This window comes from Ostrea edulis, chromosome 2 (genome assembly GCF_947568905.1).
Source record: "Ostrea edulis chromosome 2, xbOstEdul1.1, whole genome shotgun sequence".
NCBI lineage: Eukaryota > Metazoa > Mollusca > Bivalvia > Ostreida > Ostreidae > Ostrea > Ostrea edulis.
Genome location: NC_079165.1, coordinates 3,129,443 through 3,264,019, shown reverse-complemented (window position 1 = coordinate 3,264,019; position 134,577 = coordinate 3,129,443). Strand labels below are relative to the sequence as shown.

Genomic DNA, 134,577 nt, shown 5'->3' with positions numbered 1-134,577 from the left:
ATGTATAATTAAATTTAAGCTTTTAATTATTCTAAAACACATGTTTAGGTTTTAATTATTCTACAATATAATACATGTATAATTAGGCTTTTAATTATTTTATGATACACGTTTAGGCTTTTAATTATTCTACAATACATGTATAATCAAGCTTTTAATTATTCTATAATACACATTTAGGCTTTTAATTATTCTACAATACTTGTATAATTAGGCTTTTAATTATTCTACATGTATAATTAGGGGTTAGATCAAAAGTTCAATGTCTGACAAAAAAAAAATAAACTCACATAGTTTTCACCAAGACACCCCCCCCCCCCCCCCCCCCCCCCCCCTTAGGCTTTTATTGTAAGACTAAAAGGTTAGTGCTTTCATTATTTTCTTTTATCGTCACATCAACATCACAGCTTGGTTTGACTTCATAGTCCATACATGTTTATAATGCTATCTTACATGTGTAGTTCCCTTTGTATATAATCCTCACTCTGTTATCTGAGAGTTATCATAGTCTTAATGAATCTGTATAGGATTTCCTATCCCTGGATTGCTGATGATTAAAAATATGAAGGTCCCCCGATATTAGAATTAGATCATAAACACAGCAAGTGGATTTAATGTCTGATTTTATTTGATTAAATTGCAAAGTTGTTGAGCCTCCTGTCTTTTCCTCTCCATTAATAGTACAGTGTACTTTGAAGTACTCAAGGTCATGGGATGTGTCACATAATATATACATCAACATTCTGTACATACAGTAACCCACCCCCACGCCAAAGTTATTTTAAAAAAACTACAATGTAAGAGAGAAAAGATACATTAATTGTTAATTAAGAATTCAAAAAAAAAAAAATAGTAAGAATTACAAGGTTCCACAAAATAAAATAAAATTTTTAATATACCAAACATAAAAAAAGTGTTACACAATAGCAATTTCAAAGGGGAAAATGACATTAAAAAAAAAAAAAGCGCTATTCTTATTTGAACCGGTAGTACACTGTTTAAGTATGATTTATGCATCATCAAAGGAACTTCAATCACCAACGGATATACATGTATGCATAATGATTTGACAAACACTATCATATACTATATAATGTATACCACTATGTATAATGTACATAGGCATTTGTACTGTAACAACGAAAATCTCTTTCAAATCCTTTCAAAAAAGCAAATATTTAGCATCACATTTAGTAAAATAAGCAATAGCCCATATCTTTTACCGTCTATCTCTTGGACAATGAAACGGAGCTCTCATCTAAATCCATGCACACAAGTAGGGCAGTGGAAAAAAACACAGCTGATCATCACATGATCCAGATGTTTATAAAGTGGGCAAATGTTAAGTGTTCAGCATTACCAAGATGTAGTGTCAAATGTGCAGTTTCAGTGAACAATACTGACTAATAAAAGACATGCCAGAGAGCACTGACTAAACCTATAATGTTGATATAAATAAACACAGGGACACAGATGACATAACTTGGTTAATTTCTAAAATGTCGATCCCGATCAATTTTGGGCAAAACGAACATACAGAGAAAAATAACAGGACTGAATCATTGAAGACATGTAAAGAGAAAATTATAAATAGAAATATGTGTATGCATTACTACAGTATAGCCATGAAAAGTATGAGTTTATGCGCGATGAAGCAACCACCTCCGTGCAACGACCAAGGGCAGATATAATTTCAGCTTTTATTATCCTTTAAAAAAAATTTATGCACATGTAGAAGAGCACGTCCGTTTGTATGTTCGATAGGCCTAGCAGACAATTTTTAACGTTAATATATTATTTATTATTATTTTGTATACAGATGTGACGTCATTATCATCGAATGTGCGCAAATTTGACGTCACAGTGGAGTTAAAGTAGTCCCCCGGGTTATATTTAGTCATCGTCGCAAACCACGGGTTAAATTGTTTCATTCTATTTCACAAACGTGAAAAAAGTGAAATAGAATGAAACAATAACCCGTGGTTTGCGACGATGATTTACAGTGCGCACACGGAGTTTAATTACCAATATTAACAAGACCTCAATTAATTAAGTATGGTTCCATTTAAAAATCAGGCAGAGGATAAGTCGACCGTCAGGGATCGAGCCGATACTTATATATATAGTAACATTGTTTATAGGAAATCATTCGGAGATAATATTTTTTTCATATGACGCACCTTCACAGAGCTGTGTTACTAAAAATAGAATGCCCATGTTTTGACCAAAATTGACTCATAAAAATGCTATATCTTCTTCAAGGTTTTGTTAAATGAAAAGATCATAATTTTTCAAATGGCTTATATAAAATGAAGAAGGCTACTGTTTACGAATTTCTGTTGTCATAGTGAGTATTTGTTATGTGTTACCATGGTAACCGTTGCTGTAGTTAACGAAAGGATTTTCTAACGGAAAAACATTCCAACTTAAGACCATTTTTCTCGAAACAGCAAACACTTTCAAAAAAGTTTTATAATTAGACGGATAAAGTACATGCTATTGAATAATTTTTACTCAATATTTTTTTGGAAAGTTTTTACTGTACTCGGAAAAAATTATATGAAGATTGTGAAAAATGGCGGGAAAATAATATATTTTCATGTTTTTAAGTTTTCTTCTCAGGGCCGTAACTGCCGATGAGGCAGACGAGGCAACTGCCTCGTCTGATTTTTTGGCAAAAAAGAAAATAAAATTATATAAATGTTATATTATAGGATATATGTTTAAAATGAAGACAAGCACCTTTGTCTTTGACACCATATTACGATTCTTTACATAGTACAAATGAAACACAAACATGATAAATTGGGATTTAAAAAGTGTCATTTTCAGTCGTAAAGTCAATCGGCGGCCCCCAATCCCCTGCCTCCCCTGATTTAGAACCCTACTTACGGCCCTGCTTCTACTTACAAATTGTTCAACAAGTACACTTTTCTGTCATGTTCTAGTAATTATCATATTTATAAATATCTAAAATGATCTTCTTTATGTGTTTACATACCATAATGATATGTCTATAGATGTAAATGCAAGAAACGATGCATAGCATTTTGGGTCGGGATCGAAAGTCCATTTATTATTAACCCATTTCTTTCAGATTTCCTCAGGTTTTTGTAAACAACTTATTAGACCGGTCTTTATAGGATATTTTGCACTGAATGGCGAGTTTAACTTGCAAGTATTTTTGGCTGGATAGTTGTGAGTGTGTGGGTAATTAACAGATTAAAGAAAAAATGCTTGGTTGGCAATTTTTTTTCATTTTGAAATTCACCTATCAACAACTCTTGTGAGGCTGGTCAACGACGTACGTTGTAGGTTGCTCGAATGACAAGAGATTGGCATTATAGTCCCAAGTATAAAGAGAATGAATGTCCATGCTCTTTTAAAACGTATATCTTTAGAAAAACAAAACTGAAAATACATTGAACAATGTTCAAGGGAATCCTATGATAAAACATTAAGACATAATTTATCAACTTTTGTGTTTTACCCTAAATAATTCATTGAAAATATCTTTTATTTGAAAAATCATTTTGAATTCATTTTTGCTCTGTGTAATATGAAATTTAAAACATTTATTACAAAGCATCTGGACATTTAAAACTTTGGCTAACAATTCTAGAAACATGATATGGCTCAAATTTTAAAATAAACTTTTTAGCACTTGATTTCCTTATGAATCCTTTGTAAGAATGGAACGAAAACTTTTAGTGAAATGTACGTTTTTACAGTCGTATAATATATATGTTTGTTCAGGAAAAAATAAAAATAAGAACAGAAACTGCAGACATTTGTGTCATTAATATTGTAAAATTTGGACAGTTTATATTGACTTTATATAATTTCATGAAAATACATGTAATGTAGAAATAGGATTGTTTTAAAATTCAATAATGTAGTTTAAAAAATGTAAGTTGACTCATTTATCATGTCTATGGCACTATCTTTTACCAAGTATGATTACAGGTTGCTTTCAGATGACAAAACAACTGTTTTACATAATCCATGTAGATATTAGTGTCTGTAAAGTGAATTGAAAATGAATTCTTAATTATTTCATCAATACATTCCATTATCTATAAGATTTTTTAACAGTTGCAACTTGTAAGTTTAGATCCTTTGTAAACTGTATACTGAAAAATGTACACAGAAGAGTTCTTTGAAGCTTAAAAATTTTATTTCAAAATCATACTTTTTTAAAAGTGTAACCCCAAACAAGGCATAAACATGATAAAGGAACAAATGAGCACAGAAATATATTTGTTACGAACATATTTACAAAACGGAGGCAGATCCAGAAAAAAATATAAGGGTGGGAATGGAGGGGTTGTGACTCGTGTATTTACCTTCTCCATCCAGAAAGGGGTGGGTGAAGAGCCCAAAACTTGCATAAAATAGACCATTTGACCTATTCTATGATGCATCACATTATACATGTATTTTTGCATGTCAACACAACTTCATTACACAATTCAACCCATTGGTGTTTAATTTTTTCATAAGTTGTTTCCCTTTCAAATTTAGGTACATTAGGAATTTCAGTTGAAATAATTTGAATAAACACCATATATAAGAATGCTTTCATGTTTATATGACAATTTGTCATTTATTTCTTCATAAAGTTTTGATATTTTGTTTGGATTCAATATTTTAGACTGTCTTGATGTTCAACATTGAATTTATGGACTCCTTTGCTTTCCTTTTGTAATAGTGTCTTGTACTTTCACTTGGTTTGATTGAATTTCCTCCTGTTACCACTTTAAGTATGTCCTTGGGTTTTGCACCTACAATACAATAAGATAGACACTGATTTTCAGGACACAAGAATTTACTTATTTTTCTCTCCTCAATATACATGTATAATATATATTTCTCTAGTTTTTGAGAATGTTTGAACATTTTATATCATAAAACTTTCAATTAAAAAATAAAGTACACACCTCAGAGCCTAGTAGTCATAGTACACATTGATATTTAAATTATACATGTAGTTAGAAAGAATAAAATACTAAAACAGCATATAAAACTTTTGAAAACAAGAAATGCTTAAAGAAACTTGTATATGGCATTGAGAAGGTGTTCCAAATATTCTAAATCAGTGACAAGTAGGTTCAGGTACTAGTCAGGGCAACAGCTGTATCAGGTTTTGAGTCTGGTTTCTGAGTGACCAATATTTTCCTATAATGGTGGGTTGGGGGTTGGTTGACTTTGACCTCATTATCAGAAGGGGTCATATAGTGCTTGTATATCAGGATTATTATTTAATACTGCTCTACCAAGTTTGAGGTTTATAAAACATTTACACTGTAGATTCATTGGTACATATGTGCTACATGTATTTACAGTTATGTATTTACCACAGAGGTTTCCAATGCATGTAGTGATGGTAATGACACTCCATGATGCTGGTATGAAAACTTTAAAGAAATATACATTAGCTAAATGACTTGATCTTTGTTATATTTATATATTATTATTAGAAATATAAATTCAAGAACCCATGCATTGACCAGTCCCCATGACCATATCAAATTGAGGCAGACTTTAAATAGCAATATAATAGATATCTAATAAAAATGTCAAGAAGACTCAACTTATTGATTGATATGAAGATTTATAATTAACATTATGAATTGTTTTACAATAAAATGGAATTCTTTAAAAAACTACAGACCCTAAATATTTTCTTTGATATGTCAAATAGTATGCATATGTTTTTAAAATATGAATTCCGATTTGTGAAGAGCTGAATGGTGACCACTAAAAGAAATGATTTTGTGCATATGAAATAATATTTAAAAAATTTGTGTGTGTTTATATAGAATACATTGAAGGAAAAAACAACGATGTGTATATAAAATAAATTGAAGGAAAAAAAATCCAATCCATACTGCGATTTGAACCCGGTACCTCCGGCATGCTAATCCAGATACCTTACCACTTGACTATCTGTGATTTGAAATGTGGAAGAATACATTATAAACTAAACATTGCATCTCAAAAAGTCATATCATGTCTTAAATTTTTATATGCAAATTCGACTGAAATCTACATGTAGTACATAAAACCACACTCTTTTGAAATGATACCTACTCCTACTGATCCTCAGTTAGGCATAATCTAGATTTCTATCTGAGACAAGAGGCGTTTGTGTGGAGGATACGTAGATGTCTGCTATTATTGCAGACAATTACAAATGAAACATGCCGTCGATTAGCCTAGGCCTAAAACATATCATAGCGTTACTGTTGAAAGTATGACTTTTGAAACAAGGGAGGGGGTGTCATCTGTACACAGTCGTCTCATACCATGCTACATTGTATAATACAACATTCGTTATGATTTTTATGCTAGTAATAATAAATATTGCGAATTTTGACTTATTAAATATGTAAATCACACCATTTGAAATTACCGTAATGCGCCGACTTGGTGACATGTCATATCCTGGTGTCACCGGTTTTCGATAGTGCAGTACTATTTTAACATATTTAATATATTCAGCAATTATTTCTCACCTGAATTTTATCTGTTCTAATCAATAAACTCTATCTAATGCATATATGCTGTTTTTTGTTTAAAACTATCAAAATTCAGGTAGCATTTCAACTTTCGTTAGATCCGCCATAATCAAATTTGTTTTGACTGACGTCACCTATTTTCGATAGTAAGTATGGCGCGCTGTTAGTGTTAAAACAACATTAAATAGAATGATTCTTGTATTCTTATTTTTTCGACCAAATTGATTACATTAAATAATGAACAAATAAAGCAACTTCAAACAATTTGAAATAGTGGTGGAGGTCCTGAAGACACACACCCAATGTTATTATGCCCATTTATCATATTTTAAAGTTGTCTAGGGGACTTGGAAACATTTGGCAGTAACAATTCAGCATGGACACTCATTCCATATTTTACCGACTGGAAAGCATTGCCCACGGCCTCTGGATCATCATTCTTATAATTTCCTCTCTGGGTGGAAAATATCTGCAAAGAAATAAACAAGAAATCAATAAAAACAAATTTTAAAATAGAGAATTTTTTAAAAACCGTATGGTATTATGACTACAATGCGTTTCCATACTGTTCTCTTGAACCGATAGTTCACCCAAAGAGAGGCTTATCTATTTTTAGAACACAGCATCGAGTTTATTATCAGACGACAGCATAGGTGAATAGGACGCTGTTTTCGACGGAAAATAATCAGATTTTCATTGTGGTTTTTTTGGCATTGGGAAAAATGGCGTTTTCAGAATAGATGCATACAGAATTGTAGTCTTACCTCTTTGAAAAGCGTAATTCTCGATCTTTTTGGCTATCTGACACTTCTTGTTACTGACGCTGATTTTGGGAAAAACATTCCGAAAAAATGACATTACAATTATCGAATGATCGTTAAAAATAATAACCTATCGAAATTAGGATACTATCGAAAATAGGTAACGGCACAATATAAGAAATGTTGCTCGGTCTTCGTTGTCGGCTGCTCCACACACGTTCTATCTTCAGTGACGGCATATGCATCAATGTATTTCTGACACTCTCCGAAGGTAAATATATTCGTTTCCTTTAGATGAGGCTTGAGGGTAGATCACACTCTGTCGGAATATTGTCCTACACGGCATTCAGTTTTGGATCCGCCATATTCCGCGCACTTAGTGTGTTGACAACGCAGCGCCTCTAGCGATCATCGAGGTTAAATTCAAGAACGATAACCGAAATTGCATTAAAATCGAAACATTTAGAGAGGTTTTAAAATGTTATATTGAAACTTTCAAAAAAAAATATTTATTTCAGAGCATGCCTTTTTTATTTGTTTAATGTTATATAATGATATATTTTCATACCTGCTTTGCTGTTTTTAGATTTCAAAGGGATTACAAGTAGTGTTTTGTATAGATTTGCACTAAGCGTGAATTCTCCATGTTCATAATTATCTGTCCATAATTTTGGAACAAGGCGAAATAAATCAAAACTACTTTGTATATTTGCCAAACATATTACGGTGAGTTAGTATGCTAAGTTTGGGTTCATTTCGTGAACATGGACTTATCACGAAAATGCGATTTTGCCTGATTTTTACGTGGAACCATACTTAAAGATACAATCAAAATTATTTGAATATATCATCACTTTTAATTAACATCGCGCGCATAAAAACAATTACGCGCATCAATTGATGTGAGCATAACATCAAATCAATGTAGGAGAATTATTGTTCGCAAAACATAATAAGATATCTTTAGGCAACAATTTTGTAAAAGGACTTAATTCAGACATCGATTCTTTAAAGAGCAAGTATATATTCAATAAATGAATTGTGGATATTTGTTGAATTGAAGATATCTCTAACAGACAGTAGTTCTATCTAAAAGAAATGACAAAGCCGGGAAAAGGGATGGTACCCACAGGGGCTTGCTTTAAAATATTCTTTTTTATTAAAACTTGCTATATGCAAAATATTAAAGATCGGGTCCCGGCACTTTTCACAAGCGCCTGTTTATACATTCATCCACAAAATCCACCGTTTTAAAATACATATGCATTAGTATGAGGTATCATTATGAAACGGTGGATTCTGAGGATGACTTCCTGTTCTCGCTGTAATTTCTGCTTACCTTGCTCATAATAAACATTTTGACTTTACAAAATGCTGATCTCCTCATAACACTATTGCATAAATTATTTTCCGATTTCCGTTCCGTTCCGTTTTTCGTTCCGCGTTTTAGCAACACTCAATCTGATAGGCAACATTTAAAAAATATATATATCATCTGTGTGGACACACGGAAACGCATAAGTTTTTACAAGTTTCTGCTGGGGTTCCAACCCCTGGATCTAGACGTACTGGTACTGTTACTGTTCAAAGTACGCCACGCTGTACATAGAACATTCAGTTTGAAAATTAATGCAGTCGTTTGATCAATGGACCTTGGTGAAGATTACAGCGTCCTTGATGTATAAATTTGAATGTTTTAACAAAATGAAAACAATGCACCGACAGACTGTCACGTGCAAGATTAAAAAAACACGATGATTTAAATCACAAATATTCTCAGTATACTTAGCATGTTGAATATAAATTATCAATAAATATGATTATTCATATTCCGAAAATGGGGGGGGGGGGGGGGGGGCATTGATAACATACCTAAGTGTGGCCAAATATTATTCCCATTCCGGATCCACTGTGCGGAGATTCAGATCTCCTCTAACATTAATTATAAATACAGTGAGTAATAAATTATCTTCGATTAAAATCAATTTAGCAATTATATCATTAGTTAATTAAGAGAGCACCGATTTTACCTGTGTAGGAAAATCCGAGGTCACAATTATTAACAGGAACCGTCGCTTCTTCTCTACAGGTCATATGTACACAAAGACTTCTAAAAGAGTTTAAAATGTGTGCCGTAGTGCACAGTTACATATACATAAATGTAGAGGAAATTCTCACGTGACAAGTCTGATTAATAAGTCCTTTGCTGAACTGACACATTTTTGCAAAGAGGAAAAAAAAAGAAGATATATAGGAAGAAGAAAAAAAGGGGGAAATATATGACACTTACAGAATGGATCAAACGCATTGAGTTAAAATGCATGAAATGTATGTGTAGTTACGTAAACATTGTAAGTTTTTTTAATTATTATTATTATTAATGCGGCGTGCTCTGATGTGCTAGTGTATATATAATTCATAGACTACATTGATTGAGAAGTTTGTAATTTTATCTTGAACAATCATTTCACTTCATTGCATCATTTTGTAGTAATCACTTGGAGTATGTTCGTCTGTTTTTCTGTAACACTTTGGTTTCTGAATGAAATATCAAATAATATTTCAGACTTATATGTAACTTCGCATGAAATTGCAATCAAATGATAAACTTTATTTTGACTCAAGGTCAGGAGGGCAAAGGTCACATATTGTATGAAAAGGTTTCCAAAATGATACACCAAAAAGCTGTCTTACGAAAGCCCGTTGAGCTAATTTTCGTAGCTGAAAAAAAAAAAATTCCCGTTATAACGCTTAACTTTTGCGTTGTATAACGCGTAACCTGCGTTATAACGCGTAACTTTCGCGTTTTTAACGTAAAACTTGTTGTTAATGCTAATAGACCTTCCGTTGCTTGGGTCTTTGTTTTCCTGTTCTCCTCCTCCTTGACCCCTAAATGCGTTATTACTTGAATCGTTCGCGATTAAACGAGATCTTTGTTAGCATTATAGCGCAAAATATTCTATATAAATATAGTTATGTAAAACAGGAACCCGTGATTAGCACAGTGAATGGAGATTGACGTGAATGCATTTATAAGATCGAGAGACGTCGTTGTGCGAATAATTTAAGTGTGGGGGGGGGGGGTCGTTTTGTCTATTGAAGCTTTGACTACGTTCATGGTTAAAATAAAATGTGTGTTATATTTGATAATACATGTAAAAAGCCCTGTCTAGTTCACGTATTATTTTTAGCAACTGTTTTTATTTTGATCTCGACATGTTAACTTCGTTCAGTCATGAGTGGATTATAAAATATTCATATGAAGACATAATTTTTAAAAAAAATTATATTTTAGTTAGATAAACGAAAAATATGAGTAATTAATTGAGTGACTGTAAATCATAAATGATGTTAATGCAATGTAAATGCGTGTACGTACATGTAAGTATGCAGATATGCGGTAGGCGAAATCAATAAATTCCATTCATAGTTAATTACTTGTTGAATAATATAATATCTGATAAAACAAATGCTCATTGGTGTAAAATATATATATATATATATATATATCTACCCGTACCACATTGGTATCAAACGAAGTTAATTAAATAATAACAGGTTTCTTCACAGTTGTCCCGTGGGGATCCAGGTTAGAATAGGTCCTCGGTACCCTTTGCTTGTCGTAAGAGGCGACTAAATGGGGCGTTCCTTCGGATGAGACCGCAAAAACTCAGGCCCCGTGTCACAGCAGGTGTGGCACGATAAAGATCCTTTTCTGCTCAAAGGCCATTTAAAAGTGCCGAGCATAGGCCTGAATACCGGCAAAAAAAATAACCAATGTATCACGAAAGGTAAATAAAGATAATCAAAACATGTCCCACGTTCGTAAATTATTTAGAAATTAAATTTACTAATAAATGAACCTGGGCATGCAGTAGCATTCTAAAATATGATGTACTAGTCTATTAAAATTTTACATTGCACCGCATGTATCGTCCTGTCATATTGGTTGTTCACATTATCAGAATAAGTTTTATTTGTCTATATTGCCATTTTGTCATTGATAGAATTTCGTTTATACTATTTGATTATCTTTATTTACCTTCTTGATTGATACTGAACTGAAAGGTAACGGTTCACAATGAATGGGCATCACTTTTCGAGAAAATACCATGTGAAGCTCTGAATGCATCAACGAAAGGGTGGGCAGCACTGAAATTCCTAGTCATGTTGGAAAAGAAAAGGCATAGGGCTGTATGTTTACCATCCGTATCTCAGAGCGATATTGAAAGCAAGATTTTCAAAGAGGATCAATCTTTGACCTTGTATCTTTCTGACGCTCCTCATATCAGGTCAAACTCCAGTGAAAGTGTTAGGTGGTGGAAATTGTTTTTACCGCTCAATTTCCCTTTCAATATTTGGATGTGAAAAGCACCATGTTGAAATGCGGGTTAGGACTTTATTTGAACTGGTTCATAATGAAAAATGGTATTTGAACGCTGAAATTTTAGGCAAAATGTCGGAAAATGCATTCTTGATGTAATATTTTTATGAGACTTCGCTTTCAGATGAATGCAGAGTAACTGGTAATGCAACATAATCTCTGCAGAATGAAATTCTTAAAACTGCAAAGTTAGGCGAGTATTCCTCATTGCTGCACATCTATGCTGTTTGCAATGCAATTTGTAGGCCCATCCGAAGCATTTTCCTAGAGATAATGAATGCTGCTATCAGCAGAGACTCCCATAATAAATTAAGAAGCCGTTCAAGGACTACGTTGTCTTCGAATGAAATATGTGTGATATGGACTCGTACATCCGATGTGGTACGACAGAATTGGTCTTCTAGCCACTTTGTTCTCTTGTGTTCCATCGGATGTTCTTACCGAGGGTTCAAGAAACCCTAGCAGCTCTGATTTGGTAAGTGGTTATGAAGCGGGGCTTCAGCATACGTTCGAAAATCCGTCTACAATCAGAATAGGTGATGGAGATCTAAAAAGTTTGAAGTCTGAGCTTGAAGATAGTCCAAGTAATACTTCAATGCCCAAAAAGCAAAAACTGGACTAGGAACGGAACAGAAAACTTAGAACATTCTGTCAGATATTCCTTTATCAAGTTTAGGGGGCTCAGAAAAGGTCTTTTCAGGGATCTTGGTGTGAGAAATGGAAATGAGTCCACTATAATATGTCCTTAGATGCAGCATTTTGTTTCTGCTGTATAACAGCTTACAAGAATGGTATGTTGTCCAATCATAATAAGGAGAAGGCATTTTTGTCAACGGGATTCCGTAATTGGAAGAAAGTCACAATGCGCTTCGAAAAACATGCCAACAGCAAGTGCCATAGAGAAGCAGTTGGGAGATCGTCTCTTCCAAAAGTATTGAAGGATGTTGGTGAATCTCTCGGTAAACAACACTCGGAGCAGAAAAAAGACAATAGAGATTGTTTCCTGAAAATACTTGAGAGTTTAAGATATCCAGCAAAACAAAATATTCCAATCAGGGGGAAACAGGAGAGTTCTAATTTTCACGAGCTGGTTAAACTGCAGACAGAGAGTGATCCTGTTTTGCAGACATGGATTCAGAGAAAACTAACAAATATGTTTCAGTACAAGTTCAAAACGACGCACTTAAAGCAATGGCCAATCAAGTTCTTAGAAATGTTATGAAAGATTTAGAGAATGTCAAATTTCTAACCATATACCGGGTAATGGCTGATGAGACTACTTACATTCCTTTTAATAAAGTACTGGGTCAGTGTTATGATATGGTTGTCTCAATGGCAGGATCAAAAAGTGGAGCTGCAAAGCAAATTTAGAGAAAGAGAGCAGAGCTCTTCATTCGCACTGCTATGGTCATGCTCTAAACTTGGCATGCTCTGATGCTGTGAAATCACCTACAATTATGAGAGATGCCCTTGAAGTAATGCGTGAAAATTGATCTCAGAGTCCAAGAAGAGAAGCAATTTTTAGAAATTTGAAAGAATCTGAGAATTGAAAGACTTCATCACCTGGAATAAGAGTTTTGTGTCCAACAAGGTGGACAGTTCGAGCAGATGCTCTTCAGAGTGTAATACTTAACTACAAAGTATTATTGGGCGTATGGGAGGAATCGATGGAGTATGTAAAAGTTTCAGACATGAGATGCAGAATAAGAGGGGTTATGACCTACATGAACAAAGATGACTTCCTCTTTGGCTGTCTGTTGGGTGAACAGTTGCTCCGTCATAGCGATATTCTTAGCAAAGCCCTTCAGACAAAAACTTTGTCTGCTGCAGAAGGTCAGAAGTCAGAAAATGGCTCTCAGCACGGTGAAAACTCTTAAAACAGACGAAGCTTTTCTCATATTCTGTGAAGATGCCCCCCCCCCCCCCCCAAAAAAGAGCCAGATTTTGATATTGATGGTCCTGCAATGCCTCGTCGAAGACATCCTCCGAAAATTGACGAAGGATCTCTGTATCACCACGACACTTGTGAAGATTTGTACAGAGTTAAATATTTGGAGGCAATTGATTTACCAATCGGAACACGCTCGGCCTTAAAAAAAACAACAAGAGGCCCATGGGCCACATCGCTCACCTGAGTCACCTTGGCCCATATCTGAAGACTTTCCATATATATTTGCATGTAAAACCTTGGTCCCTATTATGGCCCAAACTACCCTTTGCAAACTTGAATCTACACTATGTCAGAAAGCTTTCATGTAAATGTCAACTTCTTTGGCCCAATGGTTCTTTTAAAGCTTTTTTCTATATTTGTATGTAAAACTTTGACCCCCCCCCCCACTTGTGGCCCCATCCTACCCCCCGGGGACCATGATTTGAACAAACTTGAATCTGCACTATGTCAGAAAGTTTTCTTGTAAATATCAGCTTTTCTGACTCAGTGGTTATTGAGAAAAAGATTTTAACTATAAATTTGTATGTAAAACTTTGATCCCCATTGTGATCCCATCCTACCCCCGGAGCCCATAATTTGAAGAAACTTGAATCTGCACTATGTCAGAAAGTTTTCATGTAAAAATCAGCTTTTCTGGCTCAGTGGTTCTTGAGAAGAAGATTTTTCCTATATATTTGTATGTAAAACTTTGATCCCCTATTGTGGCCCCATCCAACCCCCGGAGCCCATGATTTGAACAAACTTGAATCTGCATTATGTCAGGAAGCTTTCATGTAAATCTCAGTTTTTCTGGTTTAGTGGTTCTTGAGAAGAAGATTTTTAAAGTTTTCCCCTATATATTTGTGTGTAAAACTTTGATCCCCCCTTGGGGCCCCATCTTATCCCCGGGGGCCATGATTTGAACAAACTTGAATCTGCGCTATGTCAGGAAGTTTTCATGTAAAAATCAGCTTTTCTGACTCAGTGGTTCTTGAGAAGAAGATTTTTAAAGATTTTTCCTATATATTTGTATGTAAAACTTTGATCCCCTATTGTGGCCCCATCCAACCCCCGGGGCCCATGATTTGAACAAACTTGAATCTGCATTATGTCAGGAAGTTTTCATGTAAATCTCAGCTTTTCTGGCTTAGTGGTTCTTGAGAAGAAGATTTTTAAAGTTTTTCCCTATATATTTGTATGTAAAACTTTGATCCCCCCTTGTGGCCCCATCCTACCACCGGGGGCCATGATTTGAACAAACTTGAATCTGCAATATGTCAGGAAGCTTTCAGATAAATTTCAGCTCTTCTGGCCCAGTGGTTCTTGAGAAGAAGATTTTTAAATGACCCCACCCTATTTTTGCATTTTTGTGATTATCTCCCCTTTGAAAGGGACATGGCCCTTCATTTGAACAAACTTGAAAACCCTTCACCCAAGGATGCTTTTGGCCAAGTTAGGTTGAAATTGGCCCGGTGGTTCTGGAGAAGAAGTCGAAAATGTGAAAAGTTTACAGACAGACAGACAGACGGACGCCGGACAAAATGTGATCAGAATAGCTCACTTGAACCTTCGGTTCAGGTGAGCTAAAAACGCGTTATTTTTCGTTCGCGGAAATGGCCGAGTAGTTACTATTGTTGATTTACTTGTGAATGACATTAGAAATCGTTTTGATCAGCCAGGATATGCCAAATATATGCAGCTGGAATTGTTATTGTTGTAAGGGGCCAGAAGAATTTTTTTTATAAGGAATTTAAGTTGGTCACAAATTTTACGGTACCGACATCAATGCCAAACATTTGAGAATTCAATTTCAAACACCCGGGTGCAATCTCCCCAAAGACATCATTCCTTCCATTTAGACGATAACTGAATTCATCAAAAAACAGAAGGCATATTACTGTATAGCGAAATTGCAGTTTTTATTGAACTTCTTGTAATGCCAGCAACAAATGCTACCAGCCACAGGGGCTAAGCCCGTTTTGGGCCCGAACTCTGTGATACCATAAATATATTTATGGTATCACAGAGTTCGGGCCCAAAACGGGCTTAGCCCCTGTGCTACCAGCGAAAGAATGTTCAGCACACTGCACCTCATCAAGTCGTATCTGCGATCAACTATGACCCAAGTTAGACTAAATAACCTGATGATCCTTCACATATATCAAGAAGAGACGGAGAATCTGGATCTACGGGGCGTGGAAAATGAATTTGTCAGTGAGAATGAACAGACTATCCGTTTTTTGGAAAGTTTTAATGAAAGGACTGAAAAGTTGTGAGATTTTGATGAGCCAATTCCTGCAGCTCACTCAAGTACTGTAGTTTCAGTTACAATTTGTATATGAATTCAATAGGAAGTAGCCTGTGTGTGTGCTCGACGTAGAAACTTTTTTGTTGGTTTAGCCCCCCCCCCCCTTTCAATTTGCTTCCGACGCCTATGTCTTTAAAGTAAAGAACTACCGGTATATACACACGGTAACACTCCTACATTTTACACACGAATATTTCAGAATGATTGGCAAATATGCTAGTAAAGTTTTATTGAATGCAAAGTAGAATTCATATTTGTAATAGATTAATACCAGTGTTGCTTAGCGAACAACTTTTAATTCGGGGGGGGGGGGGGGGGATAAAATTTCGTTCATTGAAATCAAGACTTGAAATATTACAAAATTCCAAAGAAACAACCACTAAATCTCTTGAATTTGTTATTGATGCTTAATCTACATTTGCTTTATTTGATAACCTGGAAAAACCCCACCACAGAATGTCTCTAGAAAGCACTTGGTGACCCAAGTCATTTTCTTCCGAATCCTAGATGCAACTTTTCAAAGGTAACGTCCCTATCTGTCATCTTTTGAAAAAACCCATAGAATTATCACAGCAACTTTGTGACTACTTGTTTTATAATTTTTTTTTTTATTTCAAACACGTTTGATTTGGTTGAACACATTTTATTGTCTAAAAACACCTCTTCTATGCGACACTTAATAACACAAAACATGTACAACAGAATCAAAGGTCAATAAGATAATCTTCTTAAAGCAGTCAAATTATATATCAAGGGATATACATATGTACAAAATTACAAAGTACACCTGGACAAATATATCGCTCTTTCTTCGTTGTAATGAACAAATTATTTCATACTAATTGTTTAATATTGAGCGTATTCAATCCATAAAATCATATTTATAAGCAAAACCTACGCTTTATAGTTGTAAAATTTTCCACGTTAAACGCAAAAGCTTTGCAAAATACCGCGAAAGTTATGAGTTTATTCGTAAAAGTTTCGTGTTATAACGCGAAATTGTTTTTTTTTTTTCTTCAGGTATGAGAATGAGCTCAACAGTCTTTCGGACTGTTTGAACTTCACATGAAAAATACCCCCTGTCGTTTAATTGTCTTGGGGGGGGGGGGGGTCGTTAGAAGTTCAAGATCACCGATTCACGTATTGTAACAGTCTCATAAAATTAGTATCTATAGACCGTTATTTGTTTTAGGTCAAGAGGCGAAGATCTCCATGGTTTCTCATTGATATTTCAAATATACAGCCTTAGCTGGCAACAGGGAGTTGGGGGTGGGGACACGTAGCAACGGGGGGGGGGGGGGGTCTCCCTTTTCTGTAAAACATACTTTTTCGTTAGTGTTACATACAAAGTCCGTTATTTATTGCATGCAAAGTTTGTTTCACTGGCTGGTTGCCCCCCATAAAGGCAGTAGTAAAAGGTAGTGGAAATGTCAGTTTAAACCGGTCAGTTGAATCCATGTACTGAAGAATCACCACCCACCCCCTTCGATTAAGGATTTTGATCTTTGGGCTAATTTAAATCCTTTGCCTCTTTTTATTTATTTATTTATTTTTTTTTGGTCAAGAATTTAATTTTGGATACCCCAGTAGTCGGAACTTCTTTTCCAGATGCCTCACCCCTTTTAAAAAACGATGCAACATGCCTGCAGAGCCCCCATGATTCCCTAAGCTGATTCCTATTGTTTTTAGGTTAGAAAATCAATATAAGTTATATAGAAAGTTCCCTGATAATAATCTGCTAAAAAATTAGTAAAATCAATTCATGTCCAGTGTACATCGATTTGTTTGACATCAACATTATTTCCCCGATTTTCATTTCCTTAATTTTGGGGTTGTTGGAGTCTATTACTATTATATTAAATCTTTCAAGCTTACTATCTTCTCATTCCCTACAACTGTTAAAAATAGTGGGGGAGGGGCAGTCACCCAATATATGTTTTGTTTGTATTACAAAATAACAAACAATGGTCATTGCCTCTTACACCATAAGAGGTAGAGCTTTCATTTGGTATTTGTATTTCTTGTGACAAGGCCTTTCCTGTGACACCAAAAATCCTTGACCTGGTGATCTTAACATTTGACCTACTTTAAGAAAATTCAAATAGCCATATCTTTCAAATCCTAAGAGGTACTGTATTTATATCAAGCATGTGCATTTTTGTGAGAAGACCTTTCCAACAATGCCAGATTTGTTGATCTTGTGACCTTGACCACTGACTTAGTTTTTGGAAATTTTCCAAAAAACTACAATCAGGTCTTACTAGTGATTCCTACAGCAGCTTCTAAATGGCAGGCAAATTTAGTACCTCAGACAGGGGCAGAAGGGAACCCTCGAGTGGTTCTGGGCGTACAACACCAGTGTGCGAGATTTTGTGTATGATGTATGATATTCTTGTTTTCCTTTGGCTCTTTTATATTAAAACGGAGCTGAAAATGGGGCAGTTATCATTCCACCACCTAAATAAAAGTAATTTTTCTTCATTTTAAAACACCTTTTTGGGGTTGGATGTCTTTTGAGTGGGAGGTGTATTCTCAACAGACGACGAACTGCGACATCTGAGAAATTAACACATCAGTTATCAATCATATTTGAAGTAGCTATGTGCATATCTAAGTTGTTTGTTACTCATAAATGAAAGCATTTTAACGCCTGTTTTCGTTAGCTGTTGATCGAGTATATGCAATACCTGATCACTGAAATTTTTGTACAGAATATGAACAAAAACGGCAAAAGTTTAATTAAAGCTGTGCGATGTTTCAGGAACTTCTGTTCCTTGTTTCGAAACATTGCACAAAGTTCCACTTCGTTGTATCTATGTGTTCGTGTGAGCGTTTCGGATCTGGGTTAGAATAGGTCCTCAGTATCCCTTGCTTGTCATAAGAAGTGACTAAATGGGGTGGTCCTTTGAATGAGACCGCAAAAACAGAGGTCTGTGTCACAACAGGTGTTGCACGATAAAAATCCCTCCCTGCTCAATAGCCACACGCGCCAAGTATAGGCCTAAATTTTGCAGCCCTTCACCAGCAATGGCGACGTCTCCATATGAGTGAAATATTCTCAAGAGGGATGTTAAACAATAGACAATCAATCAAGCAATATAAAAAAATATTCCAGAGAATTTTTCTTTTACATTTGTCTCCCTTGCTTTTACATTTGTCTTCCTTGATTAACAGTTGTGATACACCCTCAAGCTATTTTTAAGCCTGAATCAAGTGTGGGTATACAAGTCTTGTCTTCAAAAACTATTGTATGGAGAGTTTCCCCTCTTTAACCTCATTTAAGGTCTTGATACAGCCTCCTGTCAGAAGAAGCCTTGACATCAGATATGAATTAATACCTAATGTTTCTTAGCTACAAAGATTTCTCTCAGTGACCTTGACCCCTGCATAGTGAAAAATAGGCAGATGTTACCTCTATTAAGTGTATTATATGGTTCATAGCTTTATTGTAGAGAAGTTGTGATGCTACATCCATGTACTTATTAAATAATATTCCAACAAACTTCTACTAAAGATGTTCCCCCAAAATGAAAAAAGAAGTTTTAAATTAGCTGAGGCTAGCTCATAATGATCCTTTTTTGGAATGGTGTAGAGCATCTGCAGTTGAATCAATCATTATGTATTAATTAATTACTCGTAATTGATATAGCTAAAACATTGTTGTTAACATATTTCCATCGTTTTCTTAAAGCACGGCACATTGTCAACAGTTTACTGTCAGGTAAAACCAATCTCTTAGCAAAAACGGTCTGACACTTTATTATCTGCTTAGATTCTTCAATGTATCCTCTTTGCATTAAACTTTGAGCAAAAAATAGTTTTGCTTTGCTGGCCAAGATTGGGTCTCCCTCCTCCTCAGCGATTTTCAACTGTTTTATTGCGATCCTCCCAGCCTCCTCGGCGAATTGTAGACTATGATCACCCAGAGATGAGTATGCACCTCCAAGTGTTGAAAACCAAGCAAACGCCTCCTCTAGTAGCACCCGTCTCATCACCTGCTCCCATGTTCTATAGTTCCAAGCATAATCGACCTTCTGTTTGGGATAAATGGGAAGAACTTCAATCACAAAGTCCACTTTTACTTCTTCACCTGACTGCTTTATCACTACCGGGTGTGTTTTCACCTTGTTTTCAGTTATGTTCATGGTGGTCTGCTGAATGGCGCAATGACTTTTGACAAATTTTAATAGCCTTTTTCTAAATTTTGGAAAAAGTTTAAATTCCCACACCAGACAGGAAGCCAAATGGGCATCTAAATTCAAAATGGTCTTTAAAAAGTTGTCATCCGATTGAGGTATCTTTGTTCGGGTGTCTAAAGGTAGAACAATGTTATTTACATTCTCAGTTTCTGATGAGTTCATAAATTCTGAATGTAGTGTATTGTTTTGAGTATCGTTTGAAGAAACTTCATGGGCATGGCACACACCAGACGATCCTTTGTCAAACGTGTGATACAAAGTGTCAGTGACTTCGTCTCCTACTCTTGCATACAGTGCAAAACATTTCACGTTAAAAGACATCTTGTACTCTTAATTAATATAACTTTAAAGATCGTTACCAACTGTTTCCATGACTAGATACACACATGGACCGAATTTCCTTATAATTTTACATCGGGATCGATGTTCATAAAATATGTTCGTGAATTTCCGGAAGTCATCGAGTTGGCTCCGTTGTAAACATGGACGAATGCAGATGATGCGGATAAATTATTGGAGATATTTTTACATAGTTTCCATAGAGCCACTTCCAATATAGAAAGGTACATCTGCAAGTTAATCATTAAAACGTAGGAAATGGCGTTTTTATAAGGAATAGTTTTAAATTCTTTAGATTTATATCAAATTTTTAAGTTGCTTGATTCCGTGCTACGTCATATCATCACACTAATTGTTGAACAATATGAAAAAAACCTGTGTTTGAGCCGAAAATACATGTACATATGAATTCGGAGAATTGTTGTTTGAATACATACAAAATTAGGTATTGCAATAGCCCATGTGTTGTACTCGTCCATAATCAATAAGTAGACTAGGTATAACCATTATCCATATATAACACAGTATTTACATTGAAACATATTTAGATTTACAGACAGTGTAATGATTTGCATAGTATAGGTAGCAGTTGAAAAGGTTCCTAATTTGTGGGAACAATCAACTTTATTTACAGTCATTGATAGGTACTGCTAAATGATGAACTGTAAATAAGGCCAATTCTTAATTTGTAGATTATCATCTGAGGTCACAAAAAATACGGAGTGGGTGGGAGGATTTTATTTCTTAATTTTTAATTCCCAGAAAAAAAAATGATAAAAGGCATCACACAAAGTGTTAATCGAGTTAACAAAGAATCCTTGGTAGAAGATATAAAACCAACATTCTGTGACTTTAATCATGTACACAGAGCTCCAGATAAGGTGCGTTTCAGCGTAAATACTTGTTGAATTTTACCAAATACGCATGTAAGTTTAAAGCCATGCGTACAATTACGCATTAGCGAATTTAAATACGCTTTACACCCCCAAAGTAATGCGTACTTGTGATACATTTAGTATGATATAAATACGAATTATCTATTCATATGAATTGAGGTTAGCCCAGGGCTTGCTCATACATGAAATAGTGCGATGACAATCAGAATTTGAATGTTTGGAAGAGATAACTCAAAACAACTATATAGGACTAATTGTTATACTTTTTTCTTAAAGAGGTAGTGTGTGGTCGAAATCACAGAAAAAAAACTTGTATTATCAAACAAATGATATGATTGCTGCTAAAAACATGGTATAGAAAATGTTACCGGATAGACAATACTTCTTCTGTTAAAGTTTTTCTGAAACGCTGCTCCAGCAGCATTGTCTCAATAAATATTTAAAAGCATTTGCGAGAATGGGAGACACGCATTTATTTAATACTTGTATATTTACAGGGGAAAATCCTTTGTAGTTCTTTTTATTAAAACTCTTCATTGTCATTGGGATTTTTTAATTTATCATTGAGGTATATTGAAATTTAATATTTCAGACACTCAGTCACATGATTACAATCCAATTCTGTATTAGTGGCAAAACAGCAAAGATAATCAGGAAATTACAAAATACATTTTTGACTTTTTCTGAAAAGCAAAATACTCCTTGATTTGAAAATCAGGGAGTGTAAATACTCTTTGTGGTAAAATGTTATCTGGAGCTCTGGTACATATGAATTCGGAGAAGCAGGTTTGTTTGAAATCGTAATTTTTGCGAAAATAAAAAAATCGGGATGGGTCCTTTTTTGAGGGGGGGTGGGGATGATAATCTATCAATTTATTTTAATTGGCCAAACTATGAAGAACTACAGGTATATTTTGTATAATACGGTGTGACTTGTTTTATCATACTCTGACATCAATCATCCAGGTGATATTTGGAACCAGATTTGGGGTTTTGTTGCAAAATAAATGAATTTGATGTTATCATGCAGAGACGTAAAGCTTTTAATAGGCCTGCGTATTATTTAGCATTGATTCATTTTCTGAATTTATCTGAACAACACACTTAAACGAAAATTTTAAAAACTTGAATATGAATATTAAGAACAAAGAATACAAAATTATTCATTTCAAACTGTAGTTTTACATTTGCCTCTAGAACATTGCAAAGTCAGACAAGTATGTTGTGCACGTGCTATAAAATTCAATGTTACTCTTGTACTAACACATTTCATTTGCTTTAAAACCCCATATAACAAAACTTACATGATTCTCGTTCCAAATATCGCCTAGATGAGGAATATGATAAAATTATTCATATGAACACCATATTACACAAAGTAAACTTAAAAGTGCTTCATAGTTCTTTACATTGTAATGCATTAGGCCTAAATATGAGTTTTTTAAATTATTGCAAATTGAAATTGAGTTATTGATTGGAGGGAATGTGTTAGAATTTTATATGGGTTTTTATAGCTACAAGCAAAGATCATGGGCACATTGTGTTTGTCCTTTCTGTCATTCTCACAGGGGCTAAGCCCGTTTTGGGCCCGAACCCTGTGATACCATAAATATAGAAAGGGGTCTAACTCTGACACACATAAAAAACTAACCACTCGCTTCAAATGCCTAAAAAATCTAAATACCCGATAGACTTACAATCTCAAATACCTTAAAACTGATCAAAACATAATTCTTGTGATATTGCACTTGGAGAAGGAAATTGAACATTATTTCTTGGCTTTTATAATTGTTTTTTTTTTGTTTATTCTATTTCATTTAGATTATTATTACCCATTTTCCCCTTCTTTAAAGTTTTAGACAATTCGGGTATTTAGTGTATTCATTAAAATGGCAGATCTTATCAACAGTTGATGCTGCTGAGGAAAAATAAATCCTGTAACGTCTACACGAAGAACATTATTAAAATATGAGGAAGGAAGTAGCGTATAATTGATGTGAAATTTTAATTGACAGGTCCGAAATCTTCCATACTAGTCTGAATTTCGCTGCTGTCATAGGCGAGAAACGACTCTGTGACCTGGACCGGTAAATGTCCTACTAAAAATAAACAAGTGAAATCGAGAGAACGATGACGTATATCTTTGTTATTTTAAGAACCAGTTACTTGAAATTTGGCATGCAAGTAGTTAAAACATTAATCTATGCAAGGAAAACGACAAACTACGCATAGCTTACCTAGTTTAAGATTTTTTAGGCATTTGAAGCGAGTGGTTAGTTTTTTATGTGTGTCAGAGTTAGACCCCTTTCTATATTTATGGTATCACAGGGTTCGAGCCCCAAAAAACGGGCTTAGCCCCTGTGGTCATTCTGTCCAAAACTTTAACACCTTGCAATGTACATGACTACTACATGTAGTTCAAGTCTATCTAAATTGTGTCACTTTAATTCATACAGAAAAAGTATAAAGTGGCATCTGGAGCTATTGTGTTTTGAATTTCTTAAAGACCCCCCCCCCCCCCCCCCCAAATACTGTATGGTTTCTTCCTGGATCACAGGTTGTGGGCAGAGCTTATCTACTTGCCTTATTACTTTTTACCTGACTAATAGATCATGCTGTTGTGTATACTTTTGATATACACAGGAAGTGTCTCAGGGTGGTCTGTAGAGTTTCTGTGGTCATAGTGTTTGTATAATGGTGATATCCCTAACAGTAGCTGACAAACAGTCTACACCCCTTCATCTTTCTCTCTCCCAATGGCTCAGTGAATTTTACATTTTAGGAATTCATGTGCAAATTATTGTTTGATGTGTTTTATTTCTGATTGTGTAATTTTTAATACATGTAGGCAAGAAAATAATGAATTGCATTGTTCAGAGGGACTTTTTTTAAAATTTGAATTATGAGAAAATAGCAGTTATGTACAGGTCAGTGCAATCATAACTCTGGTATACTGGGCTTCCTCAAGATCTAAAGAATACTGGTATTTTTGGCTGTTATTGTTATCAAAACAACCTTACTCAGGTAGAAGTAGAGCACAGTCTCTGCAGATGTCAATCCACCGAAGATCTATTGTTAAAAGTATGATTGACGGGTGGCTTACCATTAATCAGGATACATATATTTTAACAAATATTAGTCATTTTCTCTTCCAATATTTGCAAATTACGACTTAAAGATAAGGAATTTATTCTGAGATCACTGCAGTTCCCTTTGTTAACACTAACCTGTTCCTGTGTGCACAGGATTTTCAAACTGTAATGTGGCTGATGAAAAGCTTAACAAATACTACAAGAAAAGGGGCACAAATGCACAGCATGTAGTAAGTAAAAATAGGTCAAGGGAGGAAAATATAAAAACTCATGTAACAACTGTCATATGCTATTTAGGCAAAGCTAAACACTCGAATTATCAACCAAAGGCAAATAAACTGATGAAATCTAATATAGGTGCTGCAGCCATGTCAGAAAAAGACAGTGAGCTAAGTAATGCCATACATATGTGTGATATGAATGGACCTATGAAAATATTGCACTGGTCATCATTCCACATAGGAACATGGTTTATTGATTAAAGAATGACTTATATAAATGTCAGTAATGCTAAACTGCAGCAGTTATTTATCTTGGTTAACGAAACATTGAAAAGGTTGGCCTTATATTTAAAAATAACACGCCAGTCTATTATTGGAAATCGGTGTTTTCCTTAATAAACTTCTGAGTCGGCCATTTCATCAGCAAAAGCGCTGGGGGCGTTAACTTAATATTGGGTAATAATTAGACTTGCTCAAGTCTCTATGTTGTTTTTATTACTCTATCATTTCGTTCAAATTTTACTGTGTTTCAGAAATCTAAATCTCTGCTCTCTACCATACTATGTAATATGTGTTTGGTGAATGAAACAGCATCATCATTATTAGATTAATTTAATATACCAGTGTTATTTTTCGTTTACTACAAGAGGCCCATGGACAACGTTGTTCACTAAAACAGTGATATTTTTCATGTGAAAATTTAATCTTCATTGTCCTGGAGTTCATGTTGTGGATAATCTTAAACTCTGTGTACAGTGAATGATATATTGACAAAATTTGATACTGATACTTGTTATTCTTCCCCTCAAACATATTCTCCTTTTGATGAAATTATTCACTTTAAAAGTAATAAATAGTTCCCTACAGCCAGTGTAGCAAGATCTAAGATTAGGACTGAGAAAATTAGAGTCTACCCACGCGCCCAGTGAATTTTCAATATTGTCATGAGAAAAATCTCCCATAATCCTTTTGATCATCCATTTTTATATCTCATTAACCTGAGATTTTAAACTTGTGTGGATTACATCTTGACAGTCTTATGACCCCCTGTGTGATCTAGCCTGTCCTATTGATTGGAAATGAGTCGGCCCAATGTATAATGAAATATGATATCAATCTTAGCCAGGGAAAGCCGATGGATGTGATGTCACAGTCTTTATTTTGATGGCATAATACAAATGAAAAAGTGGTGGTTCTAACTGTTTTGAACAACAGGCAATACAAACCTCTGGTTTTCTTGCATCTGAATAGCAACTACTCGTGTTGAGTTTCATGTTTCAATTTCTTAGTATGCTATAGGTGATGCAAAACATGGTGACAGCCCCCTACCCCTCCTCTTCCCCCTGTTATTCTAGTGTTCGTTTAGCACATTGTACATGGTGTCATTTTGTGGGCTGGGGAATAATTCTGCATTGCACAGTTTTCATCTTGAGTCGATGAAAATCTTTCATTCTGTGGAATTTTTACACTTAATGACCCGTTGCAATTTTTCTACTGTACTAGAGTGCTTGTTTGTTCCATTTTAAATTCTCTCAATAATTTGAATCTCATACATTTGATAGACACTGGATATAATGGAGTTACATGATGAATATTTTTATGATTGTTTTATGCCCCTGTAATCGGATATTCATCAGTTTAGTTTTTGGTGTGTCTGTTTGTTCGTCCACAAAAACTTTAAACTTGGCCATAGCTTTTGAATAGATGGTGATAGGGCTTTCATATTTCTCATGTGTATTCCTTTCTTTTTTAACCAAGTGACCTTGACATAGGGGATTGATTTACTTTTGAAATACTTTAACCTTGGTCATAACTTTTGAATAGAGCTTTCATATTTCAATTGTGTATTCCTTCAACCTTAATTGTGACATGACCTTTCTTTGATTCCAAATTTTTTGATCTTGTGACCTTGGCCTGGGGTTTGACCTAGTTTTGAGAAACTTTATCCGTGGCCATAGCTTTTGAATGGTTAGTGATATGGCTTTCATATTTCACATGTGTATCCCTTGTGACAAGGTCTATCTTTGGGTACTACTATTTCTTTGCTGTCATATGGAGGCATCAGGGTTTCCACAAACACACATTGTTTTCAATCTTGTTCATGTTTTATATACTTGTTTGTCCCATCTCAGCCATTTGTTAATAGCATTGTCAAATAGATCTGTCAGTGCAGGTAAAAATTACCAGCACCTCACCCCTTGTTCTATTCCTTTTTTATCCCCTTTTTCCAAAAAATTGTTTCAGCAGTGGGCTGATATTGACACATGACTGTTACTTTCTCTGTCAGTGAGTGGAAACATGGGCTTGGTGGGATTAATTTGCTGGTGGGTGTGACAATAGACTTCCAAGGGTTTTGGTTATATGATGTATACTGTAACAGCTATTCTCACTGCAGTATGTCTATGACGATCTAGCTTATCCTGAATTAATTGTAAATACACCGGTTTTTCCCGGAGGGAGGGGTTGGAGGCTCAGTGAGAATGGATGAGGGATGAATGTAGCTTTATGTTGGTAAGTTTTGAAGTGAATTACAGATGCACATTGTACTATATTAGTGACTGGTTGTTTTTTTGTGCAAATACTCCTTAGGTGTTCATTGACAATAAAATATACACATTTAACAATATGCACCTGAATTCATATGCTGGTCTGATCAATGTTTCACCGGCTATGACACAGCATTGTAGTGGGCTAGTGTTGACTGTATCTTATATACATAGAGAGGCTGATCAATGTTTCACCGGCTATGACACAGCATTGTAGTGGGCTAGTGTTGACTGTATCTTATATACATAGAGAGGCTGATCAATGTTTCACCGGCTATGACACAGCATTGTAGTGGGCTAGTGTTGACTGTATCTTATATACATAGAGAGGCTGATCAATGTTTCACCGGCTATGACACAGCATTGTAGTGGGCTAGTGTTGACTGTATCTTATATACATAGAGAGGCTGATCAATGTTTCACCGGCTATGACACAGCATTGTAGTGGGCTAGTGTTGACTGTATCTTATATACATAGAGAGGCTGATCAATGTTTCACCGGCTATGACACAGCATTGTAGTGGGCTAGTGTTGACTGTATCTTATATACATAGAGAGGCTGATCAATGTTTCACCGGCTATGACACAGCATTGTAGTGGGCTAGTGTTGACTGTATCTTATATACATAGAGAGGAAAAACTGAACAAATAACAGTGTTTCTCTTTGCCAGCTTTAAATGCTGAAATTGGCTTTTCTTATGTTGTTGATCAATTTTTTTTATTTGCAGGCTGACATAAAGAAGCTGTTGAGGTGACAGGATGACGTAAGTAGACCGGCCACTCATTTGATCTGTATGAGGTTTTTAAACTCCAAAACACACATTTACTTTTGTTATCTTGGTTTATGTAGAATGATTGATATGGTATGGACATTATATAACGACTTAAAATATACATGTAAAGTTACAGGCTACTAGATACACATCAATGAAATAAAAAAAACATTGGTTGTCCATCTGTATGTATGTAGACCGATTTGTTTCAGGGCATAAATTGACTTTCCTTGTCATCTAGAGTACTGTAAGCAAATTCTTAGGTCAAAATTTCTAAGGTCAAGCAAACTGGACTCTGATACTTGTTTTGGAAAATGGATTTTCGGGCCAAAAATGATTTCCTAGTTTATTCATAGTCACCATACTGAACACACTTATTCGTCATGGAATGAGGATGTTTCCTTATTATTTGATTTTGGTATCAAAAGGTCAAAGGTTAAGCCCACTGGATACTGATATAAAGGAAAATGGTTTTATATGAAGTCACCATATATTATAAAGACTTGTCTTAATAGGATGAGAATGGCAACAATTGATTTTGAGGTCAAAAGGTCACAGGTTAAGTAAACTGGACAGTGATATATGACAACAGTTTCAGGACCGTAAATTAGTTTTGATTTCACATGAAATCACAAAATTTCACACACAAATCTTTCTCTACTTTAGGGTCAAAGGTCAAGCAAAGTAGACTTCAAACTAAGAAATTGGATTCCGTGTCACAATTGATTTTCCTTCTTAGTATATAATTGTCAAAGAAGCATAATACATCTTCTTCCATCCACTACTTAGATCTCTGCCTCACTGCAATTGTGATCAATATGAGTGGGATAGCTTTATTTGTGATTGATGTTGGGGGGATATATCAGTATAATTAGGATAGTTCTAGTTTCTATTGTGATCGGTGAGGGGGGGGGGTATATTAGTATAATTAGGATAGTTCTAGTTTCTATTGTGATCGGTTGGTTGGGGGTATATTAGTATAATTAGGATACTTCTAGTTTCTATTGTGATCGGTGAGGGGGGGGGGGGGTATATTAGTATAATTAGGATACTTTTAGTTTCTATTGTGATCGGTGAGGGGGGGGGGGTATATTAGTATAATTAGGATACTTTTAGTTTCTATTGTGATCAGTGGTGGTGGGTGGATATATCAGTATAATTAGGATAGTTCTAGTTTCTATTGTGATCGGTGAGGGGGGGGGGTATATTAGTATAATTAGGATACTTTTAGTTTCTATTGTGATCAGTGGTGGTGGGTGGATATATCAGTATAATTAGGATAGTTCTAGTTTCTATTGTGATCGGTGAGGGTGGATATATCAGTATAATTAGGATAGTTCTAGTTTCTATTGTGATCGGTGAGGGGTGGATATATCAGTATAATTAGGATAGTTCTAGTTTCTATTGTGATCAATGGTGGAGGGTGGATATATCAGTATAATTAGGATAGTTCTAGTTTCTATTGTGATCGGTGAGGGGGGATATATCAATATAATTAGGATAGTTCTAGTTTCTATTGTGATCGGTGAGGGGGGGTGTGTGTGTGTGTGGATATATCAGTATAATTAGGATAGTTCTAGTTTCTATTGTGATCGGTGAGGGGGGATATATCAGTATAATTAGGATAGTTCTAGTTTCTATTGTGATCGGTGAGGGAGGGATATATCAGTATAATTAGGATAGTTCCAGTTTCTATTGTGATCGGTGGAGGGAGGGGGGGGGTAGGGTATATCAGTATAATTAGGGTAGTTCTAGTTTCTATTGTGATCAATGGTGGAGGGGGGATATATCAGTATAATTAGGATAGTTCTAGTTTCTATTGTGATCGGTGAGGGGTGGATATATCAGTATAATTAGGATAGTTCTAGTTTCTATTGTGATCGGTGAGGGGGGATATATCAGTATAATTAGGATAGTTCTAGTTTCTATTGTGATCGGTGAGGGGTGGATATATCAGTATAATTAGGATAGTTCTAGTTTCTATTGTGATCGGTGAGGGGGGGATATATCAGTATAATTAGGATAGTTCTAGTTTCTATTGTGATCGGTGAGGGGGGGGGATATATTAGTATAATTAGGATAGTTCTAGTTTTGCGCATGGGGGACTCAGAGGGTATCGGTCCAGCTACTAACTAGGATAGTTTTAGTTTCACTCTTGTCTTGACTTTGTGTAGATTTGAAAAAAGGTGAAGGAAACTTCTGTATGAAGTATTTTCCTTACACTCATAAATATCTTGTGTATAAAATGCATTTGACTTTTAGGACCCAGGGCTATTCGGGGCCCAATTATGATAAGTGGGTGGAAAGAACGGAAACCTCGACTTTCCATAAAATGAAGGAGACTTTTTGGACCACGAAACAAGCTGTCATACAGAAGCTGGGCAAGAAAGAAGATGAGCATGTGGTGGCCTCCGACTCCGAACTGGACTCCAAATTAGAGGTCAGTCAATTTCATGGTGTTGAAATTCATTTGTGGTAACAGATTATAAGGACTCAAGATCAGAGCGGCTAGATATGGTGGCTGATTTCTACCATTTTACGCCTTTTTGTTATTTCGAGGCGAAACGACAACAAAACGATATTTAGCAACTTTTCGACCTAAAATAACGAAAAGACGACAAAATGATATTATTAGCTACTTTTCACCTCAAATTAACCAAAACACAACACATTGTAAAATAGCACAAATCAGCCACCATACCTAGCTCCTAGGCTAGCCGCTACGATCTTGAACACAGCCCAGGACTCAATTACTTCTATCTGTACTGTATTCTTACAGTAGGTTAAATGTTGTACATTTTTGTCTCAATGTCTGGTTTCATGTTATAGGTATTTCGAGCAATCCAGAAATCATCCATGTTGTTATTGAGAGTTTTAGAGAAATACCAGGACAGGTTGTGTGGTATGTACAGTTCTAGTCCGCTGTGGACTTACACATTTTTATATAGCGAGAATTGTCGCGGATTTTCACATTTTGATTACACCATAAACAAAGCAAAATGTTTTGATTTTTAAACCATGTTTTTCACAATATCTGTGATAGCTCTTAATGGAAAAATATTGTTTAGTGTACAACAAATTCTTCTGTCCATAATAATTTTGAAAACATCCTTTTAATATTTGTGATTTTATTGTTAGTATTATCACAAGAAGAGAATTCCACAGGGAGGTTTTTGAAATCCCAAAGTAATCTGGACAAGACAAGAGCAGGGAAGATGATGGCTGCTGTTGGAAAATCACAAAGTTTTGCTGCTCAACAAAGGTACTAGTTTACCTCATCTTGAGGCACGTACAGTCAACTCTCGATAAACCGCCACATTTTGTTCTTATGAAATTATGGCATTATAACGAATTTGGCGATGAATTGAATTACTGCCATCTTGAAGAAATATAGTTACCGTTCTTTTATATGTAAGAGTTATCTTTCCTCTATTTACAATACTTATGTAAGTGAGCGATCGGGTAACATTCGGTAAACAATCCTTTCTCGTCTATGTTATAAATATCTTTCAAATCATAATTTTTCATTACTTCTATTGCCTCTTTCCGGCCATCAGTAATCAAACTCACATCAATTCCGGCACTTTCACCGCTTATAATTCTGGAAGAAATTCCATGATGTTGTTTGAAACGTGTTAGCCACCCTTCAGAATATTTGAAATTGGATATTCCTAGCTCTGCACCATACTGTTTTCCCTTTTCAATTATCATATCCCCAGTAACAGGAATGTTTTTTTTTTGTCCTGACTTGCGTAAACCACATAAACAATGCCTTTTCTAAGTCAGTATTGAGTGCACTGCAGTGCCGTTTCCTGGCAGGTGAGCCTTTAGAGATTGGGTCAGGGTTGACAAGAATTGCATCCTTTGCTGCTAAGATGTCGCCTCTTTCGTGGCGAAGCCATAGCTAAATTGAAATGTGTTTCTATGATGTATAAAGAACTTGATTACAGTTCATCTCGAGTAATTTTCTTGTTTATTCAATACAGCAATTACTGGGATCCTTCTGTCCAAGTGTACGCCGGAGATCGATAATGACCAATTTACTGCTTCACTGACCATGTGCACCTATGGCGGTTTATCGAGATAATTAATACGTTGAAATGGACTTTTGTAATGTGGCAAATGGTGATAGCGAATTTGGCATTTTAACGAGAGTTTTAAGTAACAGGAAAAATGTTCCTAGAAAAATGTGGCATTATAACGAAAATGGCGATGAATTGAGTGGCGATAATTCGAGAGTTACCTGTAATTTCCTTTGAATGAAATGTTCGAGTTGACTTTTTTATTTTTCCTACTTCATCCTAAATAGAAAGTTGGTCAATAAAATGGTGTTCATTTGTAAAACTATAAACAATGAATACTTATTTATTTTTAAGATATGTTTATTCAGTGTTTTCAAAACAAATGCCATTTGTTGACATGAAAGAAAATTCCCAGTTTGTTCTATTATGACGCTATAATGTCTTGTTATTGTACTGAAGTGTTTTGCAAGCACTAATGTCTTTTATTTATACATTGTTTAAATAGGTAGGTATAATTATTGATGCTGAAATGTTCAGGGCTTATGTTTTATTCTTTATTTCTTGCTCAGGTTGTCATTGAGAGTGCCTCTAGTTCGACTGTACCAGGAAGTAGAAACATTCCGATATCGTGCCATATCTGACACACTCATGACTATAAATAGAATGGAGGCTGCTAGGACGGAGTACAGGGGAGCTCTTCTGTGGATGAAGAACGTGTCCGAGGAACTCGATCCTGACACGTACAAACAGTTAGAAAAGTTCCGAAAAGTAGGTCCAGGGCTAAGGTCTACAAAAGTACATACATGTAGCATTAAAGTAGGTTGAAGGCTGTGATGTACAAAAATACAGAAAATTAAAGTAGGTCAAAGTAGGGGGATTAAAAAATAATGAACATTTAAATTTTGTTAAATATTGAGGAACAGTTTTATGTTGAAATTTATTTGATTTTTTTCCATTCAGACATAATTCATGTAATGATTTAGGAAATCTGTGGATCTATTGTTTATAAAGATACAGGTGCATAATTATTACAAAATGTACACAGAGTAGATGATAGTTTAAATAAGTAAAAGATAAAAATGTGAAACAGACAATGGGGCACTGTCCTGTAAGACAATTAGCCACTGCTCTATATGATATTCCTTCACTGTTAGGTTCAGGCCCAGGTGAGGAAGACGAAGGCCAAGTTTGACAAGCTGAAGTTGGACGTGATGCAGAAGGTGGATCTACTGGCCGCCTCTCGTTGTAACATGTTCTCACACGTCCTTGCCAACTACCAGTCCACATTGCTCCACTTCTGGGAGAAAACCTCGCGCACCATGACAGCGGTGGCAGAGAGCTTTAAAGGATACCAATATTACGAATTTAACATTATAAAGGTGAAAGATTGAAAGATTAAAATTCTAATGAGCGCTGTACTGCATGAAAAAACCTGAACATGTAAAAATGAACACACTGTTTTTTATTTGGTAGGAACTTGCTGAGCCAAGCAAAAAGTTGTCGGAGGAGACCTCCAAGTCAGAACCAGCAGAGAGAGACACAGAGGAGGATTTTGATCCCAGCAAGTGAGTTGTGTGCATGAGTGTCATTGGGTGTTTTGTAGTATGCTGCTGTAGTAATAGACCAATCAGTGTCAGAGGAGAAGTGTTGTGTATTAATTAAATGCCTGCGGCTGCAGGGCAAGACTTGGGGCTTGTTTATTGTTCATATATTAGATTTACTGCTCATTGGTCTTAACCAATAAAACATACTTGTACAAGATTAATTAAATTAATTTGTAAATAGGTAATGGTAAATAATATTTCATAGAAATATACAACATACATAAACTACACACTAAAAAAAGTTGTACTCCCCCCCCCCCCCCCCCCCCCAAATGCTACATTGAGAAAATGAATGTAGTGTAAAAACCTGTATACAGTAAAACACATTTATAACAAAGTGCTGGGAAATGAACAATTTAAATTCATTAAAGATGTAGTTCATTATATCCATTAAGTTCAAAATATGTTTTAAAACTACAGGGAATGAAAATCACTTCACTGTAAGCTTGAACTCGTTGTAAGTGTGTTTGCTGTATCTGTGTTTTACTGTAAGTGTAGATTTATTGTAACTGTGTTCACTGTAACCAGGTTCTACTGTATATCCATAAATAAATCTCTGTACTTATGTACATAATTAGGAAGACTCTTTGCTTATCTCCTTATGAAACAAGATAAATATCACATCAATCTGACTAAAGTACAGACCTATATATATAATAATATAGGTCTGTACTTTTGTCAGATTGAATAACATGTTTCTTGCATGAATTAGTTTTCACATAAGATATATTTACATGTACTTTCATTTGTTGCAGTAGAAGAATTTTTTTTCCTATTATATAGTTGCTTTGTAGTGTTTTATTATGTTGTGCTTATGTTGTTTTGTGTCTGTATTTGTGAAGCTGTGAAAAATGCATGGATAGAAGGTCGAGAGAAGATTCTGATAACCCCATGTCCAGTTCATCTTACCTGGAAGACGATAGGTAATATATTCGTCACTCTCCATCACTGGTTTTCCTTATTACTGTCAAATTTTGTGTGTGTAGACATTTTAACAGAAAACAGAAATAACTAAAGTAAGAGTAAATTAGTGTTACTATTTGAAGAAAAAAGAAGACCTAAGATTAAATATTTTTAAAACATTCTTACATTTAAGTAAAAATTAAATTCAAAATTCCTACATTTAAGTGAAGAATAAATTTAAGAATTCCTACATTGAAGAGAAGATTAAATTTAAATATTCGTACTTTTAAGTGACGAATAGATTTAAAAGTGAAGATTAAATTTAAATTCGTACTTTTAAGTGAAGAATAGATTTAAAAATTCCTACATTTAAGTGAAGATTAAATTTTAAAAATTCCTACATTTAAGTGAAGGAATATGTCCCGAATGTGGACATTTTTACCAAGAAGAGGGAAAGAAGCAGCAAAGTTTTAATGTAGCACAGAGAGCTTACACTGAGGAGAGTAGTCTCCCTTCTCTACAACAGGAAGCATGTTTAGAATCCAGTGATGGTGAAGAGACTAGGTACCTCAGAGTCTGTGTTTGTAATTAACACAATACTAACCTTACTGTTAGATTTTTTATCACAAGGTAGCACATGTAGTAGGACTCACATTGTAGTGGGACTCACAAATTCTGTGTGTACCTATTTTAGCAGGATTCACCGTGCTAAATTCTTAAAATCTTTGTGTATTACTTTTAGTGGGAATCTCAGTGTGAAATTCTGTGTGTATCTGTTTTAGCAGATCTCTTAATGCTAAATTTTGTGTGTACATATTTTAACAGATCTGATAATGCTAAATTCTGTGTATGCCTATTTTAGCAGAACTATTAATGCTAAATTCTGTGTGTGCCTATTTTAGCAGAACTATTAATGTTAAATTCTGTGTGTACCTATTTTAGCAGAACTATTAATGCTAAATTCTGTGTGTACCTATTTTAGCAGATCTCTTAATACTAAATTCTGTGTGTACCTATTTAAGCATCAGGATGGCTCATTTGACTTAATTATGAAATCATAGTGAATTAGGCCAGTCGTTGCTGCATTATAGTTTGGAATATGTTGATATTTGTATCAAGTGGACAAAAATAAAATACGCTACACACAGAGTGAGGAACAGCTAACGGAAAGATGAGGGAGATCTCTCTCTTTGTAGAATTGTAGTCTTTGTTTTCTTCCTACACAGTAGGATTGTAGTCTTTGTTTTCTTCCTACACAGTAAGATTGTAATCTTTGTTTTCTTCCTACACAGTAAGATTGTAATCTTTGTTTTCTTCCTACACAGTAGGATTGTAATCTTTGTTTTCTTCCTACACAGAAGACAGATGCCCTGTAGATGCACTTCTATACTCATACTAAATGTAAACTTCTTTTTATGATCAACATTGCTATAGTACAAGCATTGTAGGAATAAGTATCCGTATAACTGTATGATTGAGTCTGTAATGGCTTGTGTTTCATCAGAATCATTAGCATACCATAGTTCAATGTATTATATGTACATTAGATACATTTATTGTTATATTTCTATCTGTAGTTTAACAGAACTGGCCATGAATGTAGATAATGACTGCCATCTTTTTCAGGTTGATAGCATTTGATGAGGATGAAGGGGAAACAGAAAATGCTGATATTAAAAATGACAGTCTACAAAACCTGTATGATATGAGTACAGAAAGTAAGTAATCGATTAAAGAACAAGCTAGGCAGTATGTGGTAATATAGAAAGCAAGCTAGGCAGTATGTGGTAATATAGAAAGCAAGCTAAGCAGTATGTGGTAATATAGAAAGCAAGCAGGGCAGTGTGTGGTAATATAGAAAGCAAGCTAAGCAGTATGTGGTAATATAGAAAGCAAGCTAAGCAGTATGTGGTAATATAGAAAGCAAGCAGGGCAGTGTGTGGTAATATAGAAAGCAAGCTAAGCAGTATGTGGTAATATAGAAAGCAAGCTAGGCAGTATGTGGTAATATAGAAAGCAAGCTAAGCAGTATGTGGTAATATAGAAAGCAAGCTAAGCAGTATGTGGTAATATAGAAAGCAAGCTAGGCAGTATGTGATAATATAGAAAGCAAGCTAAGCAGTATGTGGTAATATAGAAAGCAAGCTAAGCAGTATGTGGTAATATAGAAAGCAAGCAAGGCAGTGTGTGGTAATATAGAAAGCAAGCTAGGAAGTTTGGTAATAATTCACACTTGTCTTATCCTTATATTTGCAACAGAATTTTTTTTTAGCATTCCAAATACCATATTAATGAATTGTGTGCAAAATATACATGTATAGCAATGTTGTTTTCCACCATGAATCAAACACAGCCTACCAGATACTGAATGTAGTTTATTTATAAATCATGTGTACACTATCTTGAAATATTAAAGACTGGAATATTGACAAATTTGCACTGTACGGTATTTATTTTAGATATATACGAAGGCTGTTCGATATGTAATGTGTATTGTACCACAGCACGATAACGCTTTGCACGATTTCATGGATGATGATACTCTTGAATAGCTCTATTCAATTCCTTTCCAATGGTATAAACATGAGCCTTCAGCTCCACATAGTTTTAAACTTACAATATAGTCATTTCAATTGAGCCAGTCGTTGACCAGTTGTAAAAATGGTTGGGAAACGGGTTGAAAGTATTGAAGAAATTAGAGCTTAAATAAAAGTTTGCACAAAACTCTGTCATTCGGTAATGCAGATTTTTACTGAATTGGGGGAAATTTATGGGTCTGATAAGGTATCTTATGAGATAGTTCGTAGGTGGAGAAAGAAATATCTGTCTGGCACAGAGTCCGTCAAAGATGCAGCAAAATCTGGCTGACCTGTGACTGTAACAGGCAAGGCAAATGTCTCAAAAGTCAGGGAAATAATTGAAAGTGATGGCAGATACACAATTCGTGATATTGCCAAAGCTGTTGGCATATTGCTATCGCCGGTGCATTTAATTTTCAAGCGTATTTTGAAAGTATGAAAGATTTCTACCAGATGGATACCGCATATATTGACAGATGACCAAAAACGGGTACGAGTACAAACCGCTAAGCAATTGCTCAAAATATTTCCCAAAGTCAATCAAAGACAATTTGCAAACATTGTTTCTACTGGTGACGAAACTTGGGTTCACTGTTTTGAACCAGTAAGAAAAATTGGGAACAAAATATGGCTAACTAAACACAGTAGAAGGCTTGCAATTGTCAAAAGAACCATAAGCACAAAGAAGGTTCTTTATTGCATATTCTTCTCATGTGATGGTATAGCTGTACAAATTCCGGTGCCGAAGGGCAAAAGCGTTACAGGTCGGTATTACCGAGATGTTAAATAAAAAAAAGCTCAAGAAACATTATCATTAACGATGCCATGTGTCAGGATTTAGGCATGTTTGTCTACTTCATGATAATGCTCCATCACATACATGTAATGTTTATTTCACTATTTGAGTCGAATGCTTTTGAGATATCGTACAATACACATTACATATCGAATAGCCCTTGTATTTTTAGATGCATGATTAAATGGTGTTCAACAGATGGGTAAATTTGTTTTTTGATAAATAGTAAATACACGTAAATCGTAAACAATAAAATTCTTTAAAAGGACCAATTTGAATAAAAAGTGCTTCATCATATATCATCTCTAGGATTCCCTCTCTTAAAGTCAATTAAAACAATGTCTATCATATTCGTGAAATTATCAGGGCACCACCAGGTGTCCTATAGTAATCACTCTCTCTGTTCATCCAATTGTCCATCTATGGCACGTGATAACTTAAGTTTCCTTGAGAAAATTTTCATAACATTTATACATAATACTCGAATTAGGCAGAGGAAGACCCCTTTCGATTTTCAGATTTATGGACTCTGTCCTTTCGAAGTTATGGCTTGCAATTTTTTGATATTGATAAGACTATAGCATAAATACCTTGAGATTACTTTTTAAAAAATCATAGAATTTAAATGTAGTGCTAAGATTAGCAAGAGGAAGAACCCTTATGATTTTCTGATTTATTGATTTTGTCATTACAGAGTTATGGGACTTGGATTTTTTAAATATTTATTAGAAAACAGTACTTTCTATAGCACATGATATTTTTGAGTCCAGAAAAAATGGGTGGATGTATTTTAGTTTTACTAATTACTCATAGTCTTTATATATTCTTGCATATATAACATGATCTATCATATCTAAGTTGTCTGTTTAAAGACGGGTGTACAATGCATAGTAAATTCAGGCTAACTAGGAATTGTTTTAGGGACATTTTATGATAGTTTCTGTTAAAATTGGTAATTCATTAAGAAATTAAAATCAATTGAAGGTAGCTCAGAAAGGAATGAAAGGTAGTCATAAAATTAATTTTCGTTACAATTTACATGGTGATTTAACATGAACATTCATAATTTGTCGTTTTCACAGGTCAGAACAATTCCACTGACCTTGGAAACAATGTCCAGGACACTGCTCCATTTATAGAGATGGAGGATGACTCGACAGGTGTGAAAGAGGAAGATTTCGATTTCTCTGGAGCCTTCATGTCGAGTGAGAAGCCAGCCGGACCTAAATCAGAAAAAGGTAGGGACATTTTGTTCTGTCATACGGGAAAGGAGGGTTTCTGGGCGATTCATGGTCTTATTAATGTAGTCAGAACTCCACAGAGCAATCATAAGGTTTATCTTTTTTGTTCCCAGGAGGTACAATATATAGGTCAAAGGAAATATTTTATAAAATGCCAAGGTTTGACTTTTCTTAAGTTAATGAGTCAGTGTGTTAGGAACCAAGCAAGAAACTTTCCATTACTGGAATAAACTGTAGGTTGTCCAGATACCCAACAAAAATATGCTGCAGTGAATGGGCACTGACTGCATGTGGCCATTGCTTGTAAATTGGATATTATTGGAATCAAGAGGTGACTTAGATTTAATATCAGGTCACTGAAGAGAAGGTTCACATAGAAGTGACCTAGATTTAATATCAGGTCACTGAAGAGAAGGTTCGCATAGAAGTGAGGGGTGCAATGAGCCTTGCAATGCCTTTTGAAATCTCATGCAAAGAAAACTTTTAATACAGTTTGATGTAAATTTATTTAAGAGGCTACAAAGTGTACATTAAGGATTGCCAAAACCAGTGCCGTTGTGAGGGAAACTTCTAGATGGAGAGAATCCTTATTCTATACAGTGCCAATCTGTGAATGATTCATTCGCAAAATCACACAATTGAATTTTCTAATGTTACATCATGTAAATCAATACAATATATTTTGTTGCTTGATTTCAAAGAATCAAATGGTATACTGTGTGATTTGATATACTAGGTATTGGTAATTCTTGTAGTTCCTAAGTTTCATGATGCTATACACGGAAGTCTATAAATACTTGTACAGTCTAATTTTTCCTAATGCCTCTGACACCATGAAAAATCCCTTTTTTGAAATGTTAACAGCCATTGGGTGCCATATACTGTTGCTTTTGGTGAGTAGAAACTTGTTCAGCTTTCCATCAGGGTTCAGAAGATGAATGCGATGGTTCTGATTATCGGCAACAAAGATATATCCGTATTCGTCCACACAGATTCCAAATGGTTGCAGAATCTGCTGCTCTTTGATTCCGTAGGTGCCATATTCTGCGATATATCGCCCCTCCATGTTGAACACTTTAATGTTCGGAGCAGCCGTGTCAGTGACTAGAATGTTATCCTCGTGAGTTGTGGAGATGTAGTAGGGGTCGACTAGGACTTTGTTTCCTTTCTGGTCCTCAGCTTCTATCGTCTTAATCAGGTTGCCAGATCTAGGGTCATGAACTGTAATTCTTTGCTGACGACAGTCTACGACTAGAATCTCTCCCTTGCTGTTGGTCGTTATTCCGCGGGGATGTTTAAAGAAGCCAGATATAGTGAGAACGTGGTTTCCGTCTTGTGTGAAAACCTTTATGTTTTCTTGTTCATAGTCTGTCACTGCTACAGTATCGTTCTCTAGCACTGTGACATCAAAAGGAATTCCGATTTTGTTGTCGTTTTCTCCTGTAAATTCCTTCAGTAATTTTCCCACTGAGTCAAAGATTTTGATTTTTTTGTTGTCCCTGTCCACAATGACTATATTGTCCTTCTTGGTGACACTCATTCCTGTAGGCCAGATGTCCCGGTTCTCATCAGTCCCCTCTGAATCAAAGGCTAGCAGGAATTCAGCAGTGTTTTTGACATTGGGTAGCATTGAGGTGATTTTGAGCTCATCCCCTGCTAACTGGGTGGATTCGCTTTTGCCAATGGGTACCATGTCATTTGAAAGCTTGCCGAACAAGGTCTGCAGATTCTGCTCAGTGCTGGCTCCAGGGAGAAATCCAATCCTGAGTTTGGATGTAAGACCATCTAGTTGCATTTTAATGAGTTGAGTCAGTCTGGTTGTGATTTCTCGGTGCATTGCCAGAACTTCTTCTGGTTTCCCATGAGCCATCAGCTGGTTTAGGAAGTAAGCATTGTTATGCAGGGAGCCCGAGGCGACCTGTAGATTCTTCAGCTTGTCTTTGGCTTGATCCATCTCAGTTTCACACGTCTCTTTGATCTCTTGCTGGAGCTTGTTCTTGCACTCGTCAATCATGCTATGCAAGCTGTCGGCCTGTGTCTGTGTGTCCGTCAGAAGCTGTTGTTTCGTCTGGTCCAAATTCTCTGCGTACTTCTCTAAAAACTCGCAGTAATTCTGTATGGACGGAAGACGGGTCTTAATGCTGGAGATTAGGCCTTTTATTTGTTTTGAATACTTTGGCAAAGCGTTATCAAGATCCACAACATTGTGGCCTCCGTGTTCAGGAGTTTGACACTTGGGACAGAGAAGTGCCTCACAGTCAGTACAGAAAGAAGTCAGAGAATTGTTTTCATGTTCCTCACACTTTAATGATTGATGTTCTCGGATGTCTTGATCATAGAGTCCATTTCTGATCTGCTCATACGGCACAACTTGGTGGTTCCTGGTGATCTTTGTCTTATGGTGAGCCTCTTGACAATCACCACACATGTCGTCATGACAATTCAGACATAAAGAAACAGCATCGACAGTTTTACCAGCAAATGTACAGTAATCACATTTTCTGTCTTTATCGTGTTTATACTTGTAAAGCTGACACAAGTCCTGTAAGAATGCATTGCTTTGAAAGGTTCCGCCTCCACCTTCAGGTAGTGAGATTGACGATACACACACTGGGCAGGAAAAGCGTTCAATGACGTTTCCATTAGGAAGGTTTTCTGATGACTTCTGATCGTCTGCTATAGAACTGGTTTGGCGAGGAAGCTTCTGGATGCACTCTTCACACAGACTGTGGAGACAGGGCAGCAGACGAGGACTCTGGTAGTCATGGCAACAGCTGGAACACTTCAGGAAGTTGGACTCAACCAGTTCAGCCAGAGTTTCCTCTGTTTCCTCCATCTTTTCACTATGAATATAATGTACAATATGTAAATTCCTGTACTTACACAGTAAAATGTATTAGAAAATTTCAGTTGGTCTATGAGGATCCTTTTCACTGTGTTTTGATAAATTGTTGCTTTAAAACGAGTTGGATGTTTGTAGACTGAGAATATTTAAATAAGTGCAACCGTTTCAGTTAAGTAGTACGGATTATAAAGAATTAGTCTCTGTTATACGAATATGAGAAGGGTTCACTATAATAAAGTTGATACTTTTATGTCTTTGATTTCAACTATCAGGAGGAATGTTTCTCATGTCTGTGTGTGCCTCTAGAGTATATATAGTAAATGTATTTAACATGTATAACATTTGGTGGAAATTAAGTTTTTGCTTGATTAGCGTGGATTTCATTTAGCGCCTACTGCAACTGCAATTGGCATTTACCATACATGTAAGCATTTAGTAATGAACCAGATTTAGTGGATGACCTGCTGTGAAAGGTGTTCAAACGAATACACCGCCAAGTGTAATGTGTGTGCAGTATGTATGTCAGGTTTGGTTGTGACAGTAAATGACATCTAAAAAATTTGTCTATGGTATGCATCAATTTCCTGTCGGGGTTTGAGGTATGCTGTGAAATCAAAACCATAACGAAATGTCGAGAGTGAGATCTTTCAACACCAGACTGAGCACATCTAGTTCGATCTACCTGGCAAACTTGTTATCTGTAAGTTCAACGGAATTCATTTAAATCTTTTTTTTTCGGATTAATTTTTGAACATACATTGTAGATTGTTTTTGTGTTTAAAAACTGAAAATTAGCCATAAATCCTCCGCAGTAAACATTATTGAATCAGCTGGATCACAAATTAGGCATGTGAGACGGTACTGTCATTGATTATTTCATTCGTCCGGGTGTCAACGATGAATCTGTCATTTTTCCTGCTCCAAGTTTACATCAATATTCTGTAATACCCGAACAAGGAAAGCAATTACAGACTTTGTGTTTTATAGAATGTTTGTGTTATCAGGCTAAAGGGCTGATCAACTTCTGCCAATATTTCTGTGGTGATTAAACATGATCTGTAAATGTTGGTATATTTGCTTGGAGTGCTCTTTTAGGATTGATTTTGGTTTAAAATAACATGGTTAGGATCTGTGCTAACAAATCTATATTGCCAGCTTTACATATTTCATTACCAGTAAATAAAGTCTGTGACAGTTTACTTTGAGATTTTTTGAGAACATGATGAGCAAACAAATTGTTAGATTTAATCAAATATTACTACATGTCGTATCTTTAGGCAACCAGAAAACATTCGTAGCTGTCAGTTTATATATTCAATTAATACTGTGTATATTTCTCCTATTTGAACTGTTCTCAATGTAAATTTATTGCAAAAAAAATTCAAACATGAAAAATAGACATGGTAAAAGGAGAATTAAAATCTTTTTGTAAATGATACAAAATGTTTTTATGAACTTGGATACTAAACTACTTACAAGATGAAATATCCCAGTTAATCCTTCCTGGTTTGTTCGTTTGATAATTTCCTGTCTGAGATAGTCAACCCTACCCCCAGGTTCTCACCCCCACAGGTTTCATACTGTTTCTGTGACAACTCACCTCAACAAGAACCGTTCTCCGTGAACTCTGCGATCACAGGCAGCGATCACCGTCTATAATCCATAAACACCTATAGTCAGCTCCCATTTAAATCTGCCAAAATTGAATTTACTTTTCTATTTTCTTACTAGCATTTAAATTACTCCTTCTGATTTTGTTGGAATTCAGACATAAGATGGAACGTGTCGATGTTTAAAGGGGAGAGATGGTTTTTCTGGGCACCGATTGGGTCATGATCAGATCAAATTGATGTCTCTAAGTGACATTTAAGTCAATGCTAGAAAAGGGTTATTGATCCATGTACTGACAATGTAATGTTATCTAACATGGGTTATCAAATGTATTAGATGGAATTTCTTATCAACCGAAAGCTGGAAATTTCGTTATAACATTAAAAACAAGAGATATTGATTTAGTTCAGTTCATGACATAATGAATTGTATTGTTTATGCTTTTATCGCATAATCAAGATCTTATAACGAAGATCAAAAATGAAGAAAATCGTTTACTATTCTTCTTTTTGAATCATATATAGTTTTTCTGAAAGTTTGGTTATGAAAAGGTTTTAGTCTAGACATTTTGGTGATCCAAGTTCCATGTATATTTGAATGACAACCATTTAGAATAAAGCCTTTTTGAGAAAAGCATGTCTGTAATGCTTAGTATTGCAATTCTCTACAGTATGAGCATGAATTAAAAATCAGGTTTGAGGTGCTAGGATTTAAAGTTTCTGTATATTTTGATTTTCTGTGGTGTTGCACTTCAGTGTATATGGTTTAAAATTTAACCTTGCATGTGGAGATAAATCCATTACTAAGGATAAAACATTTAAGCCTCCGCTGTTTCTGTACTCCAGATCTATTCGGAAATAATTTGATCCTATGTAGGTATAACTATTGTTGTGTGGGATTTAAGTGTGCCAAAACGCTTGGTATATTTAATCTTTTGAAAACATACTGGTAATGCAGAAAGCAAATATTACATTGAAAGGAAAGAAAATCAACAGCAGAAAACCCAATTTCAATTAGGATGTCAATTGAAAATACTAAAAAGAAAATACTCAAAAGAGAATTAAATTTTGTTGGGAATATAAAAGAGCTTTAGAGTTTTAAAGATTTCCTGATTACAATGAATTGGCCACCAGACCTATTTTGCAAAGATACATGAAAAAAAAAAAAGTAACAAGAACATTTTCCACTTTCTCTCATAATAATGTTGTTGAGAAATATTTTCTTTAAATTCCAGCATTCCAGAACAAAGAAAGTTAGAAACTGAATGGCTTTTTAAAAAATATTACCGACAAATTTAAATGGCTTATAACAAATTGATACTAATTTTCAGTACCCATAGATTTACAGCCTGTTGAACTGTGAAGTGTGGTAATTGGCTTGTCGATAGGGCCCCACTTGTTGCTTTCTGAACACACACAGAACCAGGTGATGTTGACAGAGGAACTTGTGTTTTATCAGAACCTCTTGACTCGGTCTGATTTTCACTGGATAATCCCCTTGTAGATGATAAAGTGAGGTATACCGGGGCTATCAAATCAATAGTTCCTCACCAAATGAAAGTTCATGCAGGTTTTAGAATGGTAACTGACAAATTGATATTCTGTTCACTATTGAAATATTTACAAAGCAATATCCCGCTGATAACCATTTCACTCTGATTAAATTTGTCAGATTACAAAGAAGAGATTTTGATATGTGTTGGGTAATTTTAACAGTAGTCTATAAGCCCATGCAATAGAAGTATGCATACAATGGGATTTTACTTCATTTATTTCTTTAATTTGATGAAGCTTGTTGAGATCTGCATTTCAAATGTGTAGAAAATTCATCATCTCTGAGTGACACAGTAAATATGGTTACAGCAAACACACTTATAATGAAATCACACTTACAGTGAATGATGGTTACAGCAAACACACTTATAATGAAATCATACTTACAGTGAACGATGGTTACAGCAAACACACTTATAATGAAATCACACTTACAGTGAACGATGGTTACAGCAAACACAGCAAACACACTTATAATGAAATCACACTTACAATGAACGATGGTTACAGCAAACACACTTATAATGAAATCACACTTACAGTGAACGATGGTTACAGCAAACACACTTATAATGAAATCATACTTACAGTGAACGATGGTTACAGCAAACACACTTATAATGAAATCACACTTACAGTGAATGATGGTTACAGCAAACACACTTATAATGAAATCATACTTACAGTGAACGATGGTTACAGCAAACACACTTATAATGAAATCACACTTACAGTGAACGATGGTTACAGCAAACACACTTATAATGAAATCACACTCACATTAAAACATGGTTACAGTGAACACACTTATAATGAATTCATGCTTACAGTGAAACATGGTTACAGCAAACACACTTATAATGAAATCACACTTACAGTGAATGATGGTTACAGCAAACACACTTATAATGAAATCACACTTACAGTGAACGATGGTTACAGCAAACACACTTATAAAGAAATCACACTTACAGTGAACGATGGTTACAGCAAACACACTTATAATGAAATCACACTTACAGTGAACGATGGTTACAGCAAACACACTGATAATGAATTCCTGCTTACAGTGAAACACTGTTACGATGAACACACTTATAATGAATTCACACTTACAGTAAAACATGGTTACAGTGAACATGCTTATAATGAATTCATGCTTACAGTGAAACATGGTTACAATGAACACACATATAATGAATTCACACTTTCAGTAAAACAGTTACAGCAAACATGCTTGTAATGAATTCACGCTTACAGTGAAACAGTTACTAACTTATACATGTACACACAGAATTTCATGTTTTACTGTAGTACGTTCCTATTGTATGCACACAGAATTTCATGTTTTAGATCCATGGCTTGTTATTTCAGTGATCTCTGACCTTTTGGCTGATGATCTGCCCCTGGGTCAGGATGATACAGACAGAGATGACCTGACCATTCTGAATGAGATTCTGAATGCCCCCTCCACGGGTGGAGATGACTTCTCTAAGGAGTGGCAAGCTGTCTTTGGGACCATGCCCCTGTCAGCGGGTGCCACCTACACCCCAGGGGAGACGGACCAGGCGGAGTTCATGCCCTCCAATCTGCTGGATCTCAACAAACAGATGTCAGGCATGAGTTTATCTCAGAGTGAGTATATGTTTATCTCAGAGTGAGTATATGTTTATCTCAGAGTGAGTATACGTTTATCTCAGAATGAGTACATGATTATCTCAGAGAGAGTATATGTTTATCTCAGTATTAGTATACAGAGTGTGATTATCTCAGTGTCAGTATATGGAGTAAGTTTATTGCATAGTGAGTATTCAGAGTGAGTTTGTCTCGGAGTAAATTTGCAGTGTGAGCTTAACTCAGAGTGAGTATAAAGTTTGAGCTTATCTCAAATTGAGTATGTAGTGTAAGCTTATCTGAATAGTATGTTAGCTGATACATGCACCAGATTATGTAGACAATCAGATTATGTAGACAATCTGAAATTATTTTCACTGAGAGTAAAGAGAATTTGTCCTTTAAAATGCATGTATACTCTTAGGTTAATTTAAAATATTATGAATTAGTTTTCTACAACTAAGTAAATACAGCACTATGCAATACAGCACCGTGCAAGTCGCTGACTCAGAATTTTTATGCCTCTGTAATCAGGGGCATATAGATTTTGGTTTGTCTGTCTGTTTGCCCATCTGCAAAAACTTCAACCGTAGCCATAACTTTTGAATAGATGGTTATAGGGCTTTCATATCCTTTTCACAAGACCATTCTTTTTGTACCAAACATTTTGACCTTGTGACCTTCACCTTGGAGTTTAACCTACTTTTAAAAAACTTTAACCTTGACTGTAACTTTTGAATGGTTAGTGAAAGGGCTTTCATATTTCAAATGTGTATTCCGTTTGATATGACCTTTATTTGGGTATCATAATTGCTGCCATACAGGGGCGTCAGTGTTTCACAAACACATCTTGTTTTATAATTTGTTCACCATTGCCAAAATAACAAAGGATTACACTTTGAATTCAAACAATAACAATGAATTGATTGATAAGTAATTACAACCAGCTCGTTGGACATATCTAAGAAATATTCATTTCAATGTACAGTGTATAAATCATACTAATAAACTTCTGTTTTCTGATAATTTATAATTTTAATAATCCTCAGTATGTAAATTATTAAAATCTGTAATGGTAGAGATTTTCACAAGTGTTGTTAACTAAGAACTGTAACTCCTGCACAATTGTCTGCATTTATTGACAGCTGTTTTTAGGCAGATCATTCAGTATAATTATGTATTGATTATATTGACATAATTATGTATTAGTTATATTGACAATGTCTTACAAAGGTACCCCAACTACTGGAGCGCAGGCCTCAAGTAAAGCCCCTGTAGTCAACAAGTCACATCAACAGCCCTCCAAATCAAAATCCAGCAAACAGGTAGAGTATTATTACAATATACAACAGTCATCCAATCAAAATGCAGTAAACAATTACAATATGCAATAGTCATCCAATCAAAATCCAGTAAACAATAACAAATACAACAGTCATCCAATCAAAATTCAGTAAACAAGTACAATATACAACAGTCATCCAATCAAAATCCAGTAAACAATTACAATATGCAATAGTCATCCAATCAAAATCCAGTAAACAATAACAAATACAACAGTCATCCAATCAAAACCCAGTAAACAATTACAATATGCAATAATAGTCATCCAATCAAAATCCAGTAAACAATAACAAATACAACAGTCATTCAATCAAAATCCAGTAAACAAGTACTGTGATAAATATACAACAGTCATCAAAATCAAAATCCAGTAATCGGATATACTCTTATTTAATACCACGGTGGTAATTGATACTTCGATTTTTTATATCAAAGGGACATGGATATGATTTTGTTCCAAAAAATTATTTAGATATTTAATTGATGATAATATTTGATTCGTGTAAAACAGCAACAAACCTAGATGTCATAAACATATGCAAAGATATATTTGAGATATCTAACTTTTCAAAACAAGGCACAAGTCCTGTTCATGTATATATGTCATATGACTCAGCTATCAACATGATGCCAAAGTTGTTAGCTTTGGAGGAAAAAACTTTTACAACAAAAATATTTAGTTCTTACTGACAACTCATTTTTTTTGGTTCCTCTAAAAGTAACATTTACCACAGCTTTTGGCCTTGGTCTTAGTGAACATTACTTTCTTAAAGCTGATAAATAGAAGTGTTAATTCCATCAAAAGTCAGTATTTGTATATTATTACATGACTGAATAATTCAAAGCTTTCTGATTGGCTAAGATACAATTGACTAGAAAAACTAGAGCATTATATTCACTTGCACATGCCTTCAAAGTGAATATAACATTTTTTTTCCAACATTGGACTAAAAATAAATGTTGAATTCCAGATTGAATCATGCTATTGGTCATTATTTTTGGATTGTGGAATGAAAATGTGCGTCTCTAATCACGGTTGACGAGGTTTTGCACTTTAGCTGTAGACAAAGATGGCTGACCAATTATAGTTTCATAAGCTTTACTAATCAAATAGTAATATGCATTTTCCACTTTTTATATAATTCATATAATAAATAATAATTATTGTTATTTTTGGATCAATGCGATGCTTAAGCTACATAGAAGTACAATATTCACCTCTCCCTCAGTACTCAGTGGATATTGTACTCAGGTCACTAAAGCATTATATTGACCTCCAAAAAAGTCAAAGTCAATAATTGTATAATATATACTCACATAGTGACCAGACATCATCAAAATCAAAATCATTTTTGTTATACTCCTTACATTGGTATTTACTGCATGCAAAACATTCAAAGAGAGACAACTGCTGTGTATTTCTTTTTCTTCTTTGGACTACTTGACACATGATACATTTAAGTTTGGTTTTTTTTAGGGAAAGAAGGACATGTCAGCCTGGTTCAATTTGTTTGCCGACCTGGATCCTCTCTCAAACCCGGACGCAGTCGGTAAGACGTCAGAGGACGTCACGGATGCACAGTTCTGACCCGTTTTAGTTTGGACATCTGTATCGACTTCAGTGTCAGAACTATCGTCTATACAACACCATTCTGGTCATTTCATCTCTACTAAATGTAGCGTGCATTTCTTAAGCTTGTTCCAACTTCAGTCATCCTCTAAAATCTTCATTTCAGTTGCAAAATATGTGAATCTCTTCTTTGTAATCAATTATCATTCCAAGGTTCAGTAGCAATGCATAATATCTAAAGCACTGTTTGTATATTCATTAATTGTATTGTAGGAAATCTGCATGTATACTTGTCATTTTTCAAAATGTGATAGAAATTAAGGACGGTTTGAACGAAACTTTTGATGAAGAAAGAAATGGGGTTTGTTATCCGAATTGTCAATGGTCGGTTGTGCTCTTTTGTTGATTTGTCGATCATACAGAAATCCAGTCTTCTGTTATATGAATTATTTACATTGTGTATGCATTAATCGTAATGATTGATGTTATATGTGTAGTTGAATCTCCTCATCAGATTATACAGCATCTGTGTTTTTCTGATCATTTGCTTTTACAGTATACAGTAGATTTTATATTGGTGAAAATTGCATATCTAATTCCATAGTGCTCTACAGTCCAGGAGTGTGTGTTGTAGTAGGTGTGAAATGAGGACTTGTGATTTCAATACACAAATAGGTAACTCATCTGCAGCATTAGAACCATTGTCAGAAACCCACGGTCTGAGGTAAACGTAGTGTGACCGACCATGGGTTTCCGACGATGCATTAGAACCCGCTATGGAAATAATTTACTTCACCAGGGAATACTACATTCATACATGGTTCATATATTTATAAGACATATATTCTGAAATTTGTTGTTGTTTGAGGCTATTAAGGGATAGTTAAGATAGACATTATTTGGGGGCATATTATTTTTGATTTGTCTTTCACTCTGCAACTTTAATTTTGGTCATAACTTTTCAACTATATACATTGTTTAAAACTTGCTGTAAAATTAGCAAGACATGCAGGGCTGATTGCTTGTAAAATTGTAAGTCCTGCAAAAGACCTGCTAGCCCTGAGAACATAACTGCCATTTTTGAAATTACTTTTATTACGATCTATCGTCTAATTAAACCTATTATGTGACTAGGACTTAGTTCCCATTTCACTCCAGATCATATGTAATTTGATAAAGCACCTTGGCTTGTTACAACTTTGTTACTGGTATGATAAATAGATATAACACATCTAAATTTATTTAACGGAAATTTTAACACGTCCGGTCAGGTGTCTCTACAAAAAAATTTATGCGTGTTGGGCGGATGGGTTTTTTTGTACACTGTTATAGCAGATAAAGACTTCAGATTTGATGAACTAAAAGATTAAAGTGACAGATAAAGGTCAAGGTCATATTTGTGCAATTAAATATAGGGGCATGATGTTTCACAACTAGATCTTTTCATTTTAATAGAACATGTTTTGTAGACATTCATTGTGAAAAAAGTGTCATACATCACATTTTCATGACACAAAAACAATTGCTACTGCAACAACATTGGGGCAATATTTTACGTATTGTTCCCCAATATTAGAATATCTACACATGATATGTTATTGATGTTTTTCTGTTTATTGATACTTGTTGCATTATTAAGAATGAAAAGGTTTGATTGATATGTATGTGGTGTTAGGATATATTTCTGTGTATATTTCCTGTTGTTGTCAGAGTTGCGTTTAGTAGTGCAATATACAAATTAATACTGTGTTATTTGTGGCATTTATACCGTTTTTTTCTTAGTTTCAAGGTCGTATGAAAGGGCACTTGATTAGAGATACATTCCCGCATTATTTAGAATTTCAAACTATCATATTCTGTGTTGTTCAGATATGAACAAATTTGGTACATTACAAACTTATATGAAAGATATAAAGATGATTCTAAAATTCTACTGTACTTTTATTTATTGACCTCGAGTTTTGATGGACATGATATATTTTAAAATTATGGTCAAAGTTGAAATATTTTCTTGATTAATTTATTGGAACTATTGAACAATGGAAACAAGAAAAACTATTCTAAAACAAGCTTTCACATTTTAAACATAGTTTTCTTTCCATCTACATGGGAAACATTATGTTTTGCAGAAGAGAGACACAAAATTAATCCAATAAAACTTAGAACGTTAGGAAGAAGTGTATCTTTGTTTTATAAGTTCATAGACAAACAAGTGCTTGTTTACAGTTTAAAAATATCATATAAATACATGTACCAAGTTTACTAAGAATTCCAGTTGTGATTATTCCACGTGCATTCAGTCACGTTCTATTGTTTAATGCTTATTTCCTCTTTAGATCTCAATTGCATATATTAAAAAGCTTTATTTACAAAGATATTATATGTATAAATGAAATCCAACATGTAGGTTGTGGGGATTTTTTCTCTTCCTTTTTTTCTGATTGTGATATTAGTATTTTTCGTTAGTTTTTGCTATAATTGTTATTAAGGATGTCCTACATGTAATGGAAATAAATTCTGTATCATTCCTACTGATGTTTTCTTTTTTCTACTGCTGGGTTAGTACATTTGACTCACTGCTTTAGACTGTAATTATTTTGAATGTACATGTTTTCAGATTTTTATTCCCTATACAGAGGAATTAAATCTAAAATGATAGTTTTAGATATAGATTTATTGAAAACTTATATATCTTCCATACACAGTGGCAAAATACACCATGACAAATTTTGCTAAAAGTACTCCAATTTAATTGAAATCAAGTACATATGCTCTAGATTTGGACAATTGTAAGTACTGGTCATTTTCAGAATGACCATTTTTAGTTGACTAGTAACTTGTGGTGTATTGGAAGGATGCCACAATCTTGCCATTGGCAGAGACGAACTCGTCCAACTTGAATTGACCCCTGGACTGAGGGTTAACGAGGGAGGTGTCGGAAGTTCCATTCTGTTCCAATAGGTAGAATAAATATCTATGGGGGTTGGGGGTCCCCGGCTTTGCTTTGGGTGGAGTTGGAGGGTTGTATTCTGAAACAATAAGCAATGGTAGATTTGCATGATAATTTATTTAATGAATCAGTTCTTTGTATAAATTCATGTATGATAAAACGCGTTTATAGCAAAGTGCTGGGGAGGAACAAATTCATAATGTGTTCTAAAATTACAGGGAGGGAAATCACTTTGCTGTAAGCATGAATTGGTTATAAGTGTGTTCGGTATAGCCGTGTTTTACTGTATAGTAATCACATTGTGATTGAGTAGTGGAACTTACGTTTGATCTCGTCACCACCTAATACATTTCCGCTGATCAAATTATCACCCTGTTTAATGAACAAAATCATAAATAACAGCAGTAAAGAAAGTATGAAATTCGTTATTATCCATAGCTATTAAACCCCCTTTTTGTGTAGCCGATCAAAGGATTGCATTCTAAAACTTAGCTTTAAGGTACAAGTTTTAATTCAATTTACTTCAGTGTTTTAAAATGAATAAATTTGAAATAATCTTATATACATTTGGTGTGTACACGTACCTTGATATTCGTGACCAGCCAGTGCAGCCAATATTTCTGGGTCGGGCTGTCCCGGAATGGCGCATCAGGATCTACCATCACCAAGGTGTATAGAGTGCCCTGAAAATAGGGAAAAGCAGGAGTCATTTAAAAACACTATGTTTTGTGAGCAAGTGAAGATAACACTGACCAATCTCATAAACCGTATAAAAATACAATATCAATATAAGAGAAGGCCAAACACGGATCCCTGGATACACTGGGATCAGGTACCTAGGAGGAATAAGCATCCCATGTTGACCGGCCACATCCCCCGTGAGCCCTACATCTTGATCAGGTAAACGGAGTAATCCGTAGTTAAACTGATGTGCAAAGAACAGCCTAACAATTTGTATAAAAGTTCAAACGCGTCAGACAGCATTTTCTTTAATATGTCCATTAATCCTTTCGTGCTCCTCTACACCAAACATGGAAGTTTTTCAAATCTTCTCAGTTTCATTATATTATATGTACATGAACTGACCTGAAACGCATGATATCCAAACTGTTTACTTTTTTCATTGACTAAGTTTATGTCCTTCGTCCAAGCCCAACCCTCTTAGATTTGATATACAAAACTTTCTGCAAAGTATTTTTTTTTTACTGTTTGAAATGTGGGTTAGCTCGCAAATCAAAAATCCTGTACTCAAACGCAGGAACCGGTATTTTATTATTACAGACAAAGTAACAGGTTCCTGTAACTAAACACAGTCACCGGTAATTTATTATTACAGAAAAAATTATCGGTTCCTGTAAACTAAAGATAGAAACGGTAATTTATTATTATAGGGAAAAAAAACTACCGGCATTTGTAACTAAAGATAGAAACGGTAATTTATTACTACAGAAAAAAGATACCGACTCTTGTAACTTAACAGTGCACACTTGTAGTGATATTAAGCCACCGAGATATCACATCATCGGATCGTATAAAGCACATCTGTGTATTGCTGAAGGTGATCAATACACAATTTAAGGGAAAAAATGATTCTGTGTTCAATGAATATTGTGTTTTAGACATAGGACAGACATATACTTACAGGTTGGACCTGTTCAAAGTGTACAGCGGGTGCCTCCTTGGCCTCCACCTTGTCAATGGTAGCACCACACTGGCTGTACACGGCACCACCCCCGGGGCTGGTCAGCGTGAGGGTGGCGCCAGAACGACAGTTGTCCTGGAGGAGCTGGCAGACCATGAATCCCTCCCAAAAGAAAAGGACGACGACGACAAAGAAGATAGAATTTCTCATGCTGCTGGTGTGAACGAGAGACGACACATTATTAATTCATAATCCGGCCCAGGTGGTCTTGAAAAAGTATCGTCACACTACATATATTGATCAAGTGACAACAACGCACGTTATTCGTGGATCGTGAACGAGAGAGGGAACAGTTTTAAAAAGTCTGTTAGAGAGAGAGAGAGAGAGAGAGAGAGAGAGAGATTAAAGACAATTTTTAACAATTTGACCCATCAGGTGAAAAGTCTGTCCTTACAGTTGCGTCCCCATAAACATGTTTGGAGATTATGGTGGGGACGAGTGGTGTGGGGACATGTTCCTATTGATATCAATATTTTCTCTCAAAAATTTTTTTACTATTCGAAAGAAAGTAATTGATAAGCTTTCACAGGTGTCCTTAACAATTGTTTGCCTGCACAATAACATATAATAATAAGTGTGTTAATTATCTCCTAAACTTATGCGAGGACGTCCATAGTTACCCATCTTCAGTAGCCAAGGACTGATTTACGATCCGCTCGCTTCTTTTTGTAGAGAAGCGGAGCGGATCGTAAACCCTTGGCTAGCGAAGATGTCAGTTACCAGGCTTCCGCCCCGACAGTTACGTCCCCATAAACATGATCTACGGAAAGTAATAGGTTTACATACAAGAGGTTAGGTTGGAGGGGACATAACCCAACTGATACTCTCTCTCAAGAACATTTTTTGCAGAATTCGAAAGAGAGTATATATTAATAAACTTAAATAGGTGTCCTTATATAACTACCTAGATACAACATGTGTAACTTTACAATAACGTACAGGTATATATACATTGTAAGGACTTCCTCGCTCAATAGGTTTCGTCAGAGAGAGAGAGAGAGAGAGAGAGAGAGAGAGAGAGAGAGAGAGAGAGGGGGGGGGAGAGGGAGAGAGAGAGAGAGAGAGAGAGAGAGAGAGAGAGAGAGAGACTATATTACATACGTTTGGTATTGGTTGCTGAGGAAGATGTGTACATCTGTCTTTTGTTGTGTTTTGTTCTTTTTCTGTGCGAGGTTAACGTTCCTTTTATCCCCCTGCTCGGGTCTGAGGCTGTTTAATATTGTAATACAACTATTACATTTATCTACACAACTATAACATTTATATATACAACTATTATATCTATTTATACAAGTACTGTATTTATTTATACTACTATTACATTTATTTACACAACTATTACATTTATCTATACAACTATTATATTTATCTACACAACTATAACATTTATATATACAACTATTATATTTATTTATACAAGTATTGTATTTATTTACACAACTATTACATTTATTTACACAAATATTACATTTATTTACACAACTATTACATTTATTTACACAACTATTATATTTATCTATACAACTATTATATTTATTTACACAACTATTACATTTATCTATACAACTATTATATTTATTTACACAACTATTATATTTATTTATACAACTTTTACATTTATTCAAATATCTATTTCATCTGTTTAAATAACTATTACATCTATTATGACATTTATTTATGCAACTATTATATTTATTTATACAACTATTATATTTACAGTTATTACATTGAATTATACTATTATTACATTTATTTATACAACCAACTATTTCATTTATTTAAATAACTATTACATCTATTATGACATTTAATTATGCAACTATCATATTTATCGATACAGTTATTACATCTATTTACACAACTATTTTATTTATCTACACAACAACTATGTTTATCTATACAACTATTACATTTATCTATACAACTATTATATTTATCTATATAACTATTACATTTATCTATACAACTATTATATTTATCCATACAACTATTATATTTATCTATACAACTATTATATTTATCTATACAACTATTACATTTATCTATACAACTATTACATTTATTTATACAACTATTATATTTATCTATACAACCATTACATTTATGTACACAACTATTACATTAATCTATACAACTATTACATTTATTTACACAACTATTATATTTATTTATACAACTTTTACATTTGTCTATACAACTATTCAAACGATTTAGACTTCAATGCTACATCTTCACTTTATCATGTAAAACAAAGTGTCCTACACGTTCTTTGGGAACGGGTGTATCGGAATTCGTCCATTTCATTCGTCACGTTTATATCATTTATTGCAGAAAAGGGGTCTGCCCATCATCATCTGCTTCCCCGGCAGATCTTTGCCCTGAATACTCCACAGCTGACAGTGACAATACACAGTTTAACAGCTGACAGTGACAATACGCAGTTTAACAGCTGACAGTGACAGTTTAACAACTGACAGTGACAATACACAGTTTAACAGCTGTTATTTACAATACACAGTTTAACAGCTGACAGTGACAATACACAGTTTAACAGCTGACAGTGACAATACACAGTTTAACAGCTGACAGTGACAGTTTAACAGCTGACAGTGACAGTTTAACAGCTGTTATTTACAATACACAGTTTAACAGCTGACAGTGACAATACGCAGTTTAACAGCTGACGGTGACAGTTTAACAGTTGACAGTGACAATACACAGTTTAACAGCTGACAGTGACAGTTTAACAGCTGACAGTGACAATACACAGTTTAACAGCTGACAGTGACAATACGCAGTTTAACAGCTGACGGTGACAGTTTAACAGTTGACAGTGACAATACACAGTTTAACAGCTAACAGTGACAATATACAGTTTAACAGCTGACAGTGACAATACACAGTTTAACAGCTGACAGTGACAGTTTAACAGCTGACAGTGACAATACACAGTTTAACAGCTGACAGTGACAATACACAGTGTAGCAGCTGTCAATGAGAGTACGCTGATGGCAGTAATACACATAAATAGATATCTCAATATGATAAATATAGAAAACCCAGAACGTATTTTCTGTAGAACGTACTGTACGCACTTTAGCTAGAGAACAGGACATGGTGTTTCATTTCCCCCCCCCGAAATGAATTTGATTACAGGTATAAATTGTGCATATAGCGAAGTACCGGTGTACTATGAATATTGTGAACTTTTGCTTTGATCATTTAATAGAGTATGCTGCAAGCAGAATACAACCTCTGATATATCAATATACAATATTTCCATTCTTACCTTTTTCTCCCCTCTATTTTCATTAGAGTTTCAAAGTATTATGTACTTTATATCCTGAATATTGCCTGAAGCGGTTTTACTAATTATGCAAATTCATTAGCCTATAAATAAACTATTTTCAAAATATGAATCACAAGAATGCCTTTTCGATGTTAAGCAAAAATCTTTTCACGATTATGGAAACATCCAAATTTACTTGCATCAATTAAAAAATGCCTCTACTTCTTATTTTTTCCAATCTAGGCAAGTTCAGTTTTATGGGCCAACACATTTTCCGGAATTCTAATGTCTATACGAGTTTGTTTGAATTTTAGTGAGATAGTCAAGTTTCCGAATTTTCTTTTTCTTGACGTGTAGTGTCTCCACTTAGTTTATTTAGCAACCATGATCAAGACCATAATCCTGATTGGAGGGCCAATGAAAGGTAACATTCATTCTGTATTTGCACTCGAATATTTCTCGTGACGATGTAGAAGAAAAGACGAAAATGCAAAACGCGATGTCCCGACTACATTTGATTTTTGGTCTGCCTCGCCCAAGAACACCCAGTTAAATTGCATAAGCCCTAATCAAACACCTTTGATAAAGACGCAAATGTTTGTGAGGGAGGGGGCAGACAGTGGATATAAAACCCGAAACACATTTTTTAGCAATCAGCACTTTTGGTAGTTGAATCAACTAGCTGATCATTGTAACAATCAACTCGACCACTCTATCAACTCAACAGGTTGGGAACACTTCCCTTATAACGCGATTATGCCTCTTTAGCGAGAAAGTAAACATTACCATAAACAGGTGTTTTGGTGTCTTTATTGAAAAAAATGGCAAACTCCTTGCAATGCTGAATAAGTGCGACACACACTCAACATGACACAAATTGTCTATAGAATTGACAACACAGTCAAGAAATTTCATATCAAAGACAAAGTTGCTGCGTAAGAGGGAAGGAGTCTGAAATCCATTTCACAATAATGAAATTCATTACATAGGCCAACTTGTATAATTGTTTAATGGATTAATATAGAAATATATAGAGTTAGCACATGAAAACAATCATACTAGCTGGTTTCAGCTACGCCTCATTATTGGAACGATAGTAAGTAGAGCACATGTCAGGAGACTTTTAAGGTCCAATCTTTTGTATCCCAGTTTGCACTTTTTACAGAAATAAAGAGTGAGATGGGTCTGAACAATATCTACCAGTAACTTGAACACATGGACTCCATGAAATACTTCATTTTGTGTGTCACTTTGCTTGATTGAGGGCAAATATTTGGGTTAGGCTTTTCATAGATTTCAGTGAAACAGGCTTTACATTTATTCTTAATGACCAATCACACTGAGAAAATGGCGTCGTGTGGTCATCCAATCTCATTTTTGTTGAAACCAAATGGCCAATCAGTGAGTGAAATTTGCATGTGAACAAAGTGACATGCTGTTATCGACACAACAGTAGTATGCTAGATGTTCAACAGTGATTAGACCACTCCAATAGAATGCATACTTTGCCTGCAATTCATTAGGGGATCTTCACTGAACCCATGGGTTTTCAACCTGACTGTGGACATTGCAATTTTTTTCTAATTGCTCAAACCTAGTTTCAATTCTACGCACAATTTTACAAATCTTGATGAACAATGTTAACTTTTACTGCTTTTATGTATACCATCTAAATCCCATTTGTTACATAGGTTGAAACCAGACATGTATGTAGCAAGGCTTTCAATAACTTTAAAGTGAAGTGGTGAATTTAGCCATTTGAAGAGGCTGTTTTAGAGTAATTTCCAATTAGTTAATTTTTGCAAATTATGAAATTTGAAGGGATGAATTCCGATCATTGAAATGGTGGAAAATTGCCTCCCACTGCCCCTTATTGAAAGCCCAGGTACACAGTAAAAATTTCAGTAAACTATTTTCGAAATCTAGTTCTGAAAATTGTTCAAGCAGACATGATTTCCTTCTGGTGGAGAACACTGTTGAGTGATTTGTTAATCTGTAATTATATTCAAGTACCATGTTTCATACACATAACTGATGCAACCAATTTTAGAGAGTGTTATCAAGATCAAAATAATGTACGAGTTATTCTAAAATGAGTTCTCTGTTTTTAAAGGTACTCGCTTTCGGCCCCTGTCACTTGAGCTTCCAAAACCCTTATTTCCTGTTGCTGGGTATCCTATAATTTATCATCACATTGAAGCATGCAGTAAGGTTAGTAAAAGTCTGTTTAACACACAGGCGCTCAGGTCTGCAGGTTATAAAACTTTTTTGAGCACATTTTCATACTCAAAGTCTGTGCTCAAAATCGTACTCATACTCAAAAGTGAAGGTTAAAGCCATGAATAAACTTTGATTGATATCCATTTATTTTGAAAACTTTGTAAACAATAACATACCCCAATATTTGTTCAAATAACAACAGTAGATTTTGATCATTAAAAGTAAAAAACAAAATTTGGGGAAAATGATGACTCAGTAGTTTATAACAACTACATACAATGAGGTAGATAAAAAGAAGTATAAATATTATATATATTAGATATACCATTGATTAAGAAAAGGTTTACAAATACTTATGTTCAGAATACACAACATGATATGACTTTTTAAAGGTTCCACATATGAGGGAGGTGATATTGATCGGGTTCTACCAGCCTAATGATGCCTTGAATAAGTTCATCAGTAGTGTCCAGCAAGAATTTAAAATCCAAGTCAGGTAATCTTTTATTCTTCCTGTATATTTGATACCCTAACTTAATTTTCATACGGAACCAAAGACTATTAAGTAGGTGCCGTTTCTTTTGTGTCTTATTTTTTGCAGTGTTCAAATTTTTCACATAGAGTAGTCTGCGGGTTCGAACCCAGGGCCACTCTCTTGTCAAGCAAAACTGCTGTTCATTATGTCACAGAACCACTATACTAAAGGAGGATAAATTATATACATCGTATAAGCAGAAGTTTTAACGAGGATTTAATTTTGGCATTATTAGTGAGGATGCCAAGATCGCTAAAATTGCATGCTTACTTGCTTATGCCTGTGGTACCTGTGTGGTACATAGGCCACCAACAACACTCCTCCATCTGGTTCTGTTTTGTGCCAGTCTGGCCAGGTCTTGCCACCTATATCCCTCAGACTCCATTTCTGCATGGACATTTCATCTCCAGGTGTTTCTTGGCCTTCCTACTTTCCTTTTTCCCTGAGGGTTCCACTGTAACGCTTTGTCTGGTGATGGAGTTAGCTGGCTTTCGTAAAGTGTGGCCTATCCAGCTCCATTTCCGTTTTTTAAGCTCCGACTCTATGGGCTGCTGTTTGGTCTTCTCTCATAGATCCACGTTGGTTATCTTTTCAGGCCATCTAATCTTCAGTATTTGTCTAAGGCATTTGTTGATAAAGACTTGTAGCTTGTTAATAAGGTGTTTGGTGGTTTTCCAAGCCTTGCAGCTGTACAATAGGATCGTCTTGACATTGGAGTTGAATAACCTGATTTTGGTGTTCAAAGTAATATTGCCTGCTCTCCAGATAGTTATCATCATTCTGAAGACTGTTCTTGCTTTTCCTATTCGGCTTTTGATGTCTTGTTCAGAGCCTCCCTGACCGCCCATGATACTGCCAAGATATGTGAAGGAGTCGACTTCTTCCAGAGGAATTGATTTTGACTTTGAGACTGGTCTGGTTGTTTGTATTTGCCTTGAGTAGTTTGGTCTTTCTTGTACTGATGATAAGGCTAAAATTGCATATTGCTAACAATTTATTCCATATTGCAAGTAATAGTTATCTTCCCTGGCATTATAAAGTCACCAATAAATAAATATATATAAAGCTAAATTTGTGTCTTGCTAAAAAAATTCCACTTACAGTATTAACTTACTGTGAACTATGATCAGTTTTTAAATTTAAGCAGGCTACTGACAAACAAGTTGCTGGTGCGGGGGTTTCAACAGTCTTGTTTAAAGTCAGCAATTTGCAAATTCTGTGGTCGTTATAATGATCTAGTTTGCCAATACAACCTATCATTGGATCAAATGTTGTCTGATGTGTTTCATACTCATGCATTGTTAGGCCATCTTTATATCCTGGCTTTGACTGCAGATTACTCCGTTTACCTGATCAAGATATAGGGCTCACGGAGGATGTGACTGGTTGACAGGGGATGCTTACTCCTCCTAGGCACCTGATCCTACCTCTGGTATATCCAGGGGTCCGTGTTTGCTCAACTCTTGATTTTGTATTGCTTATAGGAGTTATAAGATTGATCACAGTTCGTTATCTTCACCTTTTCATGATATAGAACCACTAAGAAAGTGCGAAATGTACATGACATTATATCATATGTTCTGTTGTAGATACTTACAGGAATATACAGGCTTGGGTACAGCAGGAGGGCTATATCACTTTAGAGACCAGATTTTGGCTGGGAATCCTGACAGCTTCTTTGTCATGAATTCAGATGTATGTGGGGATTTCCCTCTCAAGGAGATGTTGTCCTTCACAGTACAGAAAGGGGGAGGATCACACTGTACAATACTGGGAACAGAGGTAATCCTGGCTAAATTTAACTTTCTATCACACTGTACAATACTGAGAACAGAGGTAATCCTGGCTAAATTTAACTTTCTATCACACTGTACAATACTGAAAACAGAGGTAATCCTGGCTGAATATAACTTTCTATCACAATGTACAAATCATAACTACTCGGCTATTTCTGTAACCGCAAATGAACTTCATATGTGGATGGATGCCATCAGAGTCTGTTGCCATGTGTACACAAATGCAACTATGATGTCACAGTCGTATGTTACAATATGAAACACAAACTTTCAAATGCATCTAAGATATCATACATATTTAAGGTATTCTAATGCTATCAATTTCCACTTATATGTTTATGTATTAGAGTGAATAAGACGTTAATGATACCAAAACCGAATCTGTGGTGAAAATCTAAATAACACATTATACAGGGATTTGGTTCTGGCCTTTTAACTTCATCCACAGGCGCGCTTCCGACGAAGAAATACATCGATTTGATGCAATTTTTGCGCCGATCCACATCCGAGTCTTCTTACCAGTTGCTGAAAAGGACGAGCTCATTATCCGATTGACACTGTACAATGCAGGGAACAGAGATAATCCTGGCTGAATTTAACTTTCTGCTCATCACTCATGGGCAAACTCGCTAACAAATGTCACAGATGATGAATATGCATTACTGATTATCATTTAAATGGTGGTGGGATATAATTTATTCCAATTAGAATTTGCGTGATGTATTCATAAATGGCAATACTTGCTTTCCAAAATAAACATATAGTGAGACATGGACATATTTAAAAATACATGTATAACTTGTCTTCCATTATTTTTAAAAATGCATTTCAAATTTCTTTTCTTTACATATGCAACAATTAAACTTTAATTATTTATTGAATTTGTAAGTTTTTTTTTTTTTATAATTTATTTATTTTTTTGGTTTCATACAATACATCAAACACTTACACAAACATACCTTTCATACATGCATACATCTCCCTGTGGTTTAGGTTACTTGCTGTACAATAGTGAAAGTAATAATAATAACAATAATACATGTACTAAAAATAATGACAAGTACATGTAGTAATAATTAATCAATTGCAAAAATATTTTCCCACTTCATCCATATTTTATCAAAGTTATGTATTTTAAATGCTTGAATTGCAGCATATTTCTCTACATGATATTTAAACTTTAAGTGACATAGTAATCTAACAAGATTTGGTTCTTTATTCTGCATTAAACAGATAAATATGTATTGTTTTAAAAAATTTGTAAGTTTTAATACAAGCACAATGGTGATTTTGTTTTTATGCTTTCTTTGTAATGTGAAACGTATTTTATGTTTCTTAGGCTACCAGACAGCAATCTTTGAATTATGGTTGCATAGTGGAAAACAAAAGTACTCATGAGGTAAGAACTCACACACTATATGAATAAATTATGCTATTCTATTTTGAATTAAAGTTTGACAATGTTTTTGTGATTTATGTATGTCCTATCTTTAGGAAACTTAAATGAAGGAAACTAAGAGTGACCTCCATAAAACTGATACATTATTAGAAAAGAATTATTTCACTAAAAAGTTACATGTCCAGTTTTCTTTTGAGGGGAGATAATCACAAAAATGCAAAAATAGGGTGGGGTCATTTAAAAATCTTTTTCTCAAGAACCACTGGGCCAGAGGAGCTGAAATTTTCATGAAAGCTTCCTGACATAGTGCATATTCAAGTTTGTTCAAATCATGGCCTCCGGGGGTAGATTGGGGTCACAATAGGGGATCAAAGTTTTACATAGAAATATATAGTAAAATCTTTAAAAATCATCTTCTCAAGAACCAATGAGCCAGAAGAGCTGAAATTTATATGAAAGCTTCCTGACATAGTCCATATTCAAGTTTGTTCAAATCATGGCCCCCGGGGGTAGATCGGGGCCACAATTGAATAGGGGATCAAAGTTTTACATGGGAAATTGGGAATAAATAGAAAAAATCTTTAAAACTCATCCTCTCAAGAACCAATGGGCCAGAGGAGCTGAGATTTACATGAAAGCTTCCTGACATAGTCCAGATTCAAGTTTGTTCAAATCATGGCCCCCGGGGGTAGTTTGGGGCCACAATAAGGAATCAAAGTTTTACATAGAAATATATAGGGAAAATCTTTAAAAATCTTCTTCTCAAGAACCAATGAGCCAGAAGAGCTGAAATTTATATGAAAGCTTCCTGACATAGTCCATATTCAAGTTTGTTCAAATCATGGCCCCCGGGGGTAGATCGGGGCCACAATTGAATAGGGGATCAAAGTTTTACATGGGAAATTGGGAATAAATAGAAAAAATCTTTAAAACTCATCCTCTCAAGAACCAATGGGCCAGAGGAGCTGAGATTTACATGAAAGCTTCCTGACATAGTCCAGATTCAAGTTTGTAAAAATCATGGCCTCCAGGGGTAGGTTGGGGCCACAATACTGACTAAGGTTTTACATGCAAATATATATGGAAAGTCTTTAGATATGGGCCAAGGTAACTCAGGTGAGTGATGTGGTCCTTGGGCCTCTTGTTTGACTAGTTATAAATTCGGTTTTTATTTGACTAGTTGTAAATCCAGTTTTTATTTGACTAGTTATAAATCCGGTTTTTATTTGACTAGTTATAAATCTGGTTTTTTTTATTTGACTAGTTATAAATCCGGTTTTTATTTGACTAGTTATAAATCCGGTTTTCAGTTGATCACATGCACTGTGTATTGTAGGTCCTCCATTATGTAGAGAAGCCGGAGACGTACATCAGCACAACCATTAATGCAGGGGTCTATCTCTTCTCCCCGGACATCTTCTGTACCCTGGAAAAAATCTTCAAGAAAAACCAGGAGGACAATTACAAGTAAGGGAGATAACTATGTAGCTGTTTGACAAGTAACAATGTAACTGATCTACTTATGACAATTACAAGTAAGGGAGATAACTGTGTAACTGTGTGACAAGTAACAATGTAACTGTTCTACTTATGACAATTACAAGTAAGGGAGATAACTGTGTAACTGTGTGACAAGTAACAATGTAACTGTTCTACTTATGACAATTACAAGTAAGGGAGATAACTGTGTAACTGTGTGACAAGTAACAATGTAACTGTTCTACTTATGACAATTACAAGTAAGGGAGATAACTGTGTAACTGTGTGACAAGTAACAATGTAACTGTTCTTCTTATGACAATTACAAGTAAGGGAGATAACTGTGTAACTGTGTGACAAGTAACAATGTAACTGATCTACTTATGACAATTACAAGTAAGGGAGATAACTGTGTAGCTGTGTGACAAGTAACAATGTAACTGATCTACTTATGACAATTACAAGTAAGGGAGATAACTGTGTAGCTGAGTGACAAGTAACAATGTAACTGATCTACTTATGACAATTACAAGTAAGGGAGATAACTGTGTAGCTGAGTGACAAGTAACAATGTAACTGATCTACTTATGACAATTACGAGTAAGGGAGATAACTGTGTAGCTGAGTGACAAGTAACAATGTAACTGATCTACTTATGACAATTACAAGTAAGGGAGATAACTGTGTAGCTGTGTGACAAGTAACAATGTAACTGTTCTACTTATGACAATTACAAGTAAGGGAGATAACTGTGTAACTGTGTGACAAGTAACAATGTAACTGATCTACTTATGACAATTACAAGTAAGGGAGATAACTGTGTAGCTGAGTGACAAGTAACAATGTAACTGATCTACTTATGACAATTACAAGTAAGGGAGATAACTGTGTAGCTGAGTGACAAGTAACAATGTAACTGTTCTACTTATTTTCAACCTTAGTATTGTAGCTATTTAAAGATTAGCTCATAATAGCAAGGATGTAGGGAATAGATTCAGTGGTAAAACTAGCTCTGTAGCAATGCAAAATGTGATAAACTCCATTATTACTATTTGCATGATTATATTTTGCATTGATCTTGACAATGTAATAAATGCAATTCATTTTTTATCTAGTGTTTTTTTGTTTTGTTTTTTTGAGTCGGCTCGAGAAGACCCCTGTTATCACCGGCACTGCATTTTGAATTTTGATTACAAACCATTGTTTATACATACACTAGATAATGCAATAGTTCTTAATCTCTGGTCATTGAAATTTCGGCAAAATATGGGAAATATTGTGCATATCAATTTCGTTGGTTTAAACAAAGTATTGGTTATTGTGTTCTTGCATTTAAAAGCAGTGTTACCTAACTGTAATGATATTTTCTTTATCATTTGGTTTGGAGACAACATGAAAGCGCATGAATGCGTTACATTGTATGTACATTGTTCAATCTCTACCCAGAGTTATCGTTCCTTACACTCACATTAACAGTGTTATTCCACATGTAAATCCATTATTCTAACAGAATTCTGACGAAAATATATCTGAAATGAATTAACAAATTCTATATTTGCTTTGTTTAAATAAATAAACAACGAACGAGTTAACATCATTTACGTACGCACATGGTACATTTTTGCGGGAATACTTCGTGTAAACAGAATGAAAGAAGAGGCAATCAAGATATTTGAAGACTTCAAGAGAATATTTTGTATAGATACCTGCTACAAATCGTGTCAGGGCTGTTACTGTTTTGTCTTTTGCAGTAGGCTTTTAATAATTGACATACAAGTACCAATAAATGATCATCTCATGTAGATGTGCTGGGTACCCGGCATAGTGACCTTTGATCTTTAACTTTTATGTTCACACAATTTGTTAAGCTTTTATGGTTAAATTCCTCTAGCCGATGTGTCATGTTCCTAGTTTGTGACGTTGCATTTCCAAAGATATCTAGTTAAGCATAATACGCATGTTTTACCATACTTAAAGATTCAGAATTAAAGCTTATAAGACGGTGCTGTATACCCCCACCCCTTGTTGGAAATCGCAGATGAGTCGACTCTGCAGCCCTTGAGGCCTTTGATTTTAAAATAATGAATACTATGTACATATTAAACTCAAATAATATATTAAGATAGTCACTGATGCAGATTTCATAACCATAGATTTCATGTTTATTACATTTTGCATCGATCTCAATGCAAAATGTGATAATGCAAAATGTAATAATTATGGTCATACAAATGTACATGTATATGAAACAATGATATCATGAATTAATGAAAAAGTGAAATAACCAACAGTGATCAATCTCATCAATCCTGTAAAAAATACCTAATTACGATTAGGGCAAACACGAACTCACCAGAGGTGGGATCAGGTGACTAGGAGGAGTAAGCATCCAGTAGACTTTTCACACCTCTGCATCGACACAAAATATGATAATTCTGCCCAACTATTATTGATATTTTTAATTCAGTTAAAGAGAATATTAATATTACTTTTGTCTTATTACTTTCTTCGATGAACTTTATGCAAAATGATTGATAACACAAAAGGTACTAAGTGAATTTATTACATTCTGCATTGCTATGTAGCTTGTTCCTGGGAAATTCACATATTTATATTAATCCTGTGGAATTCATAGATTTAGCTTGTTTTTAGAGAATTTATATACATATATTTATTTACCTGGTAGTTATTTCAAAACAGTACAGAAATACATATGAAAACCTGGAGTTACGTCTCATTTTGCTTTTTCTCTTCTATTGCACTGAGTAGAAGGATCGAACAGTATTATTTATAGCTTGTGATGTACATGGAACGAAATATAAATACCGTTATTTTCAGTTTCCTTACAGGCAATGAATGGTGCTCTGGGTAATTTCGCATGATTTTATTTGCTCGATATTTTTTTGGCTAAGAGTGCCACGTACATTGACTTAGATGCTATGTATGCAGAAATGCCATGTTTTGTTTTCCACGGTTATCTTTTTTTTTTAATTTGTGAATGAAATACTCCAGATTGATTTTGAACTGAAATTCTAATTTTGAGGTCTCATAAATTTGAGTAAGTATTGATCATTTCTCTACAGTTAAAATCTGATGCACTAAATGTTTTGTTCAGGTATTTACTCATTGTCAACTTGGTGAAAAGGGGATGATAATTGTTGTAATGGACAACATGTGTAATAGTAACCATTCAATGTTTTATTCAATTTGTGTACATATCTATGTAAATTTTAAAAAAAGATGTACTTTGTACATGTAGATTTGAAAAAAAAAACCTGTGCGATTTTGCGTTTAGATGTAATGGATAATTTGTCCTGTGTTTTGTTGTTTGTTATATGGGTATGTCTGGGAAATCCTTGTAGAGCATGCAGATGAGTCAGTTGTGTTGGGATTAAATTTTTTTTTCGTAACAGCATGACATTGTAATCTAACCTTAGAATGACCCCATGTGGATACTGGGACATTTCTGTTGTTGTACAGTTCATGTACAAGTACTTTTACTAATAAATTAAAACAAATTCTCATTAATATATCACATGAATATTTATATAAACAAAGCTACTGAAACATAAGTTTGATTATGTCTTCACTATTTAAGATAAGTAAAATGATAATGTGTTGTCTCTCATGCAAACAGTAAAACATACTTATAACAAACAAGCTTGTAATGAATTCATGCGTATTGTGAAGTGAAATTTGTTCCTTTTTGAAAGGAAAATAATGACTTTATTAGATACACTGAAGTTTGGTTATAAATAACTGTTTTTCTCTGGCCCTGGAGGTTCACTATAATCGTGTTTAATTGCATCTTATGTTATATTTGTGTTGTATCAGAGTTTTGAATGTGGAATAATTCTATTTTTAGCTGTGATCCCAACATGCAGTTGAAGGAAGTTATTCGTCTGGAACAGGACATTTTCGTTCCTATGGCCAGCTCAGGGAAGCTGTATGTCTACCACACGGACAGGTTCTGGAGTCAGATCAAAACCTCAGGGTAAGTGACTAAGAAAATGGAGGAATGATTTTTATCAGTTTTACAGAAATTTCTTTCAATGTCAAACACAGTGTATAGTTCAAATAAGCAATTCAGTGTATGAAATCACTTAATGTAAAATTACTTGATTTAAAGAATATTTAAAATCACAATGACATGAGCTAGATCTGTTGCATGCCATGTTTCACACCATGATCCCTGTGAGGGTCCAGGTTAGAATAGGCTCTCAGTACCCCTTGCTTGTTGTAAGAGGTAATTAAATGGGGTGGTCCTTCGGATGAGACTGCAAAAACCAAGGTCCTGTGTCACAGCAGGTGTGGCACGATGAAGATCCATCCCTGCTCAAAGGTTGTTAGCACCGGGCATAGGCCTAAATTTTGCAGCCCTTCACTGGCAATGTTAACATCTCCATATGAGTGAAAAATTCTGGAGAGGAATATTAAACAATACACAACCATTCTTCACCATGAAATCATTTATTTTTTCACGAGCCTTTACTTTTCACTGTTTTTGTGGTATGGACATACCCACAACTTCAAAACTCCACAAGAAACACAAACTGAACTTCAATAATTAAACCAAGTCTCTGCAAAAAATCATATTTCTCTCAAACCAGGAATAAATATGTAATTGTATAGTACATATGAAAAGTTATACATTTGTGAATTGTGAACAAAATTTCCTGACAGAGATAGTTTTTGATAGATAGATGCCAACTTGTTTTCAGAGCTGCTATCTATGCCAACAGACATTATCTAGCTTTGTACCAGGACTGGCACACGGAGAGACTTTCTAAGAATGGGGAACTGAAGCCTCAGATCATCGGGGATGTGTATATCCACCCAACGGCCGACGTCCACCCTACAGCGGTGGTATGTGTATCAACTAATCCAAACAGTATATATAGTTATCATATGTGAAAACACTCAGGCCATGAAATGTTAGGGAACCTGAATATTGATAAGTAGTACATAAAACATACCCCCCCCCCCCCCCCTCTCTCTCTTTTTATATATATATATATATATATATATATATATATATATACATTTTACACAGAAAATTGGACTACATGTACACCTGTGTATATATACATGTATATAATTAGGGCTGTATGGGAGTTATCCTCATATTGTATTCAGTCAGTCAGCCTCAGAGTTTGTAAAAACTACAGTCACGAGTAAATTTCCATACATCCAGAATATATTGATTGTGTATGTATGTTCTTTTGATTTTCCATCTTTTAGCTTGGTCCGAATGTACATGTAAGTGTTGGTAATTTGATTACGTATTTCTTTTGATTTTCCCTCTTTTAGCTTGGTCCGAATGTAAGTGTTGGTAAGCATGCAGTGATTGGTGAGGGAGCTCGAGTGAGGGAATCGATTGTTCTAGAGGGTGCTGTTTTACAGGTATGAAATGGATTGATTACAATGCAGTATTTTTCACACCAGTTTTAAAAGCTACCCTTATGCCCTGTTGATTTGGAAACATCATCAACATTTTTGGATATTGTGAATTTTTCAATGTTGAATTCTTCCATGTTTGAAAAATTGCATTTACATATACATAACTATTGATTTTTATAACTACTCTATAGCTTTGTTTTGCAACCTTTTCACATATTATGCTTCCTTATTATGCAACATGACAAGTACATCATAAAGTCAACATACAAAGTTCCAAAAATGCAGTGACGAAAACATCTAGTTGCTGTCCAATATTTTCCTTATCAAGATGCTATTTTATATAGTTGAAATCATTTAATCTTCTTTGGAAGTTTTGGCACCATTTGGGGGAATTTTTGTGAGGGGAAACTGCCTGAATAAGGTAGTAATTCTTATGTATGAAAAACACTCAACATAATAGGTGTATGGAAACTTCAGATTATTAGGTATTTCCTTTCTAGTATTAAAGCTGAGTGACGATTGGACTGACATCTCTCATTGTCTGCCATTGTCTCTTTTGTAGGACCACTGCTGTGTGTTGTACAGTGTGATTGGTTGGAATGTTACCATAGGAACGTGGACTCGTGTCGAGGGTACACCCAGTGACCCCAACCCCAACAAACCATTTGCCAAGGTCGATGTCAAAGACACATTCACACCAGAAGGGAAGCTCAACCCCTCCATCACTGTCATTGGTGAGTTTTCAGTTTAATTTATGTTAGTACAGGGGTCTCATTTAAAGTCAGCATTTTGCAAATTCTATGGTCTTTATAACCATCTAGTTTGCCAATACAACCTATCATTGGGTCAAATGCTGTCTGACGTGTTTCATACGAATTGATAGGCCGTTCTTGGCACACTGATTTTAATTATGGATTGCTCTGTTACCCTGATCAAGAATATAGGGCTCACAACGAATATGACCATACAAAGGGGATGCTTACTCTTCGTAGTCCCCTGATCCCACCTTTGGTTTGTTCAGGGTCCGTGTTTGTCCTCCTCTTAATTTTGTATTCTTTATAGGAATTATGAAATTGAAAACTGTTTGTTATTTTTACTTTTCATGTAAGTAGTAGTTTTATTAATTTAATTTTTTCTCAAATTCCTTTTACAGAAATCACCATAGCATGTGTATATATATTTCATAGTGGCAAAAATTGCTTTTCTTTTTAGGAAGTAATGTTCAGGTACCATCAGAGGTGATATTACTGAATACTATGGTGTTACCAGACAAATCTCTGAGCGGCAGCTGCAAGAACCAAATCATCCTGTAGGGGCACCATGTCATTCTCCCAGCATGCACTGTCATTGTTACTTTCAGCAAGTAGTACCAATCCCATAATGCATTTCCATGGCGTGAACAATTTCATTTTGAATGAAATTTTTTTAATCATTATATCGTAATTTATTTAGATCTGGAAAACACTTGTGTATTCATTAATGTATATGTACAGTTTACATTTGAAGAATTAATTTCCTGTATGAGAAATCTCACATAAAACATTTTGTATTCATCATGCATTGAAGTGATGGGTAATGTGTTGGTAGTCTTTCTGTATAAAAGTGATGTATCTGAAGAAATAACATACCAAACCATTTACTATGTACATAGAATTCACGCTCTGTTTTATTCCATGCTTTGATGCTTAATAAATTATAATGTGTGGGATGAAGGTAGTTTTGTTTGTTAATTAACAGATTACATGGTTCTGTACATATTGTCATCGACATCATATTGAAATAATTTATTTCGTTTGTGTTATTTTTATGTCATATGCATATATGAAATCTGAAGTCTCGGAATCAGTCACAAGCAGTTTGTTTTTGTTTACATCAAAGAACAGATTCTTTGGTTTGAAATGCATCTCGGGAAACGTTTTGACAAAGATTCCATCTTTATGAATCAGTCCTAGCTGGTTACTATCGAGACACATAATGACGTAATCTCCGACTGACGTCACACCAAAAGGCGTGTCATACATAGGCACCTCCCACTGGAAGCTTCCGCCCAAATCACAACAAACGATCCGACTTCCTTCCGTGTCGCTCAGGTATATTGAACCAGCTTTAATGGATTGGTCTGAGATGGAGAGAAATTTTCCGAACGGCCGAGTGTATCCTCCAGAATCTCGATTTTCTGTCAGGCCTTTTATGCTGTCTACTTTTACTTTCATTCTTCCCTTCATATCAATAATTCTAAGAGATGCGTTCACGCTCATGACATCACACGTCACGAACAGACGTGATCTCCCAGACGCCATTCCAAAACCTTGAGAATTTTCTGGAAAAGTGAACTTCTTTCTGGAATTCCGGAATCGGTGATCGTCGACATTGACAAATATGACACCGTCTTTCTGAGTGAGAGCGATCTCGTTTTCGTTTGTGTATACCATATCCCTGCAGTCCGCCGGAACTGCGCTCTCTAACAGGAAGTTGAAGTCCCTATCAAATAACTTTATTTTGCTGTTTTTCTCGTCAAACATAACGTACTTTCCATCTTTAAAATAGCACACTCTTTGAATGGCGCACTCGTTTCTGTCTTTCTTGCCCCGGCAGTTTATTTTGTTTGAAAATTCCAGATCAAGATCGCTAAAAAAGCGTCCTTCCGTCCATCTTCTAGTGACTGGGTTGACGGGTGGAGGACGTTTCTTGTACGCCATTGGAAATCGTTACTGTGTAAATGAACTGTAATATAGAACAAGAGAGTGGAAGGTTAGCGTCGTAGGCCTGAAGCTCTACTCATCTTAAACAAGGTCTATGAACCCACCTACACACTTCACGCTATACGATTTCTATAGTCACGATGATGGAAACTAAATTTTTTATATTATTTTGTTTACATTAATGTCTTGTAAGATAAAAATAACACATAGTGAAAAGCTGAACCGTCAACTGTATATATTCATTTGAACATAGACAACATAATCATGACATTTATCGAAGAATTATAAGCAAAGAGACGGGTAATCCACAGAACCGCCATAAGTGAATCTGACGCGTGGAAGAATTCGCTCTTCAATCCAACGTAATCACATTCTAAGACGTGATGACGAAAATTATTGGCAATAAAGACAGGAAAAGGAATGAATTATACATGAGATCTTTTGATTATCTAATTTTATTTACGTGTTTTATACCCAAGGGTACCAAAACAAGCTAGAAAAAAGCCTAGCGCACTGCAGACGAATCATGAATTATATTTAGTGTAAAGTGATTAATAATTAATCAGAAATTGATCTAAAATAGATGAGAATCAATGTTATAAATGGGAGGAATGCTACATCAAACAGTCTTCAAACAACGATATAGCTATTACTGCACACAATACCAGCATTATCGTTTTTACCTGTTAGTTTCCTCGACAGATAATGACGCACACGGTAGTTTTTACCTTAAGTTTCCTCGACAGATAATGACGTGTTCGTGAGTGCAAGCAATATTTCCCGTGAAAACTAATTTATTTCAAAATGTGAAATAAAATAAACCTTGTGCATACACATAAGTCAAGTTAAACCGCAGTCATTTGTTGTTCCTTTCAAACTTAGTCGTGTGTAGTGTAATTTTCAATGCAACTGGACTGTCAAAAACTGGGTGTTTTAAAAATGTTCAAACACTATATATTCATCAAAGCTTTTGTAATATTCTTCGGGTCACTAAATCTCGATTCACGTTCACGGCCTTCTTCTCGAAACTGCATATACACGCGGCTTTTACAATGACCTACGTTTTCTTGGACACCATTACAACATTAGGTCGGACAGTATGAATATCGCCATACACATGATTCTTGCATTTTTTAATAATGTGAACATATGTTTTTCTCAGTATGACATTTCAAAGTAAACGATTTTATAAATTATTTTAAGAAAGCTTCCCCTTACAAATAGGGGGGAAAAATGCTTAATCATTTTAGATAAACGAATCCGTTAAAATGAAAATGATATTCGGTAAGCGTTAAAACAATCATTACATGCTGCTCTGTCATTGGATAAAATGCGTCATGTGACTACATAACCAGAATTTATCTGCAAACTTCCGCCAGAGGTCGTTTGTATTCTGTGTGCGGAGACGCAGAGGACTATGGGTAGTATGAATTGATCTGATCAAACCTTTTGAAGTCATAATGAATATAGCTTTCATTGAGTTAATGTGTATGTGGCGACATCATGAATGCTTTATTTCTTTAGTGAAAAAATCACCGAGGTGGTGGTTTTTTGTCGAATGACGAACCTTCAGAATTTAACCCAGAATGTAAAAGATGTTGAGCAAAGTTTATTTATGAAAGTCTTTCTATGAATACATGTAACTTTAGGATTTCCCAAACAATGAACAGACTATTTGTTATTATCTTTTAAGGTGACATTTCATGGCATTTTGCGATCTTTTTCTGTGAACTGTGATTTGCGTCTCGTGTTTCAATTGTTCTGGGAACCTTCACTTTTGTATACGTTTCACATTTTATTGCTATTGTTGGAAAACAGAAGTTCGTTCGTGAATGTAATGCCCCCTTTTTAGGATTTTCGAAATCCAAGATATGCAGCATAAAAATTAGTTGTTGATCATTATTTTCTTATATAATCCTTTGTTCGGCCATTAACTATCGGGAATCCAATATGGCGATTCACGCAAATTAGCCAAACGGTAAAATTTCTGACACTGTCTTGAGTTCATTAAATTTTGTTATAGACAACCAGTAATGGGGAAAGAGTATCAATTCATTTCGCATAGACCTCGTTACAAACCTTTGACCCTCTCACTAATTAATTAACTATATTGATTTTAGACAAAGACCTATCAACATTTCAAAGTTCATTCCATGATCAGTTGTGGTTCGCCGCTGTATGTCCCTCGACAAAATAAGATAGTTATTAAATTTGTTAGATACAAACCTAATTACTACTACTAGTAGTAAATTCTCGACGAGACGTAAAACATTAAAAGAAAAAAGAAATAGCTATGCAGTTAATCCACCCCGAAAACAAAGGTAAACAGTTAGTCCACCCCGTTATAAATGTTTAGTTAGTCCTCCCCCGAAAAAATAGCGATGAGAAACTGAAGACAACGAACAGTGATCAATCTAATAAATCTTATAAAAGATGAAGATAACGAACAGTGATCAATCTAATAAATCTTATAAAAGATGAAGATAACGAACAGTGATCAATCTAATAAATCTTATAAAAGATGAAGATAACGAACAGTGATCAATCTAATAACTCCTATAAAAGGTGAAGATAACGAACATTGATGAATCTCATAACTACTATAAAGGCGAAGATAACGAACAGTGATCAATCTAATAAATCCTATAAAAGATGAAGACAACAGTGATCAATCTAATAAATCCTCTAACTCCATATATCCCTATGAGCTTGAGACGAGGGACACCACAGCCCTGAGGGTCCTCCACGTCTGCTACGTACTTGAATGTTTTATTGATGGTGAATGTTGACGGCAAACTGGCAGCTTAACTTAGTGACAGGTGGGATGATTTCGGCTTCTCCGTCGTCGGCTTCCCGTATATTGTGTGGCAGCGTTCCATTGACGCCTGCGTATGGTGTTTATGTATCGACTGGTTCGGTGCGCAGCGGTTTGTTCTGCATGTGGTCGGTTTTGGGGTAGGGACGGGTTGCTGGCGGATGTTGTAGGGGTTTCGGTTTGGAGTCAGTGTTTCGCTAGCTGCAATAATGTAGCCCTATCCAATTGGGTTTTTTTATTCTGACGTTTTCGGGATAGGGCTACAATTCCATAGGATCTCCGTAATGGTGCAAAATAATTTTATGAATAACCGATAATTAACTCTGTGTATTAGTCCCAAATGTTGTTTACACCAAAAGGAGTACCAACTTTGTGCTCGGGCATGTCTAATAAAGGTGTTTTTCATTATATATAATGTACAGCATGCAAAATTCTTCGTCTGCTCCGCCATGCTTGTTATCGCGAGATCTCGTAGGTGGATCTAATGAAAAGCCTAAACATTGACAATCAGCGCGAAAATGTAGTTACTCGAGCCACTTCGACAAAGAAAGGAAAATCATATTGTTGCAGAAAGAATTTACACTCTGCTGTTCGGTTTTTAACTTGATATTTAATTCAAACCTTTTCAATACCGACGAAATAGCTTTCGCCTCCATACTTGTCCATTGATGTAAATACTACCTTATATGGCATATGCAAATGACTTGACAACCGGAAGTTGAAACTTCAGTACCTCAAACATGGCGCACAAATATGAATCGAGAAATTGGAATTTATCGAAATTGTTGAAAACGGTAGAATAGAGCCTCACAAATCTAAAGTTGCAGGTTGTAAATTTATATATTGACTAAGAAACATAGAATATCATTTTATTTACCTAAAGAAAGTCAGGAAATGTTTAGAATGAGCGCAAATGTTGCGGGAGTGAATCACTCCCGCATTTGCACCATTACGGAGATCCTAAGGAGTTGTAGCCCTCTCCCTAAAAAAAAAAAAAAAAAAAAAATCAGAGAGGGCTACATTATTGCAGCTAGTGTTTCGCAGATTCTATAGTCGTAGTGGTGATCTGGTTTGCTAGTGCATCCTGTCTTTTGGTGGGGTGCTGGCTGGCGTATTTCATGCCGGTTTTCCGCCGTTCTTGGCGCACTGATTTTGACTGCGGATTACTCCGTTTGCCTGATCAAGACATAGGGATAACGGCAGGTGTGACCGGTCTACAGGGGTTACTTACTCCCCCTAGGCACCTGATCCCACCTCTGGTATATCCAGGGTCCGTGTTTGCCCTACTCCTTATTTTGTATTCCTTATAGAAATTATCAGATTGGTCATTCTTCGTTATCTTCACCTTTCATAAGGAATACAAAAGTGCTAAGGAGGAGTAAGCATCCCCTGTCGACCGGTCACATTTGCCGCGAGGTCTATATCTTGATCGGGTAAACGGAGTAATTTGTTGTCAAAATCGGTGTGTAAAGAATGACCTAACAATTCATATGAAACACGTCAGACAGCATTTGACCCAATAACAGGTTATATCGTTATTTTCTTCTTGGATAGCCGTCGAATGGACGATGCTTTCAGTTTCGCCTCATGTGACTTCGGAGTCTTTCCCCACTGCGGAGAAACTATGTTGCAGGATGTGCTCTGCTGTTTCTCTTTTTTTGCCTGACGTTTCGCTTCCAGACCATCAAGACGTGTAATTTCAAAGAGCTTGACACCTTTGATGACCGAAGTCCTCCATGAGTCACGGTCTTTGACCAGGGACTCCCACCCATCGACTTTGATGTCACAGGCTTTGTGAGATTACGTGTGCCCGTAGCAAGCTCTGAGAGGAACGAGAGGAACAGCTGTTTGGGGATACGGTCATTACTCATTCTCATAACATGACCGGTCTATATGAGTTGAGCCTTAACAAAGCTTCGATGCCAGGTAGATGCATGCTTTAGCACCTCTGCATGGGTGATCATATCTTGCCACTTGATACCCATTATCTTGTGTAGACAGCGTTGATGGAATTGGCCCAGTTGCTTTATGTGGCGGCTATATAGGGTCCAGGTCTCGCAACGGTACAGTAACGATTTTAGCACAACTGCTCTTTAGACGACTACCTTAGTTTTGAGTTTTAGGCCGCGCTCACTCCACAGTCTAGTCCAGAGGTGACCTATGGAAGCAATATCTTTGGACAGACGACTGGATATTTCCTTATCCAGGCTACAATCGGAGGTCACGCGACTGCCGAGATAGGTGGACGCATCTACATTTTACAATTGTGTCTCCTGGATCTTGATGCATGGCTCTTGTGGCATTGATTGCAGCTTGGTTTGATGGAGTACCTCTGATTTATTGAGACTGATTTTGAGACCAAACGAACCGCATGCCTCCGACAGGTTGTCTATTAGTTCTCGCAGGCCGTCCTTGGAAGTGGCTGCTAGGGCACAATCATATGCAAACAGAAAGTCCTGAAGCAGAGCCTGCTGCACTTTGGCCTTTGCCTTTAGTCTTCGCAGATCGAAGACGCGTCCATTTGAACAGTAGTTTATGGTGATGCCTGCACTAGACTTGGAAAGAGCCGATTGTAACATGACTGCAAACAGGATGCTGAAGGGCGTTGGAGTCATCATACAACCTTGCTTCACGCCATTGGTGACTTGGAAAGGTTCTGACACACAGCCGTTGTCCAGGGACCAGGGCATACAGAGTATGACGTCTGGGTGGAGAGAGAGGCTGCCGTGTCTGGCCGATGCTCACTACTGGTCTTTGGTTATCGCCCTGCATGTGACACCTCACTTTGCTGAAGCGCCGCTGTAACCGTTGAACCGTGCAGGTTTTCTTAGATCACATTGCCGCAAGTCTTTGAACCTCACAAGGCAGTGAACCTACTTACCTATAGGCGAGAGTTTGCTGGATAAATCGCTGGCAGATCGACCCTGAAACAGGTAATACTGGATTACAGGATACCTGTAGCAGTTAAATAACAATTATATAGCTGACCTGACCTTGCCATAACTTGTTATAACTACCACAGCATTTGCGAAATGCTGACTTTAAACGAGATTGTTGAAACCCCTGTAACATCACCTTGTGTGTCAATAGCCTGCATCGATTTAAAAACTTATCATACGCAGACACAGAGCAAGCTCTTGTGTATCGAATCAGTTCCGAGCAACACCAGGTGCAGTTGATAATGGAATATTGCTACATAAATATGGGAAGTTAACGATGGAGAAGCTGAAGACATCCCATTTGTCATAAAGCCGAGTTGTTAGTTTGCTGTTAACATCTATGCTCAATAAAATATCTAAGTACGAAGCAGATCTACATGTAGGGCTCTGTGATGTCTTTTATTTCGACTTCACTGGGATATATCGAAATGACATATGAATGAAAATGATTTCTGTTAATAGATAACACATAGATAGTCCACCCCCAGACGACTAGCTATACAGTTAGTCCTCTCCCGGAAGAATAGCTATACAGTTAGTCCTCTCCCGGAAGAATAGCTATATAATGTCGATTTCCATTAAGATTCACCCATGCCTTCAGCAATAGATTGACGAAATCCTCCTATTCTCTCCAGATTACCTGTAAGATGTTTTAATGACACGGCTCTATGATGCATCGCCTGTGTTACTGTACAGTTTACTAGGCACACAATCTGTTGTCAAATAACTAACATAGCTTTCTTTCGTATTGCAGACTAGCAAGGCCAAGAATTTGTTACCAGAAGTTATAAATAATGTTCTGATGAACTTTATTTTTATATGATAAATGGAGGTCTGCAGCAATGTTGGAGAATACCGAACTCTGAAATGCAGGACATTATAAGAAAAAGTTCGGGAAATTGTGAGAAAGATTTGTTGATAAAATAGTTTTTTCAGTTTGTGTTCTCACAAGACAGTCCGAATGAGGAAATGAAAGTTCACAGTTTACGTCCATACAGTAATCCTGCAAGAACTGAAAATAAGTCTACAGTCTGCGTCCAGAAGGTTGTCACATGGAAGAAGTCATACTGAGAAACGGAAAGATGACTGAAGCTGGAAAATGGTGAGAATTACGTGGTGGAAGCTAGATGTGGGTACAGCTTTGATAAAATGATGATATACTGGTTTTCTTTTGAATTTTGATACTTTTGTTTAAGATTAAATAGCCAATAGTGGTCGTCCTTGAAGACCTATACGTAATGTATCTTAAAGACCAAGGGCGATAGGTGCAATACCTTTTAGAGAAGATAACGGACAATGATCAATCTCATAAATCCTGTAAAGAATACAAAATTAAGAGTAGGGTAAACACAGATCCCTGGACATACCACAGGTGGGATCAGATCCCTATAAGGAGTAAGCATCCCATGTCGTACCCGTCGTGAGCCCTCTATCTTCAGATAAACGGAGTAATCTGTAGTTAAAATCAGTAAGTAAAGAACGGCCTGACAAGTGGAATGAAACACGTCAGGCAGCATTAGAGATGATGGTCGTCAGCGCAGTCCGGAAAAATCTACCCAATTACCAACACTGAATTCCTTGTACTCCCAGATGGATACTTGCACTAGGACCAAGCTAAGCAGTAAGGAGACATGATATGTGCTTTAGCGTGGATATTATATACTTTTGTCTTGTCCCATGACGCATTGATGTACTGTCAAGTGTAACACTGACAGTCAACTCGAAAGAAGATTCTAAATTTAATATTGATAAAGTTACATGTCAATTACATTACGAATGCCTTCCACAGTCTCCTGTAATATGAGTATTGATTTGTTTGTGGAAAGAGAAATGCATTTTCTTACTTCAAACGGAAATCGTTTATTTAAATTATGCAAATATTTATCTAAAATTTTACTGATTTTCATGTAAATGCAATCAACCTAATATAAGGCTTCTATGATTTAGTAATGCCACTGAATATTCTCTGTAGATTCAAATCACGGTCAATTATAATGCAACTGAACGATGAGAAGACATTGTTGAATATTAAAAGACCTTGAAGAAAAACAGCATAAAATTAAGCATGAAACAGTTTGATAAAGATTAGCTTAATGGCAGTTCTGTTTTCGAGCCCCAAAAATGAATTGCGTGCTTTGTTGTTGCTCTAACATCGGTTTGCAGTGCGTGGCCATATCAATGAAAGAAGACGACATTCAGTTTCTCGACAAATAAGAAACAGTTTGACGTCAGAGTCCGTGTACATGTCCCGGAACAAGAAATGGTATTGATTTGTTTCATGTGCTTAAAACGAGTGACATTTAAGACAGTGAAAGGATAATTATAATATCAAAACCTGCGTTATCCGATACGCACGAATACATTTAAAAAGTCGATTAGTTCCGTTCTAGATAGCATTTTGCGAGGATACAGTAAGGATATTGGGCGAGACGTAAGGGAATCCCAATATGGAGGTTCTGTCCATACACCATGAAACACATTCCTCGTATTAAAGAGCGTCCTGAGGATGGTACGATAATTGAATGACGCCGGGTAGAGGAAAATCTTCATTTTTATGACTGAAATATCGCCCATTCGGCTTAACACAACATCCAATCAATCAACGTAATGCAATTTACTAGTATGTAGTTCATGTTATTTCAATTAGTATTCATACTGTGTGCTTTGATGGTGATACTTCCGAAGGTACCATTACAATTAGTATGTGATGCAAATCATTCTCTTGCAGCCATACACGAATTGTTTACAGTCACCAAACAACTGCTTTGTTACATCTTCAAGCCCACACAGGGCATACGGGTATCACGTGACGTAATCAGACGTGATCAAAAGAGATAGGATAAATCTATTAGTTCCAATTAATATTCCATCAAATATTAGTCCCAGGCCAGTGGTAAACGACTATTAACTGTGGGTGATTCTTTAGCACAAGTCTTTATGAAGTAATTAATCATGAGACGTGAGTCTGAAAAACAGTACAATTTTACTCGTGCTCTGTGACGTTTAGTGACAAGAGATATTGAACGGAAACTTAACTGTAATTGTCAAACGAACAAACTATAATTAATTGATCCAGCATTAAGTGGTTTGGGGCTACATAACAATTGTGCACAAGACGAGTAAAACACGAATATCAGAAAACTAAAAAAAAGATATACACAGGCCTTTTTACTTAATGAATGATATATTCACGAAAGCAAAATTACATTTGTTTTGCGTTTGTCCAGCTACAAAGAGGCATTTAAAACAATAACTAAAAATGAGCAGACTGCAAAGTATTTGTAGATGTAGAAGGAAATTGCCAAACCTTTGATACTCATTTGACAAAGAATTGAAAAGGAAAGGAAAAACCACACACATAGTGGCACGACGAAGATAATGTAGTACTTAAAAGAGTACACAGTAAGGAAAGAAAAAACTAGGAAAGATTTGTCTCCGGTTCTTTATAAAAAAAAAACATCACAAGGAATCACTGCATGATCAGAAAAAGGTCAATGAAATTCGCACGCAAATTTACGAAAATGGGAGATGCATACCATTCCTAACGATGAATTAAAGACTAGAATTTTTGCCATCATAGACAGTTGCTTATTCAACAAAAATGGAAAAAAAAAATATTCATCTCTAGTGATCAGTCATCCAAAACATTACTATGTTAAACACCACTCTGATTCCACGCACACGTACTCTGAAGTTGAAAAAAAATGCTGGAGTTCCTGATTGACGCAAAATATTCGTTGTCTTTGGTGATCAGGTGTTCCAACAGTCTGTTGGAATTCTCATGGGCACGAATCGTGCTCCTTTGTTATCTGACCTGTTTTTTTTTTATTCTTATGAAGCAGAGTTTAATCAAAAGCTTCTACATGAGAAGAAAAAAATCTCCTGCCGTAGCCTTCAACTCGACATTTAGATACATTTTTTTTTTATATCGATGAAGTTTAATCTACTAAGAAAGATAATTTTCATTCATATGTCGATTTGATATATCCCTGTGAATTCGAAATAAAAGACACCACAGAGTCCTACATATCTGCTTCGTATTCAGACATTTTATTGAAAATAAATATCTACGGCAAATTAAAAACTCAACTTTATGACAAACGGGATGATTTCAGCTTTTCCACCGTCAACTTCCCATATTTATGTAGCAATATTTTATTATCACCTGCATATGTCCTTATGTCTCTCAACTGATTCGATACGCAAGAGCTTGTTATGCGAATGATCAGTTTTTGAATCAAGGCAGGCTAATGACAAACGAGTTGATGATACAAGGGTTTCAACAGTCTCGTTTAAAGTCAGCATTTCGCAAATTCTACGCTCCTTATAATAATCTAGTTTACCAATACATATAACCTATCATTGGGTCAAATGCTGTCTGACGTGTTTTATACCGATTGTTAGATTGTTCTTGGGATACTGATTTTGGCTACGGATTATTCCGTTTACCTGATCAAGACATAGGCATCAAGCCGGGTGGAACCGGTCGACAGGGGAATGCTTAATCCTCCTAGGTACCTGATCCCACCTCTGGTATATCCAAGGGTCCGTCTTTGCTCAACTCTTTAATTTGTATTCCATATAGGAGTTTTGAGATTCATCATTGTTCGTTATCTTCACCTTTCATGCTTATAATATACATATGTACATACATGTGTGTGCGTTGTTTTACGAGTGAAAATCTTGATTTTTCTTTTGTATAAGGGTAATTATTGGTTTTGCAAATGCAAAATCTTGTTTCCCCACATGCAATCAAAATGTGTTTATCATTCTGCGAGACTATATCTACCAGACAAGTCATTAGTTACAACTGTAAAAGTTTAAGAAATAAAAACTAGTTCCAAAGCAGCTCAAATATAATTTAATTCTCGAAAACTTTTATAGGATTGAAATTTGAGTTTTGTCTTCTCATTAGTAATATAATCAATCTTTTTCTTCCTAAAGTATGCTGAATTGAAGCGCAACAGTTCATACCCTCATGCATTTTCAAAAACAAAATTTATTTCTTATATCTACATTCTACTTTCAATCCTGTCAGATTTTCCAGTCATTAAAATAGACGTTCTATATTGATCATGTAGTTCTGTATTCATACGCGCATTGTTTACAACTGCAGCGCGTTCATGGTGAAATACTGATTATTGAGATTTCACAGTCAAAACCCTGTAAATGCAAATATTCACTCATTTCTCGTGATCCATGTGGACGTTCAGTTGATTTCTTCTGAAACTACAAATAATTCAATTCGTCAATAATAGAAACCGGATAAAACTTCCTTAAAACTTAAAAAACTTGTGATTATATACAATAATCCTATGGAAATATTTTAAACATTAAATCATAATTGCCAGTAGTACTTGACTAGCACTACGTAGCCTCGTCTCAAAGATACATCGATTTTTATAATATTTCATCAAAAAATTATACTATGGTGAGAAATGACATTCTGTTGCCATGGCAACAGGGTTAAATTTTTTCAATTTTGATATATATGTTTCATTAAAGTATTTAATAAGAAACATTTAAAGTAAGTATGAGCATATTCTGTGACAACCCATTTCTCAGTACCTTAGTAATTCTTTGATCATTACATAGAATTGCTCTTAAACATTAAATCATAATTGCCAGTAGTACTTGGCTAGCACTACGTAGCCTCGTCTCAAAGATACATCGATTTTTATAATATTTCATCAAAAAATTATACTAGGTCATGATTTTTGATACTTTAAGTGACAAAAATAAATAAAAGAACATCAATATATTCTATTGAAAAAAAATCCCAGCCTATACCTCCATATCTGACAACTTAATGAATATTTCTTCATCTTATATCGTATGCGTTCAGTTTACAAACTATGAGAGACATGAAATTAATAAATATATAGCTGGTTGCAACTACAATAATGTTGTAGGAAAATAGATTTGCACGTAATATCAATATCTGAAGGATTTTGCCTTCATTGTCTCCAGTCGTGAATGTGACACTGCTTTCTTCAGATTTACAAAATTGGCAAAATTTTCATATATCTTTATATTTGCTGTCATGCTTATTACTTGGCGACTTTAATAGATTCTTCCCTAATTTAAGGATAGGTTAGACGAAAAGTTTGCCATTTATGGTGTTTGTGACTTTTTAAATAAGAATTTTTTTTAAAAAAATTGATATTTTTTCATCTTCTACAGATTGCTTTACCTGGGGAAACTCCATTTTAACGGAGGATCTTGAACATTTTTAACATTTTAAGCGGAGTGTTTCAGTGAATTAATTAAAACAATGCATTCATATAAATAAATTTTGTTAGGTACTGCGTTTCTTTCAATTTCATTTATGGATCTGAACAAATTTTCATTAAATACGTCTTTGACAAATTCATTTAACAACCTCTATAACAGAAAGGAAACAATTGATAAAAAGTATTCCTGATAGAAAAAAGATAGGAAATTTAAGTTGTTTTCATTTACACACATTAAAAGCAGTACTGTAAATATATGTATATGGCATTGCAGCGAAGAACGTCGATATGTACTGCGACATCTGACGTGGTGTAATATTGTGATATCTAACATGTCGGATATCACAATATTACACCATGTCAGATATCATAATATTACACATGTCAGGTATCACAATATTACACCATGTCAGGTATCACAATATTACACCAGGTCAGATATCACAATACTACACCATGTCAGATATCACAATATTACACCATGTCAGATATCATAATATTACACATGTCGGATATCACAATATTACACCATGTCAGGTATCACAATATTACACCATGTCAGATATCACAATATTACACATGTCAGATGTCACAATGTTACACCATGTCAAATATCACAATATCACACCATGTCAGGTATCACAATATTACACCATGTCAGATATCACAATATTACACCATGTCAGGTATTACAATATTACACCATGTCAGGTATCACAATATTACATCATGTCAGGTATCATAATATTACACCATGTCAGATATCACAATATTACACCATGTCAGGTATCACAATATTACACCATGTCAGATATCACAATATTACACCATGTCAGATATCACAATATTACACCATGTCAGGTATCACAATATTACACCATGTCAGATATCACAATATTACACCATGTCAGGTATCACAATATTACACCATGTCAGGTATCACAATATTACACTCTGTCGGATATCGCAATATCACACCATGTCAGATATCACAATATTACACCGTGTCAGGTATCACAATATTACACCATGTCAGGTACCACAATATTACACCCTGTCGGATATCACAATATTACACCATGTCATGTATCACAATATTACACCATGTCAGGTATCACAATATTACATCATGTCAGATATCACAATATTACACCATGTCAGATATCACAATATTACATCATGTCAGGTATCATAATATTACACCATGTCAGGTATCACAATATTACACCATGTCAGATATCACAATATTACATCATATCAGATATCACAATATTACACCATGTCAGGTATCACAATATTACACCATGTCAGGTATCACAATATCACCCCATGTCAGATATCATAATATTACACCATGTCAGATATCACAATATCACACCATATCAGATATCACAATATCACACCATGTCAGATATCACAATATTACACCATGTCAGATATCACAATATTACACAATGTCAGATGTCATAATATCACACCATGTCATATATATCACAATACTACACCATGTCAGATATCACAATTTCACACCATGTCAGATATCACGATTTCACATCATATCAGATATCACATTATTACACCATGTCAGGTATCACAATATCACACCATGTCAGGTATCACAAAATTACACCATGTCAGGTATCACAATATTACACCATGTCAGGTATCACAATATTGTGATATCTGACATTGTGTAATATTGTCATACCTAACATGGTGTAATATTGTGATATCTAACATGGTGTAATATTGTGATATCTGACATGGTGTAATATTGTGGTACCTGACATGGTATAATATTTTGATACATAACATGGTGTAATAATGTGATATCTGACATGGTGTGATATTGTGATACATGACATGGTTTGACATTGTGATATCTTATATGTGTAATATTGTGACATCTGACATGGTGTAATATTGTGATATCTGACATGGTGTAACATTGTAATACCTAACATGGTGTAATATTGTGATATCTAACATGTGTAATATTGTGACATTTGACATGGTGTAATATTGTGACATCTGACATGGTGTAACATTGTGATATCTGACATGGTGTAACATTGTGATGCCTGATAATGTGTAATATTGTGATGTCTGACATGGTGTGATATTGTGATACCTGACATGGTGTGATATTGTGATATCTGACATGGTGTAATATTGCGATACATGACATGGTGTAATATTTTGACATCTAACATGTGTAATATTGTGACATTTGACATGGTGTAATATTGTGATATCTGGCCTGGTGTGATATTGTGATATCTGACATGGTGTAATATTGTGATATCTGACGTGTTGTAATATTGTGATACCTGACATGTTGTAATATTTTGACATCTGACAAGGGTGATATTGTGATACATGACATGGTGTGATATTTTGATACCTGACATGGTGTAAGATTGTGAAACCCGGCTTGTTGTAATGTTATGATATCTGACATGGTGTAATATTGTGACATCTGACATGGTGTGATATTGTGATACATGACATGGTGTAATATTGTGATGCCTGACATGGTGTAATATTGTGATACCTGACATGTGTAATATTGTGATATCTGACATGGTGTAATATTGTGATACATGACATGGTGTAATATTGTGATATCCGACAGGGTGTAATATTGTGACATCTGACATGGTGTAATATTGTGACATCTGACATGGTGTAATATTGTGACATCTGACATGGTGTGATATTGTGATACATGACATGGTGTAATATTGTGATGCCTGACATGGTGTAATATTATGATATCTGACATGTGTAATATAGTGATACCTGACATGTGTAATATTGTGATATCTGACATGGTGTAATATTGTGATACCTGACATGGTGTGATATTGTGATACCTGACATAGTGTTAAATTGTGATACCTGACAGGTGTAATATTGTGATATCTGACATGGTGTGATATTGTGATACCTGACATGATGTAATATTGTGATATCTGACGTGTGTGATATTGTGATATTTGACATATGTAATAGTATGATATCTGACATGGTGTAATATTGTGATACATGACATGGTGTAATAATCTGATATCTGACATGATGTAATAATGTGATATCTGACATGGTGTAATAATGTGATATCTGCCACAGTGCAGAACTGTGATTTCTGGTAAGGTGTAGTGATGTGATATCTGGCATGTGTATCTACTGTGATATCTGGTATGGTGTAAAACTACAATATCTGGCATGCATGGATATCCAGCATATTGCTTGCGTCCTGCCGAGTTTAAGTTTAGTGGTTGAGGAATTTTATTTTGGTTTCCATATCATTGTGAATAGAGCCGTTCGATTTCTTGTAATTGTTCATGTTTTCCGTTCAGGTATAACTTGGACCTTTGAGATTGTTGTTATAATGTCATCACAGAAGATCTCATCATTGTAAGGGGTTTCTTTATATCATTATACATATCAATTCAAATTACTCATCTTTGAATTAATTCATTTGGAAAGCTGTATGTTGTTTCTTAAATCCCAGCGTCTTTAGAACGAATAACATACCTTCATATAGAATTAACGATAGGGAATAAAACATTTACCTCTTATTCCAATGTTGTGGAACAATACCATTAGTTAACCAATAATATTTGTATAAAAAATCCCTCGCTTCATTTGCATTTAATTACAGAAGCAAACCTTCTGCCTGCTGGTGGATTTTATTCCGTTTAGTCAGCTGTTCTTCACGAGATTTTTACCCAGACTTGTCAGAGTAATTTCTGTAATTATCTCTCATATTTTCAAAGTAAAGCATGGATTAGATATATCGATGAAACTCGTTTAAGTATTGTTCTTAATTCCGTTACATATAATTGTGAAAGAGAAATTTATGCGTATCTACTCTAAGAGAATAAGCAAATCGTTGGCTTTGAATTAGCTAGGCACCTTACAGCGAATATGTATAGATAATTGATCTTAAATTATCTCTTATTCGTTGTTGTGGAAGAAAGGAGGTATGCATTTTAAAAAAATTGAATTCAAATACAAACTGTATGATATTACTTTAATAGAAACATAAAATACTTGAAAGTCAAAGTTAATTTTTAACTGAATACAAAAGTGAACGTGAAATAATTTGCATAAATTGCCAAACGTTGACATAATTTTAAATCGATACCAAACCTTCATCTACACTGCGGGAGGAGGGAAATTGACTTGAAAGCATAGATTTCTTCCAGGGAAATCGACTAGAAACTATAGATTTCTTCCAGGGAAATCGACTAGAAACTATAGATTTCGTCCAGAAACTATAGATTTCGTCCAGAAACTATAGATTTCGTCCAGGGAAATCGACTTGAAACCAATTCAAGCAAAACGTTCCCCAATGTTAAACTTATTACCCAGAAGATCAACACCAATCGTTTTCTTGTTCTTTGGATTACGTTCATAAATACTATTACACATAATATATAAAAAACCACAAGACCATGCAAAGAAAACAAACCGTACATTACAGTGGGAGAGGGTTTATACACAGGAGAAGGTATTTTATATACAACGATAATTTAGATAAACTTTTCACCAAGTGTCAAAGAGAAAAAAGATGATCGCCGTGCCAAAGATCTGTAAGCAACATGTGATATCTTTTCTTGTATTCTGTGGATGGTAGAATGTTATTGAATTGTATACCTTTCATCTCGTATTATTGAGAGGAGAAATCGACCGGAAGCCAAATTGGCTAAAGTGTTTTATTTGTAATTCAAATAATTTTACGCTCAGTACCCTAAAAAAAAATCAGATATCTAAGTTAGATAGATATCTCTCTAAATTAAATAGGTATCTCTCTCGATTATTTTAATAAATCCTGGTGGAATACACAGAGAAGGCTCTCCAAAGTGAAAGCCCACCAAAATAGTCCACTAATTCAGAGACGGGAGAATCTTACTACAAATATTATATTGGTCCATGTTAAACCTGACGCTACACTATTAGTCAGTGAAACAATTATTAGTAATTTTAGACATGGTGATTTAAAATGGATAATGCTGAAGTACAACTTAATGTGATAATATTGATGAATCTACTGGTACATGTGAAACTATGCAATATTCATAATTTTACCACAGTTATTGCAAAGATCAAAGGAATGCCGAGGTCACTATCCTACGATATACCTTCATACGTATCATTATGAGAAAATTAATACACATCTCACTTGCACTTCAAGTTTTGCTAAAGCAACAATATTTTTAAGTCGATGACTGATAATTCAATTCTATAATCATAAAAATCAATCACTATATGTAATAAAACAAATTCAAAATTAACTGAAGAGCATTTGCCATTCGGTATAAAACAATCGTCTGTGCGTGCACGCATTCCCAGAGCAACACACATGTAAACATGGTGATGCAGGGACTAGTTTTTCTTGAACTATATTCAAAGCAATTGATATATTCCGTTAACATTAAACTAAATATTGGAAATATATTTCTTTTAAAAATATATTTAGAGTACCCCCACCATCTCAACTTTTTCGTCAGCAAAAAACAATATAGGCTGTTTCGGAAAGAGTCAGGACGTCACAGTGACCTAATTCGTAGGTATATAGGAAAACGATCGGCTGTATATTTTTGACGTGAAGTAGAATAGAAATAAAGTTCTTGTTTTCATATATGTTGGAGGATAACCTCCTTGGTATCGAAATGTTTGAAATATAAAAGCCTCGGCTTATATATTTCAAAACGACATTTCTCGACCTCGGAGGCTATCCTGCAATATACACGAAAACGCGGTCTTAATTACAGTAAGATGGAAAAGATATCGCTTTATGAGATATCTCTCAAAATTTAGAGGGATATCTCTTTGTAAAAATCTGAAAGAGATATTTTTTTTTAATTTTGAAAGATATCTCCTAAACTGCATCGATAAAGTTATATCTGTTGGTGGTAAGGGGATATACTTAAGGCTTTCAAAAAGGATAATTTTCTAGGCGAAAGAGATATCTCTCCAGCTTAAAGAGATATCTCCCTACTGTAAAGATATATCCCGCTTCATTAAAGAGATTTGCCATATCGAAGAATTCCTAACTTATATCTTAAAAATACCGTGACTGCTCTCCTGTCATGTCCTATGCGTGGGTAGTGAATTTAACCCTTTTAACAGTCGAAAGTTGACTATGATGGGGGATTTGGATAGTGAAAAAAATAATGGCTACCTAGACCCCCTGAAATAATGATTTGTAGACAGCCCCAAATGGCGCGTTTTACAGGATGTATCGATGCCGACAGTGGTTTTACTTCTCTAGGTTAAGGAATAAAAAAAAATTCTGATCATTGAATACAACAACATCAATATACGAACCAGGCCTCAAGACCATAAACTGAGAAAAGACGTAAGTCTAAATTTCTAATCCAACTAACTTTTGAAATAATTTTCATAAACAAAGAAAATTTCAGTATACGTTTGCTTTTGCTTTTTTTTTTTTTTTTTTATATAAACCTGCATTTTTAAACACCTGTGCTAAATAAATCTTAAGATTTATCGATCTTGAGATTGATCTCAGTTCGTTATCTTCACCTTTCACATAAGTGATCAAAATTTTGACGTTTAAAGTATATTCTCAGTTTATGGTCTTGAGGCCTGGTCAGGTACAGTGGTTGACTTGGTCAATTGTATAAAGTCATGTTTAAATCTGAGGTATCACCCTTCTTTTGGCAATATCAAATTCCAACATACTCAACAAATAACTTCACGTTGAAAATACTATCCAAGTACCTTTTATCCCAAGATCCAAAAAAGTACGTGAAGCAAATTTCATCTTTTAAAACCTATCTTGAGCACCATCACTTGTATTCAGTATAAATACTCTCCTGTAAATGCTTGATCAAAAATCACACTTAATTGGAGGCTTCGCCGTGTACTGTATAAAGGCTGTTATTGGCATGTACTGTATAAAGGCTGTTATTGGCATGTACTGTATAAAGGCTGTTATTGGCATTAAGGTAAAGAGTTCAATTTTAAAGGAAACTGTTTGTTTTACGTCTCTTCGAGAATATTGTTGACCAGCTGTATAAGAGAGAATATTGTTGACCAGCTGTATAAGAGAGAATATTGTTGACCAGCTGTATGAGAGAGAATATTGTTGACCAGCTGTATAAGAGAGAATATTGTTGACCAGCTGTATAAGAGAGAATACTGTGTCATGTTTGAGTAAGAAACAGGTCAATTCTCAGCTCTTATTCACGGAACACTAACACGCACACCGTTACTGTTAGTGCAATAGTGACCTTAAAAATTAGTATACTGCCAGTGCTTATAACTCGATACTTCCATTGGGATTTGGTATTGATTTCCAGAACTATCAATCAACTTCTCATTACATCGAAATCAATCATTCATGTAGTCATTTTCAAATTCCAGAGAGATAGTCCAATTTTTGGCATCAAACTTAACAACATATATGTATGTTAAAATAGACTAGAAATGGAATGACGGATTGTCTGGAGTCTCTCTGAACATGTTATAACGTGTTGTCAACAAAATTGTTTGATTGGAACATTCTACCATGATAAATGTTACTACTTGTATATACCAGTCATTATTATGAATTAAGACACATAAAACGCACGAGTTTTAGTCTTATGTATGCTGATACATCGGCCTGAATAATTCCTGTGCGGGGCTGATATTTTACGATTATTGATATTTGAATATTTATGTGAATATATACTTCTGCCTTATGACTTTCTTAGAATTTTTATCATTTCAGAAAATAAGTACGTAGTTCAAATTCCGTTAGTTAAAGTGCTGGCGAGTTTGACGATGTATACTCCAAAAACTTGGACGAGTTACACTATAGGGCTTTTACAGGTTCCGCCGCAGAATCAAAGGCGGTGGGTTAATTCAGGTGAAAACGGCATACTGAAACAGAACTCTTGATTTGGCTCACCCTTGCCACATCACGGCACGATAAAAAGATCAGGATCTTGTCAAATTCTAAATAGCTCCACTCAGGCACGTGCGTGTACACGTGTGTTGCAGTAAACAAAAGCATTAATGGTTTTTTTTAAACGATCGACTACATTTCACCAGACTGGCCGCTGCACTAATCAATAAGGAAATACATGATTTGTGAAATTACAATCGTAGTTATAGATTAAATAAAATTCGAAAATTCAAGTTTCAAATTTAAGCGATTGGTTGGTGTTTGGGAGAAGGCAAGGGCGAGGAATATTCCTGTCAGCAAACGTCATTTGACATATTAAAGCTTACCTGAGCTCTTCGGAACGTACTTGGGTAGTGAGGATGCTTAAATGTATCAATCGGATTCAAATTCTACTTCAGGGACACGCACTGGAAGAATTTCAACTTAACATTTCACCCCAAAAAGCATCACTTTGAAGAATTGTGGAGAATTCAATCTGTGAGCCACGCCCACATCCAAGGATACAATTGTTTTTAAAAAGATATATTGTAATTCAGATAAAAGAGAAATGACAAGAAGTATCGTGACATTCGTGTGGAGGCTTCCATATTCCTGTCATAGTTCCAGTGGCTATAATGTAGCTCAGATTTCAAAACAGCAATGTTACAATTGGTCAAAGGATTATCCAAGCACCCTCACTTTATGCTACTAACCATATACGTACTAAAAGCAAGACGGCATTTTATATCACTACTTCGCCCCATCGTGTAATATAAAATATTTACATGCACTTCATTTCCTCCTTAATATTTTTACTAATTGCATGAAAAGGAACTTTTGAACTACTCTAATCAATGTGTATGAATACACTTGACCTAATTTACTAGTAGGTTGATTTATTATTAAACTGTAATCAAAATCATTGAAATATAAATGTAAGAAAAGTCATTCAGTTTTTGAAAGTACATGAGATGGTATACCATGAGGCTCTTCACGTGCACAGGAATATACTAGTCTATTATTTCACGGAGCGCTAACGGGACCCATTGATATGCCCGTGTGAAGAGGCCCGGGGTATTATCAACTGAAAAACATTTCTTTAAAAAAGTTTAAAGCATACAGATTCATCACCTAGGTTATGTGTGCCCAATAGGGACCTCATGCTTTACATAGAAATATATAGTACAAATATTTTACAACTTTGTTCTCGAGAATATACATGCATTTTGTACATTCAAGAACAAGTCGATACAGGAAATTTTCATTTAGATATAACAATCTTAACAGGTAATATTGTAACAAGTTCGTTGTAGTTCTCTCGGATTTATTCTTTTTAAAAACCCTGAAAAATAAAGGTGTGATATGCCAATGTCAATATGTGACGTAAATAGAAAAGTGATCACCAAGGACGCTATATCGCCAAGGTCAAGGTCGATGTGTTCTATCCATAAAAAATTATATTCATGACAAGGTAAAATAAAATTGAGATACATGTTATTGTATCAAAGTAAAGGATGCACATATTTTCTACTGAGATATGTAATCCAACGAATAATTCACTGCCTGAAAATTGATTTTTTTCTTCTGTTTTTGTCAATAAAATATTTCATCCCCGGGTAAATAATCAGATTCAGGTTGACATATCGTGGGGACGAGTTCGAATTGGTACCTATCAAATTTGTCACCAGATTTGCACCGAGTACCAAGTGACTTCTTCACCTTCGAACACTTAAGGTCAAGCTTTTCTGTAATGGTAAAGTCCACAGTTCTATTGTTTGAACCTTCCATTTTCACAGTTTGTGTATCACAGTCAACATAGTCTTCGTGTGGAACACCTTCATACAGATATCCAGCGTTGAGAGATTTCCAATCGAACGCGTTAAACGTAGTCATATTGGGAGGTGAGATTCTCGGACGTTTTAATGGAAGATTTGCCCTTATATAGTCTATATGGTGCTCTTTTTTGTTGTGTAATCTTTTGTGAAATTTATAAAATGACAGAACTAAAATAATACACATCACAATGACAACTAAAATTGGCGCCAGCAGACCGAAGATATTTCCGATACTGACGTCATTTTCTGACATCCCGTCGTCAGTCACCACGTTCTTTGTCATATTCATAGCTGCATTACATGTATCGTAAAGCACTTAGTAGACTCTGCATCCCGTATTTTCTAAAAGAATACAAAATCTAAGAATATGTTTTGCTGATATTGTTGGCATTGAAACAATGTTCACAGAGCAACATTTTGAACAGAAGAGCGACAGACAAGGGTAAAGCTGTATGTGCATCTGTAATTTGTTCAGTTCGCAATACCTAAGGATCTGTAGGTTTGTATAGTTTTAAATCTGAAATTTAATACGTAACTTCCGATATCTAATACATAATATATACATGTGTCGAGTACACACATTGACATAACATTGACTTAACATACAGCATGAAAGAACGAGCATGGAGAGGTGAGCTAATGTATTGCCGCCTTACCTCGCAGATGATGGCAATTTCCAGCTGTTTTCATTAATCTGATGCACACTCCACGACGCAGAATAACTTGTTCGCCAAGATAATTATATCTAATAAAAATATCGGGAAAATCCCGCGCAACTATTCTGTTACTCTTGGTGCAATGTGTCATTTTAACATGACTGGAATTTGATCAGAACACGGCCTCAGAAGAAGAAAAATTCTTGTTAAAATCACGTCGTATCACCTTGAATAGGTACGATCCTCTAGAAAACAAACAATCATTCACATCGGTGGAAGCGATATATCACAAAATCAATTCTATATGCTTATTGATTGCAAGCTGGTCCTGTTCACGTTTATCTTGCCACGCTTTGGAGATGCGCGTGATGCTTCGTGCAATTAATCTTCCCAATCACGTTCAGACGTTCCCGCTATATCTTTTATTACTCTCAGACACCGTTAAATACCATCACAATATTAATTATTGCAGAACACTCTGCAGACATTTTTTAATTAACTTCCAATCTGAAGTTGGGAAATGATTTCATGACCGTGTATATATATATATATATATATATATATATATATATATATAAATACACACACACTAGTATCTTTAAATGACAAGTCTTGTCGTTTGTGTCGTCATTTCTTTACCTTTCTTTTTATTCATAGCCAGGCACTGATATGTTAGTGTCTATATTAAGCCATATTTTAAAAAAAAATTATCATAAAATTTCAATTTCCAAAATTATCCTATTAATTGATGTACCTAGACCAATTAATGTAATCGCGCATGCTCTGTTATAGTCTGCTATAAAAATGAAATACGTTTCCTTCCTACGTAATCCACAAATCATTTTGGATTAGAGAGGGAAATTAACAATATATTGAACTACGCTATAAATCTGTCAGACTTTTAATGAATCTTGTCGAAATATAGCAAATGAAATACCAGGTATCCACGGATGTTTAGATGACAGAGGTTATAGCAATCTACAAGCTATCAAGGAAAATGCCACTCGACAAAGAAATAAAACCAAATCAGAATGCATAACCCATTAACAATCTAAATATGAAGAAATCCAAACGAGTAGAACCTTTGTCTGCAGACCTTCTCAGATCAGGATCACCGGACTGTTCTTAGGAACAACATTTCAGTTTTAGCAAATCAGTCATTTTTCCAGATAGACTCAAGCACACTCATGCTCATTCTCTGTACAAGAATTAAGATCCTCCGTCAAAGAAAAATCATAGACCAGTAGCGTTTTAAATACTTTCTACATGTATTTCTAAGATCCATTAGATGGTTTGAAGTACGCAATATCAATAGTTTATTTTGACAGTATATTTTCAATGATGAACATTACGCCTTTGAGCCACAGGCAATTACATCGCTTGGGGGTCGAATTTACTATATTAAAAGTATTTGAGTAGTAAATTCGACCCCCAAGCGATGCAATTGCCTGTGCTTTGGGCAAGCTCATAATTGTCAAACCACACTACTTAGGCTGCCGGAAAATGGCACCTGATCAAAATATATACATGTGGCAAATATCTAAAGCTTTTCGATTTTGCAACCTATATCCACTCACGTCAAATCCAATTTCTATATTGGGGAGTTACTTGACTGAACGTTCACAGCAGGTCAAACAACAAAGATTCACTATTAGTTGGGTTGAAATCAATTAAGAAAGGAGTTCCCCAAGGTTCCATATTTGGGGCATTGTTCTTTAATATCAGTGATGTTCTATTTTATAAAAGATGGTGCTCTGCACAAGCATGCAGATGAAAACACTTTGGCTTATTGGCATAAAAACTTTATACACTTGAGGCAAGAAGAAATTACACTTTTATTACACTGATTTAAAGAAAATGCAGGCAAACCCATAAAAACGCTTCACAAAAAGTGTATTTTCAAACTTTATGCTACTGAAATTTTATGAGAAAACTGTCATGTTTTTAGGAATAGATATTGATTGAAGTGTAGAAATTTGCCATATTAGTGGTAGTTTAGCAGGTACAGTATTAAAAAACGGGGGCGCATTTGTTCCTTTTTGACCATTTTGTTTATAATGGATTATATAACCATTACTTAATAAAACAAGTCTGATGACGGTGCGCATGTACCCCGCGATCACTAAATTCGGTTTGCAAATAAAAATAAAGGGGTTTGCAATTTGGATCTGGGTGTACTGAAATATTAAAACAATTTATTTACTAAACAGTATCAGGAACACTTTGTTTTCTTGATAAGACCTTAATAATTATAAAACTGAATAACCTTAATAAAATTTTTAACTGAATATAAAACTAATCATATTTTCTTGTTCCCTAGTTGTTTAACAAGTAAATATCTCAGTACTGGCAGAATTTTCATCAATGTTTTATGTAAAAAATAATGATAATAATAATAAAAAAATATGTTAATATTACCTTTGATATTATTGTACTTGGATATAGAACATTATTTTGTGTTTACCTAGGAGAGGGCGTTCTAAGTTTTAAGAACTTGTTTTTCGTGTATCAAATGGACATCGGCAATATCTTCTCTCTGTTACATAATAGACCGTTATAATCTAATAAAGTTTTTAATATTAGCAACAGAAATAAAGAGTATTTAAGATTTTAAAAGACATATCTATATTTGGCAACGTAGATTACGTACTTCTTGGCGACATCGAGTAAAGTCGAAAGATGAATTTAAAAACCGATCTTACGTATATTGATACCTGTTTAAATATTCATCTAAACATGGATTTTTAAATAATATTGTTATAAATACCTCGTGAAAGTCATCTTAGGTTTTATAAATGCGGAAATGTAGTATACCCCTTCGGCGACATTGAAGTTTAGGCAAATTTGATGAGTTTTCTGATTTGTATTTTATAATTCATGGGTGTCTAAAGGTTTTTTCGAGATGAAATTGTAAGTAGAGTTACATTTGAATTAAAAACTACTACAAAAACTTTTTAAATACCGCATGTTTATCAGGTAGAGCCTGGAGACATGCATTCCGTCAAAATGTCTACTTATTCTGAGAATAGGTGGTCAACTCTGTCTTTCCTAGTCAAGATGATTAGAATTAGATTTAGAAAGTATTCTATTTTATATGTTTTACAAACACTTTTTGTTAAAATCTCTTTTTATATAAACTTATAGAAATGCCGATCTATTTTCTTATTATATGAAGCATATTATGGAAAATATTTGCGATAGTATTTAAATTTTGTGCATTGATATTGCATGTGGGCCAGAGTTTTTTCTATCGGGATCGGTATTCCAAATATTTGACTTCCGATTTTGTTGAGCCACATTTCGCCAGATTTCTGAAATCATTTCAGCGAGAAATTTATCAGTAGAATAGGCCTAATTATTGCCTAATATTATATAAAATGCCACCAAAGAAAAATGAACCAGGGAAAAAGACAGTAGAAAAGAAAAAAGAAAAAGTTATTGAGGTAATTGACACAATCTTGGACAAAAACGGGTATCACCGTTTCGTATTTTTTTTTTTATAATGGAAGTTAAGGATCAACACCGTTGTCACTAGGATTTTTTCAAGGCATATCCTAGACTCATGGTTTATCAGCAGCTTGAGCCCCCTTAAACATTTGATTAGTCCCCAACAAAATTTGATGAGTCCATTTTGTATGAGATATTTTACATTAAAGAAATGTAAAAATACTGAAATAAAAACAGTACGAACCATTTCTATTTTAATGTGATTTGTTTTTCTTTCACTTAGCAAAAACAAAGTTAATTGGTAGATGAAGGAGCTAAGCGTGTTCTTGCTCATAGAGAATGTTGAACTTGGGTTTTATTTTTCTTGAACCCTATTTATTCAGAATGAACACGAGCAGATGCTTGCCAAGATATGTTAACTTTATTGAAGTTTATTCCCATACAAATTGCAAACATCGATATACTAATGTAAATGCCCAGCCAATGCATAATCTATAAATCACATTGTCATAGTTAAATACAATTATTCTCTGTGGATCCACCCTTTGGTTTACACTAACTTAATTCTCTGATAATTCCCTGTATCCACCCCTGGCTATACACTAATATTATTTCTTTGATATTAGATTCTTTGGATCCACCCCTGGTTATACACTAATATTATTTCTTTGAGAATTCCCTGGATCCACCCCTGGGTATATATACTAAGTTATTTCTTTGATAATTCTGTGGGTCCACCCCTGGGTGTACACTAACTTATTTCTTTGATAATTCCCTGGATCCACCCCTGGGTATACACTAACTTATTTTGATAATTCTGTGGATCCACCCCAGGGTATACACAGTCTTCATGAAAACATTTAAAATTGCTGGCCAGTCGGACCAGTGAACTGTCTGAATTTACTGGCCCACATTGAAATTTACTGACCCTCCAAATTTTCATAGTACATGTTTATCACATACATTATGGAATGCATTGTAAAATTGTACAATCAATTTACTGAAACTTTATCAAATATGGTTATTACTCATATTCATATCCACCCCAAGACATCCTTTCTGTTGATACCAGAAAAACAACACAGTACACGGTATTCCCCCCCTCTCTCTCTCTTCGCCCGCAAACAACAAGACTACAAATTCACGTTTTTTTTCCCCACAAACATGAAAACAGCCCAAGTGCACATTAAGAAGTAGCCTTCTCTACCAACATCAAATGTAAACGATTGATTAATTCTATAAACTATAGAAATTGCATAAAATCAGAGATAACTGCAATTGACGATTTTTGTTGTTTCAACAAGTTGTTCGTTGAATATTCACGTGATCAACGTACAAGTTATCTTGACAATTACATGTATAGTTATCGTTCTTTAAAGAAATAAAAAACCATGATGTCTAAACACTTACTTTATGTGCTATTTATTGATTTATTTTTATTTTGATGGTAAATTTAAGCAAATATGACGTTTAGAATATCTGAATCCAACATTATATTTAATGTGATTTACAAAGTCTACAAGCCCATCGGATTTCCTGATTTTTTATTTTCACTGACCCGACCGTAAAATTCACTGACCTCGGTCTTCAGACCACTGAGTTTTCGTGAAGACTGATATACTAACTTAATATTTCTTTCATGATAGAAGTGTTATTTTTGTCCTAGGATAAAACCTTTGGGTTGAAGAACAAGAAGGGAGCTAAACAGCAAAGGTTCATTCAGAATGTTACGCAACAGGTCAAGTTTGGAAACCAGAAGACCAGTAAATTGGTAAGGACTGACACTAGTGTTGTTATACATTAAGTGGTTATAAATTAAGCAACAAGGCACTTCACAAAATTTGTTTCATTATCAACTATTTTGAAGAAGGATCTTGTGAAATAAATAATGATACACTGCACCATATATAATGAGATAATTAATGTGATTGACTCCATTAAACTCCAAGGTTGTTTGATTCTTTTGGTGTAGTCAAACAGAAATCAATCAAATGTGTGCATGGTCAATTTTCTTTTATCATTTTGTTTATGTCATCTATTCAGACACAACTGGAAGCTGACAAGAATAAAAAGAAATTGGACAAGAAGAAAGAAGCCGATGAGCTGAATACTTTGTTTAGGCCAGTACAGACTATTTCAAAAGGTAGAAGTCAGTAGGAGTGTGCTGTATATCCAGTATTTTCCTCCATACCAGTATGTACCGCTGTTCATGTGGCGAAAATACTGGTATATCAGTTCCAATCATCTTTGGAAAAGCACATTATTAAAATTGAAACAAAGCAAAAAACAAAAAAAATTATACTTCTCAGAATTTTTTTTTCAAAATATTCATACTCATTGTTGCTTACTACTCATCTTTCCTTTGTTGTGATACAAACAAAACGGAAGGCAAGTTTATTAACCGTATAATGGGTAAAATGTACACATTATGAAAAATGATAATTAATGATTTATAAAGCATATCAATATTTAGATGTTTGAAAATATTTTGTTATACAAGGAAACATTTATTTTTGATTGATTACAAATAAAATAAGGTACAACTGTAGGTTATAGAAATAACGTTAATTGAAGATCAATTCGAACAATTATGCATGATATGAGTAAATTTTAAAATGATGAATGCAGATTTCTAGTAAAAGAGCAAAATCTTCTGTTTGGATGGGAAATCTTCAGTTCAAAAAGAAAGGAAATCAGATGGAAGGATTGATGAAGTGTTGTGAAAAAAATAATGAAAATGAAATGATAAAACTAAAAGAGTAAATGTGCTGTATGCCTTGGTACTTTTTATCCCCCCCCCCCCCCCCCAGGGCTCGAAATTAGCGAGAAATACTCACAAAATGCGAGTACATTTGAAAAATAGCGAGTAAAAATAATGGACACTCGAAAATCTTAGCGAGTGGTGATTTACAAACTATGATCGTATCGTATCCGTTTTATACGGTGATGCGCTATTTGCTTCTCTCAAACTTGCACTCTGAATCATACAAACGCTTACATGAACGACCGATTTCAATAACCGTTTTTATCCGGATTTTTCTTTTATGATTTTTTAAGAAACTCGGAGTCAAACAAATGCTTTAGAGATCGGACATCGCATATCGACATGTGCCATGAGTCCTGTTCACCTATAGGGGTGATTAAATTGAATAATTCCAAGTATGATGTTTTTGTTATTCATTTATCTACAAAAAATATCGGAATCTATGTTTTACCAAGTCTTCCGGTAGTTATTTTTATCAGAATCATGAGAATGTCATATCTAAATTTATTGTCATATTGAGGTCGGGTTGTAGTGACGTGCATTTCTCACCGCATCGACGATTATCAAAAAAGTCATAGGACTCGTGATCGTGCTGCTTATAAAACCATGAGTCCTGTATTCGCTTTAAAAAATCACTAGTGACAACTCTGATGTGGCATGAAATTGGAAGACTGGATCTAGACATGCGGTAAAGAAGTCGTGGATTAGACTGTTAGAGGTGCGATAATCAAGAGACCTAGACATTGCACCATATGACTTACGTAACTTAATGTCTTGTCCAAACGCTGTCTGTTGACCCACTAGGCTCAGTAATGATGGGGAAAATCATTGATTGAAAAAAATATATATATAAAAAGAGCACTGCTTCATTATTTTCATTTTAGCCTGTGGATTTTTTACCCACAGGCTAAAATTAGCCTGTGGTAGAAAAAGTTAATTTTGACCCCTGCCCCCCCCCCCCCCCCCCCCCCCCCCCCCCCCCTCTTCAAAGAAGAGGGGCATATTGCTTTTGCTCAATAACTTAAAAACCATTCACTTGATCATAATATTTAATATGTGGGTTGGTTATGAGTAGAAGAGGACCCCTATTGATTTTTAGGTCAAAAGGTTAACAGTCAAGAGTCAATTCACTCTGGACATAGGAATATGCTGTCTGCTCAATATCTTGAGAATCGTTTGCTTGACAGACATCAATCTTGGTACACTAGTACATCCTAAGGAGTACATGACTACTATTAATTTAAGGTCAAAGGTCAAGAATCAAACTGGACACAAGAATATACTGTCTGCTCAATATCTTGAGAACCCTTTGCTTGACAGACATCAAACTTTGTACACTGGTACATCTTAAAGAGTAGACCCCCCTTGATTTTGAGGTTGCATGTTCAATGCTCAAGGGTCAATCCACTCTGGACATAGGAAGATATAGTCTGCTCAATATTTTGAATTGTTTTGCCATTATAATCAATTAAATGATGCATGTTTATAACCATTTTAAATTTTGCACTGTTGGGGGGGTTATATGTTTTACAAATATTTCTTGTTATTTTTTGCTGTACCCAACTCTAGAATTCAGTACAGACTCTCACCAAAAGTAGAATTCAGTACAGACTCTCACCAAAAGTAGAATTCAGTACAGACTCTCACCAAAAGTAGAATTCAGTACAGACTCTCACCAAAAGTAGAATTCAGTACAGACTCTCACCAAAAGTAGAATTCAGTACAGACTCTCTCGAAAGGTAAAATTCGGTGCATACTTTCTTCAAAGACAAAATGCAGTGCAGACTCTTTCTAAAGGTTGAACATGCCCTCGTGTATTTTATGTGAATTTAGAATGGGTTAAGAAAAATCTTCTCAAGAACAACTGAATCAAGGGAAGTCTTGTACGAAAACTTTTATATACATGTATGATTAAGATTCAATTTTCTTTAATCCATGATCCCTGGAGTTTCAAAGTTTAAAATTGAGGAATATCTACATGTAGGTAAAATCTTCTAAAGAACTGCAGGGGTACAATGTGTGATATAGGTATGCATCCATCCTCATGTAGGTGTTCACACCTTTATTTCCAGGAATGGGGTGGGGCCACAATCATCGCACACATTCCTCATGGCTATGTTGCACTCTCCTCATGGTTCACCCAAACCTCTCCTGGTTGATTTGCTATGGTTAACTTACTGCATTGTCTTATCAATGGTATATCTATAAAATCTCACATTCTCTTGAGTAAAACCTGATTTTTCTCTTGTGTAGGTGCTGACCCCAAGTCTGTTCTGTGCGCATTTTTCAAACAAGGACAGTGTTCTAAGGGTGCCAAGTGTAAATTTTCACATGACTTGAACATCGACAGAAAGGGAGAGAAAATCAGTATTTATGCAGATTCCCGGGACAAAGAGGGTGAGTTGACTTTACTTTAATACTTGTGTGTAATTTGCTTGTAAGTTCTGGATATTATTGCCAGAGATATGTAAATAACAGGGATACAAGAAACTAGCAGCAAATACTGTGGAATCATTATGTTTCACTGGGACTCCCATCATCAGGGATTTTTGTGGGTACACCTTAAAGACCCAACTTTAAGTTAACACCCCCAAATTTTACCTGTGTTGTGATCAATGATAAGCCGCTGGTCAATCAAACTTTTAACAATAGAGCTTAGATTGATTGACTTTGCAGAGACCATGGTCTACAGCTACCTGAGAAAGATGTTTTGATAACAATTATGGCTAATGATGACCAGCAGTCTTCAGATCTCCAGGAAAGCCCCAGTATACCTGAGTTTTGATAGCATTGACTCGCACCTAGAATATTTTAATTTCTAACGTCCCCTATACAATGCAATTTATCATCATATTTTCTCTCTCCATCTTTATACATGTATTATAGATTAAACAATCAGAAATCAAACAATAATAATAAAAAAAAAAAACCAAACAAACATAAGTTATTGGAATATTTTCTATTAATGATTTATTGTGGCTTTATATTTATAAAAACATGAACAATTCTTTATTGGCGCAGCACATCAACATGTATAATGGTTATATTGCCCATGCGTAAAACTGTTACAGTAGTTTAAAAAATGCTTCTGTTTGAGATACCACATGGATTATAAATTACACAATCAGAAATCAAACAACAGTAAAAAAGCATAAATAGGTTATTGAGATATTTCTATTTATAATTTATCAGGGCTTTATATTGAGAGAGAGAGAGAGAGAGAGAGAGAGAGAGAGAGTTACTGAGATATTTCTATTTATAATTTATCACCTTTATATTTAGAGAGAGAGAGAGAGAGAGAGAGAGAGAGAGAGAGAGAGAGAGAGAGTTGTTGAGCTATTTATAATTTATCACGTTTTATGTGTATAAAGAGAGAGAGAGAGAGAGAGAGAGAGAGAGATGTGTAAAACTGTAGCAATAATATAGATGAAATAATATGGCATGGCAATAGTGTTGCATACGTATGACAATAATTACTCATTTAGTCAATGATTGAGAGTAAGGGAGAGAGAGAGAAAGGGGGGTAGACTAGCTATGTGTCAGCTTTTGTTTGGGATACCATCGTTACACAAACACTACGTCCACAGAAACCCTAAAGAGAGAGAGAGGAGGGGGTGTATACTTCGTGTCAGCTTCTGTTTGGGATGCCATCGTTACACAAACACTACGTCCACAGAAACCCTAGAGAGAGAGAGAGAGAGAGAGAGAGAGAGAGAGAGAGGAGGGGGGAGACTTCTGTCAGCTTCTGTTTGGGATACCACCATTACGCAAACACTACAGCTACAGAAACCCTACAGACAGCCCATATTGAGGGGTATCTTGACCATTCTTCATTTGGTTGTACATGTACACAGATCTACTTGGATTTATTCATTCTCTCGAAACATGGATATTTTACCTACTACACCCACGACACCGCGAACTCCCAGGACACGCCGGGTAATATTATATTTAGGAAATTATTTATATACGATATATAACAATTTAATTAGAAGTTTTAAAAAGCAAAGGTTTAGAAATGGGCTAAACCTGTCATTTGCAATACATAAATATGACCAAGTTTGAAGGTTTACGGGAAATAGAAATGCGGTATGCATGTAGGTAGAAATTTTAATTATTTTTTTTTGCACAAATCAAGACACTAAGCATAATTTGTAATAACCTGAGAAATTTCCTGTGTATATCATAAAAATATACACAACAACTGATCTCTTGGCCAGGTGAATTCCAGGTAAATAACATTGACCATGGATAAGCTCCGCCCACATTCAGTCATCCGTGGAGCAACCGTAGGGTGGTTTTTTTGGGTCTTTAACCCCGAGTTTAAAACATAAACTAAATACGCAGTTTATACATGTATTGTTTTAGTGTACAGAAACCATATCCAAGGAATTAAATTTTTAAAAAGGCCAAAAAAAAAAAAAAAAAGAGCAAAAAACCTTTGTCAATCCACAGAAATTGGTCCCTGTGAATTTAAATGATCTAGCAGTAGTCAGATCAACTACTTTGCAATTATCCAAGTTCTACTCTGCTGATTTAGGTTTGTAAATACAAGTAAAGTCGAACCTCATTATCTCGAACTCAATGGGACCGAGAAAAACTTCAAGATATCTGAGGATTCAACATATTGATGGTGAAATACTTAGAGAATAAGTGGCTGGAACTTCCAAATCACTTTGACATATCCATGGTATTCGAGATATTGATGTTCCAGATAGCGAAGTTCAACAGTGCATTGTTTAACTTTATCTCCCCGCCTCACTGCCCGGTAATAAAACTCGCCTCCAGATGAGAGCACTAAAGGATTGCACGATTATACACAGAATGGAAATGTATCTACGGGTGTGGCTTTATATTACAGAAACGATGGAGGACTGGGATGAAGATCAGCTGAGAGATGTAGTAAACAAGAAGCACGGAGAGCATGAGAAATCCCTGCCCAAGACCACCATTGTAAGTATCGCGTCAATTGTCTGTATTGTGTCAAGTGTGCACATTCTGTAAATCAATTGTAAATATCGCGTCCAAGTGTCACATATTGTAAATTACCTGTATGTATCATGTGAAGTGTGAACATTCTGTAAATCACTTGTAAATATCGTGAGTGTGCACATTCTACCACTCGTCTGCACCGTTTTCCCATGGATGCAAACGTGTATGCACGGTCATGAAGAAAAGATTTTATGTATGCAAATTTCCAGTATCTTTTATTGCTGTATTACTTACACACGTGTATATATATATACACACACACAGCTAGTTTGCGTAGAGTAAACACTTTTGATGAAGGCATGCATTATGTGCCATGGGGGCATGAGATTTACCGTGGTTATTGCGTGACATGTGCCTTTCTTTGCTTAGATCTGTAAATACTTCCTGGACGCTGTGATTTATTGTGTGACTTTCTTTGCTTAGATCTGTAAATTCTTCCTGGAGGCAGTGGAGTCCAGTAAATATGGCTGGTTTTGGGAGTGTCCAAATGGAGGGAAGAAATGTCACTACAAACACGCTCTACCTCCAGGTAATGCATGATGATAAACAGAAACCAAGCATGTGATGATAAACCCACGGTCACTACACTGTCCTGAATAGAGGTCCTAAGTAAATCTCCTCTTTGCAGGTTTTGTTTTGAAAAAAGACCAAAAGAAGGAGGAAAAAGAAGACCAAATTACTATAGAGGAGTTGATAGAAAAAGAGGTTACTTTTTTATTTTGATTAATGTAGAGGAGTTGATAGAAAAAGAGGTTACTTTTTTTATTATCATTAATATGATTAATGTAGAGGCATTGATAAAAAAAAAAGAGGTTATTTATTATCATCATGAATTAATATGGAAGAGTTGATAGAAAAGAGATCACTTTTGTATCATTAATTTGATTGCAGTAGAGGAATCCTCAACACTGGGATTTTGTTTCATCCTTACATACTTGGGGCATATTGGATCCCAGTACTTATTGATTTATGTCTCAGCTCAACAAGACCATTGTTTGAATAACTTTGAAAATGTTGAATCCTATTTTGTATTATTTATTGAATAAGAGTACATGTGGATGCCATGCACTATGTTCTGTTATTCCGAGCTATAATTGTGTTACAGCGTGCGACGCTAGGGGGAGGTACAACAAAAGTCACCTTAGAATCGTTCTTGAAGTGGAAAGAGAGAAAGGTCGGTTTCAAAGGATAAATTGTTGTATGACCTAATCTTTGTGGTGGTTGTCTTTCCAATTTGAATTGTTTCGTGGCTATGATTCCTCAAGTAGAAAATTTCGATTGTTTTTTAGAGAAAAGAAAAGATTCAGAATGCTAAGGCAGCACAAGACAAGAAGAAAGCGGACTACAAAGCAGGCCGGGCGTTTGGAGTAAGTTGTACAGTCATCCATTCGTAGTTGTAGACATGTTTCTTAGCTGTTACGAATTTCTTACGGAGTTGAATCCAGATAAGTGAACTCAGTACAAGTTTGATTGTTCTAGAGCACTTTTCATTGTAGAAATGCTTATGCATAGAAATAAAAGGCATATGTTGGTTAAAGATTTATAAGCTTATTGTGCTATGTTTCAGATTAGTGGAAGAGAGATGTTCGAGTTTAACCCTGATCTGGTGGGGGAGGACGATGATGAGGCTGCAGAGGGGGTGATAGAACGGGAAACATATTCTGATGATGAGGTATATAACATAATACTATTAATAGATCAGGATTTTGTTGTGAAAAAAAAGGGATTCTGTCACAACAGAAAGGGATTCTGTTATAAGAGAAAGGGATTTTTTTTATAAGAGAAAGGGATTATCAGAAAGGGATTCTGTCATAGCAGAAGGGATTCTGTTACAACAGAAAGGGATTCTGTTCTAAGAGAAAGGGATTCTGTTACAACAAAAAGTAATTTTGTCATAACTGAAGGGAATTCTGTTATAAGAGAAAGGGATTCTGTCACAACAGAAAGGGATTCTGTCATAGCAGAAAGGATTCTGTTACAACAGAAAGGGATTCTGTTCTAAGAGAAAGGGATTCTGTTACAACAAAAAGTAATTTTGTCATAACTGTAGGGAATTCTGTTATAAGAGAAAGGGATTCTGTCACAACAGAAAGGGATTCTGTCATAACAGAAAGGGATTCTGTCGGGACAGGAAAAAATGGGATTTTGTGACAGAATGAAATTTTGTTGTGACAGAAAATGGGATTGATAGAGTAGGATTCTGATGATGTGGTTTGCCACGCGAATGTAGTAAAAAACAACCCAGAATGATATTCAGAGGATGAGGTTTAGTCCCGTGAATGTAGTTGTATAACAAGAACGAAAGCCTCATTTTGAGATGCCCGTTTTAACAGTGGAATTAAGAGAATAGAAAAAAAATATGACAAAATGTATATTTTAATGAGGAGTCAATGAATAAGATTTTTTTATTGATTTTACAGGCTGAAGAAGGAGTGAAGGTCCGTGATATTAACCTTGACTATTTAATCTCGGCGGCTAGTGAAGCGGACGGATCAGGAACAGTGGTCACGTCACGTGAATATGACGTTTCCTCGGGTGGAGGGGATCAGCCCTCAGCTATGTCTAATGGTAAAGGTAAGGGTCGGGAAACTGAGTTTATTATGTAAGTTTTATAGATAATAGAGTTTGTATCTCATAGAATTCCAAAGTCAAGATTCACTTATTATCTGTAAGAGGTTATTTAATTTCTGAAACTTGGATGCTTTCTGAGTGCATTTCCGTCATTTCCTGAGGATTTTCGGTCTTTCCCCGATAAGCCTTCATTGTCCATGGTAGTACCTAGAGTTTATAATCAACTGAACTAGATCTAAAGAATTTGTCTTGTCTCGAGAGCTCTGAGAAAATGAAACTTCAAAACTTCAAATTTATTGCATGAGATTGAAAATACAGGTGACTCTCGATAACTCGAAGTTCAAGGGACCTTGATAAAACTTTTAGTGATCGAGAGTTTGAGAGATTGAATTTTGAGTCAAATCTGGAAATTACCGTATATACTCACCTATAAGTAGGATTTTTGGGAGTCAATTTTTGGTCCAAAACTCTATGTCCGACTTATAGGCGCGTCCTAAGGAGATTGGTATTTTTCTAGGTGGCGTAATGTAGTGTTTTTTAAACAACTCCGACGATTATCATGGACTACCACACAAATGATTATTGTTCACAAATATCTAGACATATTGTATTGTTTATGTATTTTAAAATTATGTTTAAAGTACAAGTATTTACATATTTTTATCTTGTTAAAAATTATTTACATACCGGTAACTAATACTTTCAATTCAACTAATCTATCGTTTATTGGTAAAATTGAATTACGAACACGATTTAATATTGAAATATTCATATGTATACCGGCTGAAATACATTTCATAAAAGATTGAATATTGTTAACAGATAATTTAGATCATCATTCTTGACTCTTAAAAACTCTATTGTTGATACATTGAATTATACCGGAACCCCACAATAACCGCGAGGCGCGTGCCACTAAGTAAACACAGTGTCAGGTACTGGTAATTAGGAGGCCATAATTGCGTAGGTAAACAAGGGATCATTGTCCATAATAGATCAAGGGCTGCGTTCAAACCCCAAACAGATATGGCTTGGATATTGAGCACCTCATAATTATTAATTTCTCAAAATATATTTTGAAAGATAGGTAAAAAAACACTAGAGCATTGACTTGAAATTGTCAACCGATTCTGACAAAAATTTGTACCGACTTATAAGCGGGTCAATGGCAAATTCCTACAAAATAACCTTAAAAAATACAACCGACTTATAGGCAGACCGACTTATAGGCGAGTATATACGGTAAAGGTCCAACCATTTAATATGGTTTAAAGCCATCAAGAATCGCCAAAAGTCATGTTCCATGAAATTGATATATATTGATACACTAAACTGAATTCTTTTTTTCTTTTCACTAAAGATGAAGAATCTGAAAAATTAGATGAGGCTGCTGCACTACCTCCGGAAGACACACCCACCACAGAAACTGATGCCGCAATAGCAGCTGCGCTGGCTGCCACTATGAATGGTGCAGAATTGGAGATAGATGAAGAACTTTTCGGTGGTGATGACATTGACGATGTTGAAGATGAATTGGACACTCTCGATCTAGGCGACGAATAGCATTAGTTTCCCTTGATTTGCATTACTTGTGCGATATTTTCCTCAAATTTATGCCTTTATACTTTCCAAATTGGCTAAGAGACCGAAGATGTTGCTTTGATGTCAGAATGCTTAAGCTGTGACAGATTCAGGGGATTGACATTACATAACTTTGGTGCATCGCGGTTGTGAACACAAGGAAACTGTTCATTTTTGGGTATGCTGTGTACAAATCGAGAAAATTGATTTAAATTGTATGTAATAATCTCACTTAATTTAGAAATATTTTTAATGACCTGACAAATTGGGATGCTTTTCCAGAACACTTGCATTGGAATTTAGTGTTGAAAACATCTTAAAATAAATTGACTACATATGCCATTTAAACCAAGAGCAATTAAATGATTTATACAGATGTATTAATGGTAGCAATGATATTCATTGCATGTTTTTATAAAGATGAAACATATTTTGAAATAAGTCTGAAGAATCCTGTGTTCATAATAATAGGTAAATTAATTATTATGATTTATTCAAGGTGGACTAACAAATCGTGATTATTGTGACTACTGTAATGCTTATCTTTTATTGCCTTGAGACTCCCCATCAGTTATTTAAAAAAGAAAACAAAAACATTTCTGATCTTTAATGCAGTCCATTTATGAAATGTTGGAGTCCATGATTCAATACAATATATTCTATCAACAACTTCAATAAATCATATTGTTTCATTTTATATTTACTATATTGCCTTATTATGTATGAAATTGAATAATATGCATTTATGAAATAATGTTGGATATAGAATGAGAATTCTTTATGTGATCAGAATAAAACTTTGGAATTTGGTTTTCATAATGATATACATGTAAGTAGTAAATGAAGCATATCCACCCCGTAATACGATGTTTGATGTCGTTAGTAGTAAATGAAGCGTATCCACCCCGTAATAATACGATGTTTGATGTCATTCAGTAGTAAATGAAGCGTATCCACCCCGTAATGTGATGTTTGATGTCATTCAGTAGTAAATGAAGCGTATCCACCCCGTAATGCGATGTTTGATGTCATTCAGTAGTAAATGAAGCGTATCCACCCCGTAATGCGATGTTTGATGTCATTCAGTAGTAAATGAAGCGTATCCACCCCGTAATGCGATGTTTAATGTCATTCAGTAGTAAATGAAGCGTATCCACCCCGTAATGCGATGTTTGATGTCATTCAGTAGTAAATGAAGCATATCCACCCCGTAATGCAATGTTTGATGTCATTCAGTAGTAAATGAAGCGTATCCACCCCGTAATGCAATGTTTAATGTCATTCAGTAGTAAATGAAGCGTACCCACCCCGTAATACGATATTTGATGTCATTCATTTGCCTTGGATCATGATTCAAATTGAAGACATGCTAGAAAGCCAGAGTAGCTGTAGTTTTTCAACATTTTTCATATAGGCAGAATCCTTATAGAGACCAACCCGTGCCTCTGTGCTTGCGTGGACAGTTTCACAGACTTCTTGGCCTATCTCTACAGTTGATTCAATTATATCAGCGAGTTTTAGTTTGGACTTTCTTGACCTATTTTTGAACCACTTACGGCCCTTGAACCTAGCAAATATCTGGGTTTTGGAATTTTGCAGCAGCTCAATTGTAGAACATTTGCTGCTGGTAACCGGAGGTCCTGAGTTCGAGCCCTGTTCATGACATGACCACGTCAAACCCCAAGATGTAAGTGTACACAGCGATTGCTCCTTCACCAAGCTCTCGGCATTTAGAAGTGAGAATCACGGGTCTTTCTGACATCACCTTTAAAACGGAAGTCCCATGTCGCGACAGGCGTTGACACATTAAGGAGGTACTGTACGTCATCATAATGGCTGACTTCCTTTTAATACATGGATGGCAATAGAAATATCAGCAATATTTGTCTATTCATTTCAAATATTGCCTAGCTCAGTAGGTTAGCACCTCCACTGCTGAACTGTAGATCGCGGGTTCAAGTCCTGCAGGGGTTTTAATTTTTTTTAAAGATCAGTTTCTACTAAAGCTGCATTTTTTGACTAAATAAAGTAAATTTGAAGGTTTTCAATTTTAAAATATTGTACATATCTCCCCACTTTTAATCCGTATGAAATTTCTCTGGTGTAGCATTCCTCTTTAAATCGGAATTCGCCTATCACCGGCCGCGACAGACGTAAGTCGTTAAAACAGGTAGTGACAGGAACTGGAACATCGCCAAACGCTCGGCATCAGGTGTGAATGTCATGGGTCCTCGGAGATGACCTTAAAAACGGATGACCCGTGTCGCAGTAGGTGTGGCACGCTAAAGAACCCTCACTGCTTAAAGGCCGTAAGTGCCGAGCAAAGGCCTAAATTTGAAGCCCTTCACCGGTCTTGGTGACGTCTCCATATGAGTGAAAAATTCTCGAGAGAGACGTTAAGCAAGATACAATCAATCAATCATCTTCTCCAGAACCACCGGGCCAATTTCAATCGAACTTGATACAAATGGTCCTTCAGTGAAGGAGATTCCAAGTTAGTTAAAATGAAGGACCATGCTCCCTTCCAAGGGGAGATTAATGCAAAAATAGGGTGGGGTCATTTAAAAATCTTCTCAAGAACCACTGGGCCAGAAAAGCTGAAATTTACAAGAAAACTTCCTGACAAAGTGGAGATTCGTATTTATAAAAATCACGACCTCTTGGGTTAAGGATGGGGCAACAATAGGGGATCAAAGTTTTACAGATGAATGTTTAAGGAATCAAACTTGGCACAAAATACCCTTAGATGAAATTTGTTAATACAAAAAAGCCATACCCGTCTACAAGGGCATATGATAATTAATGAATTGTAGTCAAGTTTAATGATTAAATTTGATAATGAATTTTTAGTTGTTACCTCATTTCCACAAGTCAAGGGTTATTGATTTGTTACCTTGACTTGTGAAGATGTTGTTACCTTTGAAAAGTTTTTTCTGAACCAAGCTGCTTGTATAATGATAGTTTTGCTCAAGCTTGTTTATTGCTACGAATTACTTATATGGGTGATGTGGCCCACGGGCCTCTTGTCCCCCCCCCCTCCCCCCCCCCCCCATGATAAAAATGATTTGTTTGCTAAAACGAGATTTTAAAGTCTAAATTTTGCTGCTATATGAATATATAATAATAAATGCCTAAAACACTCAGATGTTCTAATTTTTTAAATAAAAATATTTTTGAAAATTAAAAAAGTTATTTGTTAATATTTTTAAAATCGACGACTGAAGTCTTCAAGAAACATATCAGTTAAAAAAAAAAAAAAAGATATATCAGACAAATTTATTTTAAAAAGAAATTGAAATGAAATGGCCAAATATCAGAAATATTGCGATTTTTCAAATTTGAACCAAGCCCGATCGGAATATAAAATGGTGACCATATAATGAACATTTTGATCAGAAAACTAAATGCTTACAAGTTAAATGAATTTACTTGTAAAGCGAACTAATTTCTCGAGTAAAAGTTCATAAAATTAGCATTGATTTGATTATTTTTGTAATTCCTATCAATTTTGATCGGGATCTATACTTCTTTCTCGCGCTATTTCTGAAATTTGATAATTTTATTTCAATTTCTTTCAAAACTTTATTTGTCTAAAATATCTTTCCCCCCAAATTACATGTTTCTTAGAGATTTCAGTTGTACATTTTAAAGATATTAACAAATAACCTTTATATATCAACTAGAACGTCTATATAAGTTTTCGGGACTTGCCCTCAACACAACTCTGCCCCCCTCTGCCCTTCTCTCGAGGCAACTCGCCCCCTCATACCATACATGTTGACAATTATTTCTGGTCTAAATCCAAGAGAAAAGTATTGGCGAAAATAGATAAATTTATTGTAGATAATATGTACATCACAGACAATATATATATATATATGTGTGTGTGTGTGTGTACACATAAACATCGCAACACACAGATAAAATTAGTAAAGTGATAATTGATATGTAATACATAAAAAGGTCACATTCATTTAGAATTAACTGTACATAATATCACCTTAATATTTCTCTTCACTTCCACCTACCAGGTATATTTCCTGTTTCAGTAGATCTGTTCACACTTCTTCAGTTGGTTGACAGGGGACAAGTTGACCAACACTCCTACACAAGTCTTCTGGCAGGTTTTAACACATTGTAGATCAAAGCCAAGTTTTGATTTTAAAATCTCTCATTGCAAATAAAACACCTTTTGTCATTGCGGAACCCCCCCCCCCCCCCACAAAAAACTGACATCACTCTGAAATGATGGAGAAGTTTTATCACTCTCGTTCTTCATATGAGGAGCTGAAACAACTTTAAACTATGGCAAGCCCTTTTACTATTTATTCATAAAATAAAATATCTCTTTAAATAAGAGAGATATCTTTATTGGTTAAAGAGATGTCGCTGTAAGTTAGAGAGATATCTTTTTACGCTAGGGAGATATCTCTTTTGTTTAAAGAGATATCTCTTTAAACAAAAGAGACATCTCTTTTGATTAAAGAGATATCTCTTTAAACAAATGAGATATCTCTTTACGCTTGGGAGATATCTCTTTCTCTCAGAGATATCTCTCAAAGCTAGAGAGAGATATCTCAGAGAGAAAGATATATCTCTCTAGCGTAAAGAGATATCTCTCTATCGATGTAAAAAGAGATATCTCTTTAAATTAGAGATATCTCTTTAAATTTTCAAAAAGAGATATCTCTTTAATATAAAGAGATATCTCTTTAGATCCCCCCCCCCCCGGTGATCATAATGATTTCTCCCTGTTGCATTGTCAGTGAAATGATGTAATCCTATTTTTTAACCAAGCAAAATACTTCTAGCCTACAAATGGCGGGAAAGGTTGAAGAGGTGGTTGGGGTAATATTGTCAAGTTGCCGAGAGGCGAAATCTAGTCTAGCTCGCATATTTCATCAATTCATTGTCTTTGTTTTCTGTTACCTGAACATATATACATTTCACATGCGGTAAAAAGCAAAATCTTCCCACGGGATTGCAGCCATCAGGGTGTTGATAAAACGCAGAACGGTAAACGAAACGGAACAGAATTTAAGAATTAGAATGATTAATGTAGATGAGATAACGGTAAAAATCGGGGGGGGGGGGGGGGGGGTCCATTTTGATTAAAATCAACAATTTGGGAATTGTTTACAAGCGATAAAACAACTTTATCTTAACAATTTGCATTATAAATTGATTAATCGAATTTAGTTAAACGTTAGTATAAGAATTTACAAGGCATTTTACAAGAATTTCGAAATTTTGGCAATGACAGGGGTGTTAGTGAGCAATGACACCTAACCTATGGGTAGAGAATGAAAAGAACACACGTGGTTTATCCCCCCCCCCCCCCCCCCGGTGGCAAAACGTCATTAACGCACATGTACACGTATTTACACATAATACTGTGTATGTGTGTACTTACAACAAGGAGTGTGATATGTATAAAACAATAATAATTCATGATCTTATTTAGTCAACAAGTTAAACATCTTTTGTCTGATTTATCATTTTTTAACTAACAGGAGACTTAATAACCGCAACACTCCAATCCTAAATAGTGAGGACTTCTGGCAGTTAATTTTTAAACTAAATACTTGTATAGCTTAACATTTGGATTAAGAATGAGATGACTTTTAATTCCATTCAAGTATAAATTCTGTGTTAGGTTTTTAGCTACTTCATATATTATGTAATAAATCTGTTAATTCCTCTTACTATTGGTCGTAAACTTCACCCAAGTTAACATTGGTTTTGTTTCAATCTTTCTTTCCTTCTGTATCTCTTAAGTTTCAACACTAATCCGCAGGATATCGATAAGTGTACGAACTTTCGCATAGATTCATCCCAAATGAGGCAAAACTTGTTTCTTCACCGGACTCGTTCGCTTTAAAAATTGATTTGATACATAAATGTATATTGTACCAGGTGTAGAACTAAATTCAAATTCAGTTATCTTAACATATGTAGTTCGATTAAAAACACGTTCGATTTAAAAAGGCTATGTTTAGGGAAAATTGTTCAAAGAATTATTTTATCTTTTACAATGTTGTTTTCGGGGGAGGGGGTGTACCTTTTATTCATTGGATGGGCTCATAAAAAATTGTCTTACCATACCAGCGAGAATAAAGTAATAAATTATAATTCAAGTCTTTTCAGTATGTAACCTTATTTATTTTTTCTTCATATGTGAAACAACACACTGTCAAAATCGGGGTGTGTGTGGGGTGTGTGGGGTGTGTGTGTGACAAAGCCGGGGGAAAAGATGGTGCCAATAGGCGCTTGCTTAATATTTTTATTAAAACTTACTATATGCAAAATATTAAGCAAGTGCCTGTTGGTACATCCATCCGCAAAACACACCGTGTAAAAATACATAATAATGCTTTAGTATGAGGTATCAATATGAAATGGTGGATTCTGAGGATAACTTCCTGTTCTCTCTGTAATTTCTGCATTCCGTGTTCAAAATAAGCCTTTTGATTTTGCAAAATGTTGACCTCCTCATGACATTATTGCATATATTTTCCGTTCCATTTTCCGTTCCGGGATTTAGCAACACCCCAGCCATCATGGTAAGATTTGCTTTGGTTTTAGGGAGAAGTACTTAAGTATTCAAACTAATAAAAATATTGGAAAGAGATATCTATCTCTCTTTGAGAGATATCTCTTTTTCAACGATTAAAGAGATATCTCTTATACTTTGAGAGATATCTCTCTAGGAATTCTTAGAGAGATATCTCTTTAAGTGAAGGAGATATCTCTCAAAGTAAAAAAGATATCTCTCAGAGTAAAAGAGATATCTCTTTAAGTGAAAGAGATATCTCTCTAGGTGAAAGTGATATCTCTCTAAATGAAAGAGATATCTTTCTAAGTGAAAGAGATATCTCTTAAAGTGAAAGAGATATCTCTTTAAGTGTAAGAGATATCTCTAAAGGTAAAAGAGATATCTCTCTAAGTGAAAGAGATATCTCTCTAGGTGAAAGAGATATCTCTCTAGGTGAAAGAGATATCTCTTATTTAGAGAGATATCTCTTAAGATTAAGAGATATCTCTCTAAATAAGAGATATCTCTTTCACCTAGAGAGATATCTCTTTAATTCAAAGAGATATCTTATTTTTCGAATAAATAGTAAAAGGGCTTGCCATATTAAACACTGATACGGAGGTCACAAATTCACAAACGTAATCAAAATCACAATATTATTGTATTAAATATCATAAAAATCTCCAACAATGCACCAAGCATATTTTGACATTTATGCAATATGATGAATTTAAAAGGAACCGGAAACGGTACATAATACGCTCGGTACATCACTCGGCCTATTCCGGATGTTCCGATTGATGCTCGGTACAAGCTTCAGTAGGGTGTTTTGCTGAAGCCATGAGTTGTAGAACAACCAAAGCATTTCCCGGACTTCTTTTTGGCTATCTCTACAGCAAATGAGTTGAAAATTTATCTATTAACTTATATGAATGGGTTACAGATCAAATTTTCTTGGCGTATTTTTTAAGAAGAGTTATGAATCTTGAACGTAACAATTTCAGGGATTTGAGTTTTCTGGTCTTTTATGGCTATCCCTGCAGCTATGAATTATAATTTTTAAAAATATAAAATAAACTTATATCAATGGGTTACAGACAAATTTAAGGCTTTGCTGACGTTTTTTGAAAGAGTTATGAAACATGAACTTAGCAATTAATACCACAAAGGGAGGTCCTATTTTGAGGCTTGCAATCATATTGATATTTAGATTTATAAAACAGAAAACGAGAAATCTGAGTATTTTATTTCCCAACCGAGTCTGAGATGCATTTACAAACGAAATCCACACAATGATAATGGGAATTTTTGTCATGACAACGGCCAATAGCTGCGCAGTCCAATATGTCTTTGCATGCTGTAAAATAAGAAACAAGTGGAATTTGATTTTAAGGAATAGATGTAAACAGAGAAAAAACAAAAACATACATTATGCAAATACATACAATGCTTTCAAGGCGGATCTAAAAGAGGCGTAAAAGTATCTGGATTTATGAACATTTTCGTCATCAAATAATGAATAAACAATGACAAATCACTTTAGGAGGCAATTTATGTTTCATTAATTCCTCGAAAATTGGCCCCTGATTTTGCAAAGCATGCTCACATCCAAAAATTTCTCAGGAATAATAAAACGTTTTATTATATGTTTGGGTAGGTAATACTAACACGGATGAGGATAATGATTTTGTTGTTGTTGAAAAACCACGTGGTGAGCTTGCAAATGAAAATTTGTGAGCTCATTACGTGACATCGTTCACGTGATTTTCAAAATTAAAAATAACTATAACCAGCGCTTATATCTTGATTACGCGTGAGCGATTTATAAACCTTAAAGCTGACGTGAGGTCATACATATTCCTCGTGAAAGGCATAATATTGTTCAACCAGACGCTCGGCTATCTCCGTAAATCTCCGACAAGCTCTTCGGATATTTACGGAAAAAGCAGAGCGTCTGGTTGCACGAGACTAGAAAGGCAGGGTTACTTGGATAGAGTTCAAACGTCACAATACGTCATAAAAGATTTGAAAATTTCTCCGTTCGATTGTAATTTGGGTAACCCAAGTTCGTACTCGGGTATGAACCGAAGTCGCCCTCTAGCGTTACCTCTGCTCTCATTAGACTGACTTATGTACTCACTTTGTGAAGCGTCACAGGTACAGCGCGCGTTGTGACAGGACAGGTGCGTGGAGTTATTTGGACAAAGAGTCACCTGACAATTGCTAATGGTGCTGCATCTTTCGGCAATAACCAGTGCTGAAGATGAAAAAAAAGAGAAAATGTATTTGACATGTTAACTCACTCTGTATAGATCACTTACGTACTAATATGCTTATACTGGAATGTAATGCGTATAAAAAATTTAGTTCAATTTAAAATCATTATAAAATACAAAAGCAACAATTACTCATAGAAAATCAGAAACTGGTACTTTCCCATACCCAAAGCCCCAACAGCCACAAGAATCACGAACAGCCCTCTCATTGTTTCCTTCCAGGTTAGTGTACAGTGTATGACATATGTAAATAGTTATATAAAGTGGTCAGGAGATAAGGAATCTGTGAATCATGCCTCGCCGATAATCATGATCTGATCTAGCAGCGATATTTGGTTACTTGTACATAGTGCTATGACTCGCGTACTAAATACCACACACTACACGACCCAGATCATTCATATTTCATGTCTGGAAAGTTTTTAATAGTAACTGTCATATACAATTGGAACGTAGATATATCTAGTTTAAAACAAATCATTTATTTAACAATGAACAAGGAAAGATAATCAGCAATAATCAAACTCATTAATCTTAAATTAAGAAAATGGCAAACATGGACCCCTGGACACACCAGAGGTGGGGTCAGGTGTCTAGGAGTAAACATCCCCCGTTGACAGGCCACACCCACCCTGGGCCCTGTATCTTCAGAGTTGAGGTAATCCGTAGTCGAATTCAAGTTATCATAGAATTGAACATTCTTTTTCAAGAATTTTGTTCAGTTTGTGAGTAAAATATCCGGAGTTTACCCATCGATAAATTCTTCAAAAACGAATGTTTAATTCTCATAATTCCAATTTGTTCTCTGTATTAAAAAATTGAATAGTTTCCTCGTGAGTCTCCGTACATTACGTTATTTGTTTTCAGGCGCGTATGAATACATCGCAGTTTTGGATTTATTGATGTGTAAAGTCTCGTTCAGCTTTATTTTTATCCAATCAAAACAATTGTAATAAATAACATTGGAATTATGATGAAATGGCACTACCAGACCAAAGATACGGTATCCATGGTGAATTTTGAGGAAGAATCTTGATAATTTTAATTTTGCAGAGTAGTGTAAAAGTCTCCAAACCATACTAACAAGATAATCTCGGTCACTACCGATCTCTAATTAGTAACACCTCTTGACCACCAAAGCGTATACCTGCTATCCTTAAAACACACTATGAAACGCGAATCAGGACCAGATCAACCATGCAAACTGCTTTAAAACATTTGTATTCCGTTGTTTCAGGTAGAGAATATAAAAGAAAATGTTCATGCAGTGTGGATGGCATGTCTCGGTCTGAAGGTTTTGCCGGACCCGTTGCAAAGCATCTTACACTATTCACCTAAGAGTAAGAGGCGTGGCAGGCGCGGATCTAGTGCCAACATTTTTCGCCAGGGAGTGTCCAAAAGGCTCGGAGTCTGGAAACTCCTGGAGTTCTAGGTTTTTAACCTAGTATACTGTAGATTGCTTATCACCCTGCGTTAGCGATTTCTCTCTTATTGAAATCTGAAATCCAACCTTCTCTTGGAAAGAATTGAATGAGGCGATTCCCATCGCTTTATTTAAGCTATTTGAAAGTTGTGGTTCAGCCTGTTTGAAGTAATAACTAAAGTTGTATCGCAAATTGCAGATCTACCGTATAAGTACCAAAATAGTACGGGTAGCTCGCAGCTACAAAGCGACATCTATTTTTCGCTGGAAATTCACGTGCCGTGGTGAAACGGTACATATATTATCTGCCAGATATGCAGCTACCGATGATTATTAATGTCACTACTCAATGACCTTGAGTACCAAGTAAAGGTCAAAATTTGAATCTCTTCCACCGCCACCAGTGGCGTCTCCATATAATTAAAATTTTCTCGAGAGGGACAGCAAACAACACACAAGCACGGAAATCATGAGACTTCAAATCTGAATTATTCAAAGCCTCAAATTTTGAAGCAAATACCACTGTCCAGTATAAGATATCCACTTGAATCAAAATACCTAGACGAGAAAGGTGAAGATATCGAACAGTGATCAATCTCGTAACTCCTATAAGGAATGCAAAATAGACAGTTGGGCAAACACGGATCCCTGGAAACACCAGAGGTGGGATCAGGTGCCAAGGAGTAAGCATCCCATATCGATCGGTCACACCCGCCGGGAGCCCTACATGTATATCTTGATTGGGTAAACCGAGTATTCCGTTGTCATTTCAGTGTGCCAAGAATTGCCCAACAATGGATATGAAACACGTCAGACAGCATTTGACCCAATGATAGGTTGTAATGGTAAACTAGATAATTATAACAACCATTAAATTTGCGAAATGCTGACTTTAAAGGACACTGTTGAAACCTCTGTAACATCAACTTGTTTGTCAGTAGCCTGCTTCAATTAAAAAACTGATCATACACAGAACAAGCTCTTGCGTACGAACCAGTTAAGAGGGATATAAACACCATATGAAGGTGAAAATTGAATATTACTACATAAATATGGGCAGATGACGATGGAGAAGCTGAAATCATCCCGTTTGTCATAAAATTGAGTTGTTAGTTTGCCGTTGATATTTATTTTCAATAGGATATCTAAGCATGAAGCAGATGTGGAGGACTCTAGTGTCTTATTTAGAGTTCACAGAGATATATCGAATCGACATATGATTGATAGATTTATTGTTTTGCGTCCCGTTGAGACTTTTTCACTCATATTGAGACGTCAGAAATTTAGACCTATGCCTGGCGCTCAGGGCCGTAGCAGTGAGGGTTCTTTATCGTGCCAAGGCCTGCTGCGACATGGGACCTTCATTTTTAAGATCATATCCGAAAGACCCGTGATTCTCACTTCTAATTGCCAAGCGTTTGGCGAAGGAGCAATCACTACCTCATGACCTCCCGGTTACGAAGCGAACGCTCTACCACTGAGCTACTGCGACCGATCTCGAATCGGTATATGAATGAAATTGATTATTGTTAATAGAGAAAACGTTATCGATATTTCTGAATGTCGAGTTGAAGGCCACAACAAGCGATTTTTCTTCTCGTGTAGAAGCTTTTGAATAAACTCTGCTTCATAAGAATATAAAAACAGGTCAGATAACAAAGGAACACAATTCGTGCCCATTGGAATTCCAACGGACTGTTGGAATACCTGATCATCAAAGACTACGAAGATATTGTCAATGAGGAACTCCAGCATATTTTTCATTTGAACTTCAAAGTCTTGTGTGTAGAATCAGAGTGGTGTTTAACAAAGTAATTTTTTTGGATGACTGATCACTAGATATGAATATTTCCTTTTCTCATTTTTGTTTAAGAAGCAATTGTATATGATGTCAAAAAGTCTAGTCTTTAACTTATGGTGAGGAATGGTTGTGTAAAGTGTTGAAAAATCATACGTTTTGGTGTTGATTTGAGAAAACTTTTGCGATTTCAAATTTACTAAAAGTTCTTTAGGACTTTTTAGAATCTCGATTTGATTTACACCACGTCTAACATATGTTGTGGCACAATATGTTTAAAGTTTCCCCTTCACATTTGCTATGAATATACTAATGGAAAAGTATCACAATTTAGTCATTTCATTGTCATTATGCGTGTTATTATCATTTGATCACTTTTACTGAAATATAATATTTAAAAAAATTAATGGAGGGTCCTAAATTCTCTTATGTAAGAGTTTTTATGGAGTTGACGAGCGAAAAAAAAAAACCCCCATAAGAAACAAACCTGAAGTCAAGTCCGGACCCCCGAGATTTGTCAGAGGTGGGGGTCCGAGGATCTCACCTTTTGACGAATATCGGGGGGGGGGGGGGGGGTGTCCAAACACCTGGTCTCCCTCTGTATCCGCGCATGTGTGGTGTAAACATTTACGAATTATACAACATCTGTGTCGAGGTGTATGTTACTAAAAGAGAGGGGTCGGATATGTTGTTATCATCGTCTGTTATCTGTCTGTCTGTCTGTCTATCACACTTTTTTGCCTTTGGATCCTTTAAGAACGTTTTTCTTTATATTTTGATAGGTAGCAGAATTAATCTCGTGTAACTACATGTCATAGAGTTATGAAATTGACATGAATTTTAAATCTGTAAGTTGCATAACATCAGACTGCTTCAGAAGATGCAACTTACCTACATTTTTCAGATCAATTAAATTGGACGTAGAATGTAGGCTCAGGTATTCTACATGCACCGCTATGAAATGTGAAAGCATCATGCCTACATGGATGCATATTAAATGTAATTCACCAAAAACTGTCCGAACTTGCTTCATACATTGTGATTGCTTGATATATTGTGATTGATTAACTTTCAGAAGATTGACTTTGGAGGCGGTATTTCACGGGGTCGTTTGTTACGCTGCAAAATAGATAAAAATGTCGGATTACGTACAGCGTCACCAAATATACCGGTATCTGTGCAATGTACCGGTATCTGTGCAATGTACCGGTATCTGTGCAATGTACCGGTATCTGTGCAATGTACCGGTATCTGTGCAATGTACCGGTATCTGTGCAATATACCGGTATCTGTGCAATGTACCGGTATCTGAAATATACCGGTATCTGTGCAATGTACCGGTATCTGTGCAATGTACCGGTATCTGTTCAATATACCGGTATCTGTGCAATGTACCGGTATCTGTGCAATATACCGGTATCTGTGCAATGTACCGGTATCTGTGCAATGTACCGGTATCTGTGCAATGTACAGGTATCTGTGCAATGTACCGGTATCTGTGCAATGTACCGGTATCTGTGCAATGTACCGGTATCTGTGCAATGTACCGGTATCTGTGCAATGTACCGGTATCTGTGCAATATACCGGTATCTGTGCAATGTACCGGTATCTGTGCAATGTACCGGTATCTGTGCAATATACCGGTATCTGTGCAATGTACCGGTATCTGTGCAATGTACCGGTATCTGTGCAATGTACCGGTATCTGTGCAATGTAACTGTACCTGTCATAATTCTGTAGCTTCAGGGAGTTTTGTCAGAAATATCTGTATCTGTCTCTGATTAACTGTGTAAATCCAGACAGAATATTAGGCTGTAACAGTTGTAGATTAAGATAGATTACGTATTCAGTTGTCTGAAATCACATTTACCGTGTGCATGTTTTCTTCGTTCAGTTGACCTTTATACGGGTATTGCTTTAAAGCTTGGTCTCTGTAAACATCTGACAGTAAGGGCATATTTGTAAAAGATTATGCTAAAATGTTCTATGAGAAATTGTTCACATGCAAAATTGTTAGCAAAGAAATTGCAAATGTTAAATTATGATTGTCAAAGACTAAATAGGTTGCATTCATTTTTCTAAACATATGCCACAAGCATAAGATCTTTTGGGGGGGGGGGGGGGTGGGCAGATAGAATAAAAATGAAAACGTGCACTGCAGCACTGGAACTTGTGATAAGAACTTCAAAATTTTTGCATGGACCCAGAACTTTTTCTGAGAGTGTGTGTGCTCCGTGCAGTTTTCGTTCACGGGGGTCCAACCCATGAAAATCAGTCAAGATAGATGGTGTCATTTTAAAAGTCATGATGTTTTTTTTTTCTTTCTGCGTATACAATATTTACAGCCAACTGCGACAACTATTCGTATTTAATATTCGGTGTTAATGCTCCAAAGATCATATTCACTGCAATCAAATCATGGCTTTACACAGAGTATATTTAAATCTCTTGTATAGAAATTACACGTTTATATATGCAAGTTTTTAAATTACAAATTAAAGAAGACGCCGTGTGAATGTTTTTAAATAATAGCCACAAGTAAAGGTATTAAGTCTGTATTAGAGTTTAATGTGATTAAGAGGCATTTAACGCTTCATATCATCTGGCCGAATACTGGTGATTGTAAAACAAAACTCGATTTGTTGACAGAAAAGTCTACAAAAAGCATTAAACGAGAATAATCAACGAATTCTCTTGGACGTGGGTCGTTTGATCAAGTTTCCAACCCAAATCACAGGCAGCTGATGAATAATATATACCAATTATGGAGTGAAGTCACGTTAGAGGTGTGGGTAATTATGGAACCCCAATCTTAAAGGACAAAGTTTCAATCTCTGGACTGTCCAATGGTTTCGCTGGGAGTACGGTGATATAATCCAAAGATTGAGTAAAAGAACTTTTGTCAGACAGGAGCCATGAACAATGCAACAAATATTACGGAAGTGGCGTACAATAGAACAGCTGACGCGGAGGGCGCCATGAAGTTCACCGTGTCCGTGGTGATGGTGTACGGAGGGGCCGTGTTTGGGGTCCTGATTCTCGGATTTTTCCGCGGACTTTCTAAAAATCACGACGAAGAAGATAGTCAGGTGAATTCGTTTTTACGAGATATCGAGAAAACAAGAGTACGGTGCTCGCGGGAACGAGAGTTGGATGCTGTGTATAAGACATTACAACACCTGGGCATAGAATGGAAAACCCGGGACAACCGGAACACAGAGGGCGCTTTGGGTAGAGGCCTAGCTAACATGATGGCGCTTCCGATGGTGCTGTCACGCGGAAACAAATCTGGCAGGGTTAAGAAGTCCCGAAGATCCTCATGGAATCGTCTGAAAATCATACCACGTGCTTTCTCACGTTATAGATCATCTAATTCAGACCCAGGTATCCGTGTGGAATCACGAAGAAACAGTAAAATGGAAGACAGAGGTTTGATAGATTTAGGAGAGAAAGGGGAGAACAAGCCCGCGCACTCTAAGGGTGAAGATAATACTACTACCGGGGTAAAGGTCAATATTGACGCAATCAATGAGAGCGCAGAACAGTCAGATTGCGGAAGTTTTCAGAGTACGTCAAGTTACCTCGTGTCATTCGATGTGTAGTGATAAATTCATTTTATCTGATTCTGTTTTCATAAACTATGGATAAAACCTTTCTATGGAGAATTTTCTGATGTTACAAGAGTTATTTAGTTGTTTTATGCAATATTCTTTATTTTATCAAATTGTTGCATGAAAGTTGACTGTTATATGTTCATGCTAAAACCTATAGCAGTTCTATGGGTATATAATGTAGAAAAGAACAGAACTTGAATTCCATAGACATTATTCAACTTGATAGCATCTGATAAATCATACGTATTTATGAAAATTTAATACAACGAATTTTTAATACAACGAATTATTGGAAATATTCTTGGCCTCTTGAAGTATAATGTTTATGCATGTAACAGGCTACAACATATAATGACAAATAAATGAAAACAAGGGGAAAACAACATATATTTGTAATTTAAACAACGGTGACTGATATATAATGTACAAAATACAAGAAAACCCCATAAATTGGAAATTATAACAACAGGTAGCAGGGGATAGTTTCGAGCAAACAATTAATTTAAAAAAATGGAGATACTCCATCTTTGAAGTGATATTACATGTTTAAAAATGTGCAGAATAATTTCATGACACATATCAAGTGTAGCCGATTGCTTATTGAAAAAAAAATTATATGCAACATATAGGTATCACCACATGGTTCAGTGCAAATACGAAACTAAGACACGTGGTCAGTTGATGAAGAACTTATATTGTCCTACAAAAGGTTTTTAGCTAAGATGGAAGTTGGATATTCCCAGATGAAAGATAGATTTTTAAGAAGGGCAGACAAAGTTTTTTGATTGTATACAGTGTCTGAATACTGTCGCACGGTTCTTTGTTGGGGTTTGGGTGTTGCAGATGTAGACTGAATGAGAGAAAATCAAAACGAGAAATGGGCACCTGCTCGGAGCATGTATTGTGCACCAGTATCAGTATACAGTAGATTAGATGCAATTTAGGTCCATAATTTATTAACTACACTAATATGAAATACAAAGTATTGCAATAAACGAGAATTATGATTTTCATTAGCCTCTCATAACCTGACATTAATGTATACCCCTACCCACATATTTTACAACCTCCTAAAATGTCCCCTGCTATAAGTAACGGATATATGCTTAGCTATGCAGTACAGAGAAGTGCTCGCATGGATTATGCTTTGGGGAAGTCTTTATACGAGCGCGGCCCAGGATGTTCTTTACTCCATTACAAATGTAGATCGCTGTGATGTTTGGCGCCTGCAGGTGGAGCTCGCTGTCTCCATGGAAACCATCCAACAGCTCCTTCCTGTCTACTTTTCAACTTCCATTTTTGTTCAGCTTCTATAAGTGTTCGCATGGCAGAAGTACATTTTCCTATTTGCTTGATAGAATTTCAAGATTGGTTTATGTTTTAAAATCAGATGTAGATTATTATACGATTAAACATTCTTTTTGAATAATTTATCGATGTGTAAAGTCTGGACATTTTACCCACAAACTGAATAAAGTGCGAATGTTTGATTCTTATAATTCCAATTCGTTCCCTGTATTATCAATTTTTTTTTTTTTTGAATTTTCATCATTTATTAAAAAGTATACATACTATTTGGGATACAATATCCTCGGATACTCCCTCTTAATTCTCACCAATGGTACCACGGGCCCATTGGATTGAATGTATTTTATTATAATATTATTTCATATAAGGCATACATATAATTTATATGAAAATACATAATATCAAATATTTTTCGAAGTCATAAAAATATCATATACAACGTTGATGTAGATATATCAACAGTAGAATAATATAGAAATTACTCAAGGAATAATATATAAACAATGTAGTTCTAAGTTGACCGTATAGTTATAATGATAAATATTTAAGGATAGCATATACTGGTCTATTCACAGCAGTCAAGTTACATTAATTTACAAAGATGTTCAAAAAATGTATGCTCTTTTGCATTTATATACTTCAATACTGATGTATAGAAACATAATGATTTTTTAACATGATTATACTTATTAAAAGTCGTTTTACTTAAAGAATCTAATCTACATAACATTTTATGTTTGTATATTCTGTAGGCTATATAAGTAATAAGTAAATTTAAGGATTTGGTTTTATCATTTTGTCCAGAAAAAATCCAACAACAATGTGTTTCCATTGAACTTTGAAGGATAGATAACTGCTAACAGTGTTCCATATATTTATAACATCACACTCGTAAATCAGATGTTTTGTAGTCTCAACTTGCTTACAATGTGTACATTCATTCTTTACATCTTTTTTTCCATTAGCTAATATATGCATTATTACATAATATGTTATTCAATAACTTATAACTGAATTCCGCTATCTGTTTGTCTTTTAAATGTTTATCCAATTTGAATCACCGAATATTCTGAATTCTTTAGACAGTAATGTCTGAAAATTGGGTTTGCAAAACTTTTTTTCAACTACATTTTTATAAAAAAGATTACTTGATGTTTTCAGTATATTGGTAAATCCAAGAAGGAAGTTAAAATTAGTGACATTTTGTTTATTTACACAGCTTGAATTTGACAAATCGTTTAGTCTTCCAATTTTTCTCGTGATTGTCATAATAATTTTGTATTCACATAGCCAGTTAGATTTGTCATTAATATTTGAATAATGTTCTAGCGGTTTAAAAATTCCATCATCAAACAAATCACTAACATATAAGATACCAGATCTCGCCCAATTATCGAAGAAAATGGGTTTTCCTTTATATTTAAGATTTGTGTTATTCCATAATGGTTGTTATTAAATATCATCAGGTAATCTTTTATCAAAGTTAAGTTCGCTTTTACATTCATTAAAGCAACACACCATTTCTTTATAAAATAGTGGTAATTTAGTTTTGTTTAAATTCTCCACATCAGTAGTTGAACATTTTAACATATATATCAAAGTTAAGTTTTCTACAATAATTATTTAAAATTTCAAGTAAGACGCCCTTTGAATTTAATAATCTCGGTATCCATGCTGCTTTTAATTTGCATTCTACATCTACTATAGAAAGACCACCTCTTGTTACATCTCCAACCAAAGTGTTTCGTTTGATTCTTTCTTTTTTATCCCAAATGAAATTAAAAATTAATCGTTGTACTTTTTTCATAAATTTTTTATCAGGAAGACATAGAATTGACGATACATATGTTTATTTTGAAATGGAAAGTGTATTTATTATGCATACTTTGCCAAAAAGTGTTAATTTTCTTCTTTTCCAGGATTCAAACAGTTTTTCCATTTCATTATATATTCTCATCCAATTTTTATTGTAACATTCTTCTTTATCGTGACCTAAAAAAATGCCTAGACACTTGACCGCTTTACTTGTAACTCTAATACCAGAAAGTTCTTCAAACTGATTTTTCAATCTTCCAAGCAAAATACATTACTGTATTATCAATTTCAAAAATTTGAATAGTTTCCCCGCACTAATTGTTATTTGTTTTCAGACGCGTATGTATACATACCTCATTTGGATTTATTGATATGTAAATTCTCATTAAGTTTTATTTTTATCCAATCAAAACAATTATAATAAATAACATCGGAATTATATACATGTGGTACAGTCACGTCACTGTTTGGTATCGTCATATTCCGCGCGAGGAGAGGGTATCGATCTCCATAAACTTTTTTGCCTTTCTAACATTGCTCGTGTTCGAAAACGTGAAGGATTGTCTCGCCGGAAAACTAGATTTTTTCATATAAAAAATCATCCACAGAAAAAGTGGGGAGACAAAGAACAGACAGTAAAACTAAGCTACCCTCCACACTTAGTACGTTTGGCAATATGATATATCGACTTAGGGACGAATGACTATTATTTAAAAAGATTATTAAAATATAAGGGATTTTTCATTTCTATTGTATTTTATTGGTATATTTCTAAACATATCTTTACTTCACCCTGTGTCTGGTTATAACTGACAAGTCTTTGTTTCCATCGCCTGTCATTATTACTGATGCTTGAGCGCCTGACGTATGCCGGAATCGGAAACGAAAATAGTCTCTTTTTAGATACTATATGAAGAAACCACGTGGTGCCTTGCAATCACTAACTTTATGTTTGAAATTAGGTACAATTAAATTGCAAACAGATATTTTTTATTGTCGGTCGCGTACTGTAGACCACAAACCTGTTTACATTCAAGCTGAAACAAAAACAATGACGATTGTAGTGAGGTTCTTCCAATGATGACAGCAATACGTTTATTTCTGTTTCACCACAAAAATGTGCGTGTTTTAATTATATCACGAGTTTTAATTAAGCTAATATAATCTTACTCTCTCATTAGAGAGAGAGAGAGAGAGAGAGAGAGAGAGAGAGAGAGAGCAAAAAATCTCTGATTTTCGAGGAAAAAATAGTAGGTTCACTGGAAGCCGTCAGATGAATTACAAAAGCATTCCATACCAAACATCTCTCATTTAGTTAAAGAGACACTACAGCTCATTTTCCACATTTTAATAAAGTGTTTTTTAAAACATGTATTGATAAAATGATAAAATTCATATCGATACTAACAATTTTGAACAATTGGGATGCATCAATTTACCCTCAACTGCGCTTTGAAGATCGTTCGGAATTCAAAGGTTTCTTCATTCTGACTCGGACTTTTGAATGCTTATTTACATCACGTGGTTTTGAATGACAGCAAAGGTGTTGTGTAGGAAATTATTTAAATTCCCTTCAAGGGGGTCCACATTCACCTTTCAAGTATAAGAGTATTCCCTGCTCCTTAAAATAAGTAATTATAAATAAATCATTATTTCAACAGAAATCCTTCCATGTTCCCATTGACCGATGTTTTTACAACTAACACATGTCGTGTTCAGATAAAAATAGCACTTACTTTTAAAAGTAGTGTCTTCACAGCTAGTCTCAATGGCAGATTTAGGGGGGGGGAGGGGGGGGGGGCAGGATCCCCCCTCCCTTTTTACGCCACAGATTGTGAATGAAAATCCAAATTTTGCACCAGAATGGCCGATTACTGTGGCTAATCTTTGACTTTCACACCCCCTTCGGAAATCCTAGATCCGCCACTGAGTTACATGGGTTTCTCCGAGCTCTTTGTTTTCCAACGGTCATACTGATCCCAAGGTAAATTTTATTTCACGTATGAGTTTTATCTCATTCTATTTTCACCTCTTTTCTCACAGAATCTGTCAATATTCTAGATCTATCAACTACACTTTCTCTCAATGGACGACATGCTGCACTGTTTACTGTCTATGCGCATGCGTTTGAAGACTGAAAGGAGGAAACTCCATATTTTTTGTATAGGCCATCAAAAAGTTTTTTAATATCATTGGTATTTTAGTTTTGCGTTTTTATTGGTTTGGGGATTTCTTTTCCTCCAAGAGTTCTTTGTGTTAGTTCAGTCATTGTTTGAGTTCTTAAGTGACCAGTTCATCTACGTCATAAGTTTGACTGATAGTCCTACTTTAGGCCGACTTTTCCTCTCAATTAGTACGTTGTTAAGTCTATTCTAATATATTTCTAATATACATTGTCTATCTAAAATGGCAAATGCTATAAATGTTGCATTAAGATTATTTTTATGTGCAGTTCCATTCTGAGTAAAAGTATAATGAGAGATATATACTTATATTAACTATAAAGTGTAAATAGATCAGGTAATTTCATTATTTATCTCACGATGATGTGGTTTTAAATATCAGTCTTATTTTTATGATTATGGTATAAGCTGCAAGTTGTAAATTATTTAATCACTTTGCAGGTTTGAACTTAATACAGAGATATACGGTGACGTTTGTTTGTCACATGGATAGTTCGCCATTGTATATATTGAGAGACTTTTAAAAAAAACATAGTGTAGAAAATTCGCCAGGGGGGTTGGGTTGTTATCACATATCCAGCTCACGGCCTACATATTCAACAAACACCCTGTTATAATTATTTTCAATGCAATGTTTCTGTCACAGCAGGTGTGGCACGATAAAAATCCCTTCCTGCTCAAAGGCCGTGAGCGCCGAGCATAGGCCTAAATTTGGCAGCCCTTCACCGGTAAGGGTGACATCTCCATATGAGTGAAATATTCTTGAGCGGGACGTTAAACAATACATAATCAATCAATCAACCGTACCGACACTGGATTCCTAAACTTCACTTCTCATATTTATGTAGCAATATTCCATTATCACCTGCATATGGAGTTTATATCTCTCAACTGATTCGATACGCAATAGCTTGTTCTGTAATATGATATATTTTTAAATCGAGGTAGGCTTCTGACAAACAAGTTGATGTTACAAGGATTTCAACAGTCTCGATTGAAGTCAGCATTTCGCAAATTCTAAGGTCGTTAAAATGATATAGTTCGTCAATACAACCTGTCATTGGGTCAAATGCTGTCTGACGTGTTTCATACCGATTGTTGGACCGTTCTTTACACACGGATTTTGACTACGGATGATTTTGAGTACTTGCTGCTAAGAAACTGTAGATATGATGAATGCGAAACTCACTGGCAGATAATAGGTGAAAACTTATGTTAGTACATGTATATACATGGCTGTAGGAACCGGGGGGGGGGGGGGGGGGGGGGGGGGGGGGGGGGGGGGGGGCACGGGGGGGGGGTGCCCCCCAATATTTTTCAAAAAAAAAAAATTCATATAGTTAAGTAAAATTCACATATAGTGTAATGAATAATTATTTTTAAGTAGAGAGTTCATGTAATTCAATGAGACTCAGAGTCAGTCAGTGTGACTGTCCTTTAGCTTAAATTAAAAAAAATATCACGAAAAGCACTTAATGCCTTAACATTTCTTGGGGCATCATCCAAAAGGTCGTAATCATGAGGTAATGGTTCGGTTCTTGTTCCCAGCTCCGCATCTGGCGTCAAACCTATGATATGTAGTGACTGTTCCTTTGCCAAGTGCCCGGCACTAGTGTCGTTTAAAGTCCTTTACCGGTATTTGTTGACGACTCATACGAGTGAAAAAATCTCGCAAGGGACGACTGATCAAAAGGTATCTAATATGTGTGACCTTGACTAACTTTCAAGGTCTAATAATTCATTAGATAGCTTGTTCATAGAAACTTCGTCTTGATACAAAAATGTCTATGCCCAACTGCCCTAATACCAGTTCAACGTTTGCGTATATTTAAAATCTTTTCGTAAAGCTAATATGATGAATTGTTGACTTTTTTATCATCACAGTTTTTAATGGTAAAGGTAATCCCGACAATGTGTGAAGTACTATTTATCAGTGACGTAACACCCCCAATGTGACGTAGGTCATGACGTGTAACAACTTTTTCAAAGCTTATAAAGTCTCAGGCTGTCAAGACCAGTTTCATTCTTGGTCCAAGAGTAGACACTATCGTATCAGTGTAAGATCAACCTTCCGCACAGTTTTAACTTTGATTATATTTCACAATGTATGCCCAGACGGACGAAAGAAAGGCATTTTTCGAAAAAGTGCACGAAGAAGTAAGGAATGCAGGAAAAAAGGGATGGGGAGCACTAAGTTTTCTTGTTAGACTCAAAGGGCAAATTTTTAAGAAATATCCTCTTCCAACAAGCATACCTAATATCCCAACTTCGAATATTCGAAAAGAGCTTTATCCAAATGATGCTCCTTCTGAGCTTATCCCGATTCAGATATATGGTGATGGGAATTGTTTATTCAGAACTCTCTCTCTTTTTGTGTTTGGACATGAGGACAATTTTAAGGAAATGAGGGTACGAATTGTGTTTGAACTTGTTTCAAACCTGAAGCGCTACACGAATGAAAACACTTTTGTGACCATGTCCACAAACAAAAGTTCACTTCAATATGTCTTTGAAAGTTCCCTGTCAGAAGAGTGTTTAATTACTGGTGATTTGATTGCTTCGTTACAGAAGGAAACAATAAAAACAACCCAGAACGGTTACTATTCAAGCCTTTTACATATGTTCGTAGCTTCTAACGTTTTACAGAAACCAATCATGTCGATTTTCCCCGAGATACAAAACCCTGGTGTAAACAGACAAGATCATAATCAGCTTATTGTTCCTCCTGACCGTGCTGATGCTAAAGAATATCAGGATGCTATCC

The 134,577-nt window shown here is 35.3% G+C and overlaps 9 protein-coding genes and 1 long non-coding RNA gene across 16 annotated transcripts in view; 3 read left to right on the top strand and 7 right to left on the bottom strand.

Annotated features, from left to right (window-relative positions):
- The window catches only part of LOC125678997 (neutral amino acid uniporter 4-like), a 21,128-nt gene extending 19,227 nt beyond the window's left edge, over positions 1 to 1,901 (bottom strand). The window contains exon 1 of the mRNA XM_056156632.1: positions 1,818 to 1,901. Within this exon, the coding sequence (XP_056012607.1) occupies positions 1,818 to 1,901 (84 nt within the window). The remainder of the gene's footprint in view (positions 1 to 1,817) is intronic.
- Positions 1,902 to 19,333: 17,432 nt separating this feature from the next.
- Positions 19,334 to 20,509, bottom strand: LOC125681966 (uncharacterized). Its single transcript, XM_048922260.2, has one exon. It carries the CDS (start codon positions 20,422 to 20,424, stop codon positions 19,531 to 19,533), a length of 894 nt encoding a protein of 297 aa, XP_048778217.1. The 5' UTR covers positions 20,425 to 20,509; the 3' UTR covers positions 19,334 to 19,530.
- A 36-nt stretch (positions 20,510 to 20,545) lies between these two features.
- On the top strand, positions 20,546 to 52,183 carry LOC125680275 (islet cell autoantigen 1-like). 3 transcript variants are annotated; one of them, XM_048919725.2, is made up of 15 exons: positions 20,546 to 20,666; positions 27,926 to 27,961; positions 30,233 to 30,410; positions 30,800 to 30,872; positions 31,109 to 31,232; positions 32,562 to 32,760; positions 33,147 to 33,371; positions 33,466 to 33,557; positions 34,439 to 34,519; positions 34,908 to 35,063; positions 36,126 to 36,217; positions 38,957 to 39,112; positions 46,499 to 46,759; positions 47,972 to 48,063; positions 49,560 to 52,183. In XM_048919725.2, exons 2-15 carry the CDS (start codon positions 27,957 to 27,959, stop codon positions 49,668 to 49,670), a joined length of 1,845 nt encoding a protein of 614 aa, XP_048775682.2. In that variant the 5' UTR covers positions 20,546 to 20,666; positions 27,926 to 27,956; the 3' UTR covers positions 49,671 to 52,183. The 3 variants fall into 3 exon arrangements, with proteins under 3 accessions (XP_048775682.2, XP_048775684.2, XP_048775683.2); XM_048919726.2 differs by lacking the exon at positions 34,908 to 35,063 and having other exon boundaries at positions 20,550 to 20,666; XM_048919727.2 differs by lacking the exons at positions 34,439 to 34,519; positions 34,908 to 35,063.
- LOC125680274 (E3 ubiquitin-protein ligase TRIM71-like) lies at positions 39,603 to 43,798 on the bottom strand. 2 transcript variants are annotated; one of them, XM_048919724.2, is made up of 2 exons: positions 43,561 to 43,798; positions 39,603 to 41,958 (listed from the first exon to the last, which is right to left on the bottom strand). In XM_048919724.2, exon 2 carries the CDS (start codon positions 41,949 to 41,951, stop codon positions 39,903 to 39,905), a length of 2,049 nt encoding a protein of 682 aa, XP_048775681.2. In that variant the 5' UTR covers positions 41,952 to 41,958; positions 43,561 to 43,798; the 3' UTR covers positions 39,603 to 39,902. The 2 variants fall into 2 exon arrangements, with proteins under 2 accessions (XP_048775681.2, XP_048775680.2); XM_048919723.2 differs by having other exon boundaries at positions 43,437 to 43,739.
- A 122-nt stretch (positions 52,184 to 52,305) lies between the features above and the next one.
- LOC125680276 (phosphatidylethanolamine-binding protein 4-like) lies at positions 52,306 to 57,671 on the bottom strand. Of its 2 annotated transcripts, none has more exons than XM_048919728.2 (6): positions 57,594 to 57,671; positions 55,406 to 55,513; positions 54,245 to 54,458; positions 53,187 to 53,285; positions 52,926 to 52,974; positions 52,306 to 52,681 (listed from the first exon to the last, which is right to left on the bottom strand). In XM_048919728.2, the coding sequence occupies exons 1-6, from the start codon at positions 57,614 to 57,616 to the stop codon at positions 52,482 to 52,484; spliced, it is 693 nt and encodes a 230-aa protein (XP_048775685.2). In that variant the 5' UTR covers positions 57,617 to 57,671; the 3' UTR covers positions 52,306 to 52,481. The 2 variants fall into 2 exon arrangements, with proteins under 2 accessions (XP_048775685.2, XP_048775686.2); XM_048919729.2 differs by having other exon boundaries at positions 54,245 to 54,455.
- Positions 57,672 to 57,890: 219 nt separating this feature from the next.
- On the top strand, positions 57,891 to 72,130 carry LOC125681017 (mannose-1-phosphate guanyltransferase alpha-A-like). Of its 3 annotated transcripts, none has more exons than XM_056157304.1 (12): positions 57,891 to 58,017; positions 59,707 to 59,804; positions 60,206 to 60,309; positions 61,938 to 62,130; positions 63,484 to 63,543; positions 64,880 to 65,010; positions 67,861 to 67,890; positions 68,888 to 69,016; positions 69,744 to 69,888; positions 70,333 to 70,425; positions 70,985 to 71,156; positions 71,635 to 72,130. In XM_056157304.1, the coding sequence occupies exons 1-12, from the start codon at positions 57,978 to 57,980 to the stop codon at positions 71,733 to 71,735; spliced, it is 1,296 nt and encodes a 431-aa protein (XP_056013279.1). In that variant the 5' UTR covers positions 57,891 to 57,977; the 3' UTR covers positions 71,736 to 72,130. The 3 variants fall into 3 exon arrangements, with proteins under 3 accessions (XP_056013279.1, XP_056013280.1, XP_056013281.1); XM_056157306.1 differs by lacking the exon at positions 57,891 to 58,017 and adding an exon at positions 58,261 to 58,320; XM_056157305.1 differs by lacking the exon at positions 67,861 to 67,890.
- LOC130052415 (uncharacterized) lies at positions 72,012 to 73,868 on the bottom strand. Its single transcript, XM_056157307.1, has 2 exons — positions 73,808 to 73,868; positions 72,012 to 73,146 (listed from the first exon to the last, which is right to left on the bottom strand). Exon 2 carries the CDS (start codon positions 73,119 to 73,121, stop codon positions 72,207 to 72,209), a length of 915 nt encoding a protein of 304 aa, XP_056013282.1. The 5' UTR covers positions 73,122 to 73,146; positions 73,808 to 73,868; the 3' UTR covers positions 72,012 to 72,206.
- Positions 73,869 to 94,321: 20,453 nt separating this feature from the next.
- Positions 94,322 to 95,930, bottom strand: LOC125681813 (uncharacterized). The gene is made up of 2 exons (XR_007372324.2): positions 95,506 to 95,930; positions 94,322 to 95,191 (listed from the first exon to the last, which is right to left on the bottom strand). It is a non-coding gene; the product is annotated as an uncharacterized LOC125681813 (long non-coding RNA).
- A 2,829-nt stretch (positions 95,931 to 98,759) lies between these two features.
- LOC125680907 (zinc finger CCCH domain-containing protein 15-like) lies at positions 98,760 to 111,670 on the top strand. The gene is made up of 12 exons (XM_048920703.2): positions 98,760 to 98,948; positions 100,619 to 100,723; positions 100,996 to 101,095; positions 103,970 to 104,113; positions 106,578 to 106,669; positions 107,132 to 107,237; positions 107,337 to 107,413; positions 107,814 to 107,882; positions 107,998 to 108,075; positions 108,276 to 108,380; positions 109,129 to 109,282; positions 110,640 to 111,670. The coding sequence occupies exons 1-12, from the start codon at positions 98,883 to 98,885 to the stop codon at positions 110,840 to 110,842; spliced, it is 1,299 nt and encodes a 432-aa protein (XP_048776660.1). The 5' UTR covers positions 98,760 to 98,882; the 3' UTR covers positions 110,843 to 111,670.
- A 6,951-nt stretch (positions 111,671 to 118,621) lies between these two features.
- LOC125681224 (serine protease inhibitor Cvsi-2-like) lies at positions 118,622 to 119,959 on the bottom strand. The gene is made up of 3 exons (XM_048921219.2): positions 119,838 to 119,959; positions 119,536 to 119,652; positions 118,622 to 118,752 (listed from the first exon to the last, which is right to left on the bottom strand). Exons 1-3 carry the CDS (start codon positions 119,878 to 119,880, stop codon positions 118,640 to 118,642), a joined length of 273 nt encoding a protein of 90 aa, XP_048777176.1. The 5' UTR covers positions 119,881 to 119,959; the 3' UTR covers positions 118,622 to 118,639.
- Between the last annotated feature and the right edge of the window lie 14,618 nt (positions 119,960 to 134,577).

Bases quoted from the DNA above. Each gene is read 5' to 3' on its own strand.
- LOC125681224 (XM_048921219.2), bottom strand. From the start codon at position 119,880: ATGAGAGGGCTGTTCGTGATTCTTGTGGCTGTTGGGGCTTTGG. The intron at 119,653-119,837 runs GTATGGGAAAGT...TTTCATCTTCAG, and splicing joins TGTGGCTGTTGGGGCTTTGG to CACTGGTTATTGCCGAAAGA. The intron at 118,753-119,535 runs GTGAGTACATAA...CTTATTTTACAG, and splicing joins TACCTGTGACGCTTCACAAA to CATGCAAAGACATATTGGAC.
- LOC125681966 (XM_048922260.2), bottom strand. From the start codon at position 20,424: ATGTCTTTTAACGTGAAATGTTTTGCACTGTATGCAAGAGTAGGAGAC.
- LOC125680275 (XM_048919725.2), top strand. The intron at 35,064-36,125 runs GTACCTCAGAGT...CATCTTTTTCAG, and splicing joins AGTGATGGTGAAGAGACTAG to GTTGATAGCATTTGATGAGG. The intron at 48,064-49,559 runs GTAGAGTATTAT...GGTTTTTTTTAG, and splicing joins AATCAAAATCCAGCAAACAG to GGAAAGAAGGACATGTCAGC.
- LOC125680274 (XM_048919724.2), bottom strand. From the start codon at position 41,951: ATGGAGGAAACAGAGGAAACTCTGGCTGAACTGGTTGAGTCCAACTTC.
- LOC125680276 (XM_048919728.2), bottom strand. From the start codon at position 57,616: ATGAAAATAGAGGGGAGAAAAAG. The intron at 55,514-57,593 runs GTAAGAATGGAA...AATATTAAACAG, and splicing joins AAAATAGAGGGGAGAAAAAG to CCTCAGACCCGAGCAGGGGG. The intron at 54,459-55,405 runs GTATGTAATATA...CGTTCACACCAG, and splicing joins CTCAGCAACCAATACCAAAC to CAGCATGAGAAATTCTATCT.
- LOC130052415 (XM_056157307.1), bottom strand. From the start codon at position 73,121: ATGGCGTACAAGAAACGTCCTCCACCCGTCAACCCAGTCACTAGAAGA.
- LOC125680907 (XM_048920703.2), top strand. From the start codon at position 98,883: ATGCCACCAAAGAAAAATGAACCAGGGAAAAAGACAGTAGAAAAGAAA. The intron at 107,883-107,997 runs GTCGGTTTCAAA...ATTGTTTTTTAG, and splicing joins TGAAGTGGAAAGAGAGAAAG to AGAAAAGAAAAGATTCAGAA. The intron at 108,381-109,128 runs GTATATAACATA...TTGATTTTACAG, and splicing joins AAACATATTCTGATGATGAG to GCTGAAGAAGGAGTGAAGGT.
- LOC125681017 (XM_056157304.1), top strand. From the start codon at position 57,978: ATGATCAAGACCATAATCCTGATTGGAGGGCCAATGAAAG. The intron at 58,018-59,706 runs GTAACATTCATT...CTGTTTTTAAAG, and splicing joins GATTGGAGGGCCAATGAAAG to GTACTCGCTTTCGGCCCCTG. The intron at 65,011-67,860 runs GTAAGGGAGATA...CGTTATTTTCAG, and splicing joins AACCAGGAGGACAATTACAA to TTTCCTTACAGGCAATGAAT.